The sequence below is a fragment of the Theropithecus gelada genome, chromosome 3 (genome assembly GCF_003255815.1).
Source record: "Theropithecus gelada isolate Dixy chromosome 3, Tgel_1.0, whole genome shotgun sequence".
In the NCBI taxonomy this organism is placed as follows: Eukaryota; Metazoa; Chordata; class Mammalia; order Primates; family Cercopithecidae; genus Theropithecus; species Theropithecus gelada.
In genome coordinates this window covers 28644288-28788466 of record NC_037670.1, presented here as the reverse complement: position 1 = coordinate 28788466, position 144179 = coordinate 28644288, and the positions used below count along the sequence as shown (strand labels likewise).

The 144179-nt window shown below is 42.1% G+C and overlaps 2 protein-coding genes and 2 pseudogenes across 4 annotated transcripts; 3 read left to right on the top strand and 1 right to left on the bottom strand.

Moving 5' to 3' along the window:
* The first annotated feature begins 41559 nt into the window (after positions 1 to 41559).
* Positions 41560 to 110687, top strand: MRPS6 (mitochondrial ribosomal protein S6). The gene is made up of 3 exons (XM_025378081.1): positions 41560 to 41783; positions 93009 to 93148; positions 110071 to 110687. Exons 1-3 carry the CDS (start codon positions 41739 to 41741, stop codon positions 110261 to 110263), a joined length of 378 nt encoding a protein of 125 aa, XP_025233866.1. The 5' UTR covers positions 41560 to 41738; the 3' UTR covers positions 110264 to 110687.
* On the top strand, positions 41615 to 74676 carry SLC5A3 (solute carrier family 5 member 3). The gene is made up of 2 exons (XM_025378080.1): positions 41615 to 41783; positions 63382 to 74676. Exon 2 carries the CDS (start codon positions 63714 to 63716, stop codon positions 65868 to 65870), a length of 2157 nt encoding a protein of 718 aa, XP_025233865.1. The 5' UTR covers positions 41615 to 41783; positions 63382 to 63713; the 3' UTR covers positions 65871 to 74676.
* On the top strand, positions 102270 to 103172 carry LOC112620059 (annotated as a pseudogene). Its single transcript, XR_003118468.1, has one exon. The product of XR_003118468.1 is annotated as a 40S ribosomal protein S4, X isoform-like (transcript).
* On the bottom strand, positions 104230 to 104968 carry LOC112620060 (annotated as a pseudogene). Its single transcript, XR_003118469.1, has one exon. The product of XR_003118469.1 is annotated as a 40S ribosomal protein S5 pseudogene (transcript).
* Positions 110688 to 144179: the final 33492 nt, after the last annotated feature.

Genomic DNA, 144179 nt, shown 5'->3' with positions numbered 1-144179 from the left:
CAGGCCCATTGTAAATAGCAGTCCTTCTTCCAGTATGTTACATAGATCAAGTCGTTTCAATAGATGAATACTCTAAAAACTCAAATTTTATGGTAAACATAGATAAGAAGGTGAGTCTGCTGCCAGAAAATTATGTAAAGCACATTGCAAATTATATTTGGATTAGTTTCTGCTTTGGATGATCCATGACAGGGTTTCCTGCTATTCATGAAGATAGTTGAGAGTCAACAACCTTTCATTTTCACTCACATGTACCCAGAGCATCTCCCAAACACACAAATGCAAAGAATGGAATTTCCTCTCCAATTTCTAGAGGAGGTATTTATCTTTGCAGCTGAGCTAAAGGATGGCTTAAAATCGAATCTCATGCTAGCATTACGGGCTTGACCAACTGTTCTCTTTAGTTGAAGTGATTTCTCTCACAACTGAGCTGGGCGACACAGTTTTGTGACAAGGTTAGACAGCAGTAATTCGTTCCTGTTGGCGTTGGCTGTGCAGGTGAGGCAGACGGCGGGGCTTGTGCTTATTTTGTTTGGATTACAGAGCGCTGCCTTCACTCAGAAGTCCTCAGGTGAGTTGCAGGTCTGTGACTTAGCCACGCTGTGACCTTGGGGGTGTGAATTCAAACACGCCCCGGTCTCAGTTTCCTCTTCTATACAATTAGGGTTTTAGACCAGGTATTCTGGAGGTGTCTTGAACTCTAAATTCTATGATAGGGGTTTCTTTGCTACTTCCTTTTCCCCTTATTTATTTCTTATTTCAGTATTCATGTCTTAAATAATTTTTTTTTAAAAAAAAGAACAAAAGCATGTGTATGCACATAGTTGTCACTGTATTATTTTTCCATGGGGGAAATAAAAGGAAATAGCCTAAGTGTCCATACGACAGAAAAAGCTAAGTAAATGATAACAGATCAATCAACTTGGTGAAATACCATCCAATGGTCCAAAGGGTTGTTTATGAAGCCTCCCTAGCAAAATGGGAAAATGTGTCTGTCTGATGTTAAATGAAAAAGGCAGAAGATAAGTGATCCCTCTGCCATGATAACAACACTCTAAAAAATACACAGGAATATGTGTGGATTCTAGAAGGGAGTGTGAAAAGTGGAAACAGCTGATAAATTAAAAACATGATGATTTTCTCACTTCTAGTGGGAGGAAGGAAGTGTTCAATACATTTCAAGTTTCCCCTTGGGTGTCTTGTTTTGTACATTTATCTAAGGTGGGCTAATGGGTTTAGGTGCCTTAAGTGCTGGAAGGGGCTGGGGAATAGCTGACTTCAAGCAGGTTAGAGTCCAGTCCTTCCCTCCTCTGTGTCAAAGCTCCTTCCGTAATAAGAGAGGAAAATGTACAGTGTGCAGTGTGTTCCTCAAATAGATTGAGCTTTGCTTTTTTTTTCCCCCGCCTCCCTCCACCACTACCTTCTCCTTCTCCTCCCTCCCCTTCTCTCTCTCTCTCTCTCTGTTTTGTTTGTTGTTACTTACTTTTCCCCCAACACTTTTTTCCCATTGGAGAAAAATTTACATATAATGAAATGCACACAGTTCCCTGAGTTTTGATAAATGTATACACCCCTGTAATCAACCCTCCCATCAAGATCATCAAGATAGAGAGTATTCCCATCACCCCAGAAAGTTCTCTGTGTTCCCTTCCAGTAAATCACCTGCCCCTAGACAACCGGTGTTCTGATCTCTATCAACATAGATTAGTTTTACCTGTTCTAGAACTTCATCTCAGTGAAATCATATGGCTGGCCTCTTTTTTTTTTAATTTTTTCGGTCTGGCTTCTTTGGCTCCACATTCTATTTTGAGCTTCATCTATGTTGTGTGTATCACAGCTCATTCCTTTTTATTCCTAGTCAGTATATTCCTGAATGATGGCTCCAAAGATATACAGGTCTTAATCCTGGAACCTGTGAATGTTATGCTGCCAAAGAGATTTTGCAGACGTCGACTGAATTAAAGATCTTGAGATGAAGGATTAGCTCAGATTATTCAGGCGGGCCCTAGATGTCATCACAAGTAAGAGGGAGGCCAAGGAAGACTGACTACAGAAGAAGAGTACACAATGTGGCCACAGAGGCAGAGACTGGAGGAGCGTAGGGGGCCGCCAGAAGATGGAAAGGCCAGGAAATAGATTCTTTCCTAGAGCCTCCAGAGGGAACTGGCCCTGCCAACACCTTGACTTTAGCCCAGTGAAATTGAATTTAGACTTCTGACCTCTAGAACTGAAAAAGAATAAATTTGTACTGTTTTTGTTGCTGTTGTTGTTGTTGGAGACAGAGCCTCCCAGGCTGGATGGAGTGCAGTGGCACGATCTCAGCTCACTGCAACCTCTGCCTCCCAGCTCAAGGGATTCTCTGCCTCAGTCTCCTGAGTAGCTGGGTTTACAGGTGCCCACCACCGTGCTCAGCTAATTTTTGTATTTTTAGTAGAGACAGGGTTTCATCAGGCCAGGCTGGTCTCGAACTCCTGACCTCAGGTGATCCACCTGTCTCAGCCTCCCAAAGTGCTGGAATTACAGACATGAGCCACTATGCCTAGCCTGTTTTAAGTCACTAATTTTGTGGTAATTTGTTACAGTGACAATAGGAAACTAATATAATTTTAAACACAATTTGTTTATCCATGCACCTGTTGATACATGGGGGTTATTTGGTGTCTGGAACTATTCTGAATAGAGCTGCTAGGAACATTCTTATGCAAGTACTTGTGTGGACATATGCTTTCATTTCTCTTGGGTAAATATACCTAGGAATGGAATTTCAGAGGCATACAGTAGGTATGTGTTTAACCGTGTAAGAAACTTTCAGTTTTCTCAATTGGTTTTACCATTTTATACTGAACAGTATGAGACCTGACCATCTTAAAAAACACATGCACACGGCTGGGTGCCGTGGCTCATGCCTGTAATCCTAGTACTTTGGGAGGCCGAGGTGGGCGATCATGGGGTCAGGAGATCGAGACCATCCTGCCTAACACAGTGAAGCCTCATCTCTCCTAAAAATACAAAAAATTAGCCGGATGTGGTGGTGGGTGCCTGTAGTCCCAGCTACTTAGGAGGCTGAGGCAGGAGAATGGTGTGAACCTGCAAGGCGGAGCTTGTGGTGAGCCGAGATCGTGCCACTGCACTCCAGCCTGGGCGACAGAGTGACACTCCGTCTCAAAAAACAAAAAACAAAGAAACAAAACAACAACAAAAAACATGCACACAGACAAAACAGGAAGGTTAGGGTCATTCACCCCAAAGGGTAAGGGACTGGTGGGAGTCAGTCCGTGGGCGTGTTCTGGATGATTCTAGACCCTGACTATACTTCCAGAGTCTTAGCATGAGCTCTAGCACAGATTTATGCCTAGATTAGTTTTTCTTTATTTTCTTTCTTGAGCAAGAAATGGTTCACCTGATACACCGCTCTCATCCTCTTCTTCCCTCCCGTGTCCCTGTGTTTCCCCTCAGCGTGCACTGTCCTTTCCCGGTGGGAAAGGACCTGGACAACCCAGGGAACAGGAGCCAGTGAGTCTAGACCTCAGAGTCCTGAGAGCGACACAGAAAACAAGTCTGCAGTGTGCTGCATGCCTCTGCCGTGTGGGGCAGTCAACCATATTATTCTTCAGTTAATGGAATTTTTTTCCTCCTCTAAGTAGAAAAACACCAGTAGCTCAGATGCCACCCACTGCAGTAGTTGACAACACTCAAAGAAAAGGAAGCAGGGAGAAAGAGGAAAATCTCCTTGGATCTGTTTTGTTTTGTTTTTCTGCTACTTTTTTTTTTTTTGGTGGGCAATGGGGTAGGGGTTCCGGGGTGGGGCTGTAGCAGGGAGCTGTTTTGTTATTTTTGCTTTTTTTTTCACCTAAAGAAAATTTACCAGGTCCCCTTCCAATTCGGATCCTACTAGATTCCAGAAGTCTTCTGAGGTTAAGCTCAAGAACGAAGAGATGGTTGTTTTCCAGATGCTATTTTGGTGAGCCAAGCTTTGACCCCTGAAAGAGGGTCTGGAATCTGGAAATCAGCTGGTTTGTCCCCCTTACCCCTCAAACTTCTCAAACTTGTTCAGATCATAGATCTCTCAAAACAAAATGGCGTATCAGCTCCTCTCATCTCCTTCCGTTTATAATACCTGTGTAGTAATACCTTGCATAGCTCACCAAGCACACCTCCTTCCATATGAGCTGTGTTATATTGTGGACATCATCTGAAACTACTGAGCCTGTATGGAAATCCTGATGTACTCTCGTGGACCACTAGCCACACTGAGAGTGCTGGAAACTAAAGACTCCAGTGGTCCTTTGAAGCCAAGGACTGTTGTCTTGTACAAGATCAGTGGGGCTGGACCCATCCATTTGTGAGTCCTGAAGTCGAGCTCAATGACAGCGTCTTTTGCAGTGACTGAACGGGTTCCCATGCCAGGCCTGGCCAGATGTTGGCCTGGGAGCCCTCTTTGCACACGGTGGTACAAGTCCTCTCCCTGCTGTGCAGATGTAAGAGCTCTGGAATGTGGGCACAGTATGCGGTATAGGCACATGCCTGGTCCTCTGCAGGTTTAGAAAGAGTTTGCACAGACATGGAGACATCATGGGAGGCTCAGTGCATTACTTTGCAAAAGAAATTATTTGGACAAGCCCTCAGCCTTCATGCCAAGCAAGAGGTGGAACTACTCAGTTAACCCACCTTGGCATGAAAGTGCTGCCCTGGGTGTAAAGGAGGCTTTTCTCCCAGGTGTCCTTCTGTATTGGACTCATACCAGCCCCAGACATTTGTTGTGCCAGGCATGACAATACATGCTTGAACTACATCACCGCTTTCTCTTGTCACCATACTTGGAAGGTAGGTAGAGAAACAGCAGTGCAACTTCTTTCAAGCGCCTACGTTTCCCCATCGCCTTCCAAGCTAGGCACCCAGAGACCCTGAACCCTGTGGTTCCGGGATATGACAGCAGCAGGGGGTATGGGCATGGGCTTGTCCTCTCAGGTTGAGCCAGTTTGCACAGATGTCAACACCCCATGGGTACCATGGTGCAGCATAGCATCATGAAAAGAACAGGGTATTTCAGTAAAATGATAAGAGTATGAATATGAATCCCAGGCAGTGGTGAGGATCAAAGGTCAAAGGGGAACACGAGAATGAAGGTGCTTTGTCAACTGTCGATGGGCTTATAGATACAGGTGATTCTTGCTGTTGGTTGGGAGGGTAACACTCATTCAGGCAACATGAGAGTACTCGTCTTTAGCAGAAAATGGTACCCAGTGAGATTAGCACCCAGCAAGGTGGGTGGTATACAGAGAGGTGGTTGTACTAATGTGGAGGTGGAAGTCCCACTGACGAGGTGGGGACTCGGTGAGGAGGTTGTTAGGAAGGAGGATGGTACCCAGTGGGGAGGCTGCGCCCAAGGGGGAGGGTGTGCTCAGCAGGGAGGTTGGTATCCGGGGAGGATGACAGTACCCAGTGGGAAAATTAGTACTTACTGGGGAGATTGGCACCCACTGGGGAGGTTGTATCCAGTGGGGAGGTTGTACCCATTGGAAAGATTGGTACCAGGGGGAAAGTTTTACCCAGGAGGAAGGTTGTACCCATTGGAGAGACTGATACCAGGGGGAAGGTTTTCCCCAGGGGGAAGGTTGTACCCATTGGAAAGATTGATACCAGGGGGAAGGTTGTACCCATTGGAAAGCTTGATACCAGGGGGAAGGTTGTACCCACTGGAGAGACTGATACCAGGGGGAAGGTTTTCCCCAGGGGAAGGTTGTACCCATTGGAAAGATTGGTACCAGGAGGAAGGTTTTCCCCAGGGGAAGGTTGTACCCATTGGAGAGACTGGTTTCAGAGGAAGGTTTTCCCCGGGGGGTTGGTTGTACCCTCCTGGGGAGATTGGTACCAGTGGGGAGGTGGCACCCAGGGGGAGGTTGTACCCAGTGGGGAGTTTGGTACCCAGTAGGGAGTTTGCTGCACTCTGGGAGACTGGTACCCAGTGGGAAGGTTGTAACCAGCGGGGAGGTTGGACCTAGTAGAGAGTTTGGACCTTGGAGAGTCTCATCACCTGATTTAGGCTGTGAGGGGGGACTAAGGGCAGAGGTCAAATGAGAGAGAAAAATGTGACTTGTGTAATTTTTCACATTTAAATAAAAAAGCAGAGGCATGGACAAATCTTCAGTACCCTGCCCACAGTTAGATGTTTTAGAGCATCCATTTGTCCATGTTGATTTTAGATTTCTGCCCAAGGAAGCCTAGTTAAAGTCAACATTACTGTGATCGAATGGAGCTCATATTTCTCCTGCCTGGAAATACCTATAATTCCTTAAAACAATGTTTCAATTTACCACAAGTCTGGTGGCATTTCAAAGTGTAATAAAAAACCCACCATCCTTTTCCTGCCTCCCACTCTTGGTGTTCTGGAGAAGACTGGAACACACACGGACTTTCAATCAAGGAGAGATGGCTGTTCCTCTGTTTTGTGTACCTTTGTCTTTCCTGGAGTGGAGTGCTGTGATAAACCTACAGATGCCGGTGACTCAGGCTGGGTCATGGGAAGAAGTGGGCGAGTCAGAACCAGATGAATTCGTGGCGTGCTTTCCTATCCAGCCGACATGTTCCAGAGGTTAAGTATGGTGGAGTTTTAGGCCAATTTGGAGCCATTCGTTCACTCGATGAGCTTCATCAACCCATTCTCTCACCTACCATGTGCCTGCATTTGCACTGGTGTTTGGCAGGTACATCTTGACCAGTTAAAATATTGAACTACTTTCATACTGGTTGTCAAATACCCACTGCCTGGATACCTTCCAATCTCCCCAGGGGCTCGTGTCCATTCTAATTGGTTAGTTTCTGTTATTACACTGATTGCTGAGTAGTTGACACCCCAGATTATGGGACAATTAAAACAAATCCTCTCCCAACAAGGGGGTGGCAGATGCCATGCCTTCCTTTCCCTGGAAAATTCCCCATGACTCTTTCAGGATGAAAGGAGGCCCTAACTGCTATTTTTGTTTAGGTGACTGAGAAAACCAAGTGTTGAGAAGAAACTCCGTTGACATGATAAAAAGAGCAGAATTAATATTTGCTATCTCTTTTTCCGGTGCCAAGAAAGTTACTGGAATAACTCAACCAGATAAAATAAGTAGATATGTGACTTTAAAAAGATGAAGTTTGTACAATGAGGCAGATGCCATCGGGCCCAGGAGGAATTTAGTGATGGCGGCATAATTCTCATGAATGTCAGAACTGCCCGGGGTTGTTGTCTATTTGTAGAGTCTAGGGAAACATTGAAGGCAAAATTCAGAAAGCAATTCTAATTCTGAGGTTTTCAATCCTGAACCCACAGTTGATCACCATAGGCATGCCCATACTGGAAACCTCACATTAGTTTCAGTAATTTATTTTCCCGGTAATATGTGATCAATATAAAATATTTGAACACCTGATGTGATATATTCTTCTCCATCTCAGCCACCACTAACCTTCCCCTCATCCTCCCCAAGGGAACCTTCATTAATGATTTCATGTGCTCCTTTTCTGGCCTTTCTAATGCCTATATATCAACCTATATTTTAATGCTTACCATATAGTGTCTACAATCTGCTTCTTTTCACTTACTATATGGCAGACAACTTCTGTAGCAGATGACGTGGTGTGCTGCAAGATGCTGCTTCAGAGTGAAGGCACTCATTCCCCGGCTATCAGGAAGCTGACTGGCGATGGGTCACAGCTAAGCCCTTTCTCAGGATTTGCCATTGGCCAGGTTACACCTTCTCTCCAGAGGACAATTCACATCCAAGATTTGGCCAATGTGGAGTACAGAGGCTCAGTCTTCCCTCTGAAAAGCTCCTCAGCTCCAGAGTTTCCTGTGTTTCCTGTGGGATCAGCTGAGACCCCCCCCGCCCCGTTCCACATGCATCTCAGTTTGATTTCTCTTTCTGTCCCCTCTTGGTGCCCTCATTCCCTCAGGTATTTATTGTACCTGAAGGCCTTTCCCAGTAAAACGCCAGCCTGCAAACCTCCAACTCAGATGTTCCCCAGGAATCAGTCTAACACAATGCTCATCGTGTTGACATCTTCAAGCATTCCACTATATGGAATCTAACAAACAATATGTTTAATCTCATTCCTATAATCATGTTTGATATTTTCTGTTTCTTATTCTTGCTTGTTGTTTCTTTCTAATTTTTAATGGATTTAATTTTGTTTCATTTTAGCAGATTAATAGTTTCCTTTGTATTTTTTTCCCCCTGGATCAACCCTGTCCAGTAGAAATATATCACGGCCACATTTGTGATTTAAACTTTTCTAGCAGCCATGAAGGCATGACTCATTGGGGATCATCTTAGAATCCTGCTTACCACACACATTAAAAAAGGTTTAAAGAAGCAAAATTAGTTTTAAAAAATTCATTGTTATTATTTTATAGAAACAGGGTCTCACTATGTTTCCTAGGCTGGTCTCGAATTCCTGGGCTCAAGCAATCCTCCTACCTCAGCTTCCCAAAGTGCTAGGATACAGTGTGAGCTACTGCGTCAGGTCCCAGATTAATTTTAACCATACATTTTACTGGATCTAATATAACCAGAATATTATCATTTCAAAATATATTCAGAGTAAAAATTATTATGGCTATATATATTATATGTATATATATTATATATATGGATATGTAATATGTATATATTATATATATGGATATATATATATATTTTGTATTTTGAAAGCCAGTGTGTGTTTTACACTTAGAGCATATCTTAGCTCACACCAGCCACATTTCAAGGGTTTGAAAGCCACATGTACTAGTAGTGGCTGCTACACTACACGGTGCACTTCTAGAGGGTTGAAAGTTTCCATTAAAATTGTATTCTAGGACATCAGCCAAAATGGCAAATAAGGATCTCCGAAAAGTCCCTCCTCCATAAAAGCAATAAGAATGTTATCAAAAAATGTCAGAATCAATGTTTTCAGAACTTTGGAAATTAACCAAAGGCTTGCAGCAGTCTGGGAAACATTTATTTAAGAAAACAGCAGAATCTTGGTGAGAACAGGGAGCTTTGTGGCACTTTAACTTGCCGTATTCCCATGTCCACCCTCCCCAGCACCACATTAGCCTTGAAATCCAACAGCCTGCAAAACAACCTGTGACCACAGGCAAAGCCCAGCAGTCACTGGAAGGGCGCAGAGCTCCTCAAGGCCCATTCTCAGAGAATTGTCATTATTTGACCTCTCTGGTCACACTACTTGCAAGGCTGGTTTTATTTAAGCTGACTTAGAGCTCATCCAGCACAAATAAAAGCAGCCTTGAGAGTAGGGTCAATTATTGAACCTCACAGCTGACTGAGGTAGTGGATAACAAGTGGGATAGAAAATGGGCTCACCAAAAAACATACAAGAAAAAGCAGAGTAATGGGATGTCCTTGGAGGGAGTGTGGGCTTTAAAAAGTTCTAACAATATTCCTGGGAATATAGAAAGCCATACAAATGTGTAGGACTGTGTGGACACCCAGTGCTTGTGTGTGCCCAGGAAATATCCAGGAAGACCCTAACTCTCACCTCTGGCCAGCCTTGAGCCTCTGCTCAAGCAGGAAGTGAAGGCTAAGATGGAGCTGTAAGGTGCTTGGCTGGATGCTGAAGGAAACACACACAGAAGTTCTTGGCAAAGACTGAGAGTCTTATTGGTTCTGGCCATCTAAGGAAATCTTTGCTGAATCACTAAATGACCACTAAGCTAACTGGTCAGAGACTTCACTGGCCACACAAAACAAAGAATATACCCTTTATAGAATTAGTTCAGGAACGTCATCAACCCTCCGACCAAACAATACCAATTAAACAGTAACAACAACAAACCCAGGGCAAAATCTGATTTCTGGAGTTGCTATGTTATATCGTTTTAAATGTCTAGTTTTTACCAAAAATTATGAAACATGCCAAGAAACAAGAGAGTCTGTCTCATATGCAGGGAAAAAGACCCTCAATAGAAACTGTCCCCAAGAGGGCACAGACATTGGGTTTTCTATACAAAGACTTAAATCAGCTCTGTTAAATATGTTTTTTAAAAACCCCCAAAAAACTGAAGGCAACTATGGCTTATATGGGGAAAAATGTCTCATATACAGAAAATCCTAAGGAATCCACAAAACACAAGATCAATATACGAAAATCAATTTTATTTCTGTAAGCTAGCAGTGAACAACACAAAAATGAAATTAAGAAAACAATTCCACTTAGCATCCAAAAATGTTTAGGAATAAATTTAATGAAAGAAGTGTAAGACTTTTAACTGAAAACTATCAAACATTGGTGAAAGAAATTAAAGAAGATCTACATAAATGGAAAGACATTCCTGTGTTCATGGACTGGAAGATGACAATTTTCTCCAAATTGAAATCGCTATAAAAATTCCAGATGCTGGGTTTTGTTTTGTTTTGTTTTGTTTTAGAAATTGAGAAGCTGATTCTAAAATTCCTATATAAATGCAAGGGATCCATAATAGCTAAAACAATCCTGAAAAAGAATAACAAAGTTGGAGGACTCACATTTCCCAATTTGAAAACATAAGCTACAGTAATCAAGACTGTGCGGTTCTGACCTAAGGATAGACATAGACAATGGAATAGAACTAAGAGTCCATAAATAAACCCATACATTTATAGTCAACTGATTTTCAACAATAGTGCCAAGACATTCAATGGGGGGAAAAATAGTCTTTTCAACAAATGGTGCTGAGATAACTGGATATCCACATGCACAAAAGAAGAAATTGGACCCCTTACCTTACACCATATACAAAATTTAACTCAAAATGGATCGAAGACTTTGCTGTAAGACGCTTAGGAGAGAGCAGAGATGTAAATCATCATTACCTTTAATTAAGCAAGTTTCTTGGCTATGACACTAAAAGCATAAGCAATCAAAGAAAAAATAGATACATTGGACCTCATCAAAATTTTAAAAATTTGTGCTTCGAAGTACACGATCAAGAAAGGAAAAAGACAAGTCTCAGAGTGGGAGAAAATATTGTTGAATCACATATCTGATAAGGGTCTAGTATCCAAAATATATTATTGGGGCTCAGAAAACATTACCCCCAAACAGGGCACTTTGACATGGAGCAGCTCTCAAGGTCTCTCTGACCTCCCTGGTCCCTGCACCTCATTAATCCTCTGTCTCTGTCAAAGCACAGAATGTAGTTGTTCACTGAATTTCCCTTATCTACCTAGAAACTGAACCTCCTGAAGAGAAACACAATTGCCTTCCCTGAAATTTAACTAGAGAAGATTGAAACTCATAACACGGAGGAAGAGACTGAAAATTAAACACCAGACGAACTTTGTCCCAAACCACTGTCTGCTCTCTGTCCCATTAAATTTCCAAAGAAAACTATTTACTAACCATTGCCTGAGCATTAGGCCCATTCATTTCTCCTAAAAATCATTTACTATCCCTCAAATCATCCACATTTCCCTGTGTTTTTTTTCCCTATGAAGAAGGATATATAAGCATTTGTATCCCTTTTGGTTACTGGGTAATTATTCTCCTGCAATTCCACTGTGCTGTGTTAAAATACATCTGTATGCCTTTTTCTTCTATTAATCTGCCTTTGTCAGTTTATTTTCAGCAAACCTTCAGAGGGTGATGGGGGAAGCGTTTTCTCCTTCCCTTTAGAATATAAAGGACTATTACAACTTAACAATAAAAAGACAACCCAGTTTAAAAGTGGACACGATAGTCGAATACATATTTTTCCAGTAAAGATATACAAATGGCTAACGAGCACATGAATAGATGCTCAATATCATTAGTCATAGGGACATGGAAGTTAAAACCACAGTGAGATATCACGTCACATTCACTAGAATGGCTATAATCAAAGACAGTCAATAACAAGTGTTGCCAAAGATATGGAGAAGCTGAACCCTCCATACATTACTAGTAGGAATAGAAAACTGTGCAGCTGCTTTGGAAAAGAGTTTGACAGTTCCTCAAAAAGTTAAACATAGAGTTTTCATATGACTCAGTTGTTCCACTCCTAGGGACACACTCAAAAGAAATGACATTTGCCCACAAGAAACCTTGTATGTGAATGTTCATAGCTACATTATTCATAATAGCTAGAAAATAAAAACAATCCAAATGTTCATCAACTAGTGAACTGACAAACAAAAGGTGGTGTACCTATCTAATGGAACATTTTTCAGCCATAAAAAGGAATGAAATACTGATTCATGATACAACAGGAATGCACCTTAAAAACATTGTGCTAAATTAAAGAAGCCAGACATCAGCAGCCACATACTGTATGATTCCATTTACAGTAGCCCCTCGCCCCTTTTCTGCATTCCAAGACCCCCACTGGATGCCTGGAACTACACATAGTACCTAACCCTATGTACACGATGTTTTTCAATCTGATAACCAAGATGGCTACTAAGTCACTAACAAGCAGGTAGTGTATGCAGTATGGATATGCCGGACCAAGGATGATTCACGTCCCAGGGGTGACAGCGCAAAATTTAATCATGCTACTCAGAATGGTATGCAATGTAAAGTGTATGAATTCTGTACTTCTGGAATTTTCTACTTAATATTTTCTGATCATGATTGACCATGGGTAACTGAAACCACAGAAAATGGAAAGCGTGGATAACAGGGGAACTATTGTATATAAAATGTCTAGAAGAGGCAAATCCATAGATACAGAAAGATTTGTGGCTGCCAGGACCTGGGCGTGGGGAGAGAAGAAAATGGGAGATGACTGCTAATGGGTGTGGAGGTTCTTTCTGTGGCAATTAAAATGAGATAATGATAATGCTTGTACAACTTGGTGAATATATTAAAATGTATTAAATCGTAAACTTTAAAAGGTGAATTTTACAGTATATGACTCTATCTGAATTTTTAATATGAAGTATTTTTTAAATAAAAGACAATATATTCTATCAGATATTATTAAATTTTTTTTTTTTTTTTTTTTTTTTTTGAGACAGAGTCTCGCTCTGTCACCCAGGCTGGAGTGCAGTGGCCGGATCTCAGCTCACTGCCAGCTCCGCCTCCCGGGTCTACGCCATTCTCCTGCCTCAGCCTCCCGAGTAGCTGGGACTACAGGCGCCCACCACCTCGCCCGGCTAGTTTTTTTTTGTATTTTTTTAGTAGAGACGGGGTTTCACTGTGTTAGCCAGGATGGTCTCGATCTCCTGACCTCGTGATCCGCCCGTCTCGGCCTCCCAAAGTGCTGGGATTACAGGCTTGAGCCACCGCGCCCGGCCCAGATATTATTAAATTTTTAACAAATCTATTTTAATCTACATTTCTCTATTGACATCAAGGTTGAAACAGCATATGTAACCCTCCTTCCCTTCTATCATCTCTGCAACACAAGAAACTTAACATGCTTTCATTCTCCTAGTCACCTCTCTACAATCTAGATTTTGTTGATGATGATGATGATGAAAAGAATCTGTAATTATTACTTGTTGAATGTTAAGTACCATGTATCATGTTTGTTTTATAAGCATTATCTTATTTTTCCCAAGCTCTTAACTACTACCTCAAACTACCTCTCAGACTGTTTAGGACTTTTAAAAACATTATGTCTTCTATTTTAAGCCTCGTTTAAACAATTTTAAATTAAATGGTACAACTACTCTGTCAATGAGGTTTTTGTATTGGTTTCTTAAAGCCACTTCTGTAGCTTCTGTGATATCGCATAATCTCAGTGTTCTTTTACCTCTTGGTGGCTCCCTCTCATTCTCTTTTGCTTGGTTGTCCTCCTGTTCGTCACCCCTAAATATTGGGGTGCCCAACACTGAGTCCTCACACTGGTTCTCTTTTCAGTTATCTGACACCTTGGGTGATCTCATCTGGTCCCATAGCCTTGACCACCACCCTTTGCGGATAATTCTCAAATTTATATCTCCAGTGTTAACCTCTCTCCTAAATTCCACCTGTCAACTTGATATGTTCACTTGGATGTCCAATAGGCATCTCAAACATAACATGTTCAAAATCAAACTCTTGATTCTGTCCCCAGACTTGATCTTCCTCCAGCATTCTCCATCTTTGTGAATGGCACCTATGCATCCAGTTACTCAGGTCGAAAACTTTAAAATCAAACTTGAATCCTCTCTTTCTCTCATGCTTCCCAAATTCAATCCTGTTGGTTCTACCTTCAGAGTACATCTCCAGTTCCTCACGAATACTGTCCTGGCCCAGAGCACCACCACACTTCTGGAATACCACAGTAGGCTCTTTTTTTTTTTTTTTTTTTTTTTTTTAAGACGGATTTTCAGTTTTGTTGCCCAGGCTGGAGTGCAATGGCACAATTTCGGCTGATGGCAACCTCCGTGGAATACCACAGTAGGCTCTTAACCAGTCTTGATTCTTTCCTTCTTACCTCCCTATAATCTTGTCTCCTAACTGAAGACCAAGTGATCCTTGCTATAGTTTCTTATCACACGGGGTCTGCAGACCTTAGGCGATCTGGTTCCTGGGCACCACTCTCATTTAACTTCTCACTGTTTTCTTTGGATTATCTTCACTCCAGCCACACTGGCCTTCCTATTGTTTTTCTTTGTTTGTTTGTTTGTTTGTTTTGAGACAGAGTCTTGCTGTGTGGCCCAGGCTGGAGTGCAGTGGTGCGATCTCAGCTCACTGCAACCTTCGCCTCCTAGGTTCAAGCAATTCTCCTGCCTCAGCCTCCCAAGTAGCTGGGAGTACAGGCACACACCACCACCCGGCTAATTTTTGTACTTTCAATAGAGATGGGGTTTTGTCATATTGGCCAGGCTGGTCTCAAACTCCTCACCTCAGGTGATCCACCCACCTCAGCCTCCCAAAGTGCTGGGATTACAGGCATGGGCCACTGCATCTGGCCAAATTATTCTTATATCTAAGTTTTCTAATCTGTGTACTAGGGATAAAAATAATACCTACTTCAAGGTGATATTGGAGTGATTAAATGAGATACTATATCTAGAGTTGTTCAGAATAGTACTTGAATCAGAGTAAATCCACAATAAATGTTGGCTATTATTACTACAATTACACACTAGACTTTTTTCCTTGATGTCTTCATTCTGTTTCTTCTTTTATTATTTGGTTACTCTTAGAAAGGGTAAAAAATAATGAATGTTCTACTTTCCTGTATTCCAAGTCTTTTCCTTTGATTATCACATGCTTGATCCATAGTAAATGCTCAATAAATGTTGGCTATCAGGTTGGTGCAAAAGTAAGTGCAGTTTTTGCCATTAAAATAATGGTTTTTGCCATTACTTTTGCACCAACGTAATATTATATTTAGAATACACAAAACCTTCCCTTTCTGGTTATTCTTACTCTGATGCATTTCTATTGGATTACTCTTTAAGTAACTTCTTCAGAAGAAACATGGGGTCTTCATCTTTATATGTAATCTTGTTCTTCAGAAGAAATTTAACTTCCGAACTTTAACTTCAGTAACTTCAGAACTTTTCAGAAGTTTAAGTAACTTCTTCAGAAGAAACATGTGATCTTCATCTTTATGTGTCCAAACCTGTCTCCCTTTTACAATCACACATGAATCACAGTTTGACTGGGAAGTTTGGTCAATGTTGTTCTCAATACGTAGTCCTTTGTTTTTGTTTGGAAGTGTATAGAGCTTTCTCTTCATCTTCAAGATTGAGGAATTTCACCACGACATGTTTTATTGGCTGTCTTCTTTAGTATTCCTGCCTAGTGTTTGGTGGGTCCTTTTGATGTTTCCTTTAGTGAAAGGAAATTTTCTTTTATTATTTTTTGCATTATGGCTTCTCTTCCAAGTGACATTATTGTCTACTGAAACTCAAGTGGCTGACTCTCTTAGATTATGCCTCATGTCTCATATCTTAGTCTTAAAATGTCTATTTCTTTGGTTTGCAATTTTGGAGAATTTTTAAAAGTTATTTGTACATTGAATTTCAGAAGTGTTCATTTTGCTATTCAGTGCCCTCATTGAAGTCACTTTGATGTACTTTAGAATTTTTTTTCTGAGAGATATTCTCCATGTGCATAGCAAGTTGCATTTTGAATGTAAAATCTTCAGAAAAATAAATAAGGATGAAAACCAGGAATTTTTGAAAGTTTCCTCATGTTTTCTGCAGTATTCCCAACGTCTTTATGTTTTTCTATTTCCAGTGGCTCTCCAAATCGGTTTACCTGTCCCATTGCACTAGACTTGTTCACCGTAGAATTGTATAGGGGCTCCTGGAGTTGTCTTCAAGTTAGTGCATGTTGCACTGTATCTGGACAATATTCATCAGACTTTGTAGCAAAAGGTGGGGTTTTTCTTAGGTCCTGCTAAAAGTAGTTTTCTTCTCTATTTTAATTTCATTTACTTGTTTCCTTCTCTACAGTTTTTATAAATACACTGTAACTTCATAGTTTCACTTTTACTATGTACATATATTAACACTCTATTTTTTTTTTTTTTTTTTTTTTTTGAGACACAGTCTCGCTCTGTTGCCCAGGCTGGAGTGCAGTGGCATGATCTCAGCTCACTGCAACCTCCACCTCCTGGGTTCAAGCAATTCTCCTACCTCAGCCTCCCGAGTAGCTGGGATTACAGGCATGCACCACCACGCCCAGCTAATTTTTGTATTTTTAGTAGAGACGGGATTTCACCATGTTGGGCAGGCTGGTCTTGAACTCCTGACCTCAAGTGATCCACCTGCCTTGGCTTCCCAAAGTGCTGGGATTACGGGCGTGAGTCACCACGCCTAACCACACAATTTAATTATTTATTATTATTTTTTGAGACAGAGTCTCGCTCTGTTGCCCAGGCTGGAGTGCAGAGATCATGAAACTTTATGCAAAAATGAAATGGGACGTTCCTTGAAAAACTCAATACTTACCAAAATAGATTTAAGAAAAACAGACTATCTGAATAATTGGTAGAGAAATAAAATTAATTATTAAAACCTCTCAAAAAAAAAAAAAAGAAAGAAAACAAAAAACAAAACACTAGGCCCTGAAGTCTTCAGTAACAAAGTACAATAAACATTTAGGGAAGAAATAACACCAGTCTTATACCCCAGAAAATAGAAAAAAAATAAATGATCCAGAACCTGCCATATGAAGAAAGCGTAACCTTGCCAAAGATATTACAAGAGAGGAAAATTCAAGACAATCAGACGCTAGCACATACAAGCAAAAATCCCAAACAACACTAGCCAACCAAATCTAGCTATGTAAAAGATAATATCATGACCAAATAAAATTTGTTCCAAGAATACCTTTAGAAAATTAATCAATGCAATTCAGTATATTAACAAAATAAAGAAAACTATTACTATCCCAGAGATGCAGAAAAAGCTTTTGATGAAATTTGTCATTCACAAAAAATATTCTTAATGGAAGAGAACTTTCTTAATCTTATAAAGGTTATCTAGGGGGAAAGAAACCTATGGCAAACATATGGTGAAATGTTGACAGGTTTCTCTTTGAAAATGAGAATAAGATACAGATGTCCACTCTCATTCCTATTAAACATTGTATTGAATCTCCTAGACAAATGAAGAAAAGCAATAAAATGAAATGAAAGATATATGAAGTGGGAAGGAAAATATAAAACTCATTATTCATAGATGATATCATAATATGTAAAATATCCAAAAGAACATACAGGTATAAAAATTCAAAGGGCCCAAAATAGCAAAACACTCTTTAGAAGAATAACAAGATGGAAGGGTTTGCTCTACTGGATATCAGATTATCATAAAACCACAGCCATTTACATAATGTATATATATCTATGTGCGTTGGTAGATAAATGGATCAATCAAACAGAAGGGAAAAATCTAGAAATAGACTCACGCATATTTTGACACTTGATATTTCACAAAGTTTTCTTTAATAAATAGTGCTGGGACAACTGGATATCCATATGGAAAAAAATTAAACTTGATCCTTATCTCACACCACACATAAAATTCAATTTCAGGTGAATTGCAGATCTAAATGTGAAAGGTAAAATAAAACTTCTAGTTGATAGTGTAGTATAATATATTCCTACTCTAGTGTACAGAAAGACTTCTTAAACAGGGCTCAAAATATATTAACTATTAAAAAAGCAATAAATTACGTTTCACTAAAATTAAGAATTTTTGTTCATGAAAAGATAACAGTAAGAGATGAAAAGGTAAGCAACTATTCAGAATTCACACACACGCGCGCGCACACACACACACACACACACACCTCTTACAAGCCAATAAGAATAAGATAACCCAGCAAAAAAGGGGACAAGACACCGGGATGGGTACTTCATAAAACAGGCTATCCAGATTAATAAACCTATAAATCAGAAATCAGAGAACTTACAGGTTCAAAGAGATTCAACTACGCATCCATCATAATGGTTACAATTAAAAAGACTGATAGTAATAACTGTTGGTGAGGATGTAAAGCCAAGGGAATTCTCATACATGGCTGGTAAGAGAATAAATTGCTACAGCCACTTTGAAAAAACAGTTTAGCATTCTCTATTAAGGTAGAAGATATGAGTATATTATGACCCAACAATTCCACTCCTAGATATACGCCCAATAGAAATGCATGTATATGGGCATGCACCAAGAAACATGTACAAGAATGGTCAAAGCAGAGCTGTTCCCAGCAACCTCAAACTTTACACAGCCCAATTGTCCTTAACAGTAGGATGGATAAATAAATTGTGGTGTATTTGCTGAATAAAATACAGTAGCAATGAAAACAAATGAACCTTGGCTGCATGGAGCAACATGGAGAAATCATGGAGAAATCTCCAAAAATAATTTTGACTGAAAGAAACCAAGCACAAAAGAAGGTGTACTGAAAGATTCCATTTATATGAAATTCAAAAAGCAAAACTAAACTATAATATTTAAGAATACAAGTTTTGGTGGTAAAAGTATCTTTTAAAAAATCAGGGAAGTGACTTCCATAAAAATCAGGGTAGTGGCTACTTTAATCAGAGAGGGATGGTATGGTGATCGGAATACAGAGGGGGTTTCTGGAATGCTGGCAATATTTTATTTCTCCAATAGGGTTAGATGGATGTTCACTTTGGGATAAACCATTGAGCGATAAATCTTTTTTCCCTGTTCTATATTTGTTTTCTCTCTCACACACACATACACACACACAAACATATGCACACACACAATTATAAAAAGAAAAAAGAGAATGGCTACATATACAAAGTACAGTAAATTATGAAATGCTGAGTAGCAGTCTTTAAACATGAAGTGGATTTATACATAGTGACTTGGAGAGTTTTTGAAGCTGTACTGTTACCATTGAGAAAATAAAACAGTTTGCAGAATGATGCACACAATGCAATACATATATATCAAAACAATGCTATACATGTTTACATACACAGCACAGTCATTCATGCATAGAAGTACATAGAATTAATTTCAGAGGCATATATCCAATCTAAAAACTGATTACTTCTAGAAAGGGGACTGAGTATTTGTTGAGGGGGCTATCTGTATGATTGGTATAACTAAAAATAAACAAACAAGAGAAGAAGAAAGAAAGGAGGAAGAGAGGAAAGAGGGGAGGGAAGGAAGCAGAGATGACCAAACCTAGAATTTTGAGCCAAGCTCCCCAAGATCACAATTTGGAGACGGTATTGAGCAGCTTCATCTAGAATGTTCCCTGAACATTTCTTTCCTACTTCCAGTTTTGGGGTTGCCATAAGTTTTAAGAATTTGTTCAATCACTCATTCATTCAACAAACATATACATTATTGTGTTTCCTAAGGCAGAGCTGTTGGGAGCTTTCGTGTTTCAGTCCAGCCACTGAGTGGACCAACATTTGATGATCACATGAAAAGCTCACTCCAATAACATTCAAAATCTTCACCATGAACAGGTGCTGGGTAGATCATGTTTATAAGAATGTGTGCATTTCTGAGTGTTTAGAATTGTATGTGTTTAGGCCAGGTGCATTGGCTCACGCCTGTAATCTTAGCCCTTTGGGAGGCTGAAGCAGGCAGATTGCTTATGCCTGGGAGTTCAAGACCAGCCTGGGCAACATGGCAAAACTCCATCTCTACTAAAAATAAAACAAAAATTAACTGAGCATGGTGGTGCACGCCTGTTGTTTCAGCTACTTGTGAGGGGTGGTGGGGGGCTGAGGTGGGAGGATTGCGTGAGCCCAGGAGGTCGAGGTTGCAGTGAGCCTAGATTGCACCACTGTACTCCAGTCTGAGTGACAAAGTCAGACCCTGTCTCAAAAAAAAAAATTTGTATGTGTTGTTATTTACTAAGTTAATCAAAGCTTTTAAAAGTCTCAAAAGATAACAATGGCTGAGCAGCTTGTAGGACTCTGGGAAACTGCAGGGGAAATACTCATGAAACCTTAAGGAGGAATTTAATAGACTTAGTGATGAAAATGAAACCCCAAGAAGACAGCCCAGGTGCAGTAGAAAGACAGACACACAGTGGTACCAGTCATTTTAGAAGCAGATGTGAACAATGGCCCAGGTGTGATGATCACGGTAGAACTTGATGCAGGACATGTGTGTGGCAGGAAATACAGGCATGTTTTCACATATTCCATCAGGCACAAATGTGCTCTTCATAACCAAGAGATCATCTTCTAAAGTTGGCCTTTCCAGGGGCACATGTCAGTAAATCTCTGATACTTGACTAGATCAGCTTCTAGAAACAGAAAGTTAGAAACTTCATCATTCTTTCCATCGCCACAGCCTCCGGGGTGGCCTCCCTCTCCTACCACCCCTGCCATTCATTCTCCATCTGCAGTTGGCATGCTCCTTTAAGAGTGTAAATTAGGGACCAGGCACAGTGGCTCACACCTGTAATCCCAGCACTTTGGGAGGCTTAGCGGGTGGATCGCTTGACAGGAGTTCGAGACAGGAGTTTGAGACCAGCCTGGGCAACATGGTGAAACCCCATCTCTACTAAAATTATACAAAATTGGCCAGGCGTGGTGGTGTGTGCCTGCAATCCTAGCTACTCGGGAAGCTGAGGCAGGAGAATCGCTTGAACCCAGGAGGCAGAGGTTGCAGTGAGCCAAGATTGCATCACTGCACTCCAGCCTGGGCAACAGATTGAGATTCTGTCTCAAAACCCATCCCCCTCCCCCTCCCCTCAAAAAAGAGTGTGAATTAGATCATCTTTCTTCCTTGCTTAAAACCCTTCAATAGGCTGGGCGTGGTGGCTCACGCCTGTAATCCCAGCACTTTGGGAGGCCAAGGCGGGCGGATCACGAGGTCAGGAGATTGAGACCATCCTTGCTAATACGGTGAAACCCCGACTCTGCTAAAAACACAAAAAATTAGCTGGGCATGGTGGCACGCACCTGTAGTACCAGCTATCTGGGAGGCTGAGGCAGGAGAATAGCTTGAACGCAGAAGGTGGAGGTTGCAGAGAGCTGAGATCACGTCACGGCACTCCAGCCTGGCAACAGAGCGTGACTCTGTCTCAAAAACAAAACAAAACAGAACAAAAACCCTGCAATAAGGACAATTTTTATTAAGTGTTGGTGCTGTATTCATATTTTCTCATGTTATCCTCCTAAGTCTCCAAGCACCTCAGTACTGTCATCATTCCCAACTCACTGATGAGGAAGTTGGGGTTAAGGGGGGTCTTCCCAGGCCAGGTGCAGTGGCTCAGGCCTGTAAACCCAGCACTTCGGGAGGCCGAAGTGGGTTGATCACTTGATGTTAGGAATTCGAGATTGGCCTGGTCAACTTGGTGAAATCCCATTTCTAATAAAAACATTTCTAATAAGATTGCAAAAATTAGCTGGGTGTGGTGGTGGGCACCTGTAATCCCAGCTACTTGGGAGGCTGAGGCAGGAGAATTGCTTGAACCCAGGAGGCAGAGGTTGTGGTGAGCTGGGATCGTGTCACTGCACTCCAGCCTGGGTGACAGAGTAAGACTCCATATTTAAAAAAAAAAAAAAAAAAAAAAAAAAGGGGGGGGCTTCCCAAATCACCCCAGCTAATGTGGAGGCTGTTCTCCCACCTTCAAGAATGCCTCCTCCTCCCGTTATGATGTTTCCTTCATAGCATTTGTCACTCTCTGAGATTTCCATTTATTTATGTGTTTATAGTCAGCCTTTTCCCACTCGAATACAAGCCTTAAGAGTAGAGGGACTTTACTTTTTTCACTGCCATATTCTCTGTGCCAAAATGATGCCTGGCACATAGTAGGCATTCAGTAAAAATCTGTTTAGGAAGCACTGGCCCAGTGAACTTCATGCTACTCTCAAAAGTTTATTAAATATATCCAAGGTGACCAAGACATTAACTTGCATTTATAATGAACTATATAAATAAATGTAGTCAACAAATATTTTATTAACTCAACAATAAGAATGATCTATGTTATTTTCATATGGTTTATTTACCAAATGCAGACCATATGCTAGTCATTTTTAGGCACTGGTGATAAAAACACCCAGGCCCTTATCTTAAGGGGCTCATAAATGTATGTGTGTGTGTGTGTGTGTGTGTGTGTGTGTGTGTGTGTGTGTGTGTAGGAAGTGGGTGGGAAAGGGAATATAGGCGAGTAAATACTGTCACTACACTGTGTGGTCAATACAATTATGGAGGTAAACACAGGTGCTGGTGGCATAGGGGAAGGGCAGGTAGATCTGAAGCGGCCTGGGGAAGGGTGTTGGCAAAGTTTTCGAGAGGAGCTGAGCATACAGTTGAGTTGGGAAGAGCAAATAGTGATTATCCAAAGAAAGAATGGGGAAGCATAAACAGGGCTGGAGAAGCAGCTTGTTCTGGGTGGGGAAGCGCCATGCTTCGCGAGCTGCGGGGTCGTGAGTTTCACGGTGGAGAATATGGCTGGGATGTGAGGGATCAAACTTGATGTACATGGGGCAGTCCTTCATAGATGACTCTGAATATCAGTGGATATCACTTCCCCATGTCTGCTCTATTTTCCAGCGGATTCCCAGTGCTAGTGTGGTGCCTGTCAGATGGAAGGCCCTCAGTAAATATTTCCTGAATGAGTGAATCAATGAATTTGGAATGTTATCCCCAGTACCCCTCGTTCCAGGAGGCAGTTAGAGTTTTACGTAAACAGAGATGTGATCTGATTGACGTGCTGTTTGAGAAGGACCACTCTGGGAACCCGGGAGTAGAAGAGGGAAGACCCGGGTCAGTGAGGCAGGTAAAAAGATACATGTGGGAATGCATTTGAGGGCTGTGGAGTGAGGTGGGTGGCAAGGAAGGAATGGATTTGAGAGCTCCTTGGTGACCTACTGGATGGAAGTAAGAAATAAGGTCACCTCTAGGAGGTTTTCCGATTTCTGGCACAAGGCCTCTGTGTGTGGTGGGGCCATTCACAGGACATTAGACTGGAGGTGGTGCAGCCTAAAGGCAAGATACTGGGTTCAGCCGACTCCTGGAACACCCAGGTAGAAATGTCTAATGATCAGTCAAAACTTGGGCCTGGGGCCCAGGAGACAGGTCTGGGCTGCAAGAAGGTCTGGACATCAGCAGGGTCTGGGCAGTGCTGGAAACCAGACAGTAGGAGGAGAGCACTCAGAGAGGGAGCCCTGTGGGGTGGGCACAACAGTGGTCTTGGGGGCAGATGGAAGGAATCAGTAGAGGTGACCCAAAGCTGGCCAGCTGGTGGCAGTGGAACCAGTTATGGTTTGGGGGAGTCAATGGCAGCTGCAAGAGGACCGTGTCATTTTCACCTTCAATAGTGAAAGAATGTCCAGGTTGGAAGCTGAAAAAATAAAATCCAAGATAGAATGAGGTGGGAGGAATGGGCTGAGGGAGGCAGCTTGGAACCAAGAAGGGAGTGGATGCTGGCACTCCCTTTTTATATGGTTCCCTAGGCAAAGTGCAGGGTGGGGTGGCTTTCAGAAACCACTGGGATGAGGCAGTTTCTGCCTTTGAGTAACTTTCCATAACACCTCCCAGGAGATTAGAGCTTCTTCTTCTTCTTCTTCCTTTTTTTTTTTCAGACGGAGTCTCACTCTGTTGCCCAGGCTGGAGGGCAGTGGTGTGATCTTGGCTCACCGCAACCTCCACCTCCCTGGTTCAAGCAATTCCCCTGCCTCAGCCTCCCGAGTAGCTGGGATTACAGGCACATGTCACCAGGTCCGGCTAGTTTTTTTGTATTTTTAATAGAGACGGGGTTTCACTGTGTTGGCCAGACTGGTCCTGAACTCCTCACCTCAGGCAATCCGCCCATCTTGGCCTACCAAAGTGCTGGGATTACAGGAGTGAGCACCGCGCCCAGCCAGAGCTTCTTTAAAAAATATGTCCCTGGGGTCCTGGCCTTCACCTGTACTTTGCCTGTAATTTTCCACCTCTTGGTCTTTACCGTATAGCACTTGAGCAATCAGCTGTTCAGGGTGGTACAGCTGGAGGCACCATATGCACGTGGGCAATTACATGTCTAGACTCATTACTCACTTTCTTTTGGCACTGATTCCACACGATTCAGGCATTTCCAATCATCCCTAGATCCTCTTCCTAGATCTTCTGACCTCTTAGCCTAGCTCCGGAGAAATTTTACTGCAGTGTTTCAGGTACTGAGAACACAGGATCCTTGCTGTTCTGGCCTCAGTTTCCCATAGTTTTGATTTATTTTATTTTATTTTTATTTTTGAGATGCAGTCTTGCTCTGTTGCCCAAGCTGGAGTGCAACGTGTGATCTCAGCTCACTGCAACCTCCACCTCCCAGGTTTAAGCAATTCTCCCGACTCAGCCTCCTGAGTAGCTGGGATTACAGGTATGCACCACCATGTACGGCTAAATTTTTTTTGTATGTTTAGTAGAGACGGGGTTTTACCATGTTGGCCAGGCTAGTCTTGAACTCCTGATCTCAGGTGATCCTCCTGCCTGGGCCTCCCAAAGTGCTGGGATTACAGGCATGAGCCACCGAGCCTGGACACCAGCTCTGATTTTAACCCAAGGCCTGCTCAGCACTGCTGATGCCCTATTTGGAAAAAAAACATTTGGCAGTGGACCCAAGGAGCCATCAATGTTTCGAGAAATTCCGCTTTGGAAGGCCAAGCAAAGGAAGCATTCCTAAATGCAGAAAAAGCCAGTGAACAAAGATGTTCATCTAGGGATTTGCTACACAAATGAAGAGTGAAAAAGTGTCAACTGAAACATCGAAGAGCAGGGGAAAGATTAAATGGACACCGGCATTTCCTGGAGTAGAATATAACACAGCAAGTCTCAATAACAGTTATGAATGTTAGTTAAAAACAGGGACAAGCTCATGATTAGATATCAATGAAAAAATGGAATATAAAATTATATGTATGGTCTGATTAAATAACGCATATCCATAAGAAGTTTAGAAAGAAACCTCTAAAGTGTCAACAGTGGCTCAGCTTGGATTACGGGCATTTTTTTGTTTCCCAAATTTTCTGTAGTGAGGTTATAGTAATCTTATAATAGCAAAATACAAATAACAATCTTTTAAAACCCTGAAGCCTAATTTGACAGGTACCTCCTCTTCTCGATTGTCCCTCAAGCATGGGCTGTCCCTGTCCTGTCCCCAGCCTGGCCTTCCCGCTCTCTCGGAGTCGATTCCTCTTCTTGGCTTATCTATTGATCTGGGGAGGTTTTGCAGAGACTAGCCAGAAGCTTGTGGGCACAGCCTCCTGGGCGGAACCAGACTCCCTCCCTGGGGTCTGTTTTCATTTTTGTGTGTTTTTTTTTTTTTTTATTTTGAGACAGAGTCTCAGTTTGTCACCCAGGCTAGAGTGCAGTGGCGAGATTTCTGCAACCTCTGCCTCCTGGGTTCAAGCAATTCTCATGCCTCAGCCTCCTGAGTAACTGGGATGACGGACATGAGCCACCACACCTGGCTAATTTTTGTATTTTTAGTAGAGACAGGGTTTTGCCATGTTGGCCTGGCTGGTCTGTAACTCCTGGCCTCAAGTGATCTATCTGCCTCAGCCTCCCAAAGTACAGGGATTACAGGTGCGAACCACTGCCCCATCTCAGGGGTGTTGACTTTTAAAATGTGGAAAGAAGACGATTAAATGAGGGCTTTAAAGCTTTACATGCAGTGAGCAAGGAAGCTTCTGGAAAGCATTTGAGGCCCATTTCCTACAACTTGTCCCTGACAGTAGCTACGAAAATCCTGGGGTGGGGCTCATGGGAGTGAGGTATGCATCCTCTTGTGGGATGCTCCGGCTAAGCAGGGCAGGCCAAGAGACTTCCAGGCCTCAAGGAAATAATACCAGCAAGGTTGGAGCGATGGCATCACAGGTATCCCCTCAGGGAAACTGAGAAGATGGCACAGAGGGGCACGCTGGCTGAGGTGGGGTAAGCTTCCTGGTACCCGGGAGTTCTGCTAACAAGAGGACAGGAAGGGAGACTGGGACTGGATGGCGTGGTAAGATAGGGACCTGGGCACAGATATGGGACACCAGTGTGTGTTGTAGCTGCTCTAGGCAGGATAAATATTTTCCACTTGAGGAGGGAGAAAAACGCCAGTGGTGTTGCAGTGTTACTGTTTTGCACAGCTGTGGACCCAGAAAAGGAGAAGGACACCCATCCCTGCCCTACTCTAGACTGGAAGATTCCTGCTGTCTTCTATTCCTCCTAGGCTGTTTGTGTTTCAGGCCCTCTGAGGGGGATCATGCTGAAGGCACCTCCAGGGAGAGAGAATGTGGGGGGAGCAGCAATGGCAGAGACCTATGTCCCAAATGGAACCCATGGTTCCAAGGCTGAGGCTCCTCAAGCCTCCAGCTGGACCCCCTTTTTCCTCTTGTCTTCCTCCCTGGGGACTCAACCTAGGCAAAGCCTTCAGGTACCACCCTCACAGGGGGTGCAGAGGTTGATATCCCCAGCTAAGCAGGGACAGTCCACCATCTAGAGCAGGGGTGTCCAATCTTTTGGCTTCCCTGGGCCATACTGAAAGAAGAATTGTCTTGGGCCACACATAGAGTACGCTAACACTAACAATAGCTGATGAGCTTTTTTAAAAATTGCAAAATAAACTCATAGATTTTAAGAAAGTTTACGAATTTGTGTTGGGCTGCATTCAAAGCCATACTGGGCCATCCTGGGCCACATCCAAAGCCATCCTGGGCTGCATTTGACCTATGGGCCGCGGGTTGGACAAGTTTGATCTAGAGGAAATCCCTACCTTATTCTGCCAGCAAATATTTATTCATCACCCTCTATGTGTCAGGGCGTTGTATCAGGGGCCAGGACCTTACCATGATTAGACCAACGCCCTGTTCTCTGGAGCTTACATTCTACTGAAGCCTCACGGCACTGCAAACCCATTATGTGCTGCAGGTTAACACTGATGGAGCAGTGTGTTAGAGCCAAATTAGACCTCCTTACATCCCTTCTGCTCATTAGGATCTGCTTTTTCTCAGCTCCTGGAGTGCCACTGAGCCTTCAAGTGGAGTCAGGTTTCCCCAGCTGTGGAAAGAGGGGACATCTGGGGAATAAGAGTCAAGCAGAGCTTGGTGATTTGAATCAATTTTTCTTTTAAAGCATCCGGACTTCATAGCAATAATGGCAAACCGCTATTAAGCACTTCCCACACCACAGGCTGCCCTGTACTTTTTGTGTATTGTGTGTGGTATCTCGGACACGACACTATGCCTTAGGTCTGACTATGTTACAGGTGAGGAAACTGAACCACACAGAAGTTCAGTTACTTGTTCAAGGGCACACAGTCATTGGACACAGGCAGTCTGGTTTTGGCTCCATGCTCTTGACCACCAAGCTGTACTGCTGCCAACCAGCCACCTTTGGCGAGACCCGCTCTGCCCACAATTCTCTTGGATAGTTCTTCTCTGGGAAGCAAGCATTTGTATGCCATCACTGTACTCTCGTGGATTCAGATGGATCTGAAGATGAATGTCAAGTGAGATTCCTCCTCCTGATTGGAGATGGTGGTATCTGTTGTCACTTGAACTTGGCATGCGTGTCCTCAGGACACCTGGGCTATGGGCTAGCCATCTTCCATGGTGGGCATGTAGAGGCAGAGAGTGCTTGTCTCCAGAGAGACAAGATGGCATGGGGAGGGTGGGGTGATGTCAGACACTTCATGAGCAGAGCAGAGACAAGCTACATGTAGTCCCAGAGAAACCAAGGATGTCTTGTCTAGTTCCCCAGGAGCCCTGGATGTACGTTCTGTTCCTGGATTCTAGGATGCACTCTTGAGACCTTTGATGAATCCTTGTTTTTACTTCTTTAATGTAATAATTACAAAATAATGGTCAATGAGATAGGCAAAAATATAAAGAGTGTTGCAAAGAGCACTCGTTCAACGAATCCTAATCTTTCAGCAAAGAGCTTAGCCTGGTGTGTGTATGTATGGCTGAGAGTGTGCATGTATTTGTAGGGTCTGCCCACTCAAATCAGGTGATAAAAAGTTGACAGAGGTTTCAGTTAAAATTGACATAAGGTGAAATTTGAAAGTCACCCAGAAAACACATGATACACTGTTATGAAACTAAATCCCAGGGCAAAGATGTGGGCACAGAGGGACTCTCTTGATACAGCAGACAAGTTCCAACCCTACTATTCCAACTCTAGTATTCATGGCTGCTCAGGCAAAATCATTCTGGAAGTAAAAAGCACCTGTGTCCAGATCTGGTGTTTACTTCGCTACCAAGAACTTGAATTTGTAACTGAGTCAAGGTCCTGAATCTGCCACCAGTAGACTCAGTTAACTGGAGACAGCAACTCTCTTCTCCTTAGTTGGGTAAGTGAATTTGCAACCCTGGGAAAATGCAGAGAGCAGTGTAGAATCAATGAGGAGCAGAATTAAAACCAGAATATTGTCATATTTTATTGATTCTAAGGTGCACTGTGTATTACATTTTAACATCTTGGGAATTGGAATGCATTTTACAATCAATGGCATCAGGCCGTGCACGGTGGCTCACTCCTGTAATCTCAGCACTTTGGGAGGCCAAAGTAGGTAGATGGCCTGAGGTCAGGAGTTTGAGACCAGCCTGGCCAACATGGCAAAACCCTGTCTCTACTAAAAATACAAAAATTAGCCGGGCGTGGTGGTGGGCATCCTATAATCCCAGCTACTCAGGAGGCTGAGGCAGAAGAATAGCTTGAACCTGGGGGATGGGGCACGGAGGCTGCATTGAGCTGAGGCTGTGGCCCTTCACTCTGGCCTGGGCACAAGAGTGAAACTCTGTCTAAAAAAAAAAAAAAAAAAAAAAATCAATGGCACCATATGATTATAAATGGTGATCTAAAATAAAAGTTGAAAATTTCCAAAAATTATAAATATTTGTATTTCTTCTACCTTAGTGATATCCTAAAAAAAAGTCGAATCTTACATCTTAGATTCAACAAAATATAGCATTCTGCTTTAGTTAAACTGTCTCTCCCAAAAAACATGTGTTGGAAACTTAATCCCCAATGCAACAGTGTTGTGAGGTAGGGCCTAATGAGAGGGTGATTCAATATGAGAATCAATAAAATATGACAATACTTTGGTTTTGATTCTGCCCTTGTGAATGGATTAATGCTATTATTGTGGGAGTGGGTTCCTTATAAAAGGATGAGTTTGGCCCCCTCTTGGCCTCTCTCTTGCCCTTCCACTTTTTGCATGGGATAACATAGCAAGAAGGCCCTTGCCAGGTGTTATCTTCTTGATCTTGGACTTCCCAGTCTCCAGAACTGACAGAAATAAATTTCTATTCATTATAAATTACTCAGTCTGTGGTATTCTGTTATAGCAGCAAAAAAATGGAGGAAGACACACTCTTTTTGTGGTAAGGTTAGGAATAAGTTTTTAATCATCACTATAATCTTTTGGTTATTTAAAGAGATTGGACCATGGAAGAAAAGCTAACATAGTAGACAGCCTGGCATATTACACTTGCAATTTTAATTTGAAACATTTAAGAGGATATAATTAATTGAATTTGTGGATAGTCTTTGGAAGTTGTATTACTGGGGTACAATCTAACCGCAAAGTATAATGGCTGAAAGATGATAGAGGTTTATTTCATTTTTTGTTAACAGTCAGTAGTGAATGGTCCAGAGTTGGAGGCCAAGCGGCCTTGTGATTTAAGGTCTTCTAAGGAAATGGTTCCTTCTCTCCTTTGGTTCTCCCTTGGCCTAGGGTGTTATCTTCATAAGCATGGTTGATGGTGGCTCACTACTACATCAACAGGAAGTGGGAAAGAAGAAAGTTTATAGCAAGTGTCTTTAAGGAAATGCACTCATTGTAGCACACATCATATCTGCTCATATTCCATTGGCCCAAACATAGTCACATGGTGACAGCCAGCTGCAAAGGAACCTGGGAAATGTAGTCTGTGGTTGTGTGGTCATGCATCCAGTTAAAGCTTAAGGATTTTCACTAAAAGGAAAACAGGGGAGAATTAACACTAGAAAACAGTTGATACTTACCCACCATGAAGCTGAAGGGAACCTCATTCCCTAGGTTTATTAAATTTCAATAATTGCTTAAAGGCTTACAAAGATCTTTTCAGGTTTATGAGTTTGCCATGTCAGGTGTTTGAAGTGTTTTAGAGAATCAGATATATTTGAATTTCAAATGCACTAAAAACATCTTAGGAAGTTGAATAAAGAACAGAAATTTATTGTCTTATAGTTCTGGAGGCTTGGGAAGTCCAAGATCAAGATGCTGGAAGGTTCAGTTGTCTGGTGAGGGTTTGGTCTCTGCATTCAAGATGGTGCTTTTGAGTGCTGCAACCTCTGGAAGGAGGAATGCTGTGTCTTCACATGGTGGAAGGCAGAAGGGCAAGCAAGGTGTATTCACTCCATCAAGCCCTTTTAAAAGGGCACCTAATCCCATTCTAGATGGAGGAGCCCTCCTGGCCTAATCATCTCTTAAAGGCCCCACCTTTTATCACACTGGCAACCCATGAATTTTTCAAAGGACACATTCAAACCATAGCAGAACCTTTGGATGGGTTTCTATTACTTATGACTAAAAAAGCCCGAGGAAGACACGGTTTCTTCTTCAACCCCCTTATGTTTCCATGTGTCTCTGTGTCACAGAGCTCACAGCTACATTTCTAAAATTACGACAACTCTCAACACATGCATGAATGGAGGAGACACCCATGATACCCATTGGGTTGCCTGTCTAGCCTCCCTTTTGCTGCAAACTGTTTCTCCTTACCTATAACCTCCTAAATTTGTGGGGTTCACAGATAGCTATTAGCAGGCACAGTGATATGATTTGATCTACTCTTTAGACCTGGCTGATTGGCCCAAGGGTGGACCAATGAACCAGTTTAGGCTAATCAAGTGCCAATTGAAGGAGAGCCTCGGATTATCCCTTGGTAGTTAGAGGGATTATATGTAGACCAAGGACCTGGGAATGGCTATCATCTATTGCACAGATTGGAGAGCAGAGAAAAAGGGTCCTTTCAGACAGAGAAGAAAGCTGATGGACAGAGAAACAGAAACAAAATGTGGAGATCATCTTGGTTCTAGTCAGTTCCTGAGACTGTCAGCTGCATATTGCCTTGAGTCCTGGGAGACATCTGGTACATTTACAGTAATTCATCTAGAGTCAGTTTCTACTATTTGTAACCCAAAGAATTCTACCTAATATACCTGAAAATATATTAAACTCATTGTGTAAAGCAATCTTGTGAGTTTTGTTTTCAAAAGAGATAGCTACTTGGTTGTCTCAATTAGTGGAAAATTCCAGTGCAGATCTGACCTTTGGGTTTGAGAGTACAGGGACTGATCCAAGGCATGTGCCCTGGTAAGCCCACAAAATCAAATTTACCTAAAACTCAACTCTTTCAGTAACTCTAGCCTGATAATCACTGCAAAATACCCAACAATGACTGAGTGTTAGAAAGTTATGGGCAATTAACCATTTGTGACTTGCATAACATCTTATTATACTTAGAATAATTTACAGGGCGATATCCAAATTACATTATACGGTCTATGGCAGAGACTGCTAGTTTACTGTACTGTGCCACATAAAGCTACATTTCCCAGCCTTTCTTCGAGGGAAGGCAGGACCACAGGAAGGACTAAGTTCTGATCCCTGGAATACCAGTGTAAGTGACGGGTTCAACTTCTGGGCCACTTCTTTAAAGGGAATCACTGAAGTCTTTCTTCTATTTTGCCGTACTGCTCCTGAAATGTGAACATGGTGCTGGGAGCAGAACAGCCATAATGAACCATGAGATTTAAGCCATGTCTTATAGACAGCAAGCTGGAAAAAGCCTGGGTCCCCAGTCCTGGTTACATTCAGATCTTTCTATGAGAGAAGTCTTGTTTAAGCACTGTTACTTTGACTTTTGTTTCAGTAGCTGAACCAGTACCCTGGCTATAATATAGTCTTTGCAAGGGAAAACAAAAAAGGAGTGACTTTTATTGAATCACAAAAGGTCTAAATGTGGGCAGTTGCGCACTCTTGGAAAAAGCCACCCAGGCTGCGGAAACAACTTAGCCCATGTGAGATGAGGAGTACCCAAAGGAACAAGGGAACATTTAGCCCAGAGAAGGGAGGGCTCAGGATAGACCATAAAACTGTCTTCAGACATAGGAGCTCATGTGGCAGAGGGAGTAGACTTGTGCCATACAGCCCCAGTGGTCTGAACTAATACCAATAGGTTATGCAGGGAACTGAAGTGCTATGACCCAAAGAGTTCTGTCAGGGTTCTTGCTATAAGGTACAGACTCTGTGTAAAGCAAAAATGAAATTTATTGAAATGATAGTTGGGAATCACAGAATGGACTAGAGACTAGGGGACTGGCCAGGAACCAACAGCACTCTGAAGAGCTGGTAACCAGGAAGATTGGAAGCCACAGGGATGGAGCAGGAAGGGTCTGGCCAACATGTTGAGTCACTCTAACTGTTCCTCATGTCACTGTGTTGTCCACTCAGGATTCAAAAGCATGGGGGAAGAGTCTGATTGGCTGCAGTTGAATGTCTTCCCTTCCCTGACTAAATGTAGGATAGAAAAGGGGAAAATTTGGCTCTGTTGACCCTGGTATGAGAGTCAGGCACCACTTCCAAGAGGAACCAAGATGCTATGAAACAAATGTCCTGTGCTACCTGCAAAGATGCTTTTGAAGCCCATGAATCTGTGACCAGTGGCTCAGAATTGGGAAGGACTTGTCTATTCAAGATTTAGCTCCTTTCCACATCCCTCACATGTGCACACACTCTGCTGAATGATTCTGGTGATGAAAGGCTGACTATCTCCCAAGTTCTTCCTCATGTGAAGATGAAATCAAGGCTGGGAGTTTAGACACTGCCTGGCACTTAAGTCCCTCCCACTTTGGTCCCACTTTGTAGAGTTGAGTCCCGTGATTCTCTTACTGAAATCTTTCCTCCTGTCAAACTTATTCACTCCATGTCACCACCCTCTGACCCCACCAAAACATCTTGTGCGCGTTCTCTTTCCTCTTATTTATAAAATGTTATCCATTCTTCACATTCCAGCTTAAATCCCACATCATACATGAAACATTCCTGAACCATCCCAGTTCAAAGTAATCCCCCTCTGGAAATTTTGCCCTTAATCTTCATTAGACAGTTAATCACACTCTTTTTATATGTTTTCTATTTTTCAGAACAGATACTTCAATCTTGTTAAGACAATTTAACTGTAAACACATTTATATCTTCTCTTGCTACCTAGATTTCTTACACATCTTTGCATCTCCTGTAAACTATTTCTTATACTTCTTGCATCTCCTGTAGAACTTAATGGGACTTTTAGTTTGTTTTGGCTTAATTGGCTTGAATACCAGAAGAGGATGTGATCTTGATCCTTTTATCCAGGAATTTGGGGAAGGGGAAACAGAGAAAGATGAAGATAGACGTACATCAGACAAACCAAAATGACTTTCCTCTGAGCATAATGATGTGAATGACTTATATTTTTACAGTTTTGAGGTATAACTGATGTATAATAAACCATACATATTTAATGTATACAATTTGATACGTGTGTATATATATCCAAGAAACCATTGCCCTAATCAACATAATAAATATATCCATCATGCCCTCAGTTTCCTTATGCCACTTTATAATCTCTCTGCTTCATTCCGACCCCAAGCAGCCATTGATTCATTTTATGTCACTTTAAGTTTGCATTTTCTAGAATCGTATATAAATGGAACCATTTAGTATGTACTCTTTTCTGTCTGGCTTCGTTCGCTCAGCATAATTATTTTGAGATTCATCTGCATTGTTGAATATATCAACAGTTTACTCCTTATTGCTGAGCAGAATTTCATTGTATAGGTATATCACAATTTGTTTTTCCATTCACCTGTTGATGGTTATTTGAGTTGTTTCAGTTATTGATTATTACAAACAAAGCTGCTGTGCGCATTTGTGTACAAGTCTTTGTGTGGGCACATGCTTTCATTCATCTTAGGTAAATACCTAGGAGTACAATGGCTGGTCACATGGTAGGTCTGTGAATAACATTGTAAGACATTACTGAAATGATCACACAATGTACATTCCCATCAGCAGTGTGTGTTTCAGTTGCTCCATCTTCCCACCAGAACTTGGTCTTTGGAGTCTTTTTAATTTTAGCTATTCTAATAGGTATGCAGTGGTATTTCATTCCAGTTTTAATTTGCATTTTCTTAATAACTAATGATGTTGAAGATCTTTTCATGTGCTTATTGGCCATCTTCTTGGAGGAAATGTCTGTTCATTTAAAAATTTTTAAAAATGGGTTGTTTTCTGTTTTCTTTATCTGGGTCTTTGTTCAACCTTGGCTGATGATCACGAGGGCATCCTCCCATGTGGATCAACAGAACCACGTCCAGTCAGTCCCAGCAACAGGGGGCGGCGTGAGCCTCACAGAGGGCTGGACTTTGAGATGACACCTGCATGCTGACTGTCTTACCAGGAAGTGTTGCCTGGCGGCGTCATGACACTTAGGTGGGGACCCAATGCAGGTTTTGGGACAGACTTCCTCCTCTTGGTTAAAGCCCCCCAATGCAGGTTTTGGGACAGACCTCCTCCTCTTGGATAAAGCCCCGAATTAAGAGACTATTAGAGAAATAAGAGTTACTACCTCAGGTCCTCAGAAGATTATCATGTTGCTATGAAGACTGATGAAAATAAAACATCTGAGAAGAAATGCTAATGAATTGAAGTTTAACAGAAGCCTTACCTTAGGAGCTGAGGAAATACCAAAGGTGCATGTGGCCAGAACAAAGGTTAGTTGGTCAAGAATGTTTCTGGAGAAGAAACCCAAGAACGCAGTTGACACTGGCCGTTGAGCTGCCCCTCACATATCTCAGCAGTTGTCAAGCCCTGTGGATTCTGGACTCCACTGCTCCTCTCTGCGGCCACCACAACGCCCTTCTCTGCGTTCCAAAGCATGCACGCTTGCTCCCTTTGAAGCCATTTGGGTCTCATCTCCTGTCCTTTCACCTCCAGCCTTAAAACTCCTTCATGTTGAGCAGCCTGGCTCACCCAGCTCTCCCCGCCTGGCCCTGAGGACTGCTCCCCAGTTGATTTTGCGGGGTCCTCCCGAGAGGCCCTTTGTTTAGCACCTGGCTTGGGAGGCCCAACCCCTGGAGACCCCTGCAGAGACGGTTTCCTCCCAACACAGCAGCCTCTGGCACCTGGCCTTTGTTCCCTTTACTAAATCTAAAACGCTTCCACGTTTAGAACAAAAGGCTGTTTAATACCTCCAACTTTATTGACATTTAACATTAAGAACACTTGTGGGCCTGTTGGGGGACACACTACAATCTTGTTATTAGAAAAAACTAACTCTTCCAGCAAGTAGTGATGCAAGCAGTATTTTGTCTTTTTAAAGTCATAAGAGTTAAAAAAAAAAAAATAAGTAGTAAGGAGAATATCTCCCAAAAACATGCCATAAGCTTGTTTTTTTTGTTTTTTTTGTTTTTTTTTTTTGGGTAGGGTAGGGTGAGGTGGGGCTGGAAATAAGAGAACATGAGATTTAGGCAATCTTTCCTTTACCTTTTTTCATATAAGTAGAGCCCAAGTTGAACCGCACCCCCCTCAGCTGATGAAAGTTAGAAAAATAATCATGAAATTGGAGGATTAAAAGAAAGAAAATGTTTAAAGAGCCCTCCAAATGTCCGCCCTAAGAAGTTCTATACAGTATTCCATTGTGCAAGGAACACAAGCAATAGCATGCGCAAGCTGACAGAGTTAAGAGAGGTACGAATTAGCCTATGTAGCACCTGGGGGCTTACAGAGAAGAAAAAGAAGAATCAAAGCAAATGGGTATGGCCAAGAAGGTCTGAAAGAGTTGTTGAGGGTGAGTGTAGGGGGGATCAGGAAATACCAGCGGTTTCACTGATAAAACAGTTACAAATGAAATACATTTGAAATGTGACTTGCATTTGGGCTATCGGCTGAGGAACACAGATAACACGCAGGACAGCCAGACAAAGAAATGGGGTTTTACAGACCCAGGTTCTAGGAGTTAGTTAGGGAACAATCCCAGGACTTAGTGATGCAAAACTGGGGAGTTGGAGTATACTTTACCATGAATGGAGGCTCACTTTTATCTAGGAGAAGATGACAGGCTGATGAGAGTGATGACTGACAGCTCAACAGATGATTTGGTGCTATTGTGGGATCATTGTCTCCATTAATTGGAAACAGGCACATTTCGCCACCTTCTGGGGGCCGTATTTAGAGACACAAGGTTTCCCAAGCAGAATGATGATTTGTGTTTATCTTATCTCTTCCCAATGACTGTTAGAACTCACCTTTTAGGGCCAGACGCAGTGGCTCATGCCTGTAATTCCAACACTTTGGGAGGCCGAGGCAGGTGGATCACTTGAGGTCAGGAGTTCAAGACCAGCCTGGCCAAAATGGCGAAACCCTGTCTCCATTAAAAATAGAAAAATTAGCCGGGCATGGTGGTGGGTGCCTGTAATCCCAGCTACTAGGGTGACTGTCTCAAAAAAAAAAAAAAAAAAAGAAAGAAAAAGAACTCACCTTTCAGAATACAGGAGTTATCACACTCACAGTGGATTAATCCATTAGCAACAGTAAAACTGGCATCATAGCACGCAGTGCATGCCTAGGGAGGAGAATATGGTAAGCAAAAGTATTTTCTTCGAATTGTGCCACCCCAGGGCTCTATGGCTTGGGATAAATAATGGACCTTGTTTTCGTGTCAGCTTCCTTATCTACAGACAAGGAGATCACTCATTTATACACTTTCCACTGCCCCCCGTACTATTACAGTAAACCGGGATTCTGGCAGGAAAGATCAGTTTAAAGCTGTTCACAGCCAAACTCCAATGCACTTGGATCACGGGAACTCATGTTATGGGCAAGTCTTGCCTTAAATCCTTGCTGCTGAGACACCTTCTTGCTTGCAGAACAGCCACATTCAGGGACAGGAGGGGAAAAAGGAGCCAGACACAGGGACCAAGGAGGCAAAGCAAAACCCCAAGAGTATAGGATAATGGATAGCCAAGAAGAGACCCTCAGGACTGCAGAGAGGTCCCTGACAATGATGCCCGGGAAACTGCTACTTGGCGGGCAAATGGAAGGCCAGTGGTGACGGCTGGTATGAGGGAACACAGAGTGCAAAGGCTAGAAGATGCAGTGGGTCTGGGGCTGTGAAAAGAAAATAATGACAGCTCGAGAGGGTAACAGGGTTATGATAAGGCTTTTTTTCCCCCCTAGCTAGAAGAGACCTATATATGCTTCACGGCGGAAGGAAGAAGTCTGTGCAAGGGGAGAATCTGGCCACTCACGGGAGGGCGTTATGTGGGTTCTAGGAGTGGGAGACTGCAGTCACCCAGGGGAGAGGACAGAGTAGGACTACAATAAAAGCTGGTTGATCGACAGATAGTTGCTCAGTTTGCACTGGCTAGTAAACATAATGCTGTATGGTATTGGAGTTAAGCGTGCAGGCTCTGACTTCTGCATAATTTGGGGCAAGTTGCTGAAGATGTTTATGAAGTCTCCTTTTCCCTACATGTAAAATGGGGGCAGTTATAATACATATCTTTGTGGTGAGAACTGAGAGTTAATACATACAAATAATTTAAAATAGGTTCTGGTTCATAGTTAATGCTCAAAATGTTAGACTCAGTAATAAAAATAATGGCCATCTTTGAGGATTAACGATTAGAAAGCTCAAGGTCAAGTCTCATTATACAGCAATATAAAATAAGGAGGTAAAGGTGATTAAACTGACCCAGGGTGTATCTTGAGGTTCCTTTTTCACAAATAGGGCTGGATTTCAACTTCTTTTCCTATTCTTCTTTCCTATTCCCCCTCAAAAAAACTTACTTGAAAATTAATCAAACTTTCGGTTAATCAAATCTTAAACACATACCATAATAAATGCTTTGGAGAATCTAAGAGTTAGAGTCATTTTTAAATTAATACATCAAATGCTGCAGTAATATGTTATACTTTTACTACACTGACTATACATAGTATAAAGTTAAAAATTGTTTTGGTGAATTTAAGTTTGTAGTTATAGTAGGAAGACACTAAATTTGCAACAGCATTCCTTGTGATTAAAAAAAAAATTTTTTTAAATGAAGCCACGAGCATTCTGCTTCTGTGCTTTTAATTTATTTATTTATTTGAGACTTAGTTTTGCTCTTGTTACCCAGGCTGCAGTGCAATGGCACGATCGTGGCTCACTGCAACCTCTGCCTCCCGGGTTCAAGCAATTCTCCTGCCTCAGCCTCCCTAGTAGCTGGGATTACAGGCACGTGCCATCACGCCAGGATAATTTTGTATTTTTAGTAGAGACGGGGTTTCTCCATGTTGGTCAGGTTGGTCTCCAACTCCCGACTTCAGGTGATCCGCCCGCCTCTGCCTCCTACAGTGTTGGGATTATAGGCGTGAGCCACCGTGCCCGGCAGCTTCTGTGCTTTTCAAAAAAAGGTTGAAGGGGGAAAATCACAGTAGCTGCCCTCTCTCTACCTTTAAGAAATGGAATGAGTCTGTGGGTGGCTACCAGATTGGGAGGACTTGGGGATGCTGACTCTGTGGTGAGGTATTATGCAGTCAGGTTAATTTCCTTATACCACTTGTCAAGTTAGAAGGAGGGGTAGAGAAGATGCCAGGTCTTCACTCATCCCTGGGCATTAGGGGAAAACTAGGAAGTTTCCAAGAGGAAATGCTCTGAGTTGAAATCAGCTCATTGCGCTGCCTCAGTGTTTGACTTGGCATATTACTACAGGGTCTGTATTTTCTCATTACTAAATTGGGGGATGTAACTGACAACAGTGGGGACAGTGGAAGTGGAACCATTCTAGAAAATCTGTGACTTTTTTTTTTTTTTTTTAATGGAGTCTCGCTCTGTCGCCCAGGCTGGAGTGCAGTGGTGTGATTTCTGCTCACTGAAACCTCCGCCTCCTGGGTTCAAGCGATTCTTCTGCCTCAGCCTCCCGAGTAGCTGGGACTACAGGCACATGCCACCGCACCCAGTTGATTTTTGTATTTTTAGAAGAGACAGGGTTTCACTATGTTGCCCAGGCTGGAATCCACCCACCTCAGCCTCTCAAAGTACTAGGATTACAGGTGTGGGCCACTGCGCCCAGCCTGTAACTCACTTCTGAAGGTCCAGAAATTCCTTTTTTCCTGCTGTTATTTATAGTATGCTGCTTGTTTAAACCAAACGTGAAGTTAATTGACACTTAGCCAGGCAATTTCGATTACCTGTGTGGCTTCTCTTTGGAAGAACATGGGTTGTAGACAAGCCTAAGAACAGAAAATGTTAAAATCCAGTTATCTCAGAAAAACTTGGGTTCATCTCCTACCTCCTATATGCCACAAAAGACGCATGGGATGTGAAATGGTAACCTCTGGGTAAGGTGACAAAAGGTACTCTATTCTTGGCTTACGTGGACTACATGGTTAATCCACTGAATAACAACTGGAATTTTCATCTGTGTGGTAGGAGAACCAGAGGCAAGAAGGGTAGAGTGATGGCTAAAAGTACTTTGTTTCTATTACACTACGACCTTGGACTAGTTACAAAACTTTTTGTGCCTGTATTTCCTAATCCCTAAAATGGGGTTAACAGTGCTTGCCTCTTTTTTAAAAAATTCCTCAATGATGCTTACTAAAGCATGGTAAGGAAGACTTTATTCAGGACCAACGCGATGGGTACAGGGATCAGGGAAACTCGGTCTTGCAGAGGGGAGAGAGAGAGAGTGGGCTCAACTCTGAATGCAGCATGGGCAAGTAGGAATTTATGGCCATGTAAAATCACTAAGAAGAACCATCGGGGTAAGAGGGATTCTGGCTAAACCGATCTAAAGGATTCTTGTAGAACTCAGGCCAGAGTGAAAAGACATGACTGGGGGATAAAGATGAGGAACCTGATCTGCTACGAGGGGATGGAGGTTCTGTGCTAGAATTGGATTTTACAAGGAAGTGCACAGATGGGCCTAGCAGAAGATTCAGAAGCCTGACTAAAGTTTGGCCAAGCAAAGAATCTTTGTCACCTCAGGGCTGTTGTGAGAATTTTAGGAGACACATCCACCAGCCTTGGCATGGGACCTGATAAAGAATAAGTGTTCACTAAACTTTACCTATTAACATTAAAGCACTTTAAGCTGACAAACACTCCACTTACAGAGCTTTTAATAGGGCAAGCAAGGGGCAGTGGCCTCAGCTGCAGGGTACTCAATCTCTAAGAAAGGCCGCTGGATAAAACTGCATTTGCAGAGCCACTGGCTGGAGGGCGGAGAACCGTGTGTGTGTAAAGGGATGGGAAGTGCAGAAGGCACGGCCCCCGCCCACCGCAGATAGTTGCTAAAGGGTCTTCCAAGCACTCAGCCTAGCCTTTAAGTGAGAGCTGAGCAAACATTTAAAGAAATGAGATAGGGTTAAGGTGTTCGCCTGCCCTCGGCTACAACACGTGGGGACAGGTCAGGCGCACACCACAAACGCCCATATCGCGCCTGTGTGTACCAGGCACCGTCCTCGGAGGTTTACGTGCATCAACACTCAAAGCATCGGGTCCCCACTTTCAGCACAGGCAGCCGGCCCAAGGTCACGCCGCGCGAAGGGACTGAATCAGACCCGAGCCCGCGCGCCGCGGCCCACGGCCTGTGCCAGCGCGCCCCTCGCCGGGTAGGGGGCCTGGTCAGCCGTGCCAGACCTGAGGGTTGTGACTGGGGGCGCAAGCGTCACCCCTCTACCGACCCCGAGCAGGAATGTTCCAGAACCCCCGCGAGCAGCCGTTGGCCGCAGAGCCCCCGGGCCGGCCGCGACCCCGCCTTCCGCCGGGAAGGTCCCTAGTGCCGGGGAGTCGCGGGCGAGGGGCGCGCGCACGGACGAGACCGCACCGCAGCGCACGCGCACTGGCGGGCACTCACTCTCCCGCCGCCCGGGAGGAGAAGGCAGGCATAGAAAGTTCCAGCCGGTTCGAGAGCTAGGTAGCAGGCATGGCGGGAGGCGGGTAGGGGGAGGCAGGGTCGCGAGGGGGCGTGCGGCCGCCGCGAGCGGCTGTGGGCCGAGTCTGCAGCGCCGCCCCTAGCCGCGGCAGGCGGGCTGGGCTGGGGTCGGGGCGGGGGCGGCGCGGCGGGTGCGGGGCTGCGGAGGGGGCGTGGCGGCTGCCCGCGGGCGTAGAGGGGGCGGGGCGGCGGCTGGGCGCGCGGGCGGGGCGGGGCGCGCCGAGGGGGCGTGGCGCGGCGTCTGCGCAGCTGCCAGCGCCTTTAAGCCTGGGCTCGCGCGGCCGGAGTGTGCTTTCGCCGCCTGGGAGCCGTCCGGCCCGGCAGTCTTTAGGTCCCCCACTGTCTCCGTCGTCCCGCCCCTTCGCGTCCCGGGAACCAGCTCGCTTCTGAGCCGCACTCGCCGATCCTCCAGGCATGCCCCGCTACGAGCTGGCTTTAATCCTGAAAGCCATGCAGCGGGTAAGTGACCTTCCCTCAGAGCCGGTCTTCCCGCGCGGGCGCCCCCGCTGCCGCTAGGCCGCCGTCCCCCGCGCGCCCTGGCCGCGGGATCCCGGGCCTTCCTGCACTCCTCGGAGGAGGCCGGGGCGGCGGGCGGGCGGCGGGCGTCCGCGGGGAGGGGGCGCGCGTGGGCCGGTCGGGCTCGGCCGCGTGCGCGCGGGAGGCGGGGGTGTGCCTGCGCGTGTGCGCGGTCCGGGAGGGTGTGCCTCGCAAGCGGCCGGGCGGGGGCGGGGCGGCCCGAGCGGGCCCCGACCCCGATCCAGGCGCCGGCCCTCGGGAGTCCAGTGGAAGGTCCGCGGGAGGACACGCGCGAGCGCCCAGCCCGGCTCCGGCCCGTCCCCGCCAGTCGTGAAGCTGCCTCGTCGCCGGCCCCGCCGCCGCCTGCTGCGTCCCGCTCCGCCGCCTGCCGGCCTCCGCCGCCCGCCTCCACTCTAGCGCCCGCCGGCCACCCGGAACGTCCGCGCCCAATAAAGCGTTCCTCCAAAGCGTGTTTGTGCAGTTGTCTGTATCCCCGTCTTTTGCAGTCGCTCTCATGTTAAAAAAAATCTTTGACTTTTCTTTTTCTGACTTCAGCGAAAATCCCGCTCCCGGTGCCCTTAGCCCAGTTTCATTCATCCAAGTTGTGGCCTTTCTTGCGCCTCCAGAAGACGCTTTATTCCCCCTGCTTTTGATTGATCTTGAGGTAGATGATTTCACGTTTGGAGGGATGCTAAGCGAACCAGCAGCCGGTTCCCTTCAGGTGACGGCGTGGCCAAGGACAGGGGCCCGCGGCCCGGAGGCAGCTCACTTCGTCCTCTGTCCTGGGTCATGTACTCCTCAAGTCGTCGCCGAAATCCCCATTCTCCTGTGAATTCGGAATTCGGTAACGTAGTTTGGTGTATGGTTTTGTGTTTTTCCTCCACCAGGTGTAATAAACAAAAATCATTGTACCACGTCCGAACTTTGGAAGCACAGCTTCCTACAGCGCTAGAGGGGTGGACGGATTTTTACGTTGGAATCAGGCTCTGGGTCAATTGCGAGGAGTATTACCAAGTTTGATTGAACTTAAGCTCAATTGATAAACTAACAATCACGGAGCGTCGGGAGATTGTTAGGAAGTGTGCTTTGCATACTGTAAACTGGGAAAGGACTCGAGTGCCTCTCTATCAGGTCCAGACAGCCTGGTCAGGCATTCCATTGTGTCCCCCAGCTTGTTCTTCATGGATTTGGAAGAAGTTAAGATTGTATTGTTCAGCCTCTTGAATATCCCTCTTGGCCCTCCTCCTCCCTTACCGGGATATGTAACTCGGAAAGGATAGGAGCAGTGAAAACAAAATATTATTAAAAGGGAAGATTTTTAATTAGGTGGAAGTTGTTTAAGCCCTCCCTTTAACCTATGTGTTTTAGGAAGTGTAGAACCTGGGAAATTTGTTACTGAAATTCCGTTTGTTTACTTGTCTTGGGGAGGTAGCAGGTGATACTGAAAGAGGCAACCTGTAGGCATAGTATTTGCGCATTCTGTAACCCTTTGAAACCTTTGAAATGAAGACTTGCACTACCCATTGTTTTTGCCATAGTTGCCAGTTATCCTGGTTAACATAGCTGCAAGTATAAGTTAAATGTATTTCTTTTATCATACTGTTTTATGTCCTGTAATAACATAGCCTTTGGTTGTGGAGCACCCATTTTTTACTCTAGTTCAGATCAACCGAGTGTAATTTGGTTAAAATAATTAATAACCTTCCTCGTAAATCTTCCGCATGAGGGAAGGGGGCAAAAAAAAAAAAAAAAACCCTAGAAAGTAGATAATAAAGGTGAACTGCCTCTTGGAGAAAGAGGCCCCATGGCAGTAGATAGAAGGCTGTAACAATGGTGACTTATGTACAATGGTGAAGTTATGTTGAGATCCTTGACCTAAATAAAGTAATATTAAACAACAGTTTCTCACTTATTTGTTCAAAAACCTATCTGTAGCTTGTAAATGTGTCACAAACAAAGACTTCCAGGTTTTAGACCAGTTTGCTTGCTTTCAGTGTAGGAAAATAGGATTCTAAAATAGGAGGACTATTTGGGGGGAAACGGATTTAAAAAGTTAACTCTAGGCTTATGAAATGAAAAATGTGACTGTGAGTTTGCACACCGGTAGCAGGCCCTGGAGAAAGCACAGTTTTAACCTGAGGCACTTTGGGCTTCTGTTGCAAGAACGGTATTACTGAAGCTCCTCAGTTCTAAGTTGCATTATCTTTCACGTTTTTAGATTCTTAAATGTACCTCTTTACCCCTTTAATACGATATATTTTTCTTTCCTCCTCCAAATCATTTATGCATCTTGGAATTGAGGAAAATGCTGTGTTAGGCAACTTTAACAGCGGATATGGAAGTTAAGAAACTATAGTTTTTCTAGCCTTTGGACTCCCAGAGCTGCTCTCCTGTTTCTTCTCTGTGGTACTCAGCCTGGAGAGCATTCTTAGTCTGTTTGGAGAGTTTTTTTTTTTTTTTTTTTTTTTTTTTTTTTGAGACGGAGTCTCGCTGTGTCGCCCAGGCTGGAGTGCAGTGGCGCGATCTCGGCTCACTGCAAGCTCCGCCTCCCGGGTTCACGCCATTCTCCCGCCTCAGCCTCCGAGCAGCTGGGACCACAGGCGCCCGCCACCACGCCCGGCTAATTTTTTGTATTTTTAGTAGAGACGGGGTTTCACCGTGTTAGCCAGGATGGTCTCGATCTCCTGACCTCGTGATCCACCCGCCTCGGCCTCCCAAAGTGCTGGGATTACAGGCTTGAGCCACCGCGCCCGGCCTTGTTTGGAGAGTATTAACTCCTCCCTGTCCTCATTACTTTTTTTTGACCCTAGCTTGACTCCTTTAAATTGAGCTTACTAAATTTTAAAATTTAAAATACAGATCATGTGTTGGTTCTCACAGTATCTGCATTGTAGCAAAGTCAATTGTGGGAACCCCCATTGAAAGATTTCAGAGTGTATTATGTGGAATAAGTCCTATTGAACTATGAAATTGTACAATTAGTCACCCAGAAATTCCAATACTATGTTTTTCTCAGTTTGTAAGTGGGAGTTGATTATGAGCATCTACTTTTGTACTTCCAAGTTTGGGCATTTATGAATGATACTAGTCTTTCTAAGAAGAAGTTTATTTGCAGGTACCATTTAGCTTGATTTTTTAAAAATGTGTGTACATAAAAAAAATTATTTCTGTTTTATCCCTACTTTAGCGTGAGAAGTAGGTAAAAGTGTGGTTAAATTCTGAAATATGACAGTAAAGTGATGGATGTTGTGAAACTAGGCCTTTAAAGGTGACAAGCAATTTGAAAAACTAGTTGTTTAAACCAGTCTTAGACCATATTTATGGAAGAGTCTCCAGAATAAAAAGATTTCAAAAGTCCTGTTACACCCATACCAGATACCTTCAAGAGAGTTTTATTAATTTCTGGAAAACACAGTATTCAAAGGCTGTAATGTGAAAGGACATAGCCACAAAGGAGAGACCAAGGCTGCAGTCCCAGATAGCCTCACTTCAGTGTGAGGAAGACCTTCTCTGACAATGGAAAAAGAAATGGATTGCCTGTGAGATGGTGAGGTCTAGATCCACCTCTACCCTGCCCTCCTGCAGTGAGAACTTTGAGGTAGATGAGGAGAAGGGATCATACATTTGGTGAGAGTTTTCTTGAGAGTGGGAAAATGGTTGAAGCCCTTTGGTTTTACTTGATAATTAGATTTTAAAGGTTGGTGTTTCAGTTAGGTAAAAGGCTGAAGTGCCAATACATGAATATTAAAGCCACATACTGTGTAATGTAGAGGAGTTTAGGAGAAAATGAAACTTTGTAGACACTTTTTATGCCTTGGGTATACAGGAAGAAGAAATTTGAGGAAAGCTGTGCAATACATATGTATTCTTTAGTTATTTACTTTATGAACACCAATTACTTCTCATGCCCTTTGCCCTGAAGGTGTTCACAGTTGGCATATTTAGATTATGAAAGCCCTGGGATAATACTTTTCCTGAAATCTTCTCATTGGTGGTCAGGAATTTTTACGTGAAGAATTAAAGGTTAATGGCTTAATAACTAGTTCACTTGCTAAATGATTGCATGTACAAAAATATAATATTTTATATTAAGATAGCTCATTGAAATAGTACTTTGTAGGGTAGGGAGTTTTATGTAATCTGAATTTAAGTTCTGACTTGGTTTAATTTAAATATAGAAAAGTATAATAATCAGTTCCTAAAATGTAGAAAACAGTTGGTTTTCTGGTAGGGTGATGAAGAGTTTTTCTCTAAACTAGCAAGCCTTTTTTGATTAGAACACCTGGCAAAAGTTTTGTATTTGTTGTAGAGAAGTTAGGATGTTCTGAAAGTAATGCCTATGAAACGCCTGTATTTTAGATACCTTTTGGAGATGGAGGGTGCTAATAAACTCATGTATTAGTCAGGTCAACCCTAGGTCCTTGTGGCTTGCTTAGCTTGCTTGGCAATCATTTGCCAACTAGGAAGTAGTGAAGTTTCTGCTGTGTGTTGGTGGGAGACATCAGTTCAACCCGAAACATCTAGCTGTCAAGTGGTCAAGTCTTTTTTTTCTTCCCATGGGCCCTCCCTAAACAGCTTAGCCTTGTATCTTTAATAATCTCTTTGTGTTTTATCTGCTTGAAACCAGGCAACTTAAAATAGTTACCCAGTAATGGAAGACTTGACCCTGTGAACAATGTTATACTTTGATTTGGTATTAAATTTTCTTGGGTTACAGCTTACTGCCGCAGCAAGCTATTGAAGAAGGAAGGAGTCCTGTTCCTGCCCCTGAGCTACAGCTAAGGTACAAGGAATGGCTTGGGGGTAAGGAGTCCTTCCGCACCAGATATGGTTTGTATGTATGAAGACTGCTTGTCAGAAGTTGACATTCTGCACTAATTTTTTTTCTTAATTCATGACTCATACATTCAATACTGATGTTTCTAGATTTTAAAAATCTAGGTTATATCTAGTATTGTATGCAGACTGTTATCGAATCTTCCAACCTTTTAGATTATAAAATCAGTTTCAAGAAAATTAAGAGTTCAAAAGCAATGACTGGGAAATTCTGAAGTAATATTTTTAATCTAGTGTCTTGCTGTGTTTGTACTACTGCATGTTTAACTCATCTAAAAGAAACCTGGAATACCAGAATGGGCTTTAACATCAAGGTGGAAGGAAGGGTAGAGAACAGATGATAAAATACTGTGTGATTACTCATGTTATAAAAAGCTGTTGCTATTTAATTATCAAACTTTTCCTGTTTCATGTTCTTAGCTTTGGTTAGAATTTCCAATATACTCATGAGTTTATCTGTTTTTAGTGGAAGGCAGTGTTTTTAAGACACGTGTTATCAACATATGTGGTTACCTCTTAGGGGAATCCTTATTTAAGAAATTAATCAAATTAATGAATGGTAAGTTATCAATTTGTCTAAAGGAAGAACTGCCCTTGGGTTTGGAAAGTGACAGTTAATTCAACCTCTTATCCTTTTTGTTGCTCTGAAATTAGAGCAGGGGTTGGCAGCCTGTGGCTTTCAGGCCAGATCTCATCTGTCACCTGTATTTTTATGGCTTGTGAAGTAGGAAAAGATTTTACATTTAAATAGGTGGGGAAAAAAACAGCAATACTTTATGACATTTGAATTTCATAAAACTTTCACTTTTCAGTGTCCATAAGTGAAGTTACATTGGAACATGACCCTGTCTTTTGTTTATATTTATTATCTGGTCCTTTACAGAAGAAATGTGGCAGCCCCTGATTTAGAGTGTATAGACACAATTTTCTAGGTGCAACATTTTTCTTGGCTTCTTATGGTGCTGTTTTCTGATGTTACTCCCCTGATTTCTCCCTTCCTCCTCCTCTTCTTTTTTTTTTTTTCCAGACGGAGTCTTCCTCTGTTGCCAGGCTGGAGTGCAGTGGCGCGATCTTGGCTCACTGCAACCTCTGCCTCCTGGGTTCAAGCGATTCTCGTGGCTCAGCCTCCTGAGTAGCTGGGATTTACAGGCACGTGCCACCAGACCCAGCTAATTTTTGTATTTTTTGTTTGTTTGTTTGTTTGTTTAAGTAGAGACAGGGTTTCACCATGTTGGCCAAAATGGTCTCAATCTGACCTCGTGATCCATCTGCTTTGGCCTCTCAAAGTGCTGGGATTACAGGCCCTGTTCTCTTTATGTACAATTCCTTTAACCTTCATGTGGATGATTTGCTGCCTTTTTTAACAAGCTGACAACTCTGGCATTTCCTTTTGTCTTCTGTGCTGGTTATGGCCTCCTGGGTATCCCCTTGGCACTGCAAACTCAGTGTGGTTAAAAACTTAAATGTATTGCCTATCCCCGAAGTTGCCTCTGTTATTGCTGATTTCTGTTTATCGCTTCTCTGTCTTCTGTCATCTGGGCCTGAACAAATCCAGTTCTTTCTTTTCCTGCAGTCTCAATCACATATAGTCTTCTCTGCCCTAGTTGAACTGCTCATGGTTGTTTCTTCCTTAGACTCTTGCAGTTTCTTAGCTGGTCTCCTGACATAGTACTGAGAGGAGGATAGCTAATACCTGTAAATACACTTGTAGTGCAAATATATGTCCCTGAGATACTTTAAAACACCTAAATAGGTGCACTTTTAACAAGGAAATGGTAGAAAGCATTGTTAAGTGATGGCTTTCTGATTCCCACACTAATTGATTGTATCAACCTTGTTGCTGAATTACTGCATACTTCTGATTTTCAAATACATGCAGCATGAAGTTGCATCTGAGGCTGCCTCAGATATGACTCCCAACTTATTTTTTTAACCTCATCTTCCAGTTCTTTTTCCAAATTATTTTATATGCCCAGTAAACAAAGTTGTGCAGATTCTTATACCATTCCTTTTATTTTATTTGGTGCTGGCATCTTGCTGTTTTACTGTTTGGAACGCCCTCCCTTTCAACAATACCCCACCACTGCCATGAAAAATCAGTCTCATGTTCTTCCAAGTTCATTTTAACTCATTTGGTACGTTAAACAAATGTCAAGGGCCTGCACCATTAGGAGTATAGACTAATCTTTGCTTTGGTTGCATGAGTCTTATCACATGTCTCCTATCACATGGATCACTTTCTACTTTGTATTATAATTAATTGGTGAATGTGTTTTACCCCCTTTGCTAGATTACAAATTCTTGAGAGTTGAGTCTTTCATTTCTGTTCTGCTATGTTTTGCATATATGGTAGATACTCACTAAGCTGCCTTGAGGCATTACTACTCTCATCTCTCTAAAATAGTTATTTGCTATGATACAGCGTGTTGACCTCAGGCTAATAGTTTGCTTACAAGTCAGTGCACTTTGCTCATGCTGGGTGAGTTGTATGTTTGCCAGAATTTGTGTTGATTTCCAAGACTATTTTATGACAGATAATCTTGTTTCTATAAAATAATTCAAATATCATGTGAGCTGATGAAATGAGTGCGAACCTTTGTTTCCTGAAAACCAAGTTGGATTCTTTGGGAAGACTTGATAAAAGGTGAGTCATTAAAATAATGGCTGTAGAATTAGATATGGCTGAATGACTCAAAGTTTGGGAGGAAAAATAATAGGAGGATTCTGTATGTGGAGTGTTTTACAAGGATCTTTTAAAACTTTCCACTTTAATGAAGCTGAAACTGGAAATTGTAGATAATGCCATTTATAGATGTCACTTAGATCAAGCAGAAGGAACTCAAATCATCAGGGAACTCCAAGTCATCGATTCCATTCTCCAAGTGCTTGTCATGACCCCCATATTGAGGTTGGCAAATGAATGTATGTTTGTGTGTTAAATAAAATACTTAATAAAATACTTAAGGTACATATATATGGTTTTATGACTGGATATGGCTTTGGGTATGAAGGCTTCTGCTTTATAGAAAATAGCTGATTTTTTTGTTTTCTATTATAAATGAGTAGAAAAACCTTGTAAGATCTGAAATGAAGATACTGGGTGTGTTACCATAGGATAAACAAAAGACTGGCATTGGGAGACTAGAAGGAGCTTTAGAGGCAGCTGAGACTGGGTTTTGGATTCTAGCACCTACTTCCTAAGGACTTTAACCTTTTGGATCCCCAGTTCCTTCTTCGTAAAATGGAAGTAATTCATTTGGGAGGGCATTTGAAGATAAAAGTGGTTATGTGACCTTGGAGGTAGTTAAGTGTAGTTCTGTCATTAAAGTAGCTTCAAGATCTTAGGCAAGTTGCTGTGAACTTCATTGCCTGGTTTTTCATTATTCCCAGTTTATTAATGAAACTCCAAAAGATAAAAGTTATTGTTATATCTAAGTTTATTTCATCAGAATCCCAAACTAGATCAAACCTGAAATACAGTTCTTGCTCAATAAATGTTTGAATTAGTGGTATTGGTACTTACTACTCTGCTCCCATCTATTATTGCCATGAGGGGTATGGGACTGGTTTTGCCAGCTTTTTTTCTCTCTTCCTACTACCAGCCAGAAATCCAGATTTTATAGGAAATCTGTGTGTGTGGTTTTGTTTTGTTTTGTTTTGTTTTAAGATGTTGCCAACTAATTGAAGAATACGTAGGTACCATGGATCAAATGTAATGTATCTGTGGGTTAGGTTGGCTCTCATTTTGTAATCTAGATATTCAGATAATTAGCTGTAGGTAGCCTGTAAACCTCTTAGCATCTATGTTGACAAAGCTCACCTTGTTAATTGGTCACTGGTTTAGGACTAATTTCAGTGATGGCAGGCACATTCAATTCTTAAAAGTAGTATCTGTAGTTAAGGATTGTTGGGTTGTATATGTCCATTTAGGCTAAAATGTACATGTAGGCTTCAGAGCTGCACCGTGTAATCTGTCAGGGAGTGATATTCGCAGTCTACTTTTTCTTTCAGTGTCTGAGTGATTGCTTATTTTAGGCATGTATTAGTACAATATGATTTGTACGCATTGTATTAACCTCTTAGGTGTTTGAAATACTATTGGCATGCAAAGATTGCTTTGTCTAGAAAATATTTTTTTTTGCTCAGAGTATATCTGTGGAATTAAAAATAGTTTACCCGTGATCCTTGGAAAATAGTATTACCATGAAAAAAATTCAGGTGCTCTCTTAGTAAAGAGTATAGAGCAGGGACGTGATGACATTTTTATTTTTGACTGGGCTTTGTGTTTCCATGAAATAGAAGCCAAGTTATTACCTTGACTAACTTTACTTTGTTTTGTCTTTTGTTTCTTTCACTCCCACTCCAGATAGATAACATCAAATTGCAAATAAAACGAACTCAGATCCCAGGTTGTTCTTACCTACCTTTTGGCCCATGGTATAATTGACTTGTTTTGCTTTCCCTTCCAATCATTTTTACTATGATTACAGTCCCAGGTAAGGGAATTTCTATCCACTTTGGGCATACCTCAGTAGAGGTTGGTGTAGATGAAATTGCAAGTGAAATTGCAAGTGAAAGCACAGACTTAGCAAAACTTCCTTTATTGCAGCCCTCAATCCTCATAAACTGGCATTTTTCTGCTTCTGTCCCAGAATCGAGAATTCCTGGTTTTGTCTTTGTTTAGACTTCAGTTTTTAAAAGTTTCTCTGTAACACCTACCCTGGTGGTTAAGTGCTTTAATTTTGTCAGCTGAAGAAACCAAGTGCAGTTATAGTAGCCAGGTTGCTGTGGATATAATCCAGTTTGAGAAAATTCTCATTGTGGTGATCAGAAGTGCAGTGTTATGGTTGCATTTCAGCTGCTGGGAAGATGCTCCTGCAAATCCGTGTGTCGTCTTTGCTTCCATTAGAAAGGTGCAGAATCAGTATAAGTACCAGATATCTGCTCCCTTTTCATTTTGTGCTCAGATGCCCTATGTATGAATTCTGATTATAAAATATCTGTTCAGTCTGGTTTTGATTCAGATTTAAGGTGAATTTCTGTTGCTCAGTTGAAAAGCTAAATTTGAGAGTAGGCTCGGTCAGGCATGTTGTAGGAAAGGTGTATGGCACTGAAGTGTGTGGTTTTGTTTTTTAACTGCTTGACACTGTTAAGTAAGCAAATGACCCAGTCATGGGTTGTTTTAATTGCCTTTCTTCTGTTGGTGTACTGCTTGCCTTCTGTTTTGTTAATAGTCATATGAGAAAACAGTTGCATGAAGTATAGTATCTTGAAGCTTTAAGACACCAAGTTTCCATTAGGGAGTCTGTCTTGCAGACTTTGGTAGCATTATTGGTCTCGTGGGAATGCCATTCTCATGTGTGGACTAAGTAAGGGCCAGGAGTTTTTGCAAATTTTGTGTATGTAAAAAGATTGAAGAAAACATTTTTCCTAATGTCATTTTCTTAAGTATTTTATCTGATTAGGATGGACTCATTGGAAACTACTGATAATTTCTCTTTTTTTTTTTTTTGCGATGGAGTCTTGCTCTGTCCCCCTGGCTGGAGGGCAGTGGCGTGATCTCGGCTCACTGCAAGCTCCGCCTCCTGGGTTCCCGCCATTCTCCTGCCTCAGCCTCCCGAGTAGCTGGGACTACAGGCGCCTGCAACCGCGCCCGGCTAATTTTTTGTATTTTTAGTAGAGAGAGGGTTTCACTGTGGTCTCGATCTCCTGACCTTGTGATCCGCCCGCCTCGGCCTCCCAAAGTGCTGGGATTACAGGCGTGAGCCACTGCACCTGGCCAACTATTGATAATTTCAAGATTTCCTATCAACTGGCATCCAAAGAAAACAGTTGTGACCCTATTTCCCTGGATTTTTATATCCCTTTACTTGTCCTATGTTTGCAATATAAGAGGAAAATCCAGCTGCCTTTATAATCTAGAATACCATGTTTCTGTTTTTATTTCTTAGGTTTAATTCAGGGCATAATTTCTACCAGTCCATCCAAATACTGTTAAAGTTACCCTATTTGTGGTCTTACTTCTTACTTCTTGAGTGTTATATTCTCCAAATGTTAGAGAAAATTAGAAGGTTTTAAAGTTTTCCATCTAAAAAGTATCTTTCAGAGGAAATACCCCAATTTCTGAATCTTCTGTTTATAACTTGGCCTGGAGAATTATAATCTGGTCTACCAGGAAGATGCTTGTGCTTATGTTTTCTGCCTTACTCACATGGAAAGATGAGTAGAAACTATTTCCTTCTAGAAACAGTTTTTTTTTTTCTAGAAACATAAAATTGGAACCAAGTAGGCGGAGAACAGAAAAAAACACAAAATTGACCTGTTAGGATGTTTTACCTCTATAAACCTTAAAGTTGCTAGCCTTTGAGGGAGGCTGGATGAGTTGATAATAATACCTAACCTTAGCAGTTGATTGAAGTAGGGGTGCAGGGGTTATGTAGGTGTGTGTATGTATTTAAGATATATGTACACACATATATGGATATTATACACACATACATATATACAATTCTCTCGAATTCTTAGCCATCTTAAGGTTAGGTAGAGTGATTTCCATTTTACAAATGGAAAAACCGAAGAATTAAAACACAGACTTGGACATACGTAACGGTAAATACAGTAGTTTAATGAAACTTTGTATTGTACCCATTGCTCAGCTTCAACTGTTAATTTTCAGTCTCCTCACCTCTATTTTCTTTATCTTAAAATTTTTTTCCATTAATTTCCCTTGGCTAACATGACTAAAAAAATTTGAAACTGTAAGAACAGTTCATTTAACACTTGTATGATTTTTGCATAGATCACTAATTGTTAGAATATGCGTTATTTATCTTTTTTTAATCTGCATTATTTTGAGAGTTGCAGACATCTTGACATACCTTTCTTAGGAATAAGGGCCTTCTTCCTAACCACAACATAGCCATCACATTTGAAATTTTTTTTTTTTTTTTTTTGAGACTGAGTCTGGCTCTGTCGCCCAGGCTGGAGTGCGGTGGCCGGATCTCAGCTCACTGCAAGCTCCGCCTCCCGGGTTCACGCCATTCTCCTGCCTCAGCCTCCCAAGTAGCTGGGACCACAGGCGCCCGCCACTTCGCCCGGCTAGTTTTTTTGTATTTTTTCGTAGAGACGGGGTTTCACCGTGTTAGCCAGGATGGTCTCGATCTTCTGACCTCGTGATCCGCCCGTCTCGGCCTCCCAAAGTGCTGGGATTACAGGCTTGAGCCACCGCGCCCGGCCCACATTTGAAATTGACATTGTTATGATACTACCACCAAATATTCAATTCATATTGAAATTTATGCCATTTTTCCAGTAATAGTTTTTAGTGTTTTAATTCAGTATTCAATCAAGGATCATGTATTTACTTGTTTAGTCTCCTTGAACAGTTCCAAAGCCTTTGTCATTAATAACAGTGGCACTTTGAGGAGTTTTGGAGTCCAGGCCTACTGTTTTGCAGAATCCCTCACTTTGGAGTTGACTGTAGTTGGTTTTCATGATTAGAGTTAAATTAGACATTGTTGACATGAATGAATATTCTATAGAGATGTCAGTGCATCACATCGGGAGGCATACCACTTTGTTAAGCAGTCATTTGGTTAGGTGACATTCACCAGAATGCGCCATTGTAAATGTACCCTATTTCCCTTTTGTATTAAGTGATCTATGGAGTAACAAACTTGAGACTGAATATTTTGTTCTCCAACAATCTTCCATTGGTTTTAGCATCTGTTGGTGACTGAATCAGTTATTACAGGAGTACTTTAAAGCAAACCTAGGTATATCATTTCACCTGTAAGTAATTAGTATGTAAGAAATAAGGACTTTTAAACAACTGTAGTGCCTTTATCACACCTAACTACAATTCCTTAACACCTAATGTTCGTGTTCAAATTCCCTGAATTGTCTAAAGTGTCTCTCTGCAGTTTTGGTTGACTCTGAGTCTAAACAAGGTCCACAAGTTATGTTTACTTGATGACCTTAAGTCTCTTACTCTGTAACAGCTTCCCCCACTCTTTACCTTTCTGGATTTGGCTGGTCACTTATGCTGTTTATATATACATTCTTCTATTCCAGGTAATTTCTCTAGACCCATAGGTAGAAATTTGATTAGATTCAGCTTTTGTTTTGTTTTGTAAGAGCACTTAAGTGGTCTTGGGAGGGATAGATCACATCAAGAGGGACACATGTTTGCATTTTAGAGAAAAGATTAATTCTTGGTGTGGGTACAGATATTATCAGCCTCATCCATCCATTTTGAAGTCTCCCAGCAGCCTTTCTCCTGAAGGTTGTAGCATCCCTGTACTCATAGCCTGGGTGCATTACTTCAGGGCTTACCGGTGGTGATTTTTCTCATTACATTAGTCCTTTTGCATCAGTTAGCTGAATTTTATCTGACTTGTGTTTATTTGTAGGTTTAGTGTGTGTGTATGTCTTCCTGAAAAGTGTTGTAAAAGGATGCATTCTTCATCTTTATTTCAGAAAGGATGTTCATGAACTCCCTTAGTGATCCTCTCAGATGTCCTCAGTTTTCTCATTTGTAAATTGGGAATCATCATGTCTGCCTCTTGGGGTTTTTGTGAGGATTAGATGAGCTCAAACATGTAGTGTGAAAATAGTGGTTGGCACATGGTGTTTGGTAAATGCTAGTTACTAAGATAACTTCTTCAGTTTTGTGGGAACTGAACCCAACTGTAATGGAGAGGTGGAAGAGGGAGTTCTTCATGAGTTCATATCAGGGTGCTTGGGTTTCTGTTGGGTGAGCTGAAGGGAATTGTTGCTTGCCGGCACTGACCTGCTCTTTCAGCTGTGTGGAAACAATTGCCAGACAGACACGCACAGGAAAGGTCTGCACATATCACTGCATACTAGGAGGTGGATGTTGACAATTGCAGCAGTAAAACTCGAAACACATTACACAGTGGAGTTAGCACAGTGAAGGGAAGTGGACCAGTCTGGTGGCAGGCGGTAGGTTGAGGGAGATGGTGGCTCTAGATACAGGTTTTTACTATGTCATGGTCCACTTAGATTTTTATCTGAGTGAACGTATTTGCCTAGTCCGGTTTGCCTTGTCGTTCCACATACCCTCAACTAGAGCTATTTGAGATTGCAGATCACTGGTGGGGGGGAGGAGAATCTTTTTCCCTTTAGGCCTCTTTAATCTGCATCTCTTGTCGCTTAAAAAGCTCACTGTCTACGGTAATATAGGATATTGGAAGTTTAGCAGTCTTGATGGTGAAGAACTTAGTTGTTAATATTTGATTTGTTTATTTAACAAACATTTGAGCACCTGTAATATGTAAGATGGTGTTCTGGACACTAGGACACATCAGGGAACAACACAGAAAATTCTACCCTCATGGAGTTTACATACATGGTAGTGAGGAGACAGAAGAAACGTTTAAGTTTTATAGCATGTTAGGTGTGGAGTACTGTGGATAAATACAAAGTTGGAGAGGAGGCATTAAGATGGTCAGGGAAGTTAGTTTGTGCAAAGACGTAAAAGAAGAGGAGACAAGTCTTGTGGAAATCTGGGGTTACAAAGTGTTGCCTGCATAGGAAATAGCCAGTCCCAGAGGCTAGTTTGGTCCATTGTGATGAAAGGGTTGACTGCTTGCTGTGCTTGTGCCCTGTAGTGGGCCAAGGGCAGAAGCATGGAGACAAGAGGCCAGGACAGTGGTCTGGGTGAGATGGATTGGTGATTTGAACCAAGGTGCTAGTAGTTGTCTTTGATTCTGGATGTATCTTAAGTAGAGCCAACAGGCTTTGCTGATGGATTGATTGCATGTGGGTTGAGGGAGAAAGTGAGCAGTCAAGGATGACTAAAATTTTTGGACTCAGCAGTAGTGAGGATGAAGTTGCTATTCTGATATGGGGAGGATTGAGAGTAGAACAGGTGTTTTTGGGCAAAAGCAAATTATTCATAACCCTGAACAACAGGCAGCTACAACACTTCATCCGTTAAGAGCAGTTGTCCATAGATTTTACTGTGAGAACCCTCGCATCTGTAGATTGTACAGCTAATTCTTTCAGCTTAATGTTTTAAAGTTTTGGGAGTTGATAGATAAAGATTGGCTAAGATAGAATCCTATGGCCTGTGATGACTGGGTCAAGTATAGAATACGCCTTAAGACTTACTATTTTTCCCCCTCTGGTGGAATGACTAACACTGATAAAAAGAATGAAGGCAAAAAGCCTTGAACTTGGATGGTGAGAACATAGATGGGTCTGGTCTTACAGCTGACTCATCCGGGCTTTGCTGTATCTGAAGCCTATGCCTGGGACTTCTTTTTGTTTTTAATCTCTTTGTTTTCTCCATACACATCCATTCATATGATCACGCAAAGATTTCAACTGGTTTTTATCTTACGTGCTGTTTGCAGTCTTACTTTGTTAACAGTTGTTATATACCCATCTTGGGTATTTTCAAGCACAACTTTTTAAACATGCATGATCTTTTATCAATATCGTTAATGTTTCTTCCTGTCAGTAATGTCCTTTTCATTGAAGGTAGTATTGCATAGTGATTAAGGGCAAAAGCTATTTAGACATACAGATGGGAGTGCACATCCTGGCTTTAACACAAACAACTGTGGCCTGGAGTGAGATATACTACCTCATGGCTTCAGTTTTCTCATCTGTAAAATGGTCATAATAATTGTACTTATCTCATGATTGTTAAAAGGATTAAAGCAATGCACATAAAACTAGACATAGTACCTAGATGGTGTTAGGACTTAGGTTAGTGTAAGTTTTTTTTTTTTTAATTTCCATTATTTATAGTTCACTTATCTTTGATAAACAGTCTTTTACAAGCAGATAGTGTTGAGCTTCTTGAATTCTCACTGAGTTACACAAATGTTTTGGTCGAGATTACATGGTAATAGGCATTACTGCTCTGTTATTTCATATTTTCTTTTTGAGACAGATTCGCTCTGTCGCCCAGGCTGGAGCACAGAGGCGTGATCTCGGCTCACTGCAACCTCCGCCTCTCTGGGTTCAAGCGATCCTCTCGCCACAGCCTCCTGAGTAGCTGGGATTACAGGCACGTGCTACCACACCTGGCTGATTTTTGTGTTTTTTGTAGAGATGGGGTTTTGCCATGTTGGCCAGGCAGGTCTCGAACTCCTGGCCTCAAGTGATTCACCCACCTTGGCCTCCCAAAGTGCTGGGATTACAGGCGCGAGTCACCATGCCTGGCCTGTTATTTCATGTTTTCATTTATCTTTAAGAAAATGGGTTGTTGGGAATTGGCTCCTATATGTGATCTAGTATCTTTCACATAAAAGTTAAAACCAGTAGTAGTTTCATAGTTGTTCTTCCCTCATTGACTGTCATATCTATAAGGTCTTATTTCTCTGAGATTTCTTTAAAAAAATTCATGATGAGCCAAACTTGTTGGTAGAATCGGGTTAAAATGAATATATCTTGGGCGGAGTGTGTATGGATGAAGTAAATCTGGTGGTTTATGAACTTTTCTAGGTGAGTAAGATTTTATTTGAGGAAATGGTTTACTTGGGAAATTATCCATTCTCCCCACCCCTGTCCCGGGAGAAACTGATAAAAGTAGAGCTGTTCTGGTGGTAGAGGGTTGGGAGGAGGGCCGCAGTCCCTCTCTACTCTGCCTCAACTTCACGCATCAGAATACAGCTTCAGCACCATTTGAGTCCAGTCAGAGCTTTGTATAATTATTAACTTTTAAAAACTTGAGGGTGCAAGTTTAATAGAAATGTTTTGTCAAAAAGATTTAAGGGCAATTCTTTATATTTTAGGTACGGTTAAAGCATTACGGTACAGGTTGAATATCCCTTATCTTAAATGCTTGGGACCAGAAGTGTTTGGATTGTGGGATATTGCATATTACTTGGTGGCTGAGCATCCCAAATCTGAACATCCCAAACCCCAAATGCTCCAGTGAGCGTTTCCTTTGAGCATCTTGTCAGTGCTCAAAAAGTTTTGGATTTGGGAGGAGCATTTCAGATTTTTGATTTTTGGATTATGGATACTTAATCTGTAGTGTTGTCTTTAGCTCCACTTACAATTTAAAACTGGCTGGAGTTCAGGCCAGTTGTATTAGGAAAACCTGTTTTGCTCTGTGTTACTGATGAACCGCTACAATACCCTAGCTCCACATTTTTAAAGTAAGCAAGGGTTGAGGACAGTCCTGTGTGAGTACACATACACTTTGCACCAAGCATTGGTAGTCTCTTCCACAGCTGGAATTTGCTTTCCTAGACCTTGAGTCAAGGTGACAAAAGTGAAAGCTTGTATGAAAAGTCTTAAGAATTTTATATAAATTTTTTCTTTTTGTGTTTTACTTGAAGTGATTTAAGTAGGAGCTAATAGTTGATGAGACAGTTGGGAGTCTAAAATGTTAGAGAGAGCTGCGTCTTTAATGCATTATTTTATCTAGTTCTTCTATATATAAATAACTTGGGAAGATCCTAATATGCCTTGCACATAGTTGACAGTTTAATTTGAAAGGAACTAATATTACTTCTAGTATATTCAGGTTGTAGGGAGTAAACTGACATTTACTGAGCCACCCTCCCCATTGCACTGGGCAATACTAGCTTTCTATGTTACTTATTCCTTATAAATCATAAGGAGCAAGTTGGTTTCATTTTAAAAGCTAGACAGTTGAGGCTCATAGGGATGAAGTTGTTGCCTGAGATCCTACAGTTAGGAAGTGACGGAGCATGGATCCCACCCCTTAAAAGCTGTGCTGTTTTCTTCTGTACCATGCCACCTACATAGATGTGGTACCTACACCCACCTCCCTTCTTACAGAATCATGAAATCTGTCTTGTCTGTTGGGGTGGGGAGAAAACAAGCTTGGGTATGCCCATGTTTTTTGTTTTTGGTAGGTTACACAAAAGTGATTGTAATTCAGGTAGTTAGGTTTTCATAGGTGTCTGTGTGTTCTATAACCCTAAATTATTAGCTAAGTGAATATTTTTCGTTTGGATCAGAGGATGAGCAGGACTTACCACGCTTACCATTGACAGAGTGCTGGGCTAGGCGTCTCAGATTGTACCTTGAGTGTGTGGTTTGTAAATTGACTCCAAAGCTAAAGAGGTGGTTGTTTGGTCACATTTAAGATTATTGCATTCTACTCTTTGCAGGCCTGCCTGTGTCATTGAACTTATTATGACTTGAAGCCCTGACTGAGTATAGGAGATAATTTTTCTTGTTCCTTTTTTGGTTTTTATGGCAGGTGATTTTAAATTTTATTAGTTTTTATTATTTATTATTTTTTTGATAGTGTGCCCATATATCCTGCAGTTTACAGATAGTTCCAGAATAATTTTCTGGTTTGGAAAATAAATGATATGGTCACCCAGATAGTACAGGAGAGATCTGGTCATGATAACTAATTACATTTTGGTCAATGTGGTTATATCACCTGAAGAAGTGGTTATTTAAATTTGGTCTTACCTTTTTGTCTCTATTTGGTCTATTTGGTCAAATGCAGCAAATATTTACATTTACACTTCTCTATTTGGATTAATTCTTCAGTTGCAATTTAATTTATCCAGATATATGGAATAGAACTAAAACTGCATTCTAATTCTTTGCAAAACAATAAAATACTACTTTCTGAGAAGGCTGCCTTCTCTTTTGGGAAGAAGGGGAATCTGCTCTGTTTCAAAGCACCTGTGTGTTCAATGTTTGGCTCAATCTGCTCATCACCACTAGGGAACTGTTTCTTTTTGCATTCTACAAGTATAGTCCCATTACAGAAGCTTTTTAAGAAAAAAAAATGGACTACCAAGGAACCCACTTACAAGCTTTTCATAACTGTACCTATTTTATTGTCTTATAATTTTTACTTGAGAGGTTTGCCTGAATGGTGAACTGTGACAATAGGCATATATAAATATAAAAATACAAGTTAAAAAGCCTCATGTTAGCTGAAGATTCTTCCATGTATATTCTTGTAAAAATAAGGGAACCCTGGACAGTGCTCATTGTATTTTTTCTTTAAAAGGAAGAAAAACATATATATATATGTAACATACTGTATATTCAGAACCATTTTTAAGGAATGTACAGTTTATCTCTTGAAAGACTGAAATTCAAGGCTGTGACTATGACTAGAGTGTAAAATATAGCTGTATTGCATTATAGTATTTTATATATTCCTACAAACTAAATTGACCTGTTTTTGGTTTTGTTTTTCCTTTTCCAGTCTTTACCAGGTGCTGGTCTCTGCATGTATTTTAAGTTGGAAAAGTCTAGAAACCTACCCACAGACTGGTATGGTATCCAGTGAGAAGGGAACTGTCTGCAGTGGCTTTGAAGGATCTGAGGAAGCCTAGGCCGAGAGTTGAGAATTCAGCCTTGAGCTAGTGTCAGGCTATTCTCTGCTACCTCTCCTGTGGGCAGAGCAACTTTACTAGAGAAGTTAGGAGTTAGGGCTAGCATGAGAACTTCATGCAGTTTGAGCATTCATCAGACAGCAGAATATAGCTTCTATATCTACCTTGCATAAATCAGATTTGACAGTGAAAAACAATGTTACTGATAGTAACAGTGCTTCCCAGTGATTGAGGAAGTGCTTGTTTTCTTTTTGAGCACTTTGTTCTCTGAACAAATAAGCTGCAGCAGCTACTATGACCATAACCCACCCTATTTCCCCCCCAGTTAAAACCACAAATACCCAATGTTTTTCTTTCCCTTCTTTGGAAAGCATGGTTGCTACTGCCATTGGGAAGAGTGATACCTGATTAGCCAGGTAGCCTTCTGAAAATTGAAACAAGTGGCCTGAGGATGACGTGGATGGCTATTGGGTAGCAGAGAGCCCTGGAGGCAGGATTTCATAACTGCCAACAGCAGTTTTCCTTGTAATTGACACAGCAGTTTTCATTGTAATTGACAAGCTTCCCTTAGGCAGAAACATTTAAAGGTACCCTTTTAAATAATGTTTGCTAGTCATCTGATTAGATTTTACTTAAAATTTACATGATTCCTCCTACATAATGTCAAAGCATTTGTTTAAAAACGTGAAAACTTTTGGGGGTGGGGAAGGTGGTCATGGAAATATGATCATCTTCAGGATTTGGCAGGTATGAAGTGATACAAACCTCAACTTTCAGGATTTTTTTTTTTTCTTTTCTCTGGCAATCTTATTTATGCCAGCCATTGACACTTAGAAAGCATTTAAATCACTTTTCATAGCATAATTATTGTAGTGCTTAATGCTTTAAAAAGGCATGCAGATGGGATTGAGACATTTCTATCCAGGCAGCTTTTTCTGCATTAGACCTAAGAACCTAATTTTGTAGGGCAGTGGTCTCTAGGCATTATGTTTAGCTTCTTTTGTCAGTGAGAAGTGTGTTGTAAAGTTTCTAATACTGTGGTCTGCTGTGAACAGTTTTGAGAACAGGGAGCTTTAGTATCATTTATAGGACTTAAAAGGAAAATGCCTAGATTCATCAGAAAAAGCATGGAAAAACATTTTGCTCTGAGGTTGCTTTACTGCAAAAGGAGAAATCACTTAGAAGTTAATGTGTGGAAGGCATTAGGTTGAATAAAAATGTGTTTTCGTATTGATCTGTCAGGTACAATTACAATTAACTTTGAAAATTCAGTATTTGTCTCTTTTTCAGGAGAAAAGACATCAAATTAATACGTTTAGTTTTAGGTAAATTTAAATGTCTGTTTTGCAGAGTGATTATCTTAATCCAGAACTGAGAAATTCCTGATGGTCCTACTGAAGATTTATCTAATGGTCAACAAATGTCTGTTTTGTTGAGGTTTGGCGGAGATAATAATAAATCATTTTTTAGTCTTCAGAAAACTTTTCTCCTCTTCCCTCTTTTCTCTGCTTCCCTATACCCTTCAACAAAAAGCATTAAAAGGAAAAAATACTCAATAAAATCACCTTTAGTCAGTGCTATTATCCTGTCAGAGGTTCTTTTGGAAATATTGCCTGATGAAAAGGAAGAGAAGGAAATTACCTCTTTTAAAGTTTTCTTTTTATTTTCTTGCAGCGTCTTCTAACTAGCAGAAATAATACAATTTTTGAGTTGTTTTGTAAGTTGGATATTTCTAGTTTTGTGTGGAATATCTTGTTTCCCATTAGGGCAGGGGACGTCTCACAAGTTCTAGGTTACTGTATGACTACTATATCCATTTACTGGAGTTTAAGAAGCTTTGTAACAATACATTTCCAGAGACTGGGCAGTACTTGGTTTTCTATATTTAAATTTTCTGAGGGTAGATGATAACATCTAGTAAACACCACCAGGTTCCATCCAGGACCCTAACTGGCCATAAAGTTAGCCCCATACTCTCTTAGGATTCATAGTATTTTAAGATTTCATTTTTGTGCCCTTATTATTAATTAGTGTTTTCTTCCCTTTAGGGTGCTTTAAGATCTTAGTACCTGTTCCAATCTGAGACTACCACAGTAAGACAAGAGAGGGCAATGCTGTGGTAGGCAGTTAGCTGCTGAAGTTAGGCCACTTAGTTATGAAGTTGATTAATTTTTGTCCTTAGTTCAAAATGATTAATATTCTCACATAAGTATCAGCTGTGATCATATAGATTGCTCTTTCCTGTGGAACTGAAGTGTATTTAAAATTTTTTTCTTTTTATAAAGAATGTCTTGTTGCGCCATGTTTGCTAGACTGAAAGTTTCCTCATCACGTGGTGAGACCCTCCTCTAATTCAATCTTTGTCTTTTGTCTTTGCTGCCTTGCAGGGTTGGTACAGTAGGCTTCACTAGACTTAGCTGCAACTCAGAATTTCTCCTCCAGCACCTGAGTAAATGCTGATGGTCTTGTGGAGAGTGGATTAAGAGTACGAGCTAAGTTCTCAATCCCAATTAAGAAGCGGAAAATTTAAACTGTCTTCTTCAAAGTTTATCACAACCACCACCATCAAGACAGCAAACCAAAGGACAAAGACTTTGACCTGCTGTGTTGCTCTGTGTAGTCCAGTTCACGTATGGTTTACAGACTTGGCTGGGGTTACTAAAAATAAATAAAGTTGGACACTTCTGTCATTGGACGCTATTATTCACAAGTTACCAGAATGAGAGCTGTACTGGACACAGCAGACATTGCCATAGTGGCCCTGTATTTTATCCTGGTCATGTGCATTGGTTTTTTTGCCATGTGGAAATCTAATAGAAGCACCGTGAGTGGATACTTCTTGGCGGGGCGCTCTATGACCTGGGTAGCAATTGGTGCCTCTCTGTTTGTGAGCAATATTGGGAGTGAGCACTTCATTGGGCTGGCAGGATCTGGAGCTGCAAGTGGATTTGCAGTGGGCGCATGGGAATTCAATGCCTTACTGCTTTTACAACTTCTGGGATGGGTTTTCATCCCAATTTACATCCGGTCAGGGGTATATACCATGCCTGAATACTTGTCCAAGCGATTTGGTGGCCATAGGATTCAGGTCTATTTTGCAGCCTTGTCTCTGATTCTCTATATTTTCACCAAGCTCTCAGTGGATCTGTATTCGGGTGCCCTCTTTATCCAGGAGTCTTTGGGTTGGAATCTTTATGTGTCTGTCATCCTGCTTATTGGCATGACTGCTTTGCTGACTGTCACCGGAGGCCTTGTTGCAGTGATCTACACAGACACTCTACAGGCTCTGCTCATGATCATTGGGGCACTTACACTTATGATTATTAGCATAATGGAGATTGGAGGGTTTGAGGAAGTTAAGAGAAGGTACATGTTGGCCTCACCCGATGTCACTTCCATCTTATTGACATACAACCTTTCCAACACAAATTCTTGTAATGTCTACCCTAAGAAAGAAGCCCTGAAAATGCTGCGGAATCCAACAGATGAAGATGTTCCTTGGCCTGGATTCATTCTTGGGCAGACCCCAGCCTCAGTATGGTACTGGTGTGCTGACCAAGTCATCGTGCAGAGGGTCCTTGCAGCCAAAAACATTGCTCATGCCAAAGGCTCTACTCTTATGGCTGGCTTCTTAAAGCTCCTGCCAATGTTTATCATAGTTGTCCCAGGAATGATTTCCAGGATACTGTTTACTGATGACATAGCTTGCATCAACCCAGAGCACTGCATGCTAGTGTGTGGAAGCAGAGCTGGTTGCTCCAATATTGCTTACCCACGCCTGGTGATGAAGCTGGTCCCTGTGGGCCTTCGGGGCTTAATGATGGCAGTGATGATTGCAGCTCTGATGAGTGACTTGGACTCTATCTTTAACAGTGCCAGTACCATATTCACCCTTGATGTGTACAAACTTATCCGCAAGAGCGCGAGCTCCCGGGAGTTAATGATTGTGGGGAGGATATTTGTGGCATTTATGGTGGTGATCAGCATAGCATGGGTGCCAATCATCGTGGAGATGCAAGGAGGCCAGATGTACCTTTATATTCAGGAGGTAGCAGATTACCTGACACCCCCAGTGGCAGCCTTGTTCCTGCTGGCAATTTTCTGGAAGCGCTGCAATGAACAAGGGGCTTTCTATGGTGGAATGGCTGGCTTTGTTCTTGGAGCAGTCCGTTTGATACTGGCCTTTGCCTACCGTGCCCCAGAATGTGACCAACCTGATAACAGGCCAGGCTTCATCAAAGACATCCATTATATGTATGTGGCCACAGGATTGTTTTGGGTCACGGGACTCATTACTGTAATTGTGAGCCTTCTCACGCCACCTCCCACAAAGGAACAGATTCGTACCACCACCTTTTGGTCTAAGAAGAACCTGGTGGTGAAGGAGAGCTGCTCCCCGAAAGAGGAACCATACAAAATGCAAGAAAAGAGCATTCTGAGATGCAGTGAGAATAATGAGACTATCAACCACATCATTCCCAACGGGAAATCTGAAGACAGCATTAAGGGCCTTCAGCCTGAAGATGTTAATCTGTTGGTAACCTGCAGAGAGGAGGGCAACCCAGTGGCATCTTTAGGTCATTCAGAGGCAGAAACACCAGTTGACGCTTACTCCAATGGGCAAGCAGCTCTTATGGGTGAGAAAGAGAGAAAAAAAGAAACGGAGGATGGAGGTCGGTACTGGAAGTTCATAGACTGGTTTTGTGGCTTTAAAAGTAAGAGCCTCAGCAAGAGGAGTCTCAGAGACCTGATGGAGGAGGAGGCTGTTTGTTTACAGATGCTAGAAGAGACTCGGCAAGTTAAAATAATACTAAATATTGGACTTTTTGCTGTGTGTTCGCTTGGAATTTTCATGTTTGTTTATTTCTCCTTATGAACTTAAGGATATGGTGAGACACTAACTTAAGACAATACTGACTGGTCTTTGGGGAAAAAAAGTTATGTAACTGTTGCATCTCTCAGGCATTGTTTACGCTGTAGGTTTTAGCCAAATTTTACTTAGCAGAAAATCATCTATTTACAAGACTTTATTTTCCCGGAGATGGATGAAAGTAAATCTTCAACTTAAGTGAAGCAAAACCTAACAGACTGAATTGTGCAAATGTGGTTTTAAATTTTGTATACCAAAGTAAGGAGAGACCAATTATTCTCACAGAGCACTTAGAGCAGAATATATGTTACGTTACCATGAATTAAGGTATACTGTCTGCACTGCCAAGTCTTGGCAGACCTTCTTACCCTGAAGTAGAAGATTTGCTCATTTCTAAATTTTTTTTCTGTCTCTGTAAGCCCTCCTACCATTAAGAAAAACTTATTTCTTAGACATTGTACAATTAGTTATGTACTGAAAATCGAATGTGTTTGTGTGATACTTGTTTCAGGACAAGTTTGTTTGCCAGGTTCATTTTGTTAGCATGAGCCTACGGATTCTGATTGCCAAAAGAAAGAATGTTTTCCTGTAGGTATTTTTGTACCACCAGTATGGAATGTTAGGGAAAAACTTTGTTCCAGTTCCTTTTTTTTTCTTTCTACTTTCAAGTTTAAGTGAACCATACTGAAATGACCAACAAGTCTGCCTGTAAAGTTACATGTCATGATTGTATTGTTAATTGATTATGGGGGAGAAAATGAAGTAAATGTTGCTGATGATCCCCATATTTATTGATCATATTAAGGTTGTTCATACAGTTTGGAAAGGACCAGCCCCTAAGCAGTGTTTAATTAACTTACGCTAATCAGATGATTACTCATATATTCTGCTAATTTTCTAGCTTTGTTCTTGTTATTTGGAAAAATTATTAGCCAAATGCCTTCCTAAGTGGATCTAGTTGGAAGATATGTCCGGAAACCTAAAGAAAAATTGACGCTGCCTTTGTGTGCTGGATTGCTCTACTTGATTAGATCATGATATATCAAGGTTGAATTTTTAGAGGGAAAATTTAATTCTCATATCTTATTGCATCCTTGCCGAGTTTTTCCCTGATTTTTCTTTTCCTCAAAAGACTTGCCATCTGTACACAACCTCTGTGTTTTTGTTATAGTGACTTAGAGCATGAGGATATTTCAATGCAAGCTGGCCATCAGTAACAGAAAACTCAGTGCGTACTTTGCTGTTGTTAGGTTGTCAATATAGTCTTTCCGTAGGATGGATAGCATGTTTGAGAGGTGCCAAACAAGAACTTTTGGGGTTAGTAGTGTGTCTTGTGGAGGGTATTACAGGACTGTGTAATTATAGAACTCTAACTTGACATGGCTTGGCACCCACTTGCAGCTAGTGGGTGGGTACAGGGTACAAAAGATGTTAGAGAAAAGCTCTGCAGATTATGTACTTCTGTGTCTTTGTGTGCTCAACACTGTCCTTTGTCCTCCATGAAAGATGAAGGAAGCAAATTATGTATGTACTTTCTTTGACTTTCTTTAATCTCTGATACTTTTTAGATTGCATGATTTTACTAGACTTGTATTTAGGGAAATTACTTTCATAAATACTTTTGTAGATTTTGAACTCAGTCTTGTTTTTAATTTTTTTGTAGTCTATAAACTAGTTTCATTATGATGGACTTGATTAGTCCAAAGTTAATTTTAGAGATCATCAGGTAGCATAGTGTCTTCCCATGATCCAGGAGGCTTTCTGATGGACTGAGTCTGTAAATGAAAAAATAATTTATGTATGAATAGCATGTATATCTGAAGAGCTTAGACTGCTAGAGTGCCTTGTAGAATTTTTTTGTTAGTTTTATTCTTGAGGTTTATAATTTGGGGCCAAATAGAGATCATCCTTTTCTTGTTTGGAGGTTGAGGCTGCGACATGTTCAAGGTTATGAAGTCTTATTTGGGAAGAACAGAAACCAGGTCTCCAAATGCTGGTCTTATGGTTTGTTTAGATGTGTCTGGACAAATGGTTTGTCAATGTTTTGTCCTATTTTCCCAAAGGAACTGTTCTTCCTTTGGGACAACCTTACGGTGTTGGGAAAGTAATAAGATCTTGGATTTTTCAAATTAACATTAAGTTGTAAGAACTAAAATTTTCTTTGAACGACACTGCTTTTTAATTCGGTGATAATTGACATATTGACTGGGCAGCCTTTCTGTCTCTTCCATATCCAGCGTAAATGAATAGGAGGTGTTTGTGATTTTTTTTTCCTCCCTTTATTTAATTAGGGTCCCTCTACCTTCTTTCTGCTCTTAGTAAGATACATAAGGTACATCATCTTGTGTCTGTGTGTATATAGCAGTAGGTCAAGTTTAGAGTACTAAAGTCTGTAAATAAGGAATGACTATTAGCATATTCATTAGAGTTGTTTATTCTTGCCAGTATAAACATCACTTTATTTAGACTAAAGTCCCTGAAGCTTGTCTTTCTTATTGCTTCCCAGTAATAGATAATGTGCTCCAGTGAGTTTGTGAATTGCTGATTGCAACTTCATTCAGGGACCAGTCTCCAGTCTATATTTCATTAGAATGATTGTTCCTGGAATGATACATGGACTGTCTTAAGCTAGCAAAGTGTTCATACTTTACACTGATTAAATGGGTCCTAAATGATGACATTGGTCTTTAGACATTAACATGTGTATATTTTTATATTAGCTCAAGCTAAGATTCAGAATTGAAGATTGATATTGACTAGAATAGCTAAAAGTCAAAATGAGGTGAGGACACTGGTCTTGGAAGGTAGAGAAAAATAAATGTCTTACCAGGTGTTAATGGTATCCCCAGTTCTTAGACTTTTGTCTTCTCAGGCAATTTTCGTCCCAAGATCTGATGAGAAGGGCGTATTACATTGGTATGCAGGATGATTATTGCGTATTTTGTGGGACCTCTAATTTCCCTGGTAATCTTTAAGAATATTCTGTTCTGCCACCCCCAGAGAGTAAACACTTGAGCCACTTTCTTCTTCACCAGCTATTCTTTCCCAGGGGTAATTATGCTTTGTCTTCAGATAAGAGAAGCATCAAGCAATAGCAGTGGTGCTGTGTCCTTTGGCCTAAATTCAATAGATCTTATCTCCTAGGGCTTCCTTTTCACTTGGCTCAAAGGATCTATTGTCTTTGGCACAAAGAGGCTGGCCAGGGTCATGTAGCCGTAGCTTTTAGGGATAGTACCTCAAGAAATTAGCTGGGACCTATCACTCTGAAACTTCACATTTTAAGAACTGAGTTGAGGGAGTTGTTATGCACTTCTGTAACCTGAGGCTAAGCAAGGGGTTCAGTCTTGTGAGGGCCAATTGAGTGTGTCTGTATTCGCAGTCCATGGCTTATTTCTCTATAGTGGGCATATGGATCTTCCCCTCTGACTTTGAATATCATTTGGTGTAGCCTATGGGTTATTTTCATTCTTTACCACCAAATACAGTGGCTTACTGGCTACTCAGTTATTTGCTACTCAAAGGTTAGGTCTTCCCTGTTCCTGCTTGGCAGTGTTAAAGCTTACAGGGTTACGTTATGTTGATTCCCCTGGCTCATTTTCATCAGAGGCATGATGACTGGAAGGGGATCACATGGGTCGCTGGTGGTGACACCTCACTATTTCCTAGGTTTGAGTAGAGAGATGTACACAACACCATTCCTGTTAAATTATGTGACCACAGAGACTTGCCAGGACAAAATTTTCCTAAGAAATCAGAAAAATGATTAAGTGAGATAAGTACCTGGGTGACACAGACATTAGCCCATTGGTAAAAGACAACAAATATTAGTTTAAAATCTGCATATGTAGAATCATTTTCATTGGATTCTAGAGCTTGAAGCACCTTGATTCTCAGCTACTTTAAACTCCTCCCCATATAAATTAGGGCACTAATAAATAAGATTCAGCTTGTTAAACCCTGATTTGATGTTTGAGCATTATAAAGTACAAAGTTTGTTAATACAGTAGAGATAATTTAGTAGAAAAATGCTTTGAGGCTTCAATATTTGTAAGATTTTGCATTAGCCAGGTGCTAGGTTGTTGAAGGCATTTCATTGTTGATAATAGCCTGAGCAGACTTCTTTACAAATGGGATATATTTCTATATGTGTATATGCCCACTTACCATTCAGAGAGACTGGTCTTTCTCTTTGTCTTCCTTCACATTACTGTGTCAGTTCTACACCTAGTCTTTTCAGCACTTAGCAAATTCAAATTTTGATTTGTCAGCTTAGTTCACTTTAAGGCATATTCGCATGATGTGTGAAAGTGCCATTTTGCCCCAGGATTGAGGACTTTTAGATCCAAATAATGATTCATTAAATATAATTATGCTTTAGGTATACTGAATTTCTGTTAGCTTAAAATGTTAATTCTCGAGAATGATTTTCTCACACTTTGTGTTGGTTAATAATAAAAGCACTATTTTATTCTCAGAATTCCTTTTTCAAAAATTAGGGAGAGAGCAGTAGTGATCATTTATGTGAGCCCCTTTGAAATGATGGTGTCAGAGTGCAGAGAAACAATGGAGTTTGTTTTGATGCCAAAAAAAGTTTTTTTTTCCAGTAAAAGTAAAAATTTGGGATTAGTTGGCATACAGAGGAACCCTTTTGTACTGGAAGGTATGGGGCTGGACTGTGAAAAAGTAATCTTTCGATTGCTAGACTTGGTTAACTTAGGACTGCAAATCTTTTTCTTCTCTCAAGGTCACTTAAAATGGAATGTTTTTGTCAGACTGTCCTCTGTTGGAATACTTTAGCTGTTCAGCTACTTAAAATGTTTTTATTTAAACTTCTCTGTCTCCGATGCTGAGAATAAGGCTTTAAATTACTGATTCACCTTTAAAGGAATGTTGTGAGAATTGATGTAATTTGTGTTTCTGTTTCCATCTAAACTTCTTTATAAAAAGAGGGATTAGTTTTTTTGTTTTGGGATAAGCACCTAATTTATCTGGTAACCAACAACCCTAACCATTGGCATACAGTCTTTCATTCAGAAATAAACAAAAACTGTTTGGTGTATCTGTATGATTGCTAATCTTGTACACTTTACTTTTTGGGCAGTACCATACATAGTCTGAGGCTGTTGACTTAAACCAATAACCTTACTTTATGTAATGACTCTTAAATTTGGCTACCTGGGTTCACAGCCTGCTTGAAGAGAAAGGATGCTAGAATAAAGTAAGCAGCTGAAGAGCAAGCAAATCAAGACAAAACACAGCGGTCTCAGATTCTTCGTAGTGTAGGAACAGTGGTTTTGCTCCGTACCACCGAAAAGCACTGTAACATAATTGTTGCCCATGATACTGAAGCTCTACCCCTCACTTCTAGGTTGTTTACATTCAGAGCTCTATTAATAAGAGGAATACTTATTACAGTGAATTTGACAACAGCACAAGTTGGCAGTAGCTATCCCCAACCTAATTTATCTTAGTAAATTCACCCTGTTTCCTAGTGCTGCTGGATAAAAGGATAAAAGTGTTTACTTTTTATTGCTCTTGGACAGAGTAGTCTAGACAAGTTTTCAATTTATCAACGTAGCTTAGACTTTTGTAAGTGGAATGTTCACTAGTAACTCATCTTTTTGTTGTTATAATTGGAAATAGAAACGAGGCTTATTGCTATTGTAGAAATCCCAAACTGGCAAAGGCCAGTATATGTAGTATTCCATAATATAACCAGCTTATGAAATTTATGTGTTTGGATTAGTGCCTTCTGGTTACCAGTATTGACTCTGCTTGTTTGCACCTTTCCGTTCTTAACAGAAAATTTGTATTTGTTATTCTTTTTAAATTTTGTCATAACTAGTGAAGGAAGTAAAAAAAAAACCACACACATGCATTATATTTACATACTTTACTCGCAGCCGTTATTTAGTTTCAGTGAAACCAAGTAGTTCTGTATTTGTGTTGCAGCCTAAATGTTGTTTCTTTTATATCCATAATTAAAAATTTAAAGTTACTTATGTTCTGTGATCTTAATTTTGTTGTTTTTCCATTGTAGGTTGATAGGTATATCTGAGAACAGGTACGTGACAACAGTTTATATTCCATGATAGAAAGCTAAAGTCCATAGAAAGCACAAAATCGTGTTCACACATTAGTGTATCCACACATAGAAAGCACAAGACTAATAGTATTCTCTGTATCCCGTAAGTGCCAGTCATAAAGGCCACCAGGTATTTGTCTCAGAGTTGCTATGAGGACTACAGTATTGATAAGCCCAAGACAATGCAGTATCTAAACTGGTCCTAATTGTAAGGGATCCAAAGGAATGATCTCAATAAGTTTGTACCACATTGATAGAGGGAGAGAATATAAATGTCAAGAATGCCAAAATTATGTTTGGGGGTTACTAGCTAAAATGGGGTTTGAGGACTTTTTACTGCAACCTGAAACTGGAGACACAGGATGGATATCTAGGTTTTTGGTGGGTGAAACAGGTGACACATTTCTGCTTTAAGCTGTAGTGTCATTGGGGTTTTTTGTAAAAAAAGCTTAAATCTTTTAAGAAATATTACCTCTTATCAACAGTGCCCCCCCAAACATGCAGAAAGTCATACTTTTAACAGGGCAAATACTACTCGTCTTTGATTTTTTTGTGTACTTTTGTATGTGAGAGATGAAGTTACCTTTATTTTTTTCCTATACTTAACTGTGCTTCATTTTAATAAAGGATAATTTTATCTGAGTGTTCTGAGCATCAAACTAATTCTGAAGCAGATTTGCTAGAGGTGCTACTTTGCTTTTCACAGTGGGATGGAGAGGATTCTTTCACCTGTCCCATTAACCCTCTTCTAGTCTAGATGAGATGAAATCTGTTAATGTGTGTGCAAAAGAGAATGTATATTCTTCTACTCAGCATTGCCCTTTTCCACCTCCTCACTTCACCTCTGAGTAGCTTGTTCATCAAGAATGAATGAATGTCTTTGTCTTAAATTTTGCCCATGTGTTAAAAGATGTAATTCTCAGAATGGGAGAGAAATGACTACCTTTGTTCCTACTCTTTTATATAATTATCTCTTTAGGGAAAGACTTGGTCAACTCTAATATATCTATAAGGAAGACTATATCTGGTGTGGACTAATATGAGGTGTTTTAGAAGAGTTAACCTGAACACTTTGAGGGAGAGATTATTCTTGCCAGCAAAAAGCTAGCCAGGTATGAGCCTACCACATTATTTGAGAATATCAAACCTCAGGCCTGGGGGGATGAGGGGAAGAAGAGTACCAGAAATGCAGGAAAAAGAAGTTTGAGTAACATCTTTGGCTTAGCAACATGTGATAATGCAAAGCTGTTACAACCTGTTAATCCTACATACTATGTGTTCTGTACCTTTACATGTTTTTAAATTTAAGATAGTTTGTTAGAAGTGTACAAAAGAATGCTTCTGGAGATTTCTTTGGCAGAAATGCCTTTCATTTATAATTTCATGGAGAACTGCTTTAATTAGCCTAGGTGAAAAGTAGTCCTAGCAGTGTAAATATGTATAATTAGAGTTTTCTAATTTCACTGTGAGATCTCTAACTTTTGAGTGGCAAACAGATCAAGTCTTTTGCTCATGGACTTTTCTGTGGGGTTATTAAAATGCAAAAGCTTTATTTTTTTTAAATAATGCCATACTCCGTTAGTGTCAGATGATGGTATGGAATTTGTTCCCTTGCTTTCCCCCACTGTTACTGCTTCAGTTTCTAGATTGCCAGCAGAGTTCAGAAGTAGAGCAGGGATTTACCCATTCTTTGCTTGGACATTCCATTTTCTTTTGTCCAGACCCATGTTGGCAATCACGTATGAACTGTGTTACACTTCTCAGTGCTTTTTTTTTCTTTTTGATAAGATGGATATCAAAAATAGTTGCTGTGCAAAAGTTAGTAGTCTTCTTCAAGAAGAAAACCAATTCTTTTTCTAATAATATCCTGTGAAATTGCTTCATTCATTCATTTATTTTTAAGCCAAATGTCAGCAGAGTGCTGCTGCTTTTATCTAGTAATTTTGATATGTAAGTATTAATGCATTTTTAAAAGATGTCTACATTGAAAAATGTTCTTCCCAGTGTCCTGCTTATGATGTTTTGTTCAGATTTTTTGTAAGAGACCAGTTAGTACACTGGGGGTGTGTATTGTGTACATGTGTCATTTTTGTTAGACATTGTTGACCAAATGTGATTATAAATGAAGTTGATGAACATTAATTTTGTTATTAGTGAGTTTTTTGAATTGTAAGTGGATTTCCAATTTACCCTCTGTTGTTCACAGCTTTTTTAATTTTAAGATTTGACTAATTGGATCCATCTCATTGTACAGTGTTTTAGTTGCAAACAGAAAGTAGAATTTGGTATAAAGCAGGTTATTTCTATATTGAAAGGAGTACAGTTGAAATTGTAGATTTAAGATTGTTAAAATCATGACAATTCTAACTTGTCTATTCTAACCTACTGTGTACAATCTGATTTTTTAAAATTGTAAACATGTATGATCTTGGTTTCATGTGTTTTTGAAAGTGTTATTGTTTAAAAAATGAAAAAAAAAAGCATATCTGCTAAAGAGCTGTCAGTTTTCATTACTGACTCTGTAAAATACACTGTTCCTTGTGTACTGTGTGTTATTTTGCCAGCTGCTGCATTAGCCTTCAGAAGTATTTGGAAACTTAAGATGAACTACATTTCTTGCAAAGTACATTCCTTTCTGTGGTATTTTGTCCTGTAACTGAAGTATAGTAATTATTTTATGGAAATGTTAGCAATTCTGTACCAACTTTGAATAAAATGAAAAATTTATATTTCTGTGACTAAGTATTTTCAGTATGAACACCTCCACAATGTAGTGTTCTGGGTGTCAGAGTTGAAAAAGAGTTTGTACCTCAGTTTCTTTTGCCCTTCGCCCATGAATGGTTTCCAGTGAGTTTCCCTCTACTAATTTTTGACATTTTAAATCTGTGTAAACACTGACTCACAGGTATTGACTGAGAATAGGATTATATGTAAAACGTAGAGTAAGTTAAAATATTCTTAATTTTTTCACTTCTAATTTTGAAATTTCAAGTTACAGGAAAGTTGTTAAGAATGGAATGAGGAATTTAGGACTTGACTTCATCCAGGCTCACCAGGGGTTAACATACTGCCTGCCACATTGGCTTTGCCATTCTTCTGAAGCATAAATATTTTTTCTGAACCATTTGAGATACTATTTGCAGACATCGTTCCCCTTTACTCCCTGAGTACTTTGTGTGTATATTTCTTAAGAACAGTCACTCATGATTATCAAACTCTGGACAGAAACAGTGATTTTGAATCAAAAGACTATTCAAATATTCCTGGGTCTAGTAATGTCTTTATAGCAGGTTTTCCCCCGCTTTCAGAAGCCAGTTCATTGCATTTAGCTTTTATGTCTTTTGCCCCCTTTAATCTGGATCACTTACTGGCTTTTGTCTTTCACAGTACTGACTTTTTTTTTTGGTGGGGGTGAGGCGGGAAATGTGACTTGCTCTGTCACCCAGGCTAGAATACAGTGGTGTGATCTTGGCTCACTGCAGCCTCTGTCTCTGAGCAATTCTCGTGCCTCAGCCTCTTGAGTAGCTGGGATTACAGGCTCTTGCCACCACACCTGGCTAATTTTTGTAGTTTTAGTAGAGATGTGGTTTTGCCATGTTGGCCAGGCTGGTCTTGAACTCCTGACCTCTCAGGTGATCCCACCCTCCTCGGCTTCCCAAAGTGCTGGAATTACAGGCGCGAGCCACCATGCCCAGCCTGTATTGACATTTTTAAAGTAATACAGGCCAATCATTTTGTGACTGTCCCTTTTCAGTTTGGGTTTATCTGTTCCCTCTTGATTAGGTTCACAGTATGCATTTTTGGCAGAAATACAAAAGTGATGCTACACCCCTAAAGCTTCACATTAGGAGGCATTGGATGTGTTGTCCCATTATCGTTGATAGTAACTTTGATACTTGATTAAGGTGGTGTCCACCAGGTTTCTCCCATGTTACTATTTTTTCCCTTTGGTAATACGTAATTAGTGGGGGGATACTTAAAAACCATGTAAATAACCTATTTCTCATCAAACTTGAACCCCTAGTTTTAGCATTCATTTATCTAGGAATCCTGCCTAAGTTGTTACTATGATGGCTATTTTCTTTTTTTTTTTTTTTTTTTTTTTTTTGAGACAGAGTCTTGCTCTGTCGCCCAGGCTGGAGTGCAGTGGCCGGATCTCGGCTCACTGCAAGCTCCGCCTCCCGGGTTTACGCCATTCTCCTGCCTCAGCCTCCCGAGTAGCTGGGACTACAGGCGCCCGCCACCTCGCCCGGCTAGTTTTTTGTATTTTTTTAGTAGAGACGGGGTTTCACCGTGTTAGCCAGGATGGTCTCGATCTCCTGACCTCGTGATCCGCCCGTCTCGGCCTCCCAAAGTGCTGGGATTACAGGCTTGAGCCACCGCACCCGGCCTATGATGGCTATTTTCTAGCCTTTTTTTTGATGGGGAGGATACTGAACTCAAGAGCTTCTCCTTTTCCCGTTCATTTGTCAGTATGAACTCCTGGATTATTTTGTTCAGTGAGTTATTATTCATGATTATTTTGCTTAGATGTTTCCAGATTTAGCTGGTTTCTTTATCTATAGTTTCTTTGTCCTTTGTGATGTTTCCCTCAATTCTTGAGTGCTTTGCATTTTCCAGCGCAGTAAGATGTCCTGGGTGCACCGTGTCATTTCCTTGCCTCAGTCTGGGGATTGGGCATTTAGTAAGAGTGGCTTGGAGTACTCACTGCTGTAGGGGTCTCATGACTTCTGGGCCCTTTCAGCGTACAGAACTAGGAAATACACATAGAGTCACATGTCTTTTTTTAATTATTTTTTTTTATTCTTTTTTTTTTTATTTTTTATTTTTATTTTTTGAGATGGAGTCTGGCTCTGTCGCCCAGGCAGGAGTGCAGTGGCACAATCTCGGCTCACTGCAAGCTCCGCCTCCTGGGTTCATGCCATTCTCCTGCCTCCGCCTCCCGAGTAACTGGGACTACAGGTGCCTGCCACCACACCCGGCTAATTTTTTGTTTTTTTAGTAGAGACCGGGTGTTTCAGTCAACAATGGATGACATATATGATGGTGGTCCTACAAAATAGTGGAGCTGAAAAGTTTCTATAGCCTAGTGACCTTGTAACGTACCATAACGTGTTACTCCTGTTGGTGGTGGTGCTGGTGTAAACAAACGCTGCTGCCAGGGATATGAAAGTGGACGGTAATGTCTTAAGCTTTCACGCTCACTAACCACTCACTCACCCAAAGCAACTTCAGTCTTGCCAGCCCATTCATGGTAAGTGCCCTTTATGGGTGTACCATTTTTTATCTTTTATACCATATTTTGACTGTACCTTTTCTGTGCTTAGATGCTCAAGTACTTACCGTTGTTGTGCAGTTGCCTATGGTATTCCCTGCAGTAACTGCATGGGTTTGTAGTGTAGGAACGGTAGGCTACACCACATAGCTTAGGTGTGTAGTAGGGCACACCATCTAGGTGTGTGGAAGTACACTTTATGATCGTACAAAACAAAACTGCCTAACGACACATTTCTCAGAACATGTTCCTGTCGCTAACTGTGCACATCTATAGATGCCTCCAGTTCTAAACCAACTCCAGTGGTTTCTTCTTAGCCTTCCCTCGGTGTTTGTATTTCTCTTCTCCAGCAGTGAGTAATCTGATGATACTGATGCAGCTCATTTTGTTGAATCCTGTAACACCTTAGAATTAATTTTTGCATGGATAGAGTCTTTATTCTACCTCATACTTGTTTACAAGTTTGGCTGAATGTAGAATTCTACCTTCCGAAATTTGAAATCATAAGACCATAGGAATTTTCTAGCCTCTAGCCTCCGTGCTCTGAAGTTTCAGTTAGGTGCTTTGACAGAAGCTTTTCTTGGACAGTGCTGGCCCTGGCAGGGTTCTTTCAGAACGGCAGCTCCGCTTGGGGACTGTGATTCTCCCTGCTCTCTTCTGCTTAGAGCCCCTTTTGTTTAGCTCTTGGACCTCCTTGACTGGTACACTTGGTTTCATGCCTTTGCTCTTAATTTTCATCTCTTTTTGCTCTTTCTAGGGCAGTTTCTAAACTTTATCTTCCAACCCTTCTGTTGAAAAAGAAGAAAGTTTCTGTCAAGCTTTTCAATTTTAAGAGCTCTTTTGTTCCTCAAATCTTTTTTTGTAATCTCTTATTCTTGTCTTATATCTTGTGTCTTCTCATCTCTGAAGGTAGTCATCTTCCATTCCCGCGTTATTTACTTCAAGATAGTTTTTTTCTGTGTTAATCTTCCATGTTAAAGGCTTTTCTCCAATATATGTTGATCTGCTTATTTTTAATAGGGTGGTGGAGCATGCTGACATCACGCTTGGGCCTGCAATGGCCTGGCCGTGTGTTGGGTTAAGTCCTGTGATATCTTTAGAATAAGTCAGGCTTTCCACAGAATGTTTTGAGTTTTAAACTGAAGGGTAAAAGGCCTTTTGCCATGATTGTGAGAGCCAAGTGGGGAAAGAACACAGGGGCCCCAGCGTTCACAGCGTGCATTTTTTCCTTAATCTCTTCTTGGTACAGTACTGCCATTTAGAGCTGTGCCTGTGCCCTCCAATGCAGAGCCCTCTTCTATCTGCCACAGAGTATAAACCTTCAAATATGCATCTCAGGATCCAACTAGTCCTTCAACTTTCGACCAATTGTATTTATTTTAGTGTCACTTCACCCCCACTTCCCAGAGGTGCCCGGTGTTGGTTTGGTTGATTCTTAGTTTTTCCCATTGTTGATTTTCTACTTCTGTTTCCTTTCTTCCAAAATATTATTGCTGCTGTTTCTTCTCGTATTCCTGTAAGGTTGTACCTGGAAAAAAAAAAAAATCCTGCACAATAGGTGCATCAAAACATCACATTGTTTACTTTGAATATGTATCATTTTTATTTGACAATCATACCTCCACAAAGGTGAAAAAAATCTCTTTACAGTAGTTCTAGTAGGTTTTCAGGTGGGAGCATAATTAGGTGCTTGTGTTGAATCCTCTGTCTTGCCTGGAAATTCTGGTACTCATTCTTTAACCTTTCTAAGGTTGAAATTGCAGAGCCTATTGCCCATTTCTGCGCTTCCCTGAGATAACATGTTGACTACCAGAAGCACAGTTGGAGTTTTAAAATTCTGCTTATTTCTAAGTGCAAAATGATGAAAATTGTTCACATTTCAAAGGGGCCTTAAAAACTGTGTAGTTGGCTGGGCACAGTGGCTCCTGCCTGCAATCTCAGCACTTTTGGGAGGCTGAGGCTGGTGGATCACTTGAGCCGAGGAGTTCGAGACCAGCCTGGGCAACATAGCAAAACCCCATATCTACAAAATACACAAAAGTTAGCCACATGTGCTGATGCACACCTGTAGTCCCAGCTGCTCAAACGGCTGGCTACTGAAGAGGCCGAGGCGGAAGGATTGCTTGAGCCTGGGAGGTTGAGGCTACAATGAGCTACTGTTGTGCCACTGTACTCCAGCCTAGGCAACAGCGTGAGATCTTGTCTCATTAAAAAAAAAAAAAAATAAGACTGTATAGGTGATTCTTTTATACAATGTGTGAATACCACCCATCAAAGCTATTTTATTGTTTTAACATACTCTATAAAATGACACATGTACAGTGTAATAAACATGGTTTATTTGTGGTAGTTATGTTCTGTAAATTTACCTCAAGGGCTGCATGAGTGAATTCGGAATCATTGGCCCTTGCGTTAGATTCATTCCAGTGTATGGTCGTGTCATTTTTGTCAATCAGTACATGACCTTGATTTATGTATGTTTCTGTTTAAAGACACCATAGTTACTAATTGTCAATAACATTGATAACAATGATAATTTTGTGCTCAAGACCCATAGCGCTAGAACTCATGCCTGCATGAAGCTTATCTAGCATAAATTTTTTTTCCCTAAGGCACATCACATCCTTAAGCTTAGGAACACTAGACAGCCCTTCAGCACTACACTTGGGAGCCATTTTAAAAAACAAAATGACCCCAGAAAGCACACATGCAGAAAACATGGTACTAAATAGACGGCAAAAGGACACTTGTTTATGATATGTGAGCTGAAACGAGGGCAGGACATTGCCTTTTTCTACCTCAGCTGGGAATGTGTACAATAAGCAACTGTAATTTTCCACCACACTCTGCACATGTGCATATCTACAGATGACTGCAGTATTGCTGGGAGTATTGATTTGGGGGCTACAAATAAATTCTATCAAGTAGGCAAATTGGCATATATGGATTCCATGAGTAACGAGAATCACTTGTAATTGTGAAGCAAATACCTATGTCACCACACCACCCATAGGAAATAGAACATAACCAGCACCACCACCCCCTTCCCGCCAAGGAGACTCATTCCACCTTCAGAAAGTTCTAAACTTTAAGGGATTTTCTGATTGACCTTAAATCTGTCTCTGGCTTTTACTCCCAAGTTCTGCCTCTGAAGTGTTGTCCCCTCCCTCACTTTTATTTGAAGAGAAATGTTGAAGATAAATGTGGTCCGAAGTCTCAAAATCAGACAGCATGTTCTTCACTCTGGGTGTACAGCACAGGGCATAGATTTCAGACCCTTCGCCACCTTGCTCTTCTGTTTTTTCCTCTGGATAACTTCGAGGCAGTTGAGGTTCCTTTTCATATGTGGCCTCCATGTTTCAGTAATTGAGGAGAGACACTGCTAATAGTGCAACAAAATGAGAGCCACCATTCCCTAGGGCTTGCCCCGTTTCCAAGTCTAATTTGGAACCTCACTGGCACACCCTAAGGTAGGCCCCCTGTAAAGTCCTGTTGTCTCTTCATAGGGCTTGCTGACTCCATTTCCAGTTTTCCATGGCTTTTCAGAGTTGAGGTTTTTTTGTTGCTGTATTGTTCCCCATGTGCTTCAGGAGTTGAACACCCATTGGGTTTTGTATTTTAATCCCAAGAATTTTTAGAAGTTTGGATATACTGTTAAGCGTTTCTGCCTGTGCCTTAACCTTTGTTTCTGTCTTTTGTCTTATTATTTCTAGTTCTTTTACACTGCATCTCTCCTTTTGACTAGTGGGATGTGTATTAACTTCATTATGCATCTCAGTCTTTCAAAAAATATTCTGTTTTCCTCTTTGCAGTGAAGATCTTTTAAATTTTATGACTCAGTATAATCCTTTCTTCCTTTCTAGTTGTATTAAGTACAGTTAGCAACTTTTATTTCTCAATTTTCTATTTATTCTGTGACTTATATAGTCATCAAACATTTATTGAACATGTATTGTAAGCCAGGTTCTTTGGACCTCCAGCATCTAATAACCATGAGTAAGAAGCAGCCTTGAAGAGGTTTAAGCATGGGGACAGACCCCTAAATAATTACACTTGCAAGGTGTATGTGGAATGAGAGAGATACCTATGGGGTTACAGAAGAAAGGCACATTTATAGAAAGTAGCTGGATCTTTTTGAAAAAACAGTTTCATTGAGATAAACTTCATATATCTTACAATTCCCCCATTTGAAGTGTACAATCCAGTGGTTTTTAGTTTGTTCAGAGTTGTGCAACCATCACCACAGTCAGTTTTAGAACATTCATAATCATTAGTCGTCACTCCCCAATTCTCCCTCCCCACACCTATTCTCTTCCCACTATCCCCTGGCCCAGACAATTACTCATCTACTTTCTGTCTATATTTGTCTATTCTGGACACTTTAAAAACTATTCCTCCATCTGTGATTATATATCATTTGACTGTCAGCTCCCAGTCCCCCCTCCCCATAACCACCTAAGCCTCTGGTAACCACCATTCTACTCTCTACTTCTATGAGACCAACTTTTTAAAATGTCATGAGTGAGATTGTACAGTATTTGTCTTTCTTTGCCTGTCTTATTTCATTTAGCATAATTCAGAGAAACACAAAACCACATTGAGGCTGGGCATGGTGGCTCATGCCTATAATCCCAGCACTTTGGGAGGCTGAGGTGGGTGGATCACTTGATGTCAGGAGTTCGAGACCAGGCTGGCCAGCATGGTGAAACCCCGTCTCTATCAAAAGCAAAAACAAACCACATTGAGATATCACCTCATACCTGTCAGGATGGCTATTATGAAAAAGACAAAATACAAATGTTGACGAGGACATGGAGAAAAGAAACTGTTGCACACTGTTGTTGGAAATAAATTAGTGCAACCATTGTCGCAAACAGTATGGAGATTTCTCAAAATATTAAAAATAGAATGACCGTATGATCCAGCAGTCTTACTACTGGATAAACAGAATAAAATCGGCATCGAAGAGGTATCTGTATTCCTGTGTTCGTGCAACACTATTCACAACAGCTGAGATGTGAATCAACCTAAGTGTCCATCAGTGGATGAATGGATAAAGAAAGTACGGTATACATACACAGTAGAATACTCTTCAGCCATAAAAAAGGAAATCCTGTGCAACAACATGGATGAGCCTGGAGGATATTATGTGAAGTGAAATAAGCCAGACACACAAAGACAACACGTGATCTGCCTCATATGTGGCATCTGAAAAAGTAGCTGATGCATGTTTTTATTCCTGTAATTCCTTTGTGTTTGTGCCCTTTCTCTTCCCTGCTCTGCAGAGTAGAGCAGTTCATTAGGCGCCTTCCTCCCACCACTTGAATTTGAGCAACACTGCAGTTGGTCTAGTTTATGGACATGCTTTTGGTCTGTTTAGCAAATTATGCAAATCTGACTTTCTTGTCAGAGTCCATGTTTGTCATTCTATGAATGTATGATTTTAAGAACTTCTCTTAACCCAGTCCATCAGGTGATATTTTTGCTAAACTTTACGTGGGTATGTAGAAGATTCATTTTCTTATAAACCTTTTGTCTCTACCATCTAAATCTTTGGTTGACTGCTCCCTCCCCTGGTTTTCTTGTCATGCTAGTGCTGTCTCCCTTCTACCCTGTGAAGAGGTTGAAATATAAGGCGAAGGCAGGGAACTGAATTGTGCATGAAGGCGCGCAATCAACAAGGCAGGTGGCTCAGTAATGCCTACCTGATTCCTGTTCCCACAATCCATTTCACAAGCTTAGGCATTTCCTTTCCTTTACTTGCTGTCATAGTAACCAGGACTCCTGCCAATCTTCCCGTTTATCTTTTATCTGTGAGTGCATCTGAAGGGGGATGGGGAGTATAGAAATGGAAACCTCTCAGCAAGAGGATCATGGACTTTAAAATGTCCTCAGAATAGCAAGCAGAGTACCTTCATTTTGGCTTGTTTCTAGCTGATATAGTAGTATTTACCACAAATACTGGGGTTGTCATTTCTCCATTTCACATTCAGACAAGAGTCCAATATTGTTGGTGAGAAAGAGTGAAACTTCTATGTTCCTTAAATTAGTGTTGGAGAAGATCGTTGCTTTAAAATCTTTTACAAACTGCAATTCAGCCAGAGTCATTCATCTTTGGGAGGATGAGAAGCCAGCTAGCTTCCTACTGGAGTGTGGTTCTCACTTTTGTTTGCACCTGGGGAGCTTTAAAAAAAATCTTAGTGTCCAGGATTTTTGAATCCGTAAGCCAATTGAATTGAAATATCTGAGGGTAAGATGCAGGCATCTTTATTTATTTATTTATTTATTTTTTTTTTGAGACGGAGTCTCGCTGTGCTCCCAGGCTGGAGTGCAGTGGCGTGATCTCGGCTCACTGCAAGCTCCGCCTCCCGGGTTCACGCCATTCTCCTGCCTCAGCCTCCCAAGTAGCTGAGACTACAGGCGCCCGCCACCACGCCCGGCTAGTTTTTTGTATTTTTAGTAGAGACGGGGTTTCACCATGTTAGCCAGGATAGTCTCGATCTCCTGACCTCGTGATCCACCCGCCTCGGCCTCCCAAAGTGCTGGGATTACAGGCTTGAGCCACCGCGCCCGGCGCAGGCATCTTTATTTTTAAAGCGCCCAGGTGATTCCGGTGCTGAGGAATTCCTTGGTGATTTCTCCTCTTATCCTTTGACTTACCCAAAATCATGAAAGGAATGATTGATTATATGCAAGTGAGCCCCCAAATTTGTCCTTAAATGAGTAACATTTGAATGATACTCTTTGATTTGAAACCTCAGAGATTAGTTGATTAAGGAACAAAGGTACATTATCATTGAACTACAGAGATTAATGTTAACCAAGGCACATGACTAATACATAGCTGACAACTAGTAAGTTCACACAAGGTTGGATCTCCTATAATTATGTCTTCCCTCTTGCCCAGTGTGTTCGTTTTTTTAAATGTATTCGCTCATAGCCTTTTGATTCCGTTGCTGATATTGATGGCTTAGCATGCACTTGGTGCAGGCGCCCCTTGGATGGGTAAGTGTAGTTTATGACTTAAGGGCATTTTGCCTACCTTGCAGCTCAGGTTGCTTTACTGCTCAGTCATCTGCTTTTTACCTTTGCAAATTCAGCCATGCATTATCTCACTGAGAAGATAACGATGCCTCTGCCTTGTTCTTGGGTCCTTCGTTTTGGCCCAGGATTAATCTGTGCTGAACTCAGATCAGTTACTGGACCAGTCATTGGCTTCTTGCTCCTGTTTTCTTTTTAACCTCCATTCTTCGCTGAGTTCTTTTTGTTTTCATCATGTAGCCCAAAGAATACTTCTTAATGTTGGATTTCCCAGGTCTCAAGAGCCTTATTCCTGGCCACATGGCCATAGAATGGGCAGGCTCCTGTTTCCACATCCCTTGGCTTCATTGGCCACTGTGGTGTCAGGGCCAGACTTGGTCTTGTCCTGTCACGTCTTTTTGGTGCGCTCTGATTCTGGGACCAGTACTTCTGGATCACAGTTTTTTCTCTCATTCCCCAAGAGACAGAGTAACCAGTTGTAATAATTAATGATGCTGGAAGTACCAGCTTGCAAGGCTCTTTCAGTAACCTCTGGAAGCCACGTGTTTATACCTCTCTGATTATTACTATATTATTAAAAGCCTGGATGGACATGGAGTCAGTGAATGAGTTTTCAGTGTTCAAGTGTAGATCTGGGACTTGAAGACAGGATTTACAAATTATGGCATCCGTGGCAAGATAGTGGTTGGGGTAGACTTAGGAGAAGAAATTCTTTTAAGGAAAAATTGAATTTGTTTCAAAAGAAGTTTGTCTCTGAAACACCTTTTTAGTTGCTCATCATAAAAGAAATCAGAGTGTAAAAAAAAAAAAAAGGAATACTCCACTTGTTTTACTATCTAGGGAAGACTAATACCTTGCATAGTCATCCATACTTTTTCCATGTTTGTCTACATAGTCCTTTTTTCTTTTGGAAAATATATGGATGTACTCTCCAAGCTGATTTTATTTTATTAAAAATGCGTTTATGCCAGTATGTGAGGATCATTCCCCACCCCAACCCCGAAAGGGTTTCATTCTGTTACCCAGGATAGAGTGTGGTACCACAGTCATGGCTCACTGCAGCCTCATCTTCCCTGGTCTCAAGCAATCCTCCTATCTTAGGTCCCTGAGTAGCTGGGACTACAGATGTGTCCCACCATGCCCAGCTAATTTTGTGTGTGTGTGTGTGTGTGTGTGTGTGTGTGTGTGTGTGTTTCGTGGAGATGGAATTTAACCATATTGCTCAGGCTGGTCTCGAACTCCTGGGCTCAAGCGATCTGCCCGCTGCAGCCTCCCAATCATCCATGTTTTGTTTTTTTTTTTTAATTTCTGTAGGTGTTTTTGGGAACAGGTAGTGTTTAGTTACATTAATAAGTTCTTTAGTGGTGATTTCTGAGATCTTGGTGGATTTTTTAAATGGTTGTATAGTACTTATTCAATCAGTGGAAATCATTTATTGAACCAGTCTCCTATTGGACAATTAGATTTCCATTCATTCACTATAGTAATAACTTTATGAAGAGCATTTTTCATAGCTAAGTCTGGTACATGGGTATGGTAGTTTTCTTAAATTCCTAGAATGCCGGGTCTGTCCCGCAGACCCTGGCCTATGGATGAAATGAGTACTCAGACACAGGTATGCAATGTGAGAGCAGCTAGTTGACTGCCTGGCTTTAGTGGCCAGAGCAGCCCCAAGAAGCTGGAGCTGCTTGGTTTTGTTCAGTGCCCACACAAGGCTGAAAACCTAGAGCAAACACAACCTGTAGGTAATGAACACTTGTTGCTTCCCTTTCAGATAACATCATGTGGGCGACGATCAAAGGTCAGTTCCCGGTCAACATAAATAAGCCTGTTTACGATAAAATTCCCCTACACTGCCTTGTACCTACTCCTCGGCCTCTGCTTCAGGGTTGTAGAACTGCTGCCTTCAGCTGTTCTCCCCTTGGGCTCTGCAGAACCTTCCAACCTTTCAGAAGGTTTGGGTCCTTTCCCTATAGTTTTTCCCACCACTCTGACTGATCCCCCACACTAAAAGTCGCTGTGGGGTTAAAGGTATACACATTTTAAGTTAATATATGTTGCCAACTTGCCTTCCAGAAAGTTTACATTTTTTACCAACAGTGTAGGTGAGTGTTTGAAGAAACTGAAATCTTATTGTTCTAGGCAAAATAGTGCCATAGGTGGAATAAAACAGTGGCTTCTACCTATACTAAATTTAGTACCCATGTTGATTCTATCCCAAATATAAATTTCGTCAGAATTTTTCCCTTCCTTTCTTTTGTCTGCTGTTAGTTCAGACCCACTCTGAGAGCACCCAAAGTAGCCCTCTTTCCCCTCCTGACAGAGTTTCCATTTTTCAGGGTCTGGCTGAAAACTACTTTCTTTAACCAACCAGTTAGTGGTAGTAATTCCTTCTTCTGAGTTCTTGTGGCATCATTGCTTTTCACATCAGTATTGTCTGTGTTTCAGTCTGCCTTTTATGAGTAACTTACAAGTATATGTCTTCCTATCTGTATCGCAGACCTTTTAGGGACAGAGACTTGGTGTTCCATTTCCCTGCAGCTACCCTTTTGGAGATGGGCTTCCCAGTGAGCAGGTTGGACATACTTGTCTTGAGGAAGACACTTTGAGAGGAATGTTTCCAGATAAATGTTAAGTTGAACCAAAATGGCAGTTTCCTAAGTTTCACCCTACATTTCTGATACCCACAGAATTTGGTCTGCCCGTAAGAGATCATTCACTTTGCCCTTTCACTCCACATGCAGGTGTCAGGATGTATGTATCTCCTCTGTACACCTGACTTGTGCCATTTAAGTTATTTTAAAATGACCTCCCCATAAAGATGCTTGATGTTTTCCTGCATGTAACTGTTTCTTAGAAAGATGATTATATATATAAATACCATATTCACGAGTGCTTTTTAGTTAATACATACTTAAGCAATTCTTAAAATTCTATACTATAGCCTAACAATTAAATGACCACTTGAAAAGCCTGACTGATTAATCTGCAGTATTTTTTTTTCAACATTATTTTTTTAAATTTTAAAATTTGGGGTATTTTTGTTTTTGCAGAGCACACAGCATTGGTTTATTAAAATAGTTTTTCTCTGCATTATACTTTGTTATTTTCTTATTACACTTTATGTACAGTTAGACCTTTGAACAGTATAGGGGTGTGCATTGTTGAAAATCTGTGTGTAAACTTTTGACTCCCCAGAAACTTTACCAATAGCCTACTGTTGACCTGGAAGCCTTACCAATGTTATTTCGTATGTTATGTGTATTATATACTGTGTTTCAATAAAGTAAGCTAGAGAAAAAGGAAATTATTTTCCCAAAATGTTGTGACTCTTCAAAAGTTTTTCTAATATATTTATTGAATAAAATTTGCTTGTAAATCTTGTAAGTGGACCTACACAGTTTCAACCTGTGTTGCTCCAGGGTCACTGTATAGTAGAACAACTAGTACATTAGCATAAATCTAGTCAGCAGCATTAACTTTTACTAGGAGTACATGTATTCTTCATCACTATGCAATTGCAGTTTTCAAAACTGGCTTCACTGCAGAATGTCCTTCAGACTACTAGAGTAGTATTTAGTCTTGGTAGGGGCTTTAAGAAGTTGTTGAGTTCACCCTCCCACCCATGCAGATGTTACTCCGACAGCCATCCTGTATCTATTTGTGTACTTCAAATGATGGGAAGGTCACTACTTCATAAGGCAGCCCACTTCATTTTCATGCAGCCATGTATTTTTGGAAATGCGTTCTTGTTTACAAAATATGGCTTGGTTTCTCTATTTTTTACCCTTTGATTCTAGTCCACTCTTGCGATCCAATCAAAATAAAACAAATCTACTTTTTGCATAATAGCCCTACAGATATTTGAAGTTAGCTGTTGGGTTTTTCTCTAAGTCGTCTTTTGTAGGCTAACCATTAGTTTTAGTAATTAATATAAAAAATTAGCTTTAATTTTTTCTGGGATTAATTACCTTTTTTTTAAAGTATTATACTATTTAGTTAAATTTTGGGGTAGTACTTTATCTTACCTAATCAGCAAATAATTATAATAATGTAATTTTAACATTTATATTTGTATGTGTACTGTAATTTGATATTTGAAATGTATAAAATATTTAATGTTTAATTTCACTTCTAGATGAATTGTAAGTATTTTTGAAATACAGTACTGGTGTGAACAGCATTTTGGTACTGTGTGAAGTAAATGGGAAAACATTAGTATTGTAATTTTGCCTCAGTGGTACAGTTACCACCTTGGCAGTGAGCTTTGTTGAATATGAAAAGTGGCTTCAAGTTATATTAGAGATAGAAGGAAACTTAGAGTTCCTTGAGGAAAGATAGGAGTAAGTAAGCAAGAGACCCTCTTAAGGAGGTACAGTTGGCACAGCTATTTCTAGCACCTGTTCCATGATGTGTGGACCATTTTAGACTTTGGGAATACAGTCATGTAGAAGATAGACAAAAGTCCTTGCTCTTCTGTAGCTTCTGTTCTAGTTGGTGAAAGAATATTTTTAGATCGCTGTAGTGCTGTTAGAAGTAAAAAAGAATGACATCAGGAGAACTGGGGAATGGGGGTGCATTTCGGGTGATGAAGATATCAGAATGAGGGGGCATAGACTTTCATCAAACTTTGTATGCCTGCAGCAGATGTTGAGAATTGCAATATGAATGTCGTTTATTCATGTGAAACTTGTAGCAACAGGAAAATTGAGAACTACTAATTTAGCAGATGAGGAAACTGAGGTACAAGTTTAAAATTGATAAAATTTAATAACTCATTCACTAATGAGTTATTAATGAGTTTGTATAACTCATTAGTGAATGAGCTAGGACTAGAGTCGTAGTCCTAGTTTTCCTAGTTCCCATTCCCATTCATTCATACTTTTCTGTATTTTTTTTTCAAATGAATGTTTTCAGCCCTCAGTCTGTGCCTTGCCAAAAGTGTATTTCGTTGCCGCATTGGTAGGTTGAAGGAAAGAGTTGAAGGAGTTGCTTTCAGGTGGGTGAGAGAAGCCCCTCAGAAGCCTGCACAACTTCTCTTAGAGTAGTTGGAATTGAGTGGTTCAGAGACCTTATCGATGAGAATTCTGGCAGCAAGATCATTGGCTTCCTGTAAACTATATGCTTTTATAAGTTGAACGTTGTGCTGGATTGAGCAGAAATTTTTCCCCTCTAAGCGTAAGAATTTTATTTTAATACAGCTGTAGGTTTCACTAAATGAGGAACATTCAAGTTGGCAACCTGCGTTGATAAAGACACTAGGAGCTTGGTGGATGGAATAGTGGATTAATGGAATCGGTTCCGAACCCTACAGTGAGTTGAACAGCCAAATTGATGGTGTTTGTTAGGTGGTACCCGATGTGTCTACCTGATGACACATCCCATGAGGAATACACCCTCTGTACGTCAGTCAGTGGCCCAGGCTCATGGTTTTATTTGTGGTGCAGTTTAGGGTGAGTGGATTAAGGCCCTGCCAGCTTCCCTCAGCCCATCACAATGTAGAACAGGGGTTGGCCAGATAGTAAATAGTTTAGGCTCTGGGGCCATATGGTCTCTTGTAGTTACAGATCTACCTTTAGCACAGAAGTAGCCATAGACAGTATGCAGATGTATGAGTTGTCTGTGTTCCAGTCCAACTTTATTTGCAAATACAGGTAGCAAGCCAGATTTGGCCCAAGAGCCCTGGTTTGCCAACCCTGCTTTATTGTGAGGTAAGGTCTATGGGGCATTATTTTTGCTCCTCCTTCTACCTTTCTTTTTAGACTTCTGGGTGTTTTGAAATTAAAGTGAGATGAACGTGGCCATTCCAGTAGTCTACAGTTTGACCTTGACATACCAAAGGCAAAACAATTTTTTTATTTTTATTTTCCTGTTACATTCTTGTTAGGTAGCCTTTCCCCTTTTTGAGACAGATGTAAGAAGAAAATGTTTTTACTTTATGAGCTCTTACTTCAGAAGAGGGTAATGAGTTTTATACTGTAAACACTTCAGTTGGAACTTAAAAAGATATTGAGATATATTCCTTTTTAATCAGGCAAAACTGGAATTAAAATTTATTTGGGTAGCTAATCAGAAAACTAATCAATCAAAGGTTTTTTTCTTTTTTTTTTTTTTTTCAGTGCAGGTAACAAAGCTGAGACCCCGCTCTTTATTTGGATAGACTGTTCCTTTACCTTATCATAAGTTAATTGATGTAATGCCAGGTCAAGAAACAGCATTTTCAGTGAAATGAAATACTGTGCTGCTGTTAATAATGAGTCCTCTGCAGATGTATGGTGATGTCTTTGTGAACCATAATGAAATGTGAGAAGAATATAGTCTTCATATGATCAGAACTGTCTAGGAATGTGTTTGATACAATCGTAAGGGTAAATTGCCTTAGACTTTTTACCTAGTGTTAATGGGAAGAGATTTTGACCTCAATTTTTATTGTCTTCAGGAAATTTCTGTTTTAAGATGGTTAAATATATAAACAATGATTCAGTAGGAATTTTTAAAATCCCTAATGGACTTCAATATGAAAAGAAAGTAAAGAATGTTTTTTTCTAAGCCTTAAGCCAATACTTAGCACATTTCATACCATTTTAGCAGGACTTGTTAGAAAGAACATTTTAAAAATATAGTGGATTTTGTTTGGTTGCCAGAATGCACACTTAAACTTGTTCTGCAGTTTTCTCTTCGTTTGATCCCCAAATGAACCTCTGGAAGGTAGCCTTTTCTTAAGTCTCCTCCTGCACTTTAAAATCTCCCTGCTTGCACCTCTTCACGTAGGTCTTTGAGGAGACGTGCACCTTGTCTTTGCCAAGGTGCGCCTCTGGCTCGCTCCCCAAGGGTTTCCACAGCTTTCCTTATCCTTGCAGCAGGCATTTCCACTTACTAGCTGCCCTGTCAGCATCTCTCTAGAGATCCAGTCCCAAATCTGTAAACCTTCTTGGCTGTGTGTGTGTGTGTGTGTGTGTGTGTGTGTGAAGATAAAATACGTAACAATAAGACACTAGACCATAGAGTAGTTATCCAGTAAATCATAGCTGCCATTGTTGTTATTTTAGAAACCCTACATTTTATCCTCTTGCATGGTCCACTCCTTTTTGACTACCAATTGCCCATGTGTTTTCTCCTAAAACACGTTGCTCAAGTTTCTTGTCCCTGGAGCCCTGGCGTTTTCTCCTCCTCACCATTGTTCTCACACCTCTACCATGGGAACCTTGGCAGCCTGCTTTCTGGCCCCATCTTGCTAAATGCCTGTGTAGCTACCACACTGCAGCTTTTTCTTGATCTCTGTCCTCTACCCCGTTGTCATTCTGGACGAGGCAGTCTCCCGATTTTCCTTGTCCTGTTTGACGATACGTTTTCTATTTGCTTCTCTGACTTTGAGTCGTCTTGTTAGCCCCTAAATGTTTGTGCTCTACAAGGTTCCACTGGTGATCTCCTTTCCTCTCCCCCTCCACCCTTTCTAATGATCTCACCTCCTTCTCGGGCTTCAGAGAGCCATCTGTGCAGGTGACTGTGAAATGTGTATTTCTCATCCACCTGCTTTGAGCTTAAGATTTACATCTGGAGAGGTCAACCTAGGGGAGCCATGGCATCTGAGATTCAGTGTGTCCTAAATCAGATTCATCTTTTACTGACCTCACCAGCTTCTCCAGCTCTCCTTTTAGCTGTAATGACAGTTCCACTCTCCCAGGCACCAGATTGTGGTGCTCTTCTTTGCCACATCTTGCCTTCGTTCTCCACATTGTATTCGTTGCAGTTTTCAGGCTTATCCTTATAAAGTATCTTTTCTTCCAGAAATTCCTTGTGTATACATATGCATAGAGAGATATCTGGAAAGAAATTCACCAGAAAGTTTAATTCACCATCCAGTCTATCTCTCGGTGATGGGATTCTATATTGTTCAAGCTTTTTTTTTTTTTCTTTTTTTAAATAACTGGCCTTAATTACTCACAGACTTGTGCCCAGCATATATCCAATCTGCCTTCTCAGCACTTCCTTGCCCTGAACCCCATCACTGGGGCTCAGTTGCTGGTTCATTCATTCTTTGTACCTCTGGTCATCATTTTCCAGGCGCCTTTCAGGGAAAGTTTTTTCCTTAGTGAAACCCTTCTCCCAGCTGAATGTTTCTTCCTTCCGTGAACCCTCTGGTCTCCATGCTATTTCCTGTGTTCTGCCCTCTGCTCTCCATACATGTGTATTTCGTGATCTGTCCTTTATTAGATTGTAAGCTCCATGAGGGCAGAGATTGGGTCTTAATCATCCTTTCCCCCTTTTGGTTACAATCTCCCAGTTTTTCTTTGGGAGACAACACCTTTTCCCCTGGCTACAGTTTTGGTGGGATGGGCAGTTCAAGTGTCCTGCCAACAAGATGCTCTTCTCCTGGAATTTGAATTTTGAGTCATGGGATACAAGGACTGACAGTGATTGGCACTGATTCAGCCTGGCCGAGGTGCTCTGAAGAAGCCACTCATTAGTTCCTGCCTCCCAGATCCCTGGAGCTGCCCTGGTCCCTGAACTCTCCGAAGCCTGGTTCTTCAGATATTCCTTCGTATCTGTGAGCTATCTCATATCCTTACAATAAATTCTCTCTGTTTTATTTTAAATTAACCAAAACCAGCTTCTGTTGCTTTTACCCAACGATCCCTACCAGTAGAGCTGTTATGATTGGAACTGAGCAGACTTAATTATTCTAGCTCTTATATTAATTGTGATTTTTTTTTCTTTTCTTTAAAAACACAAACAAAAACAGCCAGAGACTGCTGCTGCTTTGAAACGTACGATAGAGGCCCTGATGGACAGAGGAGCAATAGTGAGGGACTTGGAAAGCCTGGGTGAAAAAGCGCTTCCTTATAGGATGTCTGCCCACAATCAGCAGCACAACAGAGGCGGGTAAGTTTCTTCCTGAAGTTCTTGGAAAACGTTTTTGATAGGCTCAGTAAAGAGTACTGTTCAGTTACTATTAGAAGTTCTCAAAATTTCACATTCAGACCCCCATTGCGCCTGGGTGTCCTTTGTGCACACACTCTAGCAGTGTTGTGTTGAGGATGGGATGCGATATGCTGGCCCTTCATGGAGTATGATCTGAGTTCAAAACTAGGCCCTCCTAGGAACAGAGGGCTTACCAAGTCTCGCTTGTGGAACCTTTTCCTGTTAACCTTAGCACTGTTTTCCCTGACATTTCTTTAACTTTTGCCTTTAAAATACTTTAGTGAACAGTGCTGTCCACATACGTAAGTGTATCTGGTTTAAACATATGGGTTGCAGATGACAGAATGTGCTGCTTTTGACTAACGTATGTAACCCAAGCCTAATCCACAAGAGAAAAATGGTTATACCTACTCCAAGTATTCACAGTTTGGAATTTTGTCTCCTACTGTGTACAGCAACTTCCTCAAATATATGTCACAGATTTGATTCTGTAGTAATAACTATCTTTGTAGAAGTTCTTTGAGAACAATTTGTAGAATAGATTTGAATCTTCTCATGTTGTAGGATTTCCTAGGAGTGGGTGTTAGAGAAGATGGGAATCAGGTTTTAGTGCAATGGGAAAAGTCCAAGAGTAGAAGAGTCAGCTCCCTCTGGCGCTCAGCAACTCTGTGGCCTTGAGGAAGTCACCTAGTTTCTCCGTTTCCAGCTTCTTTGGGCACAGAACTGAGGTAATGGGTCTCCCATATGCATTGCCACAAGGACCCACCAGACAGTCTCTGCAGATGTGCTCTGCGGCAAGAATGCTGCTTTTAGTCACGTGAATCTAGCTGTCTTGTGCAGATACAGTACGTGTGATAGGGCCTGAATGGAGTCGCGTCTCATGTGGAGGCTTTCTTACTGCATTTAAACCTTCTGCCGTGCTGCAGATTTCATCTTTTGATTGCTTCACCTTGTTTTGTGCTAGTGTTCAGCTTCTTGAGAACACCTCTGAAGAGAATGCCTGAGGCGTTGCTAGGCAACAGGAAATGCACAGTGGCTAGGCTTCTTCCACAATCATAATAACAATGAGGGATGGAGAGCATGTGTGTCTGTCTGTCTGTTTCTTTTAAACTTAATCACAAATGGGTGTGGTTTTAACAGCACAGTTATGGATCTTTTTGCCTTTTTTGTTTAAAGAGGAGCATATAAAATCTGTCCACAGTTGTTGGATGGAAGGCAGTGAATGGAGAGAGAAGTCAGTTTCTTCACTCAGTGTGGTACTTCCAGGGGTTTCTGCCCTTTTTTCAAGTAGAGGATTTGACTTCGTTGAGAGCTGGCATGTCTAGCGTCCCAGGATCTCCACTAACACGTAGTCTGGGTAATGCTGACGTCACTTGTCTGAGGACCAGGCTCAGGAACCGCTGTGTTCACTCAGTTCATTTTCAGACCTCTGTGTGCAATGGTGGGGGTTGGGGGTGGGTAGCCGTTTCTCTTTATGGGTGAAATAAATTCAGGTCCTGGAAGAGCCCACTGGGACCAAGCCAGAACTGCTGAGAACACTAGCCCTACTTCTGGGTTCCCCCCGCAAAGGTGCATGTGCCTCGCTGAGGAATACGTTGCAGTCACTTAGTTCATTGACATTTAAAGATTTTATTTCCGGTTATTTTACTTTCAGACTCCTCAGCAAAGGAGAAGCAGTGTTCTGTATTACATATGTGTATTCTATATAGACACAGAAAGGTGGTGCCCAGCTGCAGTGGGGGAGGTTCATGCTATAAGCCTATTTTCTGGGATAAATCAGTGTCTGGTATTTATTTGTTTAAGGTAATGTTTTTTAAAGTGTGGTCTCTGAAACACTAATTTTATAGAGATGCTCCATCAAAAAGAGAAGTAGGGTGTGTGTGATCAATTAGATGTGGGAAGCCTTGCATGATCTAATTCCTTCTAAGATTCATACTGCACGTTGGCACATAAATGATGAGGAGCCCTTCAGTAAGATCTGTTTATTTATTCACTGTATTTGATTATGCTACCTTTTGTTTCTATAATACTCATGAATATTCTCCACAGTGACTTTTGGGAAATGAGGATATGAGAGGCAAGTGTAGTTTGGAGTCACCTGGATAAAGATTTGGAATTGGGTGGTATGTTTACATGTCTGCAGCGTGGAGCTTAAGGTTAGTCTGATATTCTCTTGGCTTCAGGCAGTGACCCCATAATCACTAACCATGTCAGTACCAGGCATTTTGTTCATTTGGCAAATCCTTTATGTGCATTAATCCACAGCCACAGAAAGTGTTAGAAACGTGTAGTAAGTGGATTAGGTACTGGGAGGCTCGCTTTTCTGAAGTGGTTGAGAAAGAAACAGTGGTCTTACTGGTTACATGTTTAGCATTCGAAGTTTTGACTCTTTTTGAACAGCCCTGGAGGCCATGACATGTATCTGAAATTACAGCAAGACTCTGATTTGAATCCTGACAGTGGTGTGTGAGAGCCAGCTTTTGGCTGGCTAATGGAGTGAGCCTAGATGTTTCTGAGAATCCACATTCTATCATGGTACAGTTGGTATCATGTGTTTGTTGCTTTTACGTTTTGTGGGGAGAAATGGTATGTCCTAGTGGTGTCCACAGGTCTCAGGTGGATTCTCACAGTTGTCGTGGTTCCTGGTCTCAGGGAGTTTTCAGTCTCATCAGAGAGTTGACTGCATAATGCTAACCTAGGCACCAGCTGATGGAGTGTGTGTGAAAGTGCCCAGCACAGCAGGGAGTAAAGCTAGGACTGGGGCTGGCAGGTAGGCACCTCTGTTCCAATGACTTCACTGTATATTGGGCAATTGCCTTTACTGTTCTCTCATGTCCAGTCCCCGCTCCCCCCACAAATCAACCCCCTTATCACATACATGCCCTGTAGGCTGGAAGACAAGAGTAGGTAAGGGAGAACCTGTGGCTTTAGGGTTATCTGGGAAATCTGGCCAGAGGAGGAGGGTATACTTTAGAAATGGTACCTGATGTTTATTATTATATTAAGGCTATTTCCAGTTTATGCCGAAAATAAAAATATAGTCATTATATTTCAAATATTAATTTGGTCAGACTCCACTTTAGAAACAGGTTATGTTCCAGAAATTTGTAAGTCTGTTGTTTATAACTGAGAACTTATTTTCCCAGTGGAACAACTTGATGGTTAAGTTCCCAGACTAGTCCACAGAAATTGTCTTAATTCATAATCTCTGAAGGTCAGTAGGAGGAGTCGTTTGTGTTCAGCTGAGGACCATTTTAAACTTGTTTTTGAAAATGCAATTTGGCCGGGCGCGGTGGCTCAAGCCTGTAATCCCAGCACTTTGGGAGGCCGAGACGGGCGGATCACGAGGTCAGGAGATCGAGACCATCCTGGCTAACACGGTGAAACCCCGTCTCTACTAAAAAATACAAAAAACTAGCCGAGCGAAGTGGTGGGTGCCTGTAGTCCCAGCTACTCGGGAGGCTGAGGCAGGAGAATGGCGTGAACCCGAGAGGAGGAGCTTGCAGTGAGCTGAGATCCGGCCATTGCACTCCAGCCTGGGTGACAGAGCAAGACTCCGTCTCAAAAAAAAAAAAAAAAGAAAATGCAATTCAAGGTTCCCCCCGGCAGCAGAATGGGGCCTGGTTTGGATCACCCTTATCAGGGATTGGGACAATATCTCAGGCCTCTAACTTATTAACACTAAATAAACCATTGGCGCACGACCTGGAACTGGGCGGCTCAGAGGCCTGGGAGTCACTCCCGGCTCTGGATTTGCTGGGGTCTCTTTCGGGCCTCTGAGACTACCTCCCCTTTGTGTCTGCACATGCTCACCCTGACACCCTCATCTGCTCTGCGGGACAGACAAGGTGTTGGTGTGGAAAATTCTTACTGTATTCCTGGGTGTCTGAAAGGCAAAGATGTCATTTGTGCTAGAAGGGAGCAGTGGCAGGAGAGGCTCATTTAGACCCATGCTAAAAAGGGGCAGGTATCTTACTGAATCATAGTAACAGTCACCCTTTGCCAGAACCACGTCACTCACTCCAGGGCTGCACGGAGCTTGCGGTTCTCTTTCCACTAGATGGGGCTGAGCTGAGACTGAGAGGAAACTATACAAGAAAGTGCGGTCCGTATTTCAGCGTTGGGCTTGTGTGCCTTGTCAAAGGATGCCTCTGCTCTGTTTCTACCAGGTCTGATTTTACAGCAGTGAGATTGGGCTGGCTTCCAAATGCCTGTGTATAAGAACTCTTAAGTAGAAGGTGTTTTTCTTGCCTGTTTTGCCCCTTTTTTGCCTGTTTTGCCCCTTCTTTGCCTGTTCTCATCTGCATTAACATTTGGATAGGTGCTTATAGCAGGGATTTGCTGGCCTACATATAAGATGCCCTTCTATTTACGGGTAAGCAGAATGATAAAAATAACCAGCTCCATGGTGAATCAGTGGAATTTTACTGACTTGCTTCCCAAATGTGTCTGCAGCTTACTCGAAGAGCGCTGGCACCCTCTCTAGAGGAGATTGATTCTCCTCTATAGCTTTCCCGTTAGCTAACATTTCCATGTTCTCGTGCCTTCCTGCCAGCATTCTGACCCCGTTCTCGTGTGTAGGTACTCCACACCAGGTTTTCAGACAGGGCTGCTGTGGCCTTGGAGGTTTCTTTTTAGTGGCAGTGCCCCAAGATTTGTAAGGATTCTGCAGCAGGTTTAGTGTTAGTGGTTTTGAAAACATATGAGACCCAACAGATATAAAAAGAAATGGGGCTTTTCCATACAGAGGGTACCTCAGTTTGAAGGTGAATAATTCACGGCCTTGGTGAAGCCTGAATCCAACAAGGTTTAACTGAGATGGTCTAGGAACTGGCATTTAGACAGATCTGTTTCCTATCTTCAAAAAGGCTCAAGGATGCTTCAGGGCTGCAAAGCCCTCCCCTCCCCCTCCCCCGTCCCCGCACCCACTGTGAGCCACTGAGTGCTTCAGTGGAAATTTCCACTTGTCTGCTAGGGAGAAGGGGAGGGTGAGAGAGACAAAGAATGTAACTCAAATTCAAGCAAGCTCTTTTTATGGAAAACTTGTAAATACAGGGTTAAGACGAAAGTGAATAAAGAAAATACAACCTTTACATTTAAGGGCACTATAAGAAAACACATTTTTTCCCCCGAACAACTAGGGGAGTGGGGGAAGGGCTGGCAGCTCCAGGCAGTCTGCATGGGTGACTGAATGGTGGAGGGGCTAGTCCTCTCCAGGGGAGGGGCAGAAGGGACATGAGAGCTGCTGACTTACAGCCATGCTGCTGTGAATGGAGTGTTTTTGATGGCATTGTTTTCCAGTATTGGGCGCAGTCTGTCTTGGGGAAGCCATTTCCTCTAGTGTTTGCAGATCTCTAGAGGGTTTGGGCCATGTAGTACAGAGTTTTGGAGCATGTGAGTGTCTTAAGAAATACAAAGGAGGGCACATTATCACCTTGAAGATCATGTGGGAAGTTCTACATAGGAAGAAGTTCACTGTTGCTCCAGCTTCCGAACCTCTGGTGTCTGCAGTGAGAAATGCATCAGTGTACTGAACCTTTCTTGGTTCCTTCTTGCCTGGCATCAGTCATCTCCTCACTTCCACTTCTGCAGAGTTAGTGTCCATTAAAGTTACATGCTTTTCTATAGAAAAGAGAGATGCTTTTGTGAAGCTGATAGCAACTTTATAGAAGTGATTCTATAATTAGCACCACACATGGGAAAACAAACCTTTAAAATGTAAACACTGCTTGGCTTTGTGTTCAAGGTGATGCTGGTGCTTGCATGGATCCTGGCTACCTGGTATGTGGAACAGTGTCACTTGTGCCATGTAGCACATGGTCGAAGGTGCTGGGAATGTGTAACGTAATTAGATTTTAGACTATTTTCCCAAAATGATCTGTCTGTTTATTGATTCAGTCACCAAAAGTAGAAGTGGAAAATGGAAAACTAGCTATTTGAAGAGCTTTTGTTCAGTAAGAATGTCAGTTTTGGGGCATGTCTAGGCAGTTGCAATGCAGTCAAATCCAAACATTTGTACCTTGAGTGAGGAGTTGATCGTGAGTCCACGTGCGTTAGGACTTCTGGTCTTGTGTTTTGATTCTGCCTAGTTTGGCTGGGGAAGAAGCAGACACTGATAGTTCATTGTGGCTGCGGAGTCCTCTTGATTCTCTCTTTTCCCAGGGTCAGGAGGAAGTTGGGACAGAGGGCTCTAACTCCCCTGGAGACACTGAGCCCCTTTTCTGGTCACCTTCCCTTGAACAGCAGCTCCTCTGGTTGTTAGAATGGTTTCTCCATGGCAACCTTCATGAGGATGTAGGGAGCAGGTATCAAGGGAGTTCCAAGGCCATTTTTTCAGCCTAACTTGCATTTTTGTAGGTCTCTTGTGGACTTGTGCTGTCATGAGAAAGGGATCCTCGCAGGCATCAAAAGCCGCCCAGCCCCACTACTACACACAGGTTGTTTCTAGGCCTTACTTTCTTCATGTGTAAAAATAGAAATGCGAGACTGTACTTAGTGTTGTCATAGCTGTAAAAAATCTCATTCTCAGTCCTTAGGTCATCTGTAGTTAGCAAAGCCCAGCAGTGAGTCGGGTCCGTAACCGCCATGTCATTGCCACAGTCTCCCACAGGACTGCAGTGGAAGCCGCTCTTACAGGCTCTCTGCCCAGCTGGGCTGCATATTCCAGGAGGATGAGACCATGTGTGCCTCATCCCTTTAGCCTCCTGAGGTTTGCTATAGTAGACGCTCATGAACAAGTTAAGTTTGCCCAGATAAATAGGTAAGAAGAAAAGGATATATACTGGAAACAACCAGGAATTGGTCAAGGTCGTTCCTGTATGAGAAAGCCATAATGGACCATTTGTCTGTGTACTTGGGTCACTGAAGCAGGCAGAGATTGTCTTTGTCATGGACTTCTGGTCAGTTGTCTCGTGGCCTGGGAGGGACAGCTTGGTTCCTGGGAGAAGAGGTCAGGAGGGGGTTGGTAAGAGGTTCAACTTTGGAGAGTGGCGAATACAGTAAGGTCTGCCTGTCTCGGAGTCACTTCTCACCTTCGCTATTTCGGTGGCATTTTTCTTTCTGTGGAAACTTCCACGGTGTAATAGGGAACCATGGGAGTGGAAGCAGTCTTTGCCCACATCAGCCCCGGGTGCGGATCAGCAGGACGACACGCATGAGATGCCGGTCACCAGCTGTGCATACCGGCTTGTGCTCATTTGGTTGGTTGCTGAAGGAGCGTTGTCATGCCTGGTGGCAGGAAGTCAGAACAGTTAAGAGGGTGAAGGCAAGAGGGGTTTTGGTAGCAAGAGGGAGCCTCCCAAAGCTAGGAAAGCCCAGTGTTAGGACTTCCAGGTCTTTATCTAGGATTTCTCTTTATCCTTGAGAATCCTCTATCATGTGGGTACTAGGTAGCAGGAGATATAGTATACAGAGTGGGGAGCTGTAGGGTCTGGACTCTCACTTTGTGACCTGGGGCCTATCACTTCCCCTCTGGGCTTCAGTTTGCTCATGTGAAAGGTTTGGACTGCGTTGTCTTTATGGTCCTTTCCAGCACTTCCATTCTGTGATTCTGTAACCCATTTGGTCCCAAAGCTATCTGTGGTTTCTTGTGTCTTGGAGTCAAAAGACCTGCTCTGTTTGAATTCTGGCAGTGACCACTTCATAACTGAGTGACCTTGGGCTAATTACTTAACCTTTTTGAGTGTCTCTTCTTAACTACATTAAATCGTAAGACTCAAAGGAGGCAACGTGTAGGAAACCACTTTGAAGACTCCTAGAGGAGTATTGTTGCTGGGGAGAGGACTGTTGGACCCCAACCAACACTCGGCACCACTTTCTCTTCTTCCCTTTCCTCAATTGCCACACGGAGTGGAGCTGCCACTTCTCTTTCATGCTCTTCCTCAAAAGCTGTCTGAAAGCTGTGAAAGCACTTTGAAAATTAGAGAGTCTTATGAAAGACACTTCTTTGTTAAGTTCGGAAATACGAGGTTTCTGATATATCTGGCTTCCAGTTTCCATCCTTGGGTATTCGTTTTACCCTTATCACAAAATAGAATCCAAAAGCTTTGGGTGTATTTCTTAGGATTTTTGAGTGAGTGCTGAGTATACAGAGAACACTTCCAGAGGGCTGGATGAGAACTGATTAGTGGACAGTTGAGTTGGTTGTTGGCATCTGTAAACATACTTTCTCTTAGAACACGTTGAGACTCCTAGGCTAGCTCACAAGCCTCTAACCCTGTGAAGCAGTTGAATGGAAAATGGAGGAAAGCAGTGCTTGCTATGAACAATATCATAAGTAAGACCAAGACAGCCCCAGAGGTGCTATTTGAATAAATTGAATACTTGACTTTAAGGAAGGGCAGGCTTAACCTGTGAACTCTCTGGAGGGAGGGACATGGAGCACTCGGCAGTGGTGGTGTCTGGGTTACTTGATGGGCAGAGCATGTCAGGCTCTTGCTTCCCTCCTGATGCATGGCATTTCAGCAGCACATTACTCTAAGCACAGGGCTTCAAGTGGAATGAAGCAAGAGAGGAAGCCTTCTAGGGAAACTGGACAAGGCCGAGGAAGAGGAGGGAGCTCAGAGAAAAACTACTTGTTATAGACTTCAGTGTGGTGGGAATGTTGGCAGACAGGGTGAGGTTATAACTTGTCTGTGGTAGATTGGAGGACATTTTGATGAATACTGAGTGAAAGAGCAAATGGATAAATGGGAAGGAAAAAAGTGTTGGGGTGAGAGTTCCCTATACTGCCCACCAGGTGGCCAAATGGAATTATTGCAGGGCAGGGGGAGTGACTGGCTAAAAGGCTGAGGGTTGCAAGGAGGAGGTGATTTGAGGTTGATCACACTATTTTAAGCTCTGTTCCAGAGCCTAACTCAAAGTAAGTAATCAATAATTAAATCTTGAATAAACAAGTAATTCATAAGTTGGGTCATTGCAACCCTATTACCTGCTTATATATGGAGTAGAAATAAGCAGGTGGAATTAAACCTTGGAAAATGTGGCCAGGATTATGTGTAGTTTTCAGAGTGAGCCCAAGTGGCAGTCTTGTCTGAGCAAATGGGCAAGTCACTGCTTCAAGAAGTTTGTGGGAGCCAATTTCTACACGCACCGGAAGACGGAGGTCCTCTTTCCTTGCCTAACGCAGCCATGGCTCGTGGTCCCAAGAAGCATCTGAAGCGGGTAGCAGCTCCAAAGCATTGGATGCTGGATAAATTGACCGGTGTGTTTGCTCCTTATCCATCCACCGGTCCCCACAAGTTGAGAGAGTGTCTCCCCCTCATCATTTTCCTGAGGAACAGACTTAAGTATGCCCTGACAGGAGATTTGCATGCAGCGGTTCATTAAGATCGATGGCAAGGTCCGAACTGATATAACCTACCCTGCTGGATTCATGGATGTCATGAGCATTAACAAGACGGGAGAGAATTTCCGTCTGATCTATGACACCAAGGGTCGCTTTGCTGTACATTGTATTACACCTGAGGAGGCCAAGTACAAGTTATGCAAAGTGAGAAAGATCTTTGTGAGCACAAAAGGAATCCCTCATCTGGTGACTCATGATGCCCACACCATCCGCTACCCCGATCCCCTCATCAAGGTGAATGATACCATTCAGATTGATTTGGAGACTGGCAAGATTACTGATTTCATCAAGTTCGACACTGGTAACCTGTGTATGGTGACTGGAGGTGCTAACCTGGGAAGAATTGGTGTGATCACCAACAGAGAGAGGCATCCTGGATCTTTTGACGTGGTTCACGTGAAAGATGCCAATGGCAACGGCTTTGCCACTCGACTTTCCAACATTTTTGTTATTGGCAAGGGCAACAAACCATGGATTTCTCTTCCCCGAGGAAAGGGTATCCGCCTCACCATTGCTGAAGAGAGAGACAAAAGACTGGCGGCCAAACAGAGCAGTGGGTGAAATGGGTCCCTGGGTGCCATGTCAGACCTTTGTACGTAATTAAAAATATTGTGGCAGGATTAAAAAAAAAAAAAAAAAGAAGTTTGTGGGATAGTGGATTCATTTGTACCATTTTTATTTCGTCGCTTAAGGAACTCTGGGAGTCTTCATCAGCTGTAATTGCTTCCTGTTGCCCCCATCCCACATCAGCTTATTCACCAAGTACTGCCCATTCAGCTTCTTAACTGCCATTTTTAAATCAACAGCTTTATAGAGATAATTAGCATATAATAAACTGCATATATTTAAAGTGTATATTTAATAAAGTTTCACATATGGATACATCCACAAGTCACCACAGTCAAGATAAGAAACATATTTGCCAACCCTAAAATTTCCTCCTCCCCCTTTGATTCCTCCCTCTACTTGTCCTTCATCCCAAGCAGCCACTGATCTGCTTTCTTTCACTGTAGATGTTTTTCAACTTTATGATGGTGCGGAAGTGATGGCAGATACAGTAGCAGCCGTACTGGAGTACTCAAACAACCATTCTGTTTTTCAGTCTTAGTAAATATTCCATAAAATTACATAAGCTATTCAACACTTAATGTAAAATACGGTTTGTGTTAGATGATTTTACACAACTGTAGGCTAATGTAAGTGTTCTGGGCATTTGGCTAAGTGATATTAGGTTAGGTGTATTAAATGCGTTTTCAACATAAAATATTTTCAACTTATGATGGGTTTATCGAGATGCATGTATTTTAAGTTGAGGAATATCTTTTTTTTTTAGACTTACATAGATAGAATTGGATGGTATGGTCCCCTTTTACTCTAGTTTCTTTCCCTCAGCGTAATTGTTTTGAGATCAGTAGTGTGTATCAAGTTTACTCCTCTTCATTGCTGAGTAGTATGGCATTGTGTGTGGTGAATTTTTTTTTTTTTTCCAGTTTGGGGTTGTTATAGGTACAGCTGCTGTGAACATTTGTGTACAAGTTGTTGTGTGGACACATGCTTTAATTTCTTTGGGGTAAATACCTAGGAGTGGAATGGCTAGATCATAATGGTAGGTAGATGTATGTTTAGAAAAATGCCAAACTGTTTTTTCAAAATCGTTGTCATTTGCATTCCCACCAGCAATGTATATGAGAGCCGGTTTTTCTTTTCTTTTCTTTTCTTTTCTTTTTTTTTTTTTTTTTGTGGTGGGGTAGGGCTACCCCAAAGGACAGACTGGTTTATTGGGCAGCAGCCAGGAAAATCAGCAGTTGGACTTGGCCACATGCTCCAGCTCATCCTTCTTCTTGATGGCATAGGAGTTGGAGGAGCCCTTGGTGGCACTGATGAGTTCATCTGCCAGGCACTCAGCAATAGTCTTGATCTTCTGGAAGGCAGCCTCATGAGTGCCTGTGCACAGCAACCAGGTGGCCTGATTCACATGGTGTAGTGGGGACACGTCCACAGCCTGTCATCTCACGATGCCTGCTCACCCGATGCATGTGGAGTCCTCCTGGGGCCCACCATTGATGATGGTGTTCACCAGGGCCTGCAGAGGGTTCTCGCCTGTGAGCAGGTGGATGAAATTGAAGGCACGCTTGATGATGTGCACAGTCATGAGCTTCTTGCTGTTGTGGCCGTGCATCATCATGGAGTTAGTGAGGGGCTCCACAGTGGGGCACTGAGCTTTGCAGAAGCATGTGGCAGCATAAGGCCCTGCACTGTGAGGCAGGTACTTGGCATACTTCTCCTTCACTGCAATGTAATCCTGCAGGGAAATGTCACTGATCTGCACATCATCATTTGTGCTGCATCATTGATCTGCACATCATCCACTTCCCAGAGAGCTTGGTGTTAGGGGTCTCTGCCACCACTGGTGCTGCTGTCTCCCACTCGGTCATCCTGAGGGCACAGCCCGCGTGTCTCTGTTGCTCAGTATGGACCTTGTGCCACCCTGGAGTGCCAGTTTTTTTTTGTTTTTTTTTTGAGACGGAATCTTGCTCTGCTGCCCAGGCTGGAGTGCAGTGGTGTGATCTCTGCTTACTGCAACCTCTGCCTCCCAGGTTCAAGCAATCCCCCTGCTTCAGCCTCCCGAGTAGCTGGAATTACAGGTGCCCGCCACCATGCCTGGCTAATTTTTGTATTTTTAGTAGACATGGGGTTTCACCATGTTGGCCAGGCTGGTCTCGGACTCCTGACCTCAGGTGATCCACCCACCTCGGCCTCCCAAAGTGCTGGGATTATACAGGCATGAGCCACCGCACCCATGGAGTGCCAGTTTTTTCACATCCCTGCCTACACTTGGTGTGGTCAGCCTTTTTAATTTTACAGCACTTTAGTAGGTATCTCTTTGTGGTTTTAATTTGCATTTCTCTCACGACTAATGGTTTTAGGCATCTTTTCATGTGCTGCTTTGCCATCATACGTCTTCTGTGAAATGTCTGTTCAAATCTTATGACCATTGTTCAAAATTTTTTTTTAATTAAGTTTTGAGTTATTTGTATTCTAGATACAAGTCCTTTATCAGACTTGTAATTCACAGATCTTAGTGGTTTATCTTTTTATTCAAACAGCCAGTTTTTAATTTTGGTGAAGTCTAATTTATCAATTTTTTTCTATTATAGATTTTGGTTTTGGTGTTGTGTCTAAGGAAACTTTGCTTAATCCAAATTTACAAAAGCTTCTAATTTTGTAGCTTTATATTTTACATTTAAATCTGTGTTCCATTTTGAGTTAATTTTTTAAATGGTACAAGTAGAGAATAAAGTTCCCTTTTTTTGCTTATGGATACTGGATTATTTTAGCACCATTTATTGTAAATCTCTATGTCTGTACTCTCTGTTCTAGTCGTTTGATCTCTCTGTGTATTCATACATGATTATCATACTGTCTTGATGGCCATAGCTTTATAATAAGTCTTGAAATCAGGTGGTGTTAGTCCTTCAACTTACATTCTCTGTCCGAGTTGTTTTGACTGTTTTAGGTCCATTACGAACTTTCTAATCAATTTTCTAGGGTTTTGATTGAGGTTCTACTGAATCTCAATGATTTTATTTGAATAAAATAAATAATAGATCTCAATTTTTGTTTAACTTGGAGAGGGTTGACATCTAAATTTTGAATCTTCGTACCCATGAACAAGATACACCTAATAGGTTTTGTTTCTTTCAGCAACATTTTGTAGTTTTGCATACCTTTTGTCTGATTTCTCTGTAAGTATTGAACATTTAATTCAAGGTCTGATTATTTGTTGCTAGCATATAGAAATAACATTGATTTTTGTATCTTGCAATCCTGCTAAACTCATTAGTTTTAATTTTTTTAGTAGATTTTTTAATACTTTCTTGAAACACAGTCATGTCATATGCAAATAAGGCAGTCTCACTCTTTCCTTATAAGTCTGGATACCTATTCTTTTTCTTGCCTTATTGCACTGGCTAGAACCTCCAGTTCAGTGTTGAATAGAAGTGACAGTGGGCTTTCTGGTTTGTTCCCAGTCTTACGGGAAGCGCATTTAGATGTTCACCAGTTGGTGAAATATCAGCTGTAGATTTTTCAAAGATGCTCTTTATAAGTTTGAGGGAGGTCACTTCTATCCCTACTTTGCTGAGATTTTTTTTTTTTTTTAAATCAGGAATGGCTATGGATTTTGTTAAATGCTTTCATTTGTGTTTGTTGAAATGATCATATGATGTTTTCTTTTTTAGTTTGTTAATATGTTTTAGTTCGAATTACATTTTTTTTTCAATCTTGTTAAGCCAGTTAACAAGATGTTAAGCCAATCTTGCATTCTTGGGATAAAGCTTGCTTGGTCATGGTATGTTGTATTTTTTAATATATGATAGTAGTCAGTTTGCTAAAATTTTGTTTTGAATTTTAAAATGTGTATTCTCGAGGGACATTCGTCTGATTTCTTGTAATGTCTTTGGTTTGGGTATAGGGTAATGCTGGCTTCATAGAACAAATTGAGATGTGTCTTCCTTTTTTCTCGATGAATTTGTATCAGAATTGGTATTTTTGCCTTAAATGTTTGGTGTGGTTCACCAGTGAAGTCGTTTGGGGCCTGTAGTATTCTTTGTGGGAAGCTGCTAAACTTCATGTATTTCTTTAATAAGCTATAGGGCTTAAGGGTTTAAACTACACATATTTCTTTAATAACATATAGGGCCATTCAGCTTATCTGTATCTTCTTGAGTGAGGTTTGGTAGTCTGTGTTTTTCAAGGAATTTAATCATTTCATCTTGAGTTGTTAAATTTAATGCTTTTTTTTGAGACAGGGTCTCACTCTGTCACCCAGGCTGGAATGCACTGATACAATCACGGCTCACTGCAGCCTGGACCTCCGGGGTTCAAGTCATCCTCCCACTTCAGCCTCCCCAGTACCTGGGACTACAGGCACACATCACCATGCCTAGCTAATTTTTGTAGTTTTCGTGGAGATGAGGTTTCACCATGTTGCTCAGGCTTTTCTCAGACTCCTGGTGTCAACTGATCTGCCTGTCTAGGCCTCCCAAAGTGCTGGGATTACAGGTGTGAGCCCCGGCACCCGACCTTGCAAAAGCTTTTAATAATATTTCCTATTATTTTAATATTTATGAAATCCGTAGTCATTTCACCTTTCTCATTCCCAGTGCTGATAATTTACCTTACCTCTTTTTACTCACCAGTCTGGCTATAGAGGCATGTCAGTTTTACTCATCTTCTCCATGAACTAGTGTTTGGTTTCATTGATGTTCTTTGGTTTTCTTTTTTCTGCATTAGGGATTTCTCCTCTCTCCCTCTCTTCTGTCATCTTACTGATTTAATTTGCTCTTTTCCCAGTTTCTTAAAGTAGAAGCTGAGACTATTGATTTGAGGTCTTTTTTCTTTTCTTACCTAGGCATTTAGTATATATGAATTTCCTGACAAGTATTGCTTTCATGGCATCCCCCCAATTTTGATTTGTGGCATTTTTTCATTCAATTCAAAGTACTTTGTAATTTCCCTTTTGATTTCTCTTCTACCTGTTTGTCCAGCTTATTTAGATATCTGTTTAGTTTCCAAGTATTTAGGCATTTTTCCAAGATTTTTGTGTATAACTTGAATCCCTTTGTGTTATATGGCCCAGAGTATAGTTGACTTTGATAAATGTTCTGTGTACACTTAGGAGGAATGTCTATCCTGCGATTGTTGGGTAAAGGGTTCTATAAATGTCAGTTAATTCCAGTCGGTTAATGTTGGTGTTCACTTTTTCTGTATCCTTGGTGATTTTCTGTATAAGTAGTTCTATCGATTACTGAAAGGGGAATGTTAAAAGGCTTCAGCTGTGATTCTGGACGTGTCCATTTCTCTGTTCAGTTCTGCTGTTCTTATATGTTGAAGCTCTGTTATCTGGTGCATGTATATTTAAGATTATTATATCTTCTTGGTGAACTCGTCATTATGTATTGTCTCTTTTTATCCCTGGTAATCTTCTTTGCTCTGAAGTCTGCTTTGTCTGATGTTAGTATAGCCATTTGAGCTTTCTTTTGATTAGTGTTTTTGGTTGGTATATATTTTTCTCTCCTTTTATTTAATTATATGTTTACTTGAATAATTATTCCACTAAGCTTGACTTAAGAGTCACTTGGTAAATTTTCTTACAAGTTTTGAACCTCTTTGCCTTTGTCTGGAATTGCACAAGGTGCCATCCCTTTTCTCATGAGTTCCTTCCTTGCTGAATTTGTTCCTTTTCAACTTGATCTTTCCAGCTTCCTGTGAGAGTTCCACATTTCATGCTAACACCACCATGGTCAAAGATTTACTCTAGACCTGCTCCGTGTTCATTCGGGGGGCTAGGGATTACACCAGAGCCTTTCTTCCTATGGCAGTTGTGCTTTAGTGGAGTGAGGCAGACAGTAAGCAAATGCACACTGTGCCAGTGGTGAGAACGTGCTCTGTGGAACAAAACAAAGCCTTGAGTGAGGGCATGGAGAGTGAGGGGCCTTGGTGGAGCTAGGAGGGTGCTGCTTTAGGAGAGTGGGCACACAGAACGCCTCTCTGAGAGAGTGACATTTGGACAGAGACATGCTTAGAAGCAAGGGATGAGCTACATGGAAGTTGGGCAGAGAACATTTCCAACAGAAGGACCAGTGAGTGCAAAGGCCTGGGAGGGGAATGTGCCTGGGAGTCCTGAGAACCACATGTATGGCTAGACAAGGCAAATGATGCCGAAAAGATCATAGTTTTAACCAGCTAGAACATTGCAGGATTGTGAAATACTGCGCTGAAAACTTATCTTTAGTCACATAATGGTCCAAACCAAATAGTACGAGGGAGGTTTAACCTTTTAGGTCTGCGAGGAGCAGGGAGTGGGTAGGGATGGGCTCTTTCCTTGCACTGTCATCCAGCAGGCTGCTGAGGACCTTGTCAATCTTTGAAGACCAGTGAGCCGTGCAGGATGCCCGTCGACATTAGTCTGGTTTGAGTGATGAGTGGTAAATTCTTTTTCTTACTTCCAGTAATTTTCTTTTTGTTCCTTGTCCATGTTGAACATAGTTATAGACCAGTCCCATGCCTTTCTTAATCTTTTCCCATATTTGTGGGCTCATGGTTCTCTTAGGTGTGTTAGTTCACAGGGAAAATCCTTTAAAAAGTTAGAAGAATAGCTAATAGATGTTTTCACACACACACAACATTCATTAATAGTTTGGAAAATTCAGTCTCGTCCATGGATTATAAGTTTCCCCCATACTTTCTAGTACTTCACACCATCTGTAGTGTCACAGTGTATTTTTGCTGCCATAAAGCTGGTTTGGATTCATATTTTCACAAGAGTGTAATGGGAAAGACCATAGAAAAAGGGAGATTGGGCGTAACACTGCAATTCTGTTTAGCTGGTCAGCTGGTAGTTTCTATTGTGACAAAGGTATGTGTTTGTGTGTAGTTGATGTCTGTAGTGAAGAGTACAGTAGAAACATTGACCAAAATAGTAGAATTGTTACAATTCAAATGCAGACACTCACAAGTTTTTATTTTATTGCAGGTATTTCTTGGTGGATTTTTATGCACCCACCACAACTGTTGAAAGCATGGTGGAGCACTTGTCTCGAGACATAGATGTGATTAGAGGGAATATCGTCAAACACCCTCTGACCCAGGAACTAAAAGAATGTGAAGGGATTGTCCCAGTCCCACTTGAAGAAAAATTATATTCCACAAAGAAGAGGAGGAAGTGAGAAGATTCGCCAGATTTTAGCCGTATCCCTTCACATTTGAGCAGCATGGATGAGAAGGAAGAGTTTGCAAGTTTGGCCTTTATATAAACATGTGTTGCAGGTGCTGTTTGATTTTTCTAAGGTATTTTTAGCCCTTGATCCCCTTTGCTTGTGAGAGGTGGGGAACTGCTTATTGACAGCTTCTCTGTAACCTGCAGTACCAGTAGATCATTCTTGATTTTGTTTTCATTAGTGTCATTTCTTTGTCAGTGAGGACTTTTCCCCTTACAACAGTAACACCATTTTTTGAAGAGCAAAACTTATAATACCTCCTGGGATCGTGAGCTAGTCATTCAGCCTGTATAACCATGTGGAAATAAAAATTGATGACCAATGTATTATATGGACAACTTTTGCTTTGAGTAATAAACTTGATTGTAGGAATACAGGAGGTGTTTTGTCCCTTTACTTACCACAGCGCAGTGCACTTCCAGGGCTCTGCAGCTCTGGTCTAGCTGGCAGTGTCGGGGAGGCAGTACCCAGTACCCACTGGGGTCCAGAGCCTGGGTGGGGTAGGGGAGGAGGGGTGTGTCTCTCTGTTCCTTACTGGGTTCACTACACAATCGGTGACTTTTCCCCGCACACCTCACTCGTCGTCGTGGTGGGTGCTGCTCTTTGTGGTGGGATGTGTGTTCTGGCGCAGTTCAGCCTTCATGCTGCTCCCTATCATTCCTTTGCCACTAGCACCTGCCTCCTCCACTGTCCCTCAGCCCAGGGCAGGCCTCTTGTAGGAAGTAGTCTCCTGGCAGTGTCATGGCTTCCAGGATGGGTGAGGATGAGGCTGTTTCCCAAAACAGTCACCTGCATCTCATCCTCAGTCTCCTTGGGGCTGATTGGAAAGACTTGACCAGCCCTTCCTCCTTCACAGGGGTGCCCTGCACAAGGTGTCTGGCACCATCACAGATGATGGAACTTCTGTGCATAAAATGTTGGGGGAAGTGCCAGTTCTAGGAATCTCTGAAAAGCACGAAGGAGCTGAGAGTTCTGGCCTCTGCCTCATTTTTAACCATGGCAAGACCGGACGATGGAGAGATGTGCAAGAGATGCCCAAAGCGCCAGAAGGGCCTGGTCTCCCAGCTCTGGCCCAGCGCCTCCTCCCTCTGTAGCAGCTGCCTGTGTCTGCACTGGGTCACCAGTGTTGTCACCTTGCTTATTAAGAACTCAGGTGGTATCCAGCTTAACTTCCTCCAGAGGCAAAAAGTTATAAAAAGTCTCTTTGAAGAGCAATAATTCAGTGAAGAGGCTCATTAAGAACTGTAGACTGGAAATAAAAGGGGTAAAGGATTATCTGGGAAAATAGGCTACTTCCTGTTTTATTCAGAATTTCCTGAAAGCGCAGGCCCTCGGCCAGGGCTCACGAGAGCACCAACTCTCTAGCAGACACTTTGTGTCCCGATGTGCTTTGACCCGGTGCGATCCGAGGTCCATTTTGCTTAGAGTTTATTAAATGCACGCCGCGTGCCGTGCTGCACACTTTTGTCTGTTCCCTCAGTTACTCCTTTCAGCAGCCCCAGGAAGGCAGCATTCCTATACCTGTTGTTTGGACCAGGAAACCCCCACTCAGATTTGCCCTTGACCCCACAGCTGCCAGTGATAGGTGGAATCTGGAACTGGGGATCCTGATGCCGTCTGTTTTTTTTCCTTCCTGTAACAATAAGGTTGTCTTTGCCCTCTCAGGTTCAACAAGGCACTTGGGTGTCTGGGGTGAATTGTCACCACTCAGTGGCGTTTGACCTCGTGGCCCGAGTGTAGCAATGGCACTTTCTTTTCCTGCACTTGCCAGCGCCTGACAAGACGACTGACGCCATTGGGTATTCCAGGCCATGCAAGTGTTCAGAATCCTGTGGCACAGTTTAGAGAGCATTAGGAAGGAGGCTGGCAAAGTAGGGCAGCCGAGCAGCAACCAGTTCCCCTCCTTGGAAGCTCCAAAACAAAGCCACCGTCTTTCCCCTGGGAGCGGTTGGTGCATAGCTGGATCCTCAGCAGCTGCTGGGCCCTCACCCTCTGGCAGCCGCTGGCCTGTCGGGATGCCTAGTGTTGGAGCAGCGTGCGCGGGTGGGTGGTTTCCAGGCCACTTATTTGTCAAGGGTAGAGCATCCGGTCTCCCTGCCCAGGCTGGTGGTGGTCTGAGGCTCTGTGGTCCTTCAGGGGACGATGATGGGCAAAGTGCTGGCGGCAGAGCAGTGGACAAAGGCCGTGGCCTCATGGAGCTGAGAGTTGGCATGGAGGTAGACAAAGTATGTATGGTGTACTTAGTGGCACAGGAGGTGCTGGGGGCAGTGCAGACGATGGAGTGGGGCGGGGACGTGCAAGCTGAGCTCTGAAGTGTGAGGAGCCAGTTGTGTGATGTGACAAGGAATTGGGGGGCCATATCTGGGAGACTAGAGGCCTGTGAGGAGTCAAGCGCAAAGGGATAGAAGGTTGCCAATGGGAAATGATGCACCAAAGGCCAAAGGCCAGCCTCGGGTGAAGCACCAGCTCCAGGATGCTCCCTGGGGGCTGGCGTCCTCGGAAAGTGCATCTTCCTGGGATTTGCAGCCTTGACTATTCATGGGCCTCTTTGAACAGGCTCAGTCTTCCAGAAGTACTTGGTTTGATCCCACCAATACTCTTGGCTTGACCAGCTGCATTTTAGGACAGCAAACTTAGACTTCTGAAAGGAATTTAAGAGGAACATCAACATTTAAGATGTGGTGCTCAGGATTGATGACATAGGTGATATTTATTTCATGATGCTGTCAGCAGTCAGAGTCAGCCCTTCCCTCTTCCAGCATTTCTGGAAGGGCTCATTTTTGCCTGTGGGCCCTGCCCCCGGCTGGAGGAAAGTGGCTCCAGTCTACCAAAGTGGAGCTTCTGAGCGTCTGCAGTCCCAGGTCCAAAGATAATGGCCACAGTTGAGGCCTGTGACAAGCCAGGGGATTGTTTATTGAAGGTGGCCCGGGGAGGTGGGAAATGAGACGGAGCCAGGGGCCCAAGAAGCTAGTCTGAGGCGTACCTTAGAAGCTGCTCCATGACATTCATCACGGTGGAACCATTCACGTGGATCGTTCACGAAGTGTCTGTACGGAGACAGGCGCTGTACCATGGAGTGTCAACAGAGGACCATGGAGCCCAGTAGACTTTTGCTGAAAGACCAAATGTCTGTTGATGGAGGTGAAGTCTTTGGTTAAAAGATTAGAGAGTATGGAAAACATGAGCCGCTCTTCCAAGCTTTTAGTTGAGTCTGGAAGAGCCCTGGTGTGCCCCCACCCACCTGAGGGATCCCACAGTGCTTTCAGCAGAAGCTCAATGTGGATATTCCTTTACCCTCCCGACAGCTCCCTGAGCCAAATATTCTTCTGTTTTATGAATAAGACACCTGAGGCTTACAGGATAATAGGTAACATCCCCAAGGCCACATAAGGAGGAGTTGGGGTTGGGAGTCATGTCTCTCTTTCCAGAGCCGATTTTGGCCTGCTTACAGGCTCCTGGAGGTAGACGTTGCCAGTCCCTGCAGTCCTGATCACGCTGTGAGGGGCTGGCTCTGGATGACCTGCTCCTCTGGGCCCTTCCAACCTTGCACCTGGAGCCAGACCCCAGGCTTCCTCGCTGCCAGATAAGGGGAGCGTGGGGAGCTAGAGCTCCTTGGGAGTGTTTTAAATGTCAGGTCTTCAAACGGAAACCCTGAGAACGTGAGGAGAAAATGGAGAAAATGGGAGACCAGGCATCCTTTTCTCATGATTCTCCCTGCTCTCTAATTCCCACTGCTCATTTCTCTCCACATTGCTCCGGGGGTGTCTTTTGAGAGTACACACATGGCAGGTGCTGCTCTGGGCAGGACACAAAGATCAGAGGGGCAGTGTTCCTGGCCTCAGGGCTCTCACAGATGTGGGGGTTGGACTGTTCAGCTGTTTAAAACACAGCCCATAATAAATATCATAACACATGTTTAAACCAAGTGCTAGGAAACGGGCCGGGGGGTGTGGGGTGTGGAGAACTAGATTGACTAGTGCGTGGAATGAGAGTGGGGCCAGGTGGAGAGGTGGCGAGACGGCATGGTGGGCTTTGGGAGCCCCTGGCAGGAGGGCAAGTACAGTGTGATGGTGGGAAGGATGGTGGAAATGTCAGAGCTGCAGGGCTTGTGGCTGGAAGTAAGACTGGAAAGTCAGGTTGCCTAGTGTTTCTTGAAAGATCTTTACAAAGAGCCAAGAATGAGTCTTGTGCATGTTAACTTGCTATACGACGTGCCTCCTAATTGAGAAACCCCATGCTGCCTGCATATTTGTGAGGAAGGAAATAATTCCACGGATTCGCCCTGGAGAAGTACAAAGAGGGCTGAGGCAAGGGGTGCAGATGTCTACAAGAAGGTGGGCAGTGTTGGATTAGAGAGCGCGAGTGTTTGCTAGGCGACCCCTTCCTGAACGGCGTGTGCTTTGAAGTGTGCGTAGGAGCGTGTGAAAAGTACAAATTATTCTCTCTCTGCTGTGGTCTGGGCTACTGCCATTTGCGTTAGGAGGTCTCAGCAGAGAGATGACTGCACCTGTAATGGCCTTGTGAAGCTACCTGCCAGCTTGGCCTGTTTTTTGCACCTGGGAACAGACAGGTGGTGTTGATGGTGGGAAGTTTCCAAGGCAATTTGTGGGATTCTTGGTCACCTTAAAAAAAAACTCAGTAGTGTAATGATCATAGGACTGGGTTGGAGACCTGCTCAGAGAACTCTCCACCCACCAGTCTTGACCATGTTCAGTTTCTTTTCCTGGCCTAAGTGTTCTCACATGGAAAACGTGGCCAGTGAAGCAGATGGTCGCAAAGAGCCTGTCCTAGTCTCTAATGACCGGACTGAGTTTTACTGCCCTGCTTTGCTGAGGAGTTATTCCATCAATGATTTAGGAACTTGGTAGTTGGTAGGATATGGAGGTGGGGAAGGGTTAAAATAATTTCTTAGAGGCTTATTCTTTGCACACTTCTTTTCATCTTCTGATAAGCATAGCTGTTGTTTTCATAACCTGCCAGTGGATTCTGTGGGGCCGACTATTACTCTTATTCTAAACAGAATAGGCCTGTCTTTAATCACAAGAAAACAGCAAAGGAGTCCCAGAGGTCAGCACAGTCATTTGTTGGGCTCAAATTGCCAGCATTCTTTTTGTTCTCTGAAAATGAAGCTTTAAGCGACACGGGCTTACAGCCAAATACAGGCAAGACACATTCTGTTAGTCGCAGGAGGAAAACCATGTCGAAACTAAAAGTCCATACTGGTAGTAAAGTAGTTTTTCGAGAGCTACACCACAACCCCCAAAATTGACCTCTTAAGTTTAAAGTGACAACAGTAATACCTGGATAATCCTGCACATTCCTAGCGCCACCACAACCCAGTGAGATTAACAAAAGACTCATGGAACCAAACTTCATCTCCAAAGTATTCAGGTCCGCTGGGCTGCTGAAGGGGAGCAGCCTTGGTGTCTGGGCGTGGCATCTGAACCCTTACTTCCAGAACACCAGCATCCTCACATTTCTCAGAGAAAGCAATTCGCCTTGAGACGATTCCATTGTGAGTGGAAGAGACAAGGAGGCATTGTTCACCAGACAATGCCTGAAGTAAGGATTATGCAAAATGGACTCTTGACCTCTCTATTCCAAATAAATGGGAGACTCCATAGTTTCCATAAAGCTTGCATTGAGCTAAATGATGTGAGTTGGATGTAGCATCCTTTGTCCAATCGGATCCCAAAATGTTAAGCACCTCTTTGTGAAAGACCAGATATTACACTTTGGCGGAGGTGTTGGGCTCTGTTAATCGATATCGTGGATGCTCATTATTGGCAGATTCTGTATTTGCGAGTCTGCTTACCTGCTAAAATTTATTTGTGTCCCCAAAATGAATACCCATGGTACTTTTGCAGTCATTCAATGGATACGTGTAGAGTAGCAAAGAATTTGAATTGCTTGACAAGTCAAGTCGAACAAAGCAACACTCTGCCTTCTTGTTCCAGCTCTCATACTGTAAACAAGCATCTTTTTCACTATTTAGTGTCATGTTTTTTGCATTTGTGTGCTTTTTTGTGGTGCTTTTGCTGTTTAAAATGGCCAAGTGTAGTGCTGCAGGACTGTGTTCTAAGCGCAAGAAGGCTGTGATGTGCCTTTTGGAGAAGATACATGTTAGATAAGCTTGTTCAGCCATGAGTTCTAGTGCCATAGGCCTTGAGTTCAATGTTAATCAACAGTATGTAGTAAACGTCTTTAAAACGAAACACACATAAAACAAGCTCATGTATTGATGGGTTGACATACGCGTTGTGACCAGAGGCTAACCTAACCCTGTATTTCCCGGTTCAGGGTTCTCTAAGTCATTTTTGATGGCAACTTGAAAGAACGTTAACTACTGCACATAACAAGAATTAACTGTATTTGATGCTGGAATTTTGCTTTGTTTTCTGCTGAGGGTCTCTTTGACATCTGTCTGTAAATCTCCAACTTTTATCTGCAATAAAGGGGAGTTTGATTCCCACTATTTTTCTTATTCTTGTCTCTCACCATCCTGCCTCCTCTTCTCATGCACACAAACTTTCATTCTCCACCATCTCCCATCTACTAGGCAACTGTGACATCTGCGTGAGCCAGGGGACTTCTCTTTGAAAGGAGCCCTTAGAAAAGTACCTTGGCAGAGAGTTTGGTGATGTGGCCAGAAAGGGCCAGACTGTACTAGGAGAGCCTGGATGCGGTGCTCCTGTTACCTTCCAGGCTCAGGAACAGGCAGATTGGATGGGGTTTAGTGAGGCCGTGGAAAGGGATAATTAGTAAATATAGCTGTCTCTGCAGGCACCATGACAGCTCAGGAGTTTTTGAATACTCTCCAAATACAATACATTTTAATTACTTTTAAAACACCAGCAAAGGGTCATTCACAAAGCAGAATCAGAAGCGATTTTAAAGGCGCTGATTTTATAAAGTTAGCAGTTAAAACATGTTTTAAAAGCTTGTTCCTCTTCCATATACCTTACCAGATCTAAAAATAATATGAAGAAGTTATTTATAAATGTGGCTAAGTAAAATGCTAAAGAAATCTCTGTTAACTGCCTAGCCATAAAGAAATGGTTTTGGGGTTAAAGCTCTGTTCTGGTAAGCATGATGCTGTAACAGTGAGTGTCCCCACCTTGTAGCGCTATTCATACTCCCTTTCCTTTCCTAAAACTGGCACATGGATTGAGAAAATAGAAACCTATGTTTGTAAAAATCCAAACATACCTAAAAATAACAAGTTAATGTAACAAATTTGTGGAACTTACCACTCAGATTTAATAGATACTGTATTTTTGCTGTATATCTTTCAGAGCTTTTATTTTAAAGAAAATATTAGATATAGTTGAAATTCTTTGTACCCCCTCTTATCCTATTCCTTCCCTCAAGAGGTAGCCATGTCTAAAGTCAGTGTAATAGTCTGTTCTTGCACTGCTGTGAAGAAATACCCGAGACTGGGTAATTTATAAAGAAAAGAGGTTTAATTGGCTTATGGATCTGCAGGCTGTATGGGAAGTGTGGTGCCGGCATTTGCTCAGCTTTTGGGGGAGGCCACAGGAGACTTACAATCATGGCAGAAGGAGAAGTGGAAGGAGGTATGTCTTACATGGCTGGAGCAGAAGGAAGAGAGAAAGCAGGCAGGGACTATATACGCTTTTAAACAACCAGATCTCACGGTAACACTATTGCCATGACAACAATTAGGGGGATGGTGTTAAACCACAAGAAACTGCCCCCATGATCCAATCACCTCCCACCAGGCCCCTCCTCCAACACTGGAGATTACAATTCAGCATGAGATTTGGGCAGGGACACAGACCCAAACCATTATCAGTCAGTGCGTATCATTTATATCCGTATTTTATATTTTTGATACATATATATGCAGCTACAACTCATTATTGTTTTGTGGATTTTTATTCGTGGTATGCAAGCTTCAGTAATAGGCTTTGTTTTTTTCATTCCTTCACTCATTTTGAGATCTATCATGTGGATACTTGTTGGCCTAGTTCACTGATTTCTCCTGTCATATAGTTTGCCATGTGTGACTATATCCCAATTTGTCCACTTGTCTATTCGTGGGCATTTCCAATTTGACAGTTTCAAGCAATGCTGCCATGGACTTACTGCTAGTTAGCTATCTCCCGGAGCATATATGTGAGTGTGCGAACTGAGAAGAACTGCTGGCTAGAGAAGGGAAGAACTGGTTCGTTAGGTATTTTCATTTTCACCTCCGTTATTAACAAATTTCTCTCCAAAGCCATTGCATCGGTTTACACACCCATCAGCAAGATTTAAGATTTCTGTTTTCAAGTACCTCCCACTATGTGGTATTATGTTTTTTAAAGCCTTGCCAGCCTAATAAGTGTCAACAAGTGTCTCTTTAAAGTTATATTTTCTCTATTATTAATAAGCATGAACTTTCATGGGAACGGTCATTCTGAGTTTTTCTCCCTGTTAATTGCCTGTTTATAATATTTTATAAACATAATAATTTGCTGATTTCCTTCCTGGATTGTTTGTCATTTTTCTGACCTAAGAAAACAGAAAAGCAATGCTTACTATACAAGTGCAGTTCAGAGAGGGTTTAAGACCACTACCATGAGGCCGGGTGCGGTGGCTCACGCCTGTAATCTCAGCACTTTGGGAGGCAGGCTGGTCACCTGAGGTCAGGAGTTCTAGACCACCCTGGCCAACGTGGAGAAACCCCGACTCTACTAAAAAGTACAAAACTTAGCCAGATGTGGTGGCAGGTGCCTGTAATCTCAGCTACTCAGGAGGCTGAGGCAGGATAATTGCTTGTACCCGGGAGGCGGAGGTTGCAGTGAGCTGAGATTATGCCATTACACTCCAGCCTGGGCGACGAGAGCAATACTCTGTCCTCCCCCCCCCAAAAAAAAAGACCACCACCATGAATTCTCCATGCTTCCCCTTGCACTTCTGCTTCCCTCTAACAGACCCCTGCTTCCCACCTCCTGACCCTCAGAGCCTGGCTCTACTAACTACCTTGGGAACTTTGGGACTAATATTACGATGCCCTTTATTCTTGTCGATGACAGTCACCGTGAGAATCCCAAGCCCTCCAGACGATCCCTCACCCTTAGCGACCCAGTCTCCACTCAGCTTCATACATTCCTTCCTTTGACTCAACTTCCTCTCCAATCCTGAAACCTGTTCTCAGTGCCCCTGGAAGTCACAGTCATCAGTGGTCTCTGGTCACCACCTCTTCTGCAAACATTTCCTGCTTGTTGCTCCAGTGGAAACTGGGGCCCCTTAAAGCCCCTGCTTCCCCCATAGCCCTCTCAGGAGTGGCTCTTTTCTCCCCGCGATGCCAAGAGGTAGAGCAGGCATCTCCAATCCTCTTTGTTCCATCCAGACCATTGCCCCCTTGCCCTTCTAAACCCTTAGACATGAATCTTATGCCATTGGGCTAAACCGTCGGGGGTTCAGTCATCTGTGGTTCCCCAGGCCACCTCCTGTGTTCCTTGAAGGCTTCAGCTCCCAGCCACCGTTACTGTCTCCAATCCAATCTCACATGACCCTGGGTGACTTAGGTGATCCTTTCCAAAAGCCTGGCCTCCTGGCTACCCAGTCTTCTCCCTACCACCCTGCCATCCATCCACCATTAGTCAGCCACTCCCGGGTTACACCTCAGGCCCTGTCATGGCCAGAAATGGCATTATCCGGAGTCCTAATTTCTAACATCCCACTCTTCCTCCTTCCTCACTCCCTCTTACACCCTAACTCCAACCCCATTGGGGCCCCGCTCATCCTACTGGCTATCCATTGTCTCTCCTCATGCCCTCACTGCCCTCCCACCCTCCTTACATTTCAAGTCTACCGCTGCAATCAACTTTCTGGGCCTCTCTTGATATTCAGACTCGACCACAGCCTGCACCTATGGGCTGGATGTGCCTGGGGAAAAGCACATCTCTGCTGACTGGTCTCATGACCACAGCCACACAGGGGCCTGTGGTGCTCCTGGGGGCACACGGCTCCCCAGACCTCTACCTTCCCAGGGAACTAGGTCCTTCTTTCCCTTCTCAACCTTCCAGCACTTTGGGCCCTCATTTTACCTCTGCTGATTGGCTTTGTTCCCTATTTTACTGAAAAAATGGAGGAATCAGAAGAAATATTCCACAAATGTTTGAACCGCTTCCGCTGTCCTGTGTCTGTGACTGCACCCTCCAGCCCCGCTCTGGTGAATGTTCCTGATGCTGCGTCTCACTGAGGTGGGGGTCGGGGGAGGGGTGCTCCCATCTCCTGTGCCCAAGGTCCAGTCCCCTCGGATCCGCTGGGGGCTTCGCCCCACAAATTTCCCCCACCCTGCTGCATCAACAAATTGGTCATGCAGTTTGATGGTCATTCCCACCAGCAAGACACTGTTGATTTTTCCTGGAAAAAAACTCAAAAGAGGCCAGGTGCAGTGGCTCACGCCTGTAACTTTGGGAGGCTAAGGCAGGTGGATTACTTGAGGTCAGGAGTTCGAATCCAGCCTGGGCAACATGTTGAAACCCGTCTCTACTAAAAATACAAAAATTAACTGGGCGTGGTGGCATGCACCTGTAATCCCAGCTACTTGGGAAGCTGAGGCAGGAGAATCGTTTGAACCCGGGAGATGAAGGAGGTTGCAGTGAGCCGAGATCTCGCCATTGCACTCCAGCCTGGGTGACAGAGCGAGACCCCGTCTCAAACAAACAAAACAAAACAAACTCAGAAGAGTTAGCTGCAATTCCTGTCATTTCCTCTCCGTCTCTTTAATGAAATAACGGTTAACGAAGAGAAGCCAAGCTTTGTCCCGAAAGCGCCCCCCACGCCCCTGGGACTCCCCTGCCTCGTGCTTTGCCCCACAAGGGGAACTTCCTTGGGGTGCCGTGTGCCCCACGGTGGGTTTACCAAGCTGTCTACATCAGGGCTGTAATGTGGGCACCAGTGTGGTAACCGAAGGAGCAGTTTGGTGGCCCGGAATGGCGTGCTTAGGGCCAACCCAGTCCTTCCTTGCAGATGACCCTCACGCTGGCTGGTTTTCTTCCAAATTGGTGACAATCTAATGATGTTTCCATGCTCAAAATTATGTCAGTGGGGAGAATGGGGAGATATTGGTCAAAGTACACAGAGCTTTAGTTAGACGGGAGGACGAAGCTCAAGAGATCTGTCATACAGCATGGTGACTAGAGTCAATAATCATATATTGTATATTGAAAATTGCTAAGAGAGTAGATGTTAAGTGTTCTCACCATAAAAAGTATGGGAAGTTATGTATGTGTTAAATAGCTTGATTTAGCCATTCCACGATATACGCATATATCAGAACATCAGGCTATACACCATACATATACACAATTTGTACTTCTCAATTGAGAAATTAAAATGTATATATACATCTCAACCCAAGCCTTCCTGTCTGAGCACTGTTGTGTGCTTGTGGCTGTGTTGTTCTCCCACTTGCTGAGCTGATTCTCTTCAGGGTAAATGAATCAGTGTGGGTAGATCCATTTCATTTTGCCTCCTAGGCCTATCGGAACCACTGCGAGGACTGGTTCTGACGTAGGAGCTGCTTTTGTGTTGAATTGGGTTTGTGACAATGGTGACAGTCAGATGCTGTGAGGGGTGAGGCCACCCTGAGCTGGGGGAGGGTGTGGGGCACTAGTTGTCCACCCATGTTCCATGTTACCATGTGAAAAAGTAGGTTACAGAGCAGGTCAGTACAGCCTGTTCTCTTCTTAAAAGAAAATTGGCAGGGCACGGTGGTTCACGCCTCTAATTCCAGCACTTTGGGAGGCTGAGGTGGGTGATCACCTGACATCAAGAGTTCGTGACCAGCCTGGCCAACATGGTGAAGCCCTGTCTCTACTAAAAATACAAAAATTAGCTGGGCGTGGTGGCACACGCCTGTAATCCCAGCTACTCAGGAGACTGAGACATGAGAATCACTTGAACCCAAAGAGTCGGAGGTTGTAGTGAGCTGAGATCACGCCACTGCACACCAGCCTGGGCAGCAAGAGCAAAACTCAAAAGAAAAGAAAAGAAAATTGTCTGGGAAAAAAAAAGACTTAAATGCTGAGCACCAACATATGAGCTGTTGTTATCTCTGAGTGTGATGATAAGGACTTTATTTTCTTCTTTTTAACTCCAATTCCTAATTTTTAAAACCAAGGACCCTGTGTTAAAAAGCCTATTAAAAAAATTTCCAATGACAGTCAAGAAAGACAGGACTAGCAAAATAATATAAGAAACAGCCTAAACGGTGATCACAGCAAACTTCCCTAGGTTGTAAACATGAGAGAAATGCCAGGCTTTTATTTAGAGAAAGCTAATTTGATTTGGAAGATCGTCAACCTGGTTTACGAAGTCATTGTCCCTGGGCCTTATTATATTCTTTCTGTTCTTAGGAGAGACCTGAACGGAAAGGTTCTAATAATAGAATTAAGATGGTAACAGTTTGGATTGTTTAGCCTAACAGAAAATGATGGCTTAAAAATGGTCTTTAAGTTAGTCAAGAGGTTTTAGGTGAGGACATTGACCAATTGTTAGCCATTTTCATAGAGGACAGAACAAGAAGAAATGGCCCTAAATTCATAAAGGGAGAGCTTAAGAGCGATCCCTGCCAAGGAGGCTGATGACACACTGGCTATTGATGAACACTGGGCTCCCTCAGTCTAGGAGGACTCAAAAGAGGAGGCCTCATCTGTCATAGAAGATCAAGGGGTATTTTCTTGAGGCAGGCTGGCCAGAAGGTTCCTTCAAGTTCCAGACCTATGATATCTTGACGAAGGTGTAAACGTACGTAATCCATTCCTGAATGACCTGTCCTGGAACTCAATGTCTCTATTTTTGGCCAGGCCCAGTCCTGGGAGAGCTGGTGGCCATCTGTGTGATTGGAGAGCTGCCAAAATACCATTCCTACTGTCGGGCCATGTCTGAGATCCTATCGGGCCATAGTTACTTTTTGGTCATCAAGAACCCGATGGGGCCTGGGCGCCGTGGCTGGCTCCTGTAATCCCAGCACTTTGGGAGGCTGAGGCGGGCAGATCACAAGGTCAGGAGATCGAGACCTTCCTTGCTAACATGGTGAAACCCCGTCTCTACTAAAAGTACAAAAAAAAAAAAAATTAGCCGGGCGTGGTGGTGGGCGCCTGTAGTCCCAGCTACTCGGGAGGCTGAGGCAGGAGAATGGAGTGAACCTGGGAGGCAGAGCTTGCAATGAGCCGAGATTGCACCACTGCACTCCAGCCTGGGCGACGGAGTAAGATTCCATCTCAAAAACAAACAAATAATAAAATAAAAAGAACCCAATGGGGTGTGAGTGACGCACTTATGGTTTTCTTCTTCTTCTCCTTCTCCTTCTTCTTCTTGAAGTAATATTTGGGGATTTTGAGATAACTAATGAAGAATTTTCTCTCTTGAGGAATTGTTAAGAAAAATTATCCAAAACTTAGAACTAAGGCAAAGCAGAAAGGGGCATGTCCTCTCAATGTTGTGCTGGGACATTGTTTGACAGGCTGACCCAGGAGTTACTTTATTTTGAGGGAGAGTATACCTGTGTTTAACTTTACTGTTTACTAGATGATAAGCCTAAACACAGTGAAGTCACACGTTAACTTGTTAATTTCTGTTTCCTAGAAAAGATAACCAGAAAGGTTGTGGTCTTATTCCTGCGTAGGACATTAACCAGTTTGTGTGTGTGTGTGTGTCTGTGTGTCTGTGTTTGAGTCATGGCTTTGCTGTATCACCCAGGCTGGAGTGCAGTGGTGCAATCACAGTTAACTCCAGCCTCCACCTCCCAGGCTCAAGTGATCGTCCGCACTCAGCATCCCAAGTAGCTAAGACCCAAGGCTGCTCGCCACCTACACCCAGCTAATTTTTTTTTTTTTTTGGTAGAGACGGCGTTTTGCCTTGCTTCCCAGGTTGGTCTTGAACTCCTAGGCTCAAGTGATCTACCCACCTCAGCCTCCCAAAGTGCTGGGATTACAGGTGTGAGCCACTGTGCCTGGCCTGGTTTTGTATCTAACCTAGCAGTCCTTCTCGTATTCTGTTTTGTTCTTAAATGCTTATGAATTCCATTACACAAGTGCTCTTTGATTCCTCTTTACTATCCTATTGGCTTGCTCATTAACAAGTTCAGTGTTCATTTTATATTTGTGTGAGAGTCACGTGTTTAGATTTTGAAACTTAATACTTTGACAGGAAGGAGAGGAGACATTAGGGCAATAACTTTAAGAGTGTGACGTTGATTCTCCTCTGCCTGAGATGAATATATGGTCATTCCTTGAAGCAGGAAGATGCATCAGTCCTCAGGTGAGCCATGACTAGTTAACCCCTTGGTGAGCAAGAGCTAATTGGATTTTTTTCCAACCTTAACAGCTAGCTAAGCAAGGTCTGCCTGGTGGGTTGTGGGTGAAGCCACCCTGGGAAGCCAGGGTGGGAAAGAGGGAATTCTTCTTTGTTGTTTTTCGAGACAGAGTCTCGCTCTGCTGCCCAGGCTGGAGTGCAGTGGCATGACTGCAACTTCCACCTCCTGAGTTCAAGCGATTCTTATGTCTCAGCCTCCTGAGTAGCTGGGATTACAGGCACATGTCACCACGCCTGGCTAATTTTTGTATTTTTAGTAGAAACGGGGTTTTGTCATGTTGGCCAGGCTGGTCTCAAACTCCTGACCACAGGTGATGCACCCACCTGGGCCTCCCAAAGTCCTGGGATTACAGGTGTGAGCCATCATGCCCAGCCTGGAAAGAGGGAATTCTGGCTCCTGTTGTGACTGGGGTTCTGAAACAAGAGCCCTGGTGGATGCCAGGGTCAAACTGGAGAATCAGATTTCAGAGGGGAAGGAATTCAGGGAGAGACAAATTCTGGTGCAGCTGCGGGAGAAGGTGGCTGAAGCGGGGTGGGAAGCTCACTGGAGCAGAGGAGTTAAGGCAGAGAGTGGCTGGGAGTCAAAGGAGCCACCTGTGGGGGCGCTCAGCTCCTCCCTGACGGTGACAGGCCCTGGGGTGGGAACAGTAGCAGCTGCTCTGGGCTGCCTGGAGGGAAGTGGAGGGCTTGGGGCAGAACCAGGCCTCAGCCATGGCCAGAGGGTGGAGGGGCCCCGGGAGGGAAAAGGGTGTCAGCGAAAGTCTTTTTTAAACAGAATGGGGGGAAGGAGTGCGGGGTGGGGTGCATGTTACAGATCTATACGGAGAATGAGGGTCTAGGACAGAGTTGATTTTTGTTTTGTTTTTTGAGACAAGGACGCACTCTGTTGCCCAGCCTGGAGTGCAGTGGCACGTTCATGGCTCACTGCAGCCTCAGCCTCCTGGGTTCAAGTGATCCTCCCACCTCAGCCTCCCAAGCAGCTGGGACTACAGGCACCTGCCATCACGCCTGACTGATTTAAAATTTTTTTTTGTAGAAACGGGGTTTCACCACATTGTCCAGGTTGGTCTTGAACTCCTGGGATCAAGCCATCCCCGCCAGCCAGGGCCAACATTTTGGACCAAGCCAAACGATTTCTAGGATGAGAGGCATGAAGGGAGGAGGCCATGAGAGACCCATCCATCCACCGTGAAAATTATCTGGTGACATCAACAGGAGGTCTGAGTGCCTGAGTGAGGTCGCAGCCTACCCTGCCCAAGCCCAAAGGCACAGGGAGGGCAGCCTCAGACACCCGCTTGTAGGGCAGGGACGTCCCCTGTTAGGCTTTTCTCGGGAAGAAAAAAGGGAGGAAGTGGCCTTCCCTGCCTCACCCGCCCGCCGCTGCTGAAAGTTGGAGGCGGCTGACGCACCTGCCCAAGCCATAGAACGCAACAGCGGTGCCTGCAGCCTGTGTGCCTGGAGGGCTTATTTTGCTGGTGGTCCATGATCTGCAGATGGTTTAACTCCACTCCTGTCTCCCACGCTGGGGCTGCTAATCTGTCCAAAACTCAGCTGCCTGCTGGTCTCTACTGCGGAGGGCTTGGGGCCCCTACTCAAGGGGCCTGAGCTTCTCAGAGGCGTCTCCTGAATAAAACAAAACGCTGTGTGCTGCACGCTTTGTGTGAGGCCTGCTTCACTGTGTCTCTCGATCACAGCTGCAAATTCCAGTTTTATCTGTTGCGTTTTGAGCCTGTTTGCCTTTTATTACAGTTTGGTTTTGAAAGAGAAGAGGCACACACTATCCAGCTCCCTTTCTTCTCTCTCAGATGGAGCAATAAAGCTTTTTTATAGTGGAATTGGTTTTTTCCATTATGGCGCATTTAATTTTATTATTCTACTGCCTTGCATTTTGAATTGCATAGGGGAAGAAACACATAAAAGAATATTCCCCCGCTCTGCCCCCCTAGTTGATTGTGGAAAAAAAAAGATGTAGCATGATGATTTTGTGCCTGTGACCAACAGAATTACATTTTAGGTTTGAAAGGACTCTCCATGTGAATGCTGTCAATGCAACAGAAGCGGATACAAGATTCAAAGTATGGCCAACCCCTGGCATCACACGCGAAGTCCATTTCCTCCATTGCTCATAGTTCTCTCCAAGGCCGCCATGTGCCGCAGAGCGCGGTCGCTTGGGCTTCTAAAAAGAAACTGAGTACACTATTCAGTTTGCACCTCCGCCTTTCTATTCAAACCAACTGAAAACATCGTTTAATTCTAGCTTTGGTTACAGCCACTGTGGCTCCCAGTTACTTATTCATCACCCTGGTCTTTGCTTTCTTGCTCTGGAAAGATGACAAGGAAAACCTCCGTCTTTGGAATCAAGTGTGTTCCTTACTTGCTCAAACAGGCTTGTAAAAGATCTGGTTGTATTTTACACGAAGCCTTGTTACATTTAAAGTTTTCATTCTTAGGTCTGAATCTACATTTCTTACCATTTTCTTTTTCTTTATTTTTATTTTTATTATTTTTATTTTTTTGAGATAGAGTCTCACTCTGTCTCCCAGGCTGGAGTGCAGTGGCAGGATCTTGGCTCACTGCAACCTCGGCCTCCCGGGTTCAAGTAGTTCTCCTGCTTCAGCCTCCCGAGTAGTTGGGACTACAGGTGTCCACCACTATGCCTGGCTAATTTTTATATTTTTAGTAGAGACAGGATTTCGCCAGATTGGTCAGGATGGTCTCGAACTCCTGACCTCAGATGATCCGCCTGCCTCGACCTCCCAAAGTGCTCGGATTACAGGCGTGAGCCACCACACCTGGCCACCATTTTCTACTGTGTTTTCTTACGACAGAGCTGGGCTGAGTAGGTATTTAAATAAGGGGCTGATGCCTCTATTGTTATTTCTAGTAAGGAAAATGGAATCACAGGGGAGGGCACGTGCCTTGCCCGAAATTCCTACAATTTAGGGGAAAGGCTTTGATCACACCCTATTGCTTCTGTTTCAATTTGTACAAATAAAAGAGAAGCAGCCATATCTAATCTGTAAGATAGTTTTTTTAAAATAAAATAAAATAAAAAATAAAAAAGGGAAGCAGATGGCCAGGCGTGGTGGCTTACGCCTGTAATCCCAGCACTTTGGGAGGCCAAGGCAGGTGGATCATGAGGTCAAGAGATAGAGACCATCCTGGCCAACATGGTGAAACCCTGTCTCTACTAAACATACAAAAATTAGCTGGGCATGGTGGCACATGCCTGTAATCCCAGCTACTTGGGAGGCTGAGGCAGGAGAATTGCTTGAACCTGGGAGGCGGAGGTTGCGGTGAGCTGAGACTGTGCCACTGCACTCCAGCCTGGGCAATGCAGCGAGACTCCATCTCAAAAAAAAAAAAAAAAAAAAAAAGAAGTACATCTAATTGCTCTTAGGTTTAGGATAAGGACAAAGACTGATCTGCTTCCTGCTGACAGGGGGTGCCGTTTTGGGGAAACGGCAATCGGAGCTCCCTCAGAGGCCTATGTAAGGGTGCCTGGCAGAAGGGGCTATTGTCAGAGGCTCCAGTTGCATGACCGCTTGGAGTTTGATGGCCTGAAGGCAAGAAGAGACAAATGGGGTTATTAAAAAACATGTACCAATACGAAACAAGTGGAGGGGTAAGGACAGCTCAGAAATTCCAAGGCCTTTTACCAGTTTGCACAGGGAGAGGGAGGCCCAAAGCCCAACTGGTTAAGAAAACTTTACCCTTTTGCCAGCAGGTTGCGCTTCTGGGTTTCCTTCTCCTGAACCCAGTCCTAAGCCAGCCAGTTTAAGGTTTGGGAAATTCACTCTTTCCAGTTTGGAGGATGCATCTGAGGGGAGTGTCCTGTAGTACAGAGACACAATTACCTATCAGTGAAGAGAGGACAGAGGAAAAGAAAGGAAAAAAAGACGGCATTTTTTCAAAAGAGTCCCAGGGGTTCAGGATGCATTCTAAAGGGGTACAGACTGAAGATGAATGGCAACTTATCTAGAAAGAGGGGAGCAGGTATCCCTGATTCCCTTCTCTTCCTAACAGATACCCGGGGTACTTGAGGGAGAAGGGGAAGAGCGTCCTCTCTCATCTTCCATCCTTGCATTCCCCAAGTCCTGGTGACCTTGCCGTGAGTGCCAAAGCGACTTGCACCCATGAAGCAGGGAGGGCCTAGAGAATAGAAACTATCTGCTCTCGCCTATGTCTCTTTCCCACCTACTGTCAGTAACCTTGGAGTTCCCTGGACCTCATTTATGCCATGGATATTAATGTGGCCTTTATCCATGAAATAGGAAACTCGGGCTTGGCTTAATCGGCAGGAATCAGGCACCCTCACCTGTGCTGTGCCTTTTAACTTCTGTTTTTGTCTGCATCTGGATCTCTCAGGTCCAGTTTTCTTTCGTAGGACTTTGACCCAAAGCTTGGAATTGAGTTTGGGATAAAAATATGTCTCTGGGCAGTTGCATGGACTTCTTATCATAAGCTGAATGCTAAGGTGAAGATGTGGAACTGAGTCCTCCAAGAGAGAGGAAAGGATGTCCTGCGACACACCCAGATAACTGGTAGCTATAGTTATGCTTTCTGGGATTTGGGTGCATGCCACTTGGCTTTGGTTAGCTCCCTTGGCTTTACTTTCCCCCCAAAAAGCTTCTGGGTGATGGTCATCCTATTTATTGCCATCACCTGGCAGGATTTGCAGGATGATTACTCAGAACTAGAATATTGATCCAGATTTTTACATTCCCATCCCTCTTGTTCTTTCTGAGCTGCAGCTGGAGATTGCTGGTTGGAGAAGCAGGGTTAGTCTAAAATGTAGGCAAAAACATAAAAACAACTAGTGAGTTTAGAATTTAATGACAAATATAAGTTTGGAAACATGATTTCTCTCTCTCCAGTCCTCATGTTTGTTTAAAAAATCAAATTATCATAGGACTGAATGGTTTGCAAAAGAAGTTTAGTCTATTCTTGGCTTGATTATTTGGGTAAAGTGCAGCAAGAATAATTATTTCTACATAGGCCTTTTGGATTGGCTTTGATGGAAGTTTGTTCCACAAGAAGGCTCAGATAAGACCTTTTAAAGCTGAGCCCAACCGTGGGTTTGTATCCTCAAACACCTGTGAGTTGGGTGATTCTCTCCTCTTAAAGTCCCAAGATAAACTTGGAGCTCCTAGACCTGTTAGAAAGTGACATTCTTTACTGACCACAGGTCAGGAACCCTGTACAGAGACTGCATAGATGAGGGTATGAGGCCAGTTTCCCCCATGGGGCTTTTATCAGCTCTGCAGATTGAGATTGACTCCTTAAAGGGAAGCATACCCTTCCAGTCAGAGCCTTGGTAAAATAATCGCTTTCTCCAATTGTGTCCTGTTGCAAAAGAAAAATGGATTCCTATTGCATTGATGCAAATAACTACATTGCCATAAGAATACTCACAGATAGTTTCCAAATTCTACAGGAACCAGGCAGAGAGAAACAAACATGCTCCACATTTTTGTTCATAGGAGTATACATTACTCAATTACTAAAGGCCATAAATAGTTCAAAACAAGTTTCCTTGACTATGAAAAACAAAACAAGGATCAGCAATATTCCAAGAAAAAGTCAAAAAGTTTGCCTCAGCTTCTGAGCTCAGCTCATTTAGTTAACTCCAGTTTTGGTTGATATTTGTGAACATTTCTGCTTTTTATGAGTCCTGTACGTTTTCCTTTATTCCAAAGTCACAATCTCCAAAGTTATCAGAAATCTGATCATCTCAAATACAATCAGAAATTGTATCTGAAAGCACCTGTCAGAGTCTTGTAGCCTGTTATAAACCATCTTTTGAAAAGGATTAAAACAAGACAACAATTGTCTATGAATAGCAAAATGTCCAGAGTAGTTACAGTTAGAAACACAATTGACAAAGAAGTTTGGTTATCTCCGTGGTTTACAATAACATAAAAACCTTAATTGTGATTGATAGCATATACTCAGACATTAGAATTTTAGAAATCCCATACAATTTTGGAACATATATTAGCATTATTTTCCAAGATATAACCTAAAAAAGATTGAGCATCATTTTGGCAATCCCATGCACCTAAACATGTCAAATAATCCTGTTTACCTCTCTTTTCTGGACACTCCAGGGGACATCTGAAGTATTCAAAAAGCCAGATGTCAGGAAAGACAATTTTGAAACTAAAGTTTGATTTTGGGAAGGCTAGTAAATGTTCAAGGTTTAAAACATTTGCTATTATGAAATAGAGTTCCAGATTACCATAAGTTATTTATTTTGCCAAAATGATGACTTAGAAATTTAAAGAAACAAAAAGCTTTTATAAACCTTTATAAATTTTGCCAAATAGCAGATTAGAATTTTAAGAATTCCTTGTTGTGTTTTTATTTCAATGCTCAATTTACAGAAAAACCATATGTTTGAAATGTTTGTTCCCCGGTGCCATAAAGAAATAGCACTTGAACATAAATTTAATTTTCTCAGCAAGACTATTTTTATATTTTTTGCAGAAAGGGTACACTTGCCAGCAATTTTGCCATGAGAGTATATCAAACAAAGGAGACAGGGTCATTTATAACCTGACACGTCCACCCTACTGCTATGTCTCGTTTTCACTGGCTGCAACTGGACCTTACGTTTTGTATTTGTCCTGATTGGCTAGCAACTTAGAACTTTTTGAAAGAAGCAAAGGCAGAGGAGAACAAAGAAAGGAGGAAGTAAGTTGTGGAATGCTGAGAAAGGTAAAAACACCTTTAAATAAGGAATAGGGACAGGCTATGACCTAATGCTTGCTTGGACCAGTATAAGCATGCCAGGCAAATATTTAGGCTAAATTGTGAGACCTAAGAACATAAAGTATATTGATTTTTTTATTATGGCTAGCAGCTATTTAAGAATGTTAGCACAAGTCTTTGAATAAATTTTGCTTTTTTTTTTTTTTTTTTTTGAGACGGAGTCTCGCTCTGTCACCCAGGCTGGAGTGCGGTGGCATGATCTCGGCTCACTACAAGCTCCGCCTCCCAGGTTCATGCCATTCTCCTCCCTCAGCCTCCCGAGTAGTAGCTGGGACTACAGGCGCTCACCACCTCGCCCGGCTAATTTTTTGTATGTTTTTAGTAGAGATGGGGTTTCACCGTGTTAGCCAGGATAGTCTCAATCTCCTGATCTCATGATCTACCCGTCTCAGCCTCCCAAAGTGCTGGGATTACAGGTGTAAGCCACTGCTCCTGGCCTAAATTTTGCTTTTAAGAGAAGTTACTATTTTTTCCTAATTAGATCGGGAGGAAAGTTTTTGAAGAGGAACCTTTACTTTTTACACATATGATACTCTTTTGAATTTAGCTAATATGTTTGCATAGAGATCCTCTTATGCAAGATTAATTTCTTCCACCACTTCTTCGAACCTTCAGTTTCTTCCTTATTTAAGTCAAAACAGTCTTTAAACCCTAGGTAAAGGTTTACATTTCCATGTCTTCTTATAACTTGTTACCAAAAAAACACATTTTACTGTTCTTACACACTTTGCATGTAAATCTATTTCTAGTAGTTTCAATTAACTCCTAGCAATTTTTAACTTTAAGGTAAATTTGGTAAGTTGCTTTATTTGTGTGTTAAGTGCAGCCAAGGTTTGACTCCAGCATAATTAAGGGTGTAGTTAGTTCCATATGTCCCCAGTCCCTATCAGTTGTGAAGCTGACAAGTCGAATAGTTCTCAAAACCCCGAAAGCATTTTGTAACCTCAAAACAATTAGCAAACCTTGCATCTGACCTGCATTTTACCAATAGTCTTTAGAGCTGTTTTTATTTCTTAATGATTAAAGTCACGTGAACTGAAAGATACCACAGTTTTTAACTTCCCTTTAAAACATTTTAGATCCAAGAACTCTTTTTCCAGGCATCACACACAGTACACATACAGACAGGCAGAAGAGAACCCAGTTGCTGGGTGGGGACCTTTAAAAGACAGGGCTAGGAAAACATGCAGATATCAAACCTGAGTGGGCTGATCCCCTCAGGCAGGATTGCCAAAGCCTCGCCAAGCAATTACCAGCTATGCCGCCAGGATGTAAAGCAAGATGGAGGCTTGCAACATAAACCATACAGACATGTAAAGCACACCGGATTGACCTTAGCCCAAGACTAGCCCCACAAATCCTTTTTCACAATTAAAACTTTACAGAAAATACAAACAGTTGTAGTCGCAGGGAACCTGGACTAGTAAAGTGTCTTCTAAAAGAAAAAAACCTTTAAAGGTTAACTTGTTGACCAGGTAGATAAGTGGAAAGAAAAAAAAAAAAAAAAAAACAGTTTAAAAATGCCTGGGGAAGAACCTCTTATTCTTATGGAAGTGGTTCCTCCACCAGGAAGACAAGTTTAAGCTTAATTACTGTCCAATAGGGTTAAACCCCTTGACCATGGAAAGGGAAGGCTATGGCAGCAGCATGTGGCTGGGAACCAGCCAGCCGGCTGTGTGGGACCTTAGGGCCATACTTTCCAGCCCTGGCAGTGTAGGGAGCTGCTGCTCAGTGGTAGGTCCTGAAAAGGAAGGAAAAGGCCATGAAAAGGCCCAGGAAAGACGGGGAAGAAGGGGTGGGGGGCGTGGAAAAGGCTTAGAAGCAACAATGAGAGGTTTTGAGTCCCCATTTCACTCACTGCTTCTCTAGCCCCACGTTGGGCGCCAAAAATGTTGCAGGATTTTTCTTCAGTTCAGTTAAAGGTGGGGTTCTTCAAAAATTCAGGCTCGCGGATGATTTGAATGGTGAGTAAGACAAGATCTTATTGAGTGAAAAGGAAGCAAAGGGGGAAACGGGGACTCTTACTAGGCCAGGGTCCCTGCTAGAGTGCTTTCCTGCCACCGCTCAAATTCCAGGCTCTATGCAGGAAGAGGAGGGGCCAAGCTCAGGCTCTCCCAGCTGCAAACGTTGTGAACTTCCTGAGGCTGCACCTCAGTAGGGAGGCTAGTTGGAGTTTCTCCAGGGACCCTCTTCCACCGGGCTGTCTCATCATCAGGTGACCCCTCTTCTCATCCCAAAGCACTGAGCTTTTGTCTATAAATTACAAATTTTGTCAGGAATTCCAGCAACATATTGACACTAAAAATAAAAACAAACCACTGGGGGTATTTTTAAAACTTCAAATCTAGTAATTGATTTATACCAAAAATGTCATCATCATCATAATACTCATTTGTTTGTTATAGTATTATTCTATCTAATGCATGATAACCTTCAAAAGTAGTTGTGATCACACCCGTTTTCAGATGAGGAAACTGGGGTTTGAAGAAGCGCAATCCTTTTTGAAAATCCCCCCAGCTCTTGTGTCTCCAAAGTCTGGCCTTCCTCACTATCTTACGGTCTGCCTTCTGACAGTTTCTCAAATCTGCAAGGTCCACCATGTAGCTGGCGCCACAGTGGCATTTTCAGAAGGGTGCTGCTTCCTGTAGAATGCACTTGACCTCGGGCAGCACAGCAGGGTACAGTAATGGTGACAAGAATCAGCTGCAGTGTGATTTTGATGTTTTCCAACAAACATTCCTCCAAGTGAGCACAGTCCATGCCACAGTCCATGCCAAGGGAGTTGGGAGCACAGTCCATGCCACTGTCTCCAGTGGGTGCAGTTCTACTTGGTAATTAGGTAAAAGATTTGGGCAGATGCAGTTTTGATCTGCTGCACTCCGTAATGAATGTGGGGGCAGTTCTGAATTCAGGGACAAGAGGAAACCATAATATATTCATTCATTCTAATTACTTGGGGGTTGTTCTTGCAGGTAGTTCTTTTGCTATCCCCCAAGGTTCAGATTGGGTCTGAGGCAAGCTTCCTGGGCCTGTGGGTACAGTTCTAGTTCGGTTTCAGGAGCAAAGTCACTCTGAGTAACTCCTATCTTTATGCCAGTGGCTCCTTCTGGTTCCCAGTCTGGCCTGCTCTTCCTGTGTGGACCCAGAACCTCAACTCAGCTGGCTAAACCTATATTTGACTTTGATGGGCCTTGGACTGTTTATGAGACTTTAGCTACGGCTCACTGTTGTGTGTTATCCTTTATTTCCAGGCTTTCTGTTTGCTTTTGAGCTCAGTTAGGTAATAGAATTCCTTTTTTTTTTGACAAGGTCTTGCTCTGTTGATTAAGGTGGAGTGCAGTGGCACAATCATGGCTTACTGCAGCCTTGACCTCCTGGACTCAGGTGATCCTCCCGCCTCAACCTCCTGAGTAGCTAGGACTACAGACACTGGCTACCATGCCTGACTAATTTGTCTTTATTTTTTGGTAGAGACAAGGTCTCACTATGTTGCCCAGGCTGGTCTCAAACTCCTGGACTCAGATGATCCTCTGCCTCCTGAAGTGCTGGGATTACAGTCATGAGCCATCACAACTGGCCTATAACAGAATTCTTGTGTTTCATTCTCTTTCTCTGGTGGCTGGATTTTGGGAATTTCACCAGATTATGTCCAAGTGGGATTCTCTTTTTTGCTTTTCAAATTATTATTATTACACTTGCTTGGTACTTATAGTTTACATTCTGGTCCCCAAATTGGTTTTTATTCAATTAAGGAGCATTTTCTTCTATTTGTTTAAGTTTGTTTCTCCATATCTTCCCCCACCCTTTTTTCAGGAACGCCTGGTATTCAATACTTAATAGTCAATATTCTCCCAGTAGCCAATATTCTTGAAGCTGTATTCCTGTCTCTTATATTTTTATTTATGATTTTCACTTCACTGAATTTTTGCTCCATGTTCTGAGACAGTTTCTCTCTGATCATTCAGATCAGCTTGTTTATGGGTACCATCAGGAGATGGGTTAAGGCTAGAGGATGGATGGAACTCTGCATTTTTCATGCTCATTGCTCAGGGATGGTTTACATCTGGATGGCAACAGGATCCCAGATCCCTTGTTGGGGATGCTACTTTGGTAAGTGTGCAGCTTCAGATTCTCAGTCTGACCCCAGATGGCGTTTCCAATCTGATGGATCCCAGGATGAATTTAGCTTCTAGAGGGAGTAGCAGTACAGACAGTTTTGAAGTTAACTTTATCCTTTGACCCTCTTGGTTATTTGTTGGACTCAGTTCTCTCTGCTGCTTAAAGGACCCCCGCTTGCTCATTACTCTGCCGCCTGTTCTGGTTATTGTCACTGCTTGTCTCCAGGTCAACTTCCTCACAAGCCTGTGAGTTCCATCCACCTTTGCACCTGTTTTAGTCTGCTCAGGCTACCATAACAGGATACCTCACACAGACTGTGGGGACTTAAACAACAGACATTTATTTTCTCACAGTCCTGGACACTGACAGTCCAGATCAAGGTGTTGGCAGGTTTGGTTTCTCCTGAGGCCTCTCTGCCTGGCTTGCAGATGGCTGCCTTCTTATTTATTTATTTACCTTTGAGACAGAGTCTTGTTATGTCTCCAGGCTGGAGTGCAGTGTGCAGTGGTGTGATCTTTTGCTCACTGCAAACTCTGCCTCCTGGGTTCAAGTGATTCCCCTGCCTCAGCCTCCCAAGTAGCTGGGACTACAGGTGCGCGACACCATGCCCAGCTAATTTTTTTTGTATTTTAGTAGAGACCAGGTTTTGCCATGTTGGCCAGGATGGTCTTGATCTCCTGACTTCATGGTGTGCCTGCCTCGGCCTCCCAAAGTGCTGTAATTACAGACGTGAGCCACCACACCCGGCCATGTCTTCTTGACGTGTCCTCGTGTGGTCTTTCCTCTGAGTGCTGCACTCCTGATGTCTCTTTCTGCTGTGTCCAAGTTGTCTCTTCTTCTTTCTCCTTTCTTCTCCTCCTCCTCCTCCTCTTCCTCTTCTTCCTCCTCCTCCACCTCCTTCCCCTTCCTCTTCCTCCTCTCCTCCTCCTCTTCCTCTTCTTCTTCTTCTTCTTCTTCTGCTTCTTCTTCTTCTTCTCCTCCTCCTTCTTCTTCTTCTCCTCCTCCTTCTTCTTCTTCTTCTCCTTCTTCTTCTTCTCCTTCTTCTTCTTCTTGTTGCCCTGTTGCCCAGGCTGGAGTGCAGTGGTGCAATCTCAGCTCACTGCAACCTCCTCCCCCCAGGTTCAAGCGATTTCCCTGCTTCAGCCTCCCAAGTAGCTGGGGCTACAGGTGCATGCCACCATGCCTGGCTAATTTTTTTGTATTTTTTGTAGAGACGAGGTTTCACTGTGTTGACCAGGGTGGTCTCAAACTCCTGACTTCAAGTGATCCACCTACTTTGGCCTCCAAAAGTGCTGGGACTACAAATGTGAGCCACTGCGCCCAGCCAAGTTTTTTCTTATAAAACACCAATCAGATTGGATTAGGGTCCACCATAACAACCTCATTTAACCATAATTGCCTTTTTAGAGACCTTGTCCCCAAATATAGTCACATTCTTAGGTACCAGGGGTTAGGGCTTCAACATAATGAATTTTAGGGAGACACAATTCAGTCTATAACACACTCCTAGAGCTTAGTGTAGGCTTGGCTTATAGCAGGTGCCCAGTAAAGGTTGAGTGCCTGATTGAAGCTTTCCCAAATGTATTCTCTTTCACCATTTTGATTTTCAAGCAAATTGTGATGCCTAGGATGGTATCACATTTTTTTCTTTTTCTTTTATTTATTTTTACATAGAGTCTCACTCTGTTGCCCAGGCTGTAGTGCAGTGGTATAATCTCAGCTCACTGCAACCTCTGTCTCTCAGGCTCAAGCGATTCTCCCACCTTGGCTTCCTGAGTAGCTGAGACTACAGGAGCACACCCTGCACACCCAGCTAATTTTTAAACTTTTTGTAGAAAGAGGGTTTCACTATGTTACCCAGCCTGGTCTTGAACTCCTGGTCTCAAGATATCCATCTACCTTGGCCTCCGAAAAAGTTGGGATTACAGGCGTGAGCCACTGTGCCCAGCCCAAATTTTTTCTTATGCTAAATTAAGAACTATTACTATCTCTATTGCCTATTTTCAGTTTATCCTTAGTCAGTCATTTTTTTTTTTTTTGTAAGCAATTCTATAGTGGTGTGGATACATGGTCTTTATATTTTCTTCTATTTCATGGTGAAGAGATGAGCTCTATGCCTGTGGTCAGTTTCAGCTCATAGTCTCTGTGGCAAGACCGCTGAATTTTTCACAACAGGCCTCTGTGTGTTTCTCTATGGGGATTTGAATTGTATTATAGCATGCTGGATTTACCTTCTTGGGAATTTAGTTTCTTTTTTATTTCTAAACATGTTTTTTCCATTTCATTGTATTTATTCTTGTGCTCTGCCTTAAGCTCTGACAAATTTGAATTTTTCAAAAGCACAGAGAAATGCATTATGTCAGTTATTTGCAGGTGTTCTAGTTTATAATAATAACAAAAAGGTGGAATTAAACATCTTTTCCTTTGGCTATTCCATTCTTTTGCATTCTTCATTTTGGTATTTTGCTTTGTCTCCTCGTTGAATTTTTGATCTCTGAAATAGCAATTTAAAATAACTATCCAATGGTATATGTACCCACAACAGTTTGTTGCCAAGCATGCAAAATGAATGGATTCCTTATTCACATGTTAAATGCCTACATAGCAGAGTCTATGTATAGAACTGAGACGGAAGTCTGGAATTGGGTCTGATGAAGGATACCATCAAGATGACAGCTTCCAGTGCATTTAGAATTTCATTGAATGTAACAGTTCACCAATGCTATCTGATAAAACAGTGTGATTCTCTTCTTTACATGGCCTCAAGAGCCCATAGAAATTCACATTCTGGCCATTCTGAACTTCTTGCAATGACCCACACTTTCTTTTTTCTTTTTTTTTTTTTTGTTTTTGAGATGCAGTCTCACTCTGCCACCCAGGCTATTCTGCCTCCTGGGTTCAAGCGATTCTTGTACCTCAGCCTCCTGAGTAGCTGGGATTACAGGTATGTACCACCATGCCCAGCTAATTTTTTTTTTTATTTTTAGTAGGAACGGGGTTTTACCATGTTGGCCAGGCTGGTCTTGAACTCCTGACCTCAGGTGTTCTGCCCACCTTGACCTCCCAAAGTGCTGGGATTATAGGGGCGAGCCACCACACCCAGACCATGACTCACATTTTCTATGCTCTGGCTTGTGAGCATGACTTTCTGCCTGCTGAGAACACTTTTCCTCGCCTGCTCACTGGGAAGCCTTCCCGAACCCAAACTAGCCTAGGTGTTCTTCAAGCTCTCTTCAAGAGCTTCCAAAGATCCTTGCTACTTCTCCTGAGCATGTACTGGTTTGCAAGTAATTGTCGATATGTCTCTTCCTTACTTTTGGCTAAGCATTCTTTCTGAGCCATGGACCATCCTAGGCAGCTGATGAAGTCTATGGATCTTTTGCCAGAGTTATGTTTTAAATGCATAAAATAAAACACATTGGGTTCTAGTTCAGGGCAAGATGGAGTAAGCACACTCCACCCTGATTCCCGGTGAATGTTGCTATAAAACCTATACAAGAATGTATGAAATAGCTACCTAAAGACCCTGAAAAGCAAAGGGTAGCCAGCAAATTGGTAAAGAAGACAGAACTCAAGTACCACTGAACTGGTGGTGAGTTGCCATTTTTCCCCCCTCCAGAATCACCTGGTCTGGATTCAGTGCAGTCTGAAAACCCAGAAGTGGGCACTGGTGCAGACAGAGAGCCCAGGCGGAGCCCTGTAGTGTGGCTTGAAGGAGGGAGCAGAAAGGAAGTCTCTTAATACTTAGAAGGAGTGAAGAAATCCCCTATTTTGTTTTGCTTTTTCTTTTCTTCATTCTCTTGTGTCCCAGCGCCCAGGCAATCCTGTGGTAACAGGGGCACAAGAGCTCACAGGAGCCCAAAACTCTGAGGCAGGAGAATCTTTCCTGTGATCAGAGGAGCTGCTGTCCCAAGAGAGTGAAGAAAACCCCCAATGCTTTTTATTTTTCCACTCTGTTATCCTACTGCTTTTCCCTGGACACAGATACAGTTGTGGGAAGTATAGCAGAACAGGCTAAGTAGAGCCCCCGCTTTCTGACCAGATAACCGAAATATTGCGCTCCTGGGAACAGGAAAGTATTGGAAAGTGGGAAGACCTGGGAAAAGCAACCCTATAAAGTTGTTTATGAACTTCTAGACTTACCCCTGGGATATACAAGAATAGAACTTACCCTAAATAACATACATAGACTAAGATAACTGAACTACAAAATAAACCACTGCCCAGGTCTCAGACTGGTCACTGGATCGTGTACATGTACAAAGGGATAGATCTGAAGTATTGGAAAACAGAACTGATATTGGAACCATAATCCATAGAAGACCAGTGGGACTTGTGACCTGAACTCAGCCAGATCGATTCCCTACTTTAAAAACAAGCAAAACAAAACAATATTCTCTATAGGATTTAGATAAGATCTAGATCTTATAATCATCAAAATATCCTGGATACAATCAATAATCACTCAACACATATGAAGAATTGATAAAATTTCAACTAGTATGGAAAAAGATGATCAACATGCCAATGCTGAGATGACACAGAATTTAAAGCAGCTATTATAAAAATACTTCAACATGTAAGGGTAGACATTCTTGGAATAAATGAAAAAAAGTCTTAGAAAAGAGATAGAAGATATAAGGAAGAATCAAAAGGGGATTTTAGAAGTGAAAAATACTGTAACTGAAATAAAGACATCACTGGATGGACTCAATGGCAGAATGAAGACAACAAAGAAGAGTGAGTGAATTTCAATATAGACCAATAGAAATTATGAAACCTGACCAATACGGAGAAAACAGATAGAAAAATAAAGGAGAACAAAGGTTTATGAACCCATGTGGAAATACCAAAAGTCTAACACGCTTGTAATAGGATTGGTAGAAAGAAATGAGAAAAAATGTGGAACTTTAAAAAATTCAAAGAAATAATGGCTGAGGTCAGGCATGGTGTTTCACACCTGTAATCCCAGCACTTTGGGAGGCAGGCTGAGGTGGGTGGATCACCTGAGGTCAGGAGTTCAAGGCCAACCTGGCCAACATGGCAAAACCCTGCCTCTACTAAAAAATACAAAAATTAGCCAGGTGTCATGGCGGATGCCTGTAATCCCAGCTACTTGGGAGGCTGAGGCAGGGAGAATTGCTTGAACCTAGGAGGCAGTGGTTACAGTGGGCAAAGATCGTGCCATTACATTCCAGCCTGGGCAACACAGTGAGACTCCATCTCAAAAACAACAACAACAACAACAAACAAACAAAAAAAGGCTGAAAATTTCTCAAATTTGGGGAAAACCAGAAACTTACAGATTCAAGAATCCCAGGAAATCTCAAATAGAATAAACCCAAAGAAATCCATGCCCAAACACATTCTTATTAACTGCTGCAAACTAAAGAAAAATGTATTTACAGTAGCCAGAGAAAAACAGCACATTACTTATAGGGCAACATAATTCAAATAGCTACAGATTTTACAGAAGGAAATGGAACATTTTTTAAGTGCTAGAAGAAAAGAACTGTCAAACTACAATTCTATATTCAGTAAAAATATCCTTCAGGAATGAAGATAAAATAAACACATTCCCAGGTGAAGAAAAATGAAGGCTTCATTATCACCAGCACTATTGTTACAGAATGTTCTTCAGGCAGATGGGAAATGACATCAGAAGGAAAGTTGGAATATCAAAAAGATATGAAGAGCAACAGAAATGGTAGATACCTGGGCAAACATAATAGACTGTTCTTCTTCTCTTGAATTCTTTAAAATGTATTTGATGGCAGAAAGCAAAAATGATAACATCGTCTAGTGGAGTTTTCAATGTATTTTGCTATAACAAATAAGACAACCACAACCTAAATGAGGGTGGGTAAAGAAACCCATATATGGTGGTAATATATCACTTGAAGTCGTAAAATATACACTGACTGTAAAAAGTTAAGAATATATATTTTAATCCCTAGAGCAACTACTTAAAAATTACACAAAGGGACAGTCAACAAAAATGCAATAGGTAAAATAAATAACTAAAAAATATTTAAGTAAACAAAAAGAAAGCAAACAAAGGGAAAACATAGAAACTAAAAATACAGAGACAAACAGAAAACAAACAATAAAATAATAGGCTTAAATAAAAACATCAGTAATTACATTAAATGTAAATGAATCAAACATACGAATTAAAAGATAGATATTTAGAATGGATTTTAAAACATGACTCAATTATATACTGTCTACAAGTATATAAGTAATACAAGTGTGTTAATTGTACTCACTTCAAGTATAATGACATAAGTGGGCTAAAAGTGAAGAAATATATATTCAAAAGATGTATATTATTAATCAGAATGAAGGTAGAGTGGCTATAGTAATATCAGACAAAGTAAGACTTCAGAGCAAAGAAAATTACCAGGGATAAAAAGGGGCAATACCTAATACATTTCATCAAGAAGACACAACAATCCTAAATCTGTATATACCAAACAGCAAAGCTTGAAAATACATGAAGCAAAAACTCACAGAACTGAGATAAGAAATACACAAATTCATAATTATAGTTGGAAACTTCAACATTCCTCTCTCAGTGATCAATAGAACTTAGTAAACAGAAAGTCAGCAAGTGTATATTATAGAAAATGGAACTAAATGATAAACAATTGTTTCTAATTGACATTTATAGAGTACTCCACTCAATAACAGCAGAATACACATTTTTCTCAATTTCACATGGAACTTTCACCAGAGTAAACCATATCTGGGGCCATAAAACAAATTTGTCACACATTTAAAGAATTTAAATCATATAAAGTATAAAAAACAGAATGATAAGAAAATTTACGAACTCTTAGAAATTAAACAACACACTTGTACATAATCTACAGGTCAAAGAGGAAGTCTCAGGGAAGTTAGAAAATATTTTGAACTAAATGAATATAAAAATATATCAAAATTTGTGGGATGCAGTTAAAGCAGTGGTTAGATGGAAATTTCATCATTACAATGCATTTGTATTAGAAAAGAGAAACGTATCAAACCAATAATCTAAGCTGCTTCCACAAGAAATTAGAGAAAGAAGAGCAAAATAAACTCAAAATAAGCAAAAGAAAGGAAGTAATAAAACTAAGTATATAAATTTAAAAAATGAAAACAATTTCAAAAACAATAGAGAAAAATAATGAGGAGTTCAATAAACCTCTGGTGAGACTGACAGAGGGAAAGATAGAACACAACTTACTGATATCAGGAATGAAAAAAGGGTTATCACTACACACTGTACTCATAAATTTGACCATTTAGATAAAATGGATGAATTCTGCAAAAGACACAAATTACCAAAATTCACTCAAGATGACATGTAGATAACTTAAATAGCACTATTAGTATTTTAAAAATTGAGCTTGTATTTTAAAACCTTCTATAAAAGGATTCTTCAGGCCAAGATTCTAGCACACACCATATAGCATATGCTACCAAATATTTAAAAAAGAAATATGACAAGTTCTACCAAATATTTTCTAAAAATAAAATGAATTGTACATAATCTCTTCCAGAAAATAGAAGAGGAGGGAACACTTTTTAACTCATTTTATAAGGCCAACATTACCCTGGTACTGGAACCAGACAGATAGTACAAAAAGTACAAAACAATATCCCTCATGAACATATATGCAACAATTCTCAACAAAATATTAGCAAATATCCATTAATACATAAGTATACAAAGAGATAGTCAATAATATTGACTTTTAGGGAAATGCCAGCTAAAACCCTGATGAGATATAACCTATGGAATGAGACACACCTATTGAATGGCAAAAGTAAAAAATATTGACAATACTAAGTGCTCACAATAATGCAAAGCAATTGGATTTCTGATACACTGCCAATGGGAATGCAAGATTGTACAGCCACTCTAGGATCGTCCTGCTTCAGCCTTCTGAGTAGCTAGGACTACAGGTGGGCACCACCACGCTTGACTAATTTTTAGTATTTTTTGGAGAGACAGGATTCAGGTTGCCTGGGCTGGTCTTGAACTCCTGGCCTCAAGCTGTCCTCCTGCCTGAATCTTCCAAAGTGCTGGGATTATAGGTGTGAGCTATTGTGGCTGGCCCTACTTTGCAGTTTCTTATAAAGCTACACACAATTAACATATGACTCAGAAATCCCAAGTGAACTGAAAACTTGTATTCAAACAAATCCTATGCATGAATGTCTATAGCAGCTGTATTCATTATAACTAATAACAGAAAACAACCCAATGTCTTTCAGTGGGTCGATGGGTAAGTAACCTGTGGTACGTTTCTACAATGGAATACTACTCAATTTAGCAATAAAAAGGAATGAACTATTGACACACCCAACAACTTGGATGAATCTCAAAGGTATCGTGCTGAGTAAAAGGAGCCAATCTCAAACGTTGTACATACTGAATGATACACTTTATATAAAATTCTCAAAAAGGTGAAACAAGTGACAGAGAAGAAATCAATGATTTCTAGCAGTGAGAGGTTAGTGAAGACAATGTTGTAATTTCTTCCCATCTAAATTCCTTAGACCTCTGCGTTCTAATTATGAACCACTGGGAGGGAGGGTCTATGTGCCCCAAGTAAAAAGCCTGCTGTATGCTATATGCTGTGTAGGAATT

What these genes read in the sequence shown, in the direction of transcription:
- SLC5A3 (XM_025378080.1), top strand. Translation starts at nt 63,714, where the DNA reads ATGAGAGCTGTACTGGACACAGCAGACATTGCCATAGTGGCCCTGTAT.
- MRPS6 (XM_025378081.1), top strand. Translation starts at nt 41,739, where the DNA reads ATGCCCCGCTACGAGCTGGCTTTAATCCTGAAAGCCATGCAGCGG. An exon ending in TCCTGAAAGCCATGCAGCGG is followed by an intron (nt 41,784 to 93,008) that starts GTAAGTGACCTT and finishes AAACAAAAACAG; the next exon opens with CCAGAGACTGCTGCTGCTTT. An exon ending in CAGCAGCACAACAGAGGCGG is followed by an intron (nt 93,149 to 110,070) that starts GTAAGTTTCTTC and finishes ATTTTATTGCAG; the next exon opens with GTATTTCTTGGTGGATTTTT.